Source organism: Arvicanthis niloticus, chromosome 11 (genome assembly GCF_011762505.2).
Source record: "Arvicanthis niloticus isolate mArvNil1 chromosome 11, mArvNil1.pat.X, whole genome shotgun sequence".
NCBI classification, from domain to species: Eukaryota; Metazoa; Chordata; class Mammalia; order Rodentia; family Muridae; genus Arvicanthis; species Arvicanthis niloticus.
This window is the reverse complement of record NC_047668.1, coordinates 78,752,730-78,896,301: the sequence shown is the minus strand read 5'-3', so window position 1 is coordinate 78,896,301 and position 143,572 is coordinate 78,752,730. Positions and strand designations below refer to the sequence as shown.

The 143,572-nt window shown below is 44.0% G+C and overlaps 2 protein-coding genes, 1 long non-coding RNA gene, 1 other non-coding gene and 1 pseudogene across 4 annotated transcripts; 2 read left to right on the top strand and 3 right to left on the bottom strand.

Moving 5' to 3' along the window:
* Nucleotides 1–8,086: 8,086 nt before the first annotated feature.
* On the bottom strand, nucleotides 8,087–9,016 carry LOC117716759 (small ribosomal subunit protein uS2 pseudogene; annotated as a pseudogene).
* Nucleotides 9,017–25,451: 16,435 nt separating this feature from the next.
* Nucleotides 25,452–25,555, bottom strand: LOC117717455 (U6 spliceosomal RNA). Its single transcript, XR_004607935.1, has one exon. It is a non-coding gene; the product is annotated as a U6 spliceosomal RNA (small nuclear RNA).
* Nucleotides 25,556–55,342: 29,787 nt separating this feature from the next.
* On the top strand, nucleotides 55,343–70,115 carry Epcam (epithelial cell adhesion molecule). The gene is made up of 9 exons (XM_034514134.2): nucleotides 55,343–55,523; nucleotides 58,600–58,707; nucleotides 58,941–59,181; nucleotides 60,244–60,309; nucleotides 60,856–60,919; nucleotides 62,232–62,333; nucleotides 64,725–64,928; nucleotides 68,660–68,704; nucleotides 69,655–70,115. The coding sequence occupies exons 1-9, from the start codon at nucleotides 55,448–55,450 to the stop codon at nucleotides 69,694–69,696; spliced, it is 948 nt and encodes a 315-aa protein (XP_034370025.1). The 5' UTR covers nucleotides 55,343–55,447; the 3' UTR covers nucleotides 69,697–70,115.
* A 3,310-nt stretch (nucleotides 70,116–73,425) lies between these two features.
* LOC143443939 (uncharacterized) lies at nucleotides 73,426–77,648 on the bottom strand. Its single transcript, XR_013113392.1, has 3 exons — nucleotides 77,571–77,648; nucleotides 77,413–77,453; nucleotides 73,426–73,564 (listed from the first exon to the last, which is right to left on the bottom strand). It is a non-coding gene; the product is annotated as an uncharacterized LOC143443939 (long non-coding RNA).
* Nucleotides 77,649–77,759: 111 nt separating this feature from the next.
* On the top strand, nucleotides 77,760–136,601 carry Msh2 (mutS homolog 2). Its single transcript, XM_034514292.2, has 16 exons — nucleotides 77,760–78,084; nucleotides 82,880–83,034; nucleotides 84,411–84,689; nucleotides 86,818–86,964; nucleotides 91,189–91,338; nucleotides 91,874–92,007; nucleotides 95,714–95,913; nucleotides 103,739–103,848; nucleotides 122,364–122,487; nucleotides 123,522–123,672; nucleotides 125,361–125,458; nucleotides 128,654–128,899; nucleotides 129,817–130,021; nucleotides 130,897–131,144; nucleotides 132,623–132,798; nucleotides 136,234–136,601. Exons 1-16 carry the CDS (start codon nucleotides 77,874–77,876, stop codon nucleotides 136,399–136,401), a joined length of 2,802 nt encoding a protein of 933 aa, XP_034370183.1. The 5' UTR covers nucleotides 77,760–77,873; the 3' UTR covers nucleotides 136,402–136,601.
* Nucleotides 136,602–143,572: the final 6,971 nt, after the last annotated feature.

Sequence of the window (143,572 nt, the reverse complement as noted above, 5' to 3'; positions counted from 1 at the left end):
TGATCCTTTATGAAAGAGTGTGTGTGTTGGTGTGTCATCCTTTATAAAAATAGGTCCAGCCAGGCAGTGGTGTCACACTACTTTAATCCCAGTACTCAGGAGGCAGAGGCAAGCAGCTGGATCTCTAGGTTCAAGTCCAACCTGGTCTACAGAGAAAGTTTCAGGGCATCCAGGTCTACACAGAGAAGCCCTCTCAAATAAACAAACAAAATAAAATAGGCCCTATATAATCTTCCTCTAACATGATAAAACAGAATCTCAGAGACACTCAGCAGTAAGAAGCAGATGGATTTAAGTACACCTAGGTCTCTCAGCCTCAGCCAGCAAACTTTACTACTCCTTGCTTACATACTTTCAGAGAACAGGAAGCTCCTCCCAGAGTCCCAAAGCCCCAGTGTGGTAGTAGCTGCTTTCCACCCAGGAGCTCTCTCCTGGCAGTGCCTGGCCACACCTACTGTTACATCATCCTTGCTAGCTACAGCAGCAACACTTTGGCATGTAACCTTCTAGGGCTATTACAGAGCATGAATGAAGCCTGGGATCTCAAGGTGTTGACAGAAGACCCAGCGGTCTCAGCTTCTTAGACCTTGCAGGGTGACCTTGAACATCTATCTCTGACAGGAATAGTTGCGATCCCCGTGGTTCTACAAAAACCAAGGCACACAAGACCACTCACTCTGAATGACACATAACTCAGAAAAGAATGTCCCTGAACAAGGTAAAGGTGAGAATAAGCGGCATGTGACATGCTCACATGGTTTAAAGAGCATCTGATAACTTTAAGTCCTGGAGAACAGGGACTGCTATCAAACCATCTGATGACAGAAGTGCCCTAATAGTGCCTAATAGTCCGGAATAGGCAAATGTTTAGTGAGCAGAAAATTTACCTACTATGCAAACTCAGAGCAGGTAGTTTAGGTGTGGCAGTGGATAGGGACAAGCTGGAAGCCCCTGTGTGATTGAGAGTTGGAGTCAGGAGAGTCCCAGCCATGGGCAAAGTTCATGCTTACCTGATTCCCCTGGAACAGGTTGAGTTCCCAGCTCCTGGCCCCTCTGTTTTGGAGTATCTGGAGTGGGAAGACACCACATAGGTTCTGCCTAAGTGCTATTTACTCCCTTGGGAGTAGAAAGGTTGAATCAGGAAACTGGGAGGAGAGAGTAGGCTAAAGCTGCTCACTGCTCTTGGGATTCAGAACCCCAGTAGTGTCCAACAGATGTCCATGTCTGAGCATGGTCAACCCAACCAGTCCTCAGCCCGCAAAAGCAGCTGCTCACCATTCTGCTTGGGCTTTGCCTTGTCTGAAGCCCTGTAGTTTGAAACAGCAGGTTCCACATCTGAAAAAAGCAAGTCTCGGGCCCTGTTTCTTCTGTGCTTCCCTATGTTCCTGACAATGCTGTCTGAGTCAGATGACAGGACTCTGGAATGACCAGCCCATGCTTACAGCTTCTCCATCTCTGCCACCAACCATCAGCTAGTGTTCTAAAGATGTTACTACAGCAGGCTCAGCATTGGCTTCAACCTGTGGGGACAACCAGATGGTCATAACTCTGTTGCCAGTGTTAAGCATCTAGGAGTTACGGGGTATTTATTCACTTTTCAGAAATATAAGAGGAAAAAAAGAGGAAAGAGAAAAAAACATCTAGGAAATGCCTTCTTCTGTATCAGCTTGAGTGACATAATGTCCCTGTTTGCTGTGCCTGCAAGTATTTGCTCAAGGATAGCAGAACTGTGTAGAACATGCTGTCACATGGATTGGCCTTTGGAGGTCGTACTGTCCTATCCAAGCACGAGGGAAGGGAAGACAAGGAACACTACTAGTCCCTGGCTGTGTGCCACCTGCATGTTGGTGGCTCCTTCTCACCAACAGACTGGGGTGAGACAGCAGCACCTCTAGAATGGGCTGCAGCTCCAAGAAGGGCTGAAGAGCTGTGGCCTAGGTGCTTGTGAGCCAATGGGGAAGCAGAGAAGCAACAAAGCAGGTTGGGAGGGAGCTTCCCCCAGTGAAAGGCATTAGAGTGGATTCAACTGCAACCCTCCAGCAGCTGTAGCGGTGGAAGGACATGACATAATGAAAACCAGAGAGAGGAGTCCAGAAAGGCACATCTCTTGTCCCTCCTCTGTCCTTGCGCATACAGAAGAGAGGTCTCTGGGCTCCAGGCTGGCAGTTCAATAACCCATTTTACAATTTTAGATCCAAGCCAGTGGCCCCCAGTTTTAATTTAGATTATTGAAAGATGGCAAATTGGGTCAGCTGAGTGAGAGGCGCTTGCGGGGTGGGCACAGCACTGGCAGGTTGCTGCTAGGATAAGTTCAGTCATGACACTGAGGTTGGGAGAGCAGATCTAAGTCTGAATTTAGCTTAGCAGTTCACTCACTGGTCATGAGACACTGGACTTCTCATCTAAACGCTCTCATGTGCTTTTATTTCACCGTTGCAATATGTTTCATAGTGAAACGGTGTCTCATAGAACCAGAAACAACGAAAGAAATGCCTCACCGCCCCTCTCTCATGTGATCTTCTCCTGCTGTTTACAAAAGCCAGCACATTCTTGTCATTCAATAAATGCTAGCCAGTCTTCATCCGTGAGCCTGGTTGCATCACCAGCATGGCACCATCTGGTTCTTCCTTGTAGAGCAATACTGCCACTGAGTGGATGAATGTGGAATGGCAACTGGCAAAATATTCCCACCCCGCCTTTTATTCTACAAGGTCAGGGAAATTAAGAAGGCTCTTTTGTCCCTGGTACTAAAAAAACAAAACAAAAAACAAAACAAAAAATCTTCAATCACAATGAGTTTTGAACTTTGAGCTAAAGAAAAAACGCCACTTCTTTCTTTCTTTCTTTCTTTCTTTCTTTCTTTCTTTCTTTCTTTCTTTGAGACAGGTGTCATTTTAGAGCTCTGTCTGGCTTTAAACACTTAATCATCCTGCCTCTACTTCCCAAATGCTGGAATTAGGGTGTGTGCCACAACTTGTGGTGAAACTACTAGCCTGGGAACAACTTTCTAGACTTGGTCATGTCCTCCAGTGTCCCCCACCCCATGTACCACTAACAAGAACCATATGAGTTGAACATGAAATGCCAAGAACCAGGCATTCTACAGCAAACATAGAAGAGGGGCACATGACAAGCACCACTAAGAAACGTTTGGTGGGCACCACCAGGTCTCAGTTGGAAACACAATAACCCGAAAACAAACAAAAAAGCCCACCAACTATCTAGCTGGGGAAGAGGGAAGGACATTAGCCTTTAATGTCAGTACTCAGGAGGCAGAGGCAAGAGGGTCTCTGAGTCTGAGGCCAGCCTGGTCTACAGAGCAAGTTCCCAGACAGAGGCTACACAGAAAAACCCTGTCTTAAAACAACAAACAAACAAACAAAACAAATAAAGAAGGGAGGAAAGGATATTAACAAAATCACCTAAGAACATATTGCAGTCTATGTAGTAAGGACCAGAAGTCAAGGTTACAGGCGCTAACCCCACCCAGGACTAGATAAGCCACAGTCCTTGGTGCTCCCAGGAACCCCGGAGCCTTTGGGAGTCCATTTAAATGCTCACTGCTGCTGAAAGTAGATGAGATGACTCTCAGCTACAAACTCCTCCTCTTGGCAGTCAGACAGCAGGAAGGTTCCCAAACAGAAATGGGGTTCCCAAAAGTGGGAACAGCAGAGGGTCTCCAGGAAAGGCTCTTGTCACCTGAGGACCAGAGTCAGATGCCACAACCCACATGGAAAGAGAGGAGACCAACCAAGCAAGTCCTGCTAGGTGTCCTCAGACTTCACATGTGTGCTCTTTCATGCACACATGCACACACATGCACATGTGCACACACACGTAATTAGTGGATGTAATTTTAAATAAGCATTGTGTTGTTTTTAGCATTCTTGTTGGAGATGAAACTTGAGGAAAACACTGCTTCTGTAGGCAATTTTTACTTCTTCAGTTGTATTAAGCTCTCTCTCTCTCTCTCTCTCTCTCTCTCTCTCTCTCTCTCTTACTTTATTTTTTTTTTAGAAAGTGTATCTAATTATTTGTTCATTTCTTGTATCTGAAGTACCTTTCTATGACATCTTTGACCTGAGATTCTTTGCCATTGTCTCTAACCACTGCACAATTGCAGCCAACCTTTACAGAGTTTGCCCTCTCAGTTTTACAGAGGTCTACATATTTCCTTAGTCTCTTGGTGTCATTGACCTTAATTAGGGTGACTTGGTGCTTAGCCCAAATGGTCTCCACCATCTTGACATATGTAGGCTCATCACAGTTGGATACAAACACAGAAATGGGGCTGGCAATTGTTGAAGATTTTGCAGCTTTGAGGATTCCACACGCAAGGCCATTATGGATAAGTGTGGTTGTCTATGCCTCCTATAAAACAATGTGAACGTCTATCACACCTCCAGCAGATGCCTTCCTCAGTCACAGTGGTGGCTTATGGGTAAAGGCAAATCTTTGAATGCTATCTCCTTGCAACTTAGTGGCATTAGGGAGGTGGGGAGCGTGTTGAGCATGGTGGGTTGAATAGAAATGGCTCCTGTAAGTTCATAGTTGAGTGCGTTGTCATTAGGGGGTGGTCTTGTTGGAGGAAGTGTGCCACTGGGAGTGAGCTCAGGGGTTTCAAATGCTCAATCCAGGACCTTGAGTGTCTCTACTTCTCTGCCTGCTGCCTGTAGATCTGCTTGTAGAACTCTCAGCTACTATCCAACACCATGTCTGCCTGCCATAGTGATAATGGATTAAATCTCTGAAATGGTAAGTAAGCCCAATTAGACGCTTTCTTTTATAAGAGTTGTTGTGGTTATGGTGTTTCTTCACAGCAATAAAACACTGAGACAGAAGCTAGTGCCAGGAGTGGGGTGTTGCTGTGATAGGCCTGACCATGCCTTGGTTTGGAGAAATGTGGAATGCTTTGGGATTTTAGTCTAGAAAAGTGTTTGGACACTGAGCAGAGCTCAATGAGTTATCCTATGAGCGTGGAAGACAGTAGGGCTGAGGAAGATTTGAACTGTGGGCCCAGCTCAAGAAGCTTCAGAAGGGAAGAATATTAGTATGTGGCCTAGAGACCTTTCTTGTGGATATTTTGGAAAAGAATGTGGCAGGGGTTTGCCTTAGTCTGGAAAACCAACCTGTGGCAAAAATTGAAGAGTTTTGGATTAATGGCTTTGGCAGAAGAGATTTTACCACAGCACAGTATTTATTCTGTTGTGTGGTTATTGGTGATGGCTCTGATGCAGCTCTGTCATGAAGAAGAGCAAGCCGAGCAAGGAAAATACAGAATGAATAGTTTGAGGAGAAAAGGGAAGCCAAGAAGTGTAATGAAGTTAAGTCCTGTGCTCAAGGAGATAAACAGAGTAAAAGCCTGGTGCTAAATGAATAAAGGGAGTGCTGACCTCAGGGCCAGATGCCAGCCCACTAAGCTTCCTGATTTGTGAAATGGAATTAAAGAAAAGCCCAGGGCCAGTGTGGTGGCTCATGCCTTTAATCCCAGCACTCAGGAGGCAGAAGCAAGTCGGATCTCTGAGTTTGAGGCCAGACACCTGATCTACAAAGCAAGTTCCAGGACAGCCCAGCTTAGGCAGTGAAGAAACCAGGGAAAACAGAAAGCTGGTGAAGATGTATTTGAACTAGGGGCCATGTTCCCAGCCCCAGCTAGCAGCAGAACTAGGCAGGCTCAACCATATGGTTCTGGCTTAAGAATCAAGGACATAAGAAAGGAGTTGTAGAATCTCCCTCTATGGCTAAGAAAAGCTGCTGAGGCCAGTCTTGTACCACGGATGCCCTGCATAGAGGTCTAAGAAGTCCATTGTGTGAAGCAATGAAGATGTAGCCTGGATTGACTTGGAGACCCCAAGATGGTAGAGATGCCAGAGTAATGGGATGCCTGCCAAGGAGAGCTGCTAACAGAGAATGGAGCCAGCCCAAGAAAGAGAAGTGTGTCGCAGTCAACAGAGCGGAAAGGACTTAGAGATCTAAAGACTGCTTTGACATCAGACATAGAGATACAGAGTTTGGAGTTTGCCCAGGTGGTTTTCAGTCATGCTTTGGTCCAGTATTTTCTCCCTCTGCTCCCTTTCCTCCCTTTGGAATGGTCATGTATATCCTGTACCAGGATATACGTGTGTGTGTGTGTGTGTGTGTGTGTGTGTGTGTGTGTGTGTATGTATGTATATATGTGTGTATGTATATATATACATATATATATTGAATGTTGAAAGCATATGATCTGCTTTCTTATTTTGATTTTACAGGGGGTTATAGTTAAGAGATTGTCATGAGTCTCCTAAAAGACTTTGAATTTTGGACTTTTAAACCATGCTGAGACTGTAATAGACTATGGGGACTTTTGCAGTTGGACTGAATGCATTTTCACATTATGATATGACTACAAGTTTGTGGGGTAGGAAGTGGGAATGTACTGATTAGGAATGGCCCCCAGAGGGTCACAGATTTGAATGCTTGGTCATCTGGGAGTGTGGCCATGCTGGAGAAAGTGTGTTACTAAGGGTAGGCTGTGGGAGTTCAAATGTTCAAGCCTGTGAATATGAAGAACCCTCACTCTCCAGCATCCAGTCTGCCCGCATGCTGCCATGCCAATAATGGACTAAACCACTGAAACAGCTAGCGAGCTGTAACCGCATGCTTTTCTTTATAAGGGCTGCTGCTGCTGTGTCTTTATAGCAGCAGAACACTGACTAAGACATTGAGGATCCTTGACTCTTACAGAAAGAAAAAAAACTAGATCCCAGACTGAGGCCCCTCCCACTTTCATTTCTTCTTTCCATGGGACTGGAGTTCTGTATAATTGTGAGCCTGACTGTGAACGTCCCAATGAGTGGCTAAGATGCCACGGGTCCTCGGTAAGCACAGTGCCTGTTCTTTACTGCTGAGTATCTCTGCAGGTGTTTTTGAGATGGTTTCTCATATCCCAGGCTAGCCTTAAACACTATGTAGCCAAGGATAACCTTAAACTTCTGGTTCCTTTGCCCCTACCTTCAGAATGCTGAGATAGCAAGTGGGTGCCACCAAGCCCTGTTTATGCCCACACACTGAGGGTCAAACCCAGGGCTTCTCCAATGCTAGGCAAGCCCTGTACAAACTGAGCTGCATCCCCTCCCCTTTTTAATTTTTAAACAGTTAAATTATTTTCCTTTATTTTTATTTTATGTGTATAGGTAAATTGTCTGCATGTATTGCCTGCACCCTCATGCATTGTAGAACCTGAAAGGGCATTGGATTCCCTGGGATTTAAGTTACAGATAGCTGTGAGCTGCCATATTGGTGCTGGGAGCTGAACCTGGATCTTCTGGAAGAGCAGCCCTGAAAGCAGTCAGCTTAGTGTGGCTCCCCGTGTTTTCCTACACACACACACACACACACACACACACACACACACACACACACACACCTTGGTGCTTGCATGGGGCTGGGCAGAGAGGCCAGGAGCACACATGACTTTCATCCTTCCATTAACAACACAGATGCTGGAACCAGACTGTTAAGACTTATTCCTGGCTGTAGTGCTTTCTAGCCATAGATGAATCTTGGACAGATTGGTTTTGCCTCTCCTGCTCTGTTTCTTTATTCATATCGTACACATAACAGCAGAGGCACAGGGGTGAGCACACAGAAGCCTCAGCTATGCCAGCTACACTTATTTAATTATCTGTCCTTCTAGCTGGGCTCACCCATGACTCCTCTGCTTTTCCTCACCCACCTCTAAGGCCTGTCCACAGCTGCCTTAAGAGTCAGAAAGCATTGACTTCCCCTGGGAAAGGTCCTAGAACAGAAATGTATAGAGCTGTTCCTAGCCATTGGAGAGAAGAGGGTTTGTTGTTGTTGCTGCTGCTGCTGCTGCTATTTTGTCCTTGAGACAAGGTCTCACTGTTAGAGTCCAAGTGCTCTCCCACCCTGCCTTCAGCAATTCAGTGCCAGCAGCTACAACATCAAATGTTACAGACATGCCTTTTTTTTTTTTTTTTTTTTTTGCAGCTTTTGGGAACTTTATTTTCCTTCCACCTTTTTTCCCTTTGCTCAGGTGTCTGCAGAGCAGCTCAGGACCACTCAGTGGTGGCTCTAACCCACTCGGTGGCCTGAGCTGTGGGAGCTGCTGATCAGTCCTCAGTGGCTGTCTGCACACTCCAGTCTTCCGTGGGGAACTGCTGGATGGGCACAGAGGGTACCTGCACACCCTCAGACCAGTCAGCCACCTCAGGCTGAGCAGCAGTGAACTCAGGAGCTGGTGCGGTCCATTCGCCCTGGAATTCCTCCTTGGTCACAGCCTTCTCAGCAGCAGCCTGTTCCTCCTTCTCAATCTCCTCTGGGTCTCTGTAGAAGTAAAGATCAGGCATAACCTCCCATGGGTGCTCACGGGAGATGGTACCTCGCATGCGGAGTACTTCCCGGGCCAGCATCCACCACATCAGACCCACTGAATGAGCTCCCTTGTTGTTGCATGGGATGGCAATGTCCACATAGCGCAGGGGAGAATCTGTGTTACACAGAGCAACGGTGGGCAGGTTGACATAGGAGGCCTCTGTGAGGGGCTGGTGGTCAGCCCTGGGATCAGTCACCACCAGAAGCCGTGGCTCCCTGAAGGCCGCTTGGATCTGGTTAGTGAAGGTCCCAGGTGTGAAGCGGCCAGCAATTGGAGTGGCTCCTGTGGCAGCAGCAAACTTCAGCACAGCTCGCTGGCCAGTGTTCCTGGAGGAGATGACGCTGACGTCTGCAGGGTTCTCAATGGCAACAATGGCTCGAGCTGCGAGCAGCAGCTTCTCCCAGGTCCTCTTCAGATTTACGATGTAGACACCATCGCTTTTCCTCTTGTAGATGTACTGCTCCATCTGAAAGTCAAGGTTGGTGCCACCTAAGTGGGTTCCTGCAGCAAGGAATTTGAGGACATCCTCCTCCTTCATCTGCAGGACGTCAAGGGCTCCGGACATTGTGTAAGTTTCCCTTTTAAGTTACGACGGGAACCAAGAACAACGCCATATGGGCCCGTACCCGAGTAGCGCGGAAAGCCAGACATGCCCTTTAAAGGGTTCTGAAAGGGTTAAAAATTTTCAAAAACTCCTAGCAGCCTAAAACAGAACCAAGAGAGCAGGTCAGCTTGGTCGTGAGCTCTGTGTTTCAGGAACTTGGCTGACCACAAGATAGATGGTTGAGTACGAACAGGCTCTTTGAGAATAGCCTATACAGAATGTTCCCCATGACTGTTCCTTGGACCCTGTCACAAACTGACTAATGGGCTGGGACTTTCCACAGGTACTCTCCAATAACCCTCCTTCACTCCCCCTGGGTTGTCATCCCCACACCCCTGAGTTGTGGTTTTTGCCTTTAAATTCTCTCTGTCTCCAAAGCCCCGGGGTCAGACTCCATTGCCCCTGCGTGGGCTACAGGTCTTGACCTCAACATGTTGATTAAAATATACCTCTTGCTGATTGCATCAAGTTCCGTGTCTTGTGAGTTATTGGGTGGCTGCAAATTCCTGAGGCTTGGGTGAGGTCCTCCCTTCGTGGGGGCCTTACAGTCCTAGCCATCACAGACCACTGTCTTGCTTTGTCTTTGTTTCTGTCTCTGCCTCTGTCCCTGTCTCTGTTTCTCTCTATGTGCCTCTGTCTCTCTCTGTCTCTCTGTCTCTCTGTCTCTCTGTCTCTCTCTCTTGTCCCCACTCTGAAACTGCCTTTTCCCTCCCCTCCCCCATCCAATGCTTCTCTTGCATGAGATCTACTGTGTGTGTGATCTCTGTGGTATTCCTGGCTGCAATCAGCCAACATAGGTGCTTGTGACTCCGCAGACTCTTCTAGCACCTGTGCCTTCCCCTCTTGGGGGGATGGCTAGTCCAAACTGAAACCCCATTCCTTATCTCTCTCTGGTCCAGCTGGTCCTTCAATCCATCACCAGAAATTAGTGAATAATCCCTGAGTCTCTGGTGCTCTTGGAGGCAGAGGTAGTCCTTTCTGATCCCTTTCCTCTGGTGTGGGGTGGGGAGGCTTTGTTTTTATCTTGGTTTTCACCTTCTGGCTTTATTTGAAAGTCCTGGTACCAGGTGCCAGTCTTCTCGAGCTTCACAGCTTTGGCCCCTGTCCTGTGAGTGATAAGCCACTGATGCTTGTGCCTTCCTCATTTGGTCCCCTGGGTCCTAGAGACACCTTAGACTTCAGGCCTTGGACTTCCCTCATCCATGGAAACTGGGGCATCTGTACCTCCTTGCTATGGTTTTGGGTATGCTTCTCGGAGAACCTCTGACCTCTCTCTACCTAGCGCCCAACTTAAGAGCCTCTAAACATATCCACCTCTGCAGTCAAATATGGTCTCAATATCCCTTAGACAAGCAATCCGAATGTGTCTGAGCAAGCGATGGGGCTTGGGCACAGTGGGACAGGACAAAAAAGATTCCAGTTCCCATCCTTTTTTCTCCTCTCCAAGCCCTGCTCGTTTGTTAGCTAACACTGTGTAAATAAAGCCCTGTCATTCATTTGTTGCCAAGTGAGAGCCAGAGACCGAGCAGGGGTAGGATAAGGGGGTCAAAGAAGCAGCCCAGCTGCAGCGGGCACACACCTGCACACACCTGCTCCCCGCTGCAGAGAGCCAAGCTGCTGATCTAATCTGCCTAAGGTACATCCGGATCATTTGTTTGTGAATTTGATTCTCGCTGCTCCTCTGGCCACCAGCACCCACGTGGAAGTCCTCCCTCTGCTCTCTCCTGGGTCTCTCTGACTTCAGACTACAGTTCTGCAGCTTCATCTCTCTCTCCCGGAGCTTGCCGAAGCACACCTGTGCGGCGTTCCATTTTGTGACTCCCTCTCTCTTCCTCCACAGACTCAGATTTTATTACTACAGCTTGGCCTCCGTTTAGATCAATGGCCAAAAAATTAACGAACTTGGTTTCCAAATTCTCACAGATCATAACAACGGCTACTGCAGACAAATGATCCCCAAATGTCTTATATGTAAACGTACTGCGCCCTATGCTTTCTCTCATTCCCAGTCTTGTTTTTATTAATCAGTTTATTTACTCATTCAGTTTACATTCCAATCGCAGCCTCCCTCCCTCCTCTCCTCCCAGTCTCACCCTCACAAGCCCCTCCCCCTTACTCCCTCCTCCTCAGAGAAGGGGAAGCCCCCATGGGTACCAACCAGTCCTGGCACATCAAGTCCCAGCAGGACTAAGAGCATCCCCTCCCACTGAGGCCAGACAAGGCAGCCCAGTAGGAGAAGGGGATCCAAAGGCAGGCAACAGAAACAGCCCCCACCCCAATTATTAAGGGACCCACGTGAAGACCAAGTATTGGGTTCAAGGTGGAAGCTGAGGGAAATCATTTCAGTTTTGGAGGCTTAAAACTGAAGCTTTATTTTCTGAGCGCTCAGGGAAGTGATCAGCTCAGAATCAGCTCAGAATCCCTGAAGGGAGATTGCACATTTTTAAAGGATGGGAACACAACACAAGGGGGAAGCTGAGTGGAGCTGCAGTGTTACCAATTACATTTTGACATTATGGGTTAAGCAAGGGAGTATTATTCATTAGAGACTGGGCAATATCCAGGGCTTCAGGGTCCTTAATTCATTCTCCTAGACATCAATCAGGTCCAGAGCTCAGAGTGGTAAGGGGACAAAGGAGCGGGTCAGCTGCATGTGGTTAATTAGCACATAATAGGCAATTGGTTATATATTTTGGTTCAGATAACAGCAATTTCTATATTCTTTACTGGTTAACAGACAACTAAGAAAACACTTGGAGAAGTGGGAGAGGGGTTTGCTCCTAGGCCTGGGAACATGAGCTTGTTTGACCCTGCCAGCAAGATGGAGAAGTTGTCTCTGAGACATCTGGACTCAGACAACCGTCTCCTTTCAAGTTGTCCCTGAGATGTCTGGACTAGACAACTGTTTACTAGACAACTGTTTACAAGAGAAGCTGTTCAGCTATAGGGAAGTCCCCAGCTCCGTCCCCAGCTCCCCTAAGGCCTGGGACCTTGAATTTAGTTTCTCCCTGTGATTGATTGATGGAGTCTGAACACAAAATGGTAGTACTTAGAATAAGTTCGTTTTGCTTATTCCCAAAACAAGCTGCACATCTGCTACAGATGTGTAGGAGGCCCAGGTCCAGCCCCTGCTCCTAAGAATCTTCTATCTCTATAATTTCTCTGTGTTCTGCACTCAGAAAATCTCTTAAGAGTCTGCTGTAAACTCATGCTCAGGATTTGTAAACTCACTGGTTATGGTTTAAAAATCTATAAAATCTGAAAAAAAAAATTGGCTTTAAACATAACAAAAGACCTATAAATAAACTCTATACATGAATATACATATATAGATAGAGATGATTCAACTCTTATTTAGAATGTGTGTGTGTGTGTGTATGTAACATGAGTTATACATACATATAGAGTATATATACTCTATATGTATGTATATGTAACTTGGATTCAGTTTTAATTCATTTAATATATATATTATATTTATATATTTATTATACCTACATCATCATACTATATATTATATAATATATTATAGATACTGATAATATATAATACAAAATATTCCATACACATACATGCACACAGAGAGAGAGAGAGAGAGAGAGAGAGAGAGAGAAGTAGATATAGCAATCATGTGGCTCTCCTCCATCTTGGTCGATGACCTCGTCAGGATATAAGCAGCCACATAATTGGTAGCTATCTTTTACTAGGGTAAAAGAGTACATGCCATGTAATTTAACATCTATATATGTGATTCAACTCTGGTTTAAATATACTGCACATGATGGTAAAAAAAAATTTAAGGTTATAAAGGTCATTTGGATTATCAAAAGTTGGTATCTTAGTTATGGTCTTACTGCTGTGAAAAGACACCATGACCAAGGCAACTCTTATAAGGACAACATTTAATTGGAGCTGGCTTACAGGTTTGGAGGTTCAGTCCATTATCATCAAGGTGGGAGCAGGGCAGCATCCAGGCAGACATGGTACAGGAGGAGCTGAGAGTTCCACATCTTCACTCAAAGGCAACCAGGAGAAGACTGGCTTCCAGGCATCTAGGACGAGGGTATTAAAGCCACAACAACAGTGACACACCTACTCCAACAAGCCCACACCTCCTAATAGTGCCACTCCCTGGGCCAAATGTATTCAAACCACCACAGCTGGTTAAGATGTGTGTCAGTTTATGTCATTGTTAACTTTCACCACCATGCTGCCAGAAAATTTAGATCAGTAATAGTATATGTTTGATAAATGAGATATATTTGATAATCAAGATTTATAAATTCCTAAAGTCTGCACGGGTTCACAGCAACATTTGTCCAGCTTCTGTGCTCACTTTAAGCTTTAGCTTTAGCTATTCAGATAAACTAAGCCATACAAAGAACTATGGGTGTATGAGTGGTATATGAGTGTGATTGGAGTATGTGTGTGTGTATATGTGTATGTAAATGTGTGTGTGCTGTGTAGGTATATGTGTGTGTGACTGTGTGTGTATAAGTGTGAGTGTGTGTGTAAATGTATGTGAGTATTGAATGTGAGTGGCAGTGGAGGTGTGTGTATGATAGTGTGTATGTGATTGTATGTGTGAAAGTGTGTGATTATGGGTGTGTATGATGGGCATGAGTGTGTGTGTGTGTGTGTGTGTGTGTAGTTGGTGGGCCTGGTGCTGTTGTATTCTAATGCTAATACTGGTTCATCAAGATCTATTTGCTCAAGATAAGAGAGTTTGCACATAGACCCAAGTGACATTAAATGACGTTGCACCCAAGTTATTTCTGATTGGTGAATAAAGATGCCAACAGCCAGTAGCTGGGTAAAAGAGACATAGGCATAGGTTTAGGGTTCCCAGGCCTGGAGGATCAGAGGAGAATCATGGGGAACAAGGACAAGAAGGAGAAGGATGAGAGAGAAGCTGCCATGAGTTAGGTGAGTCATGAAATGTAGCCCTGGGAGCTGGCTAATTGGAGTTAATAGCAGCCCATTGGAACATACTAAGTAACAACTCAGGGTCATCGATAGAAAAATAGATTCTAATCGCAAGAGGGTAGATATCTCCCAGCTCTTGTGCTGTTTAAGGCTTATTGTAAATATATGGTTGTGTGTGGCTTTTATCCAGAAACTGAATGATCAAGGCAAGGTGAAAATCCCAGATTGGGATTAAAAATTTCTACAACAGCCAGGTAGTTTAATCCCAGAACTTGGGAGGCAGAGGCAGGCGGATTTTTGAGTTCAAGGCCAGCCTGGTCTACAGAGTGAGTTCCAGGACAGCCAGGGCTACACAGAGAAACCCTGTCTCGAAAAAAAACAAACAAAAAAAAAAAAAGATTTTTACGACATGTGTGAGTTTTCAGAGGAAACTTTTCTGGTTCCTAGAAAGCTTCACACAGCTTCAGAGACCCTTCTTGTAGAGATAGAGATGCTAAGAGCCTTTTCCCCAACTGGTTCTTGATGGATTAATAAAGATACCAGCAACCAATGACTGAGGATGGGGCAAGACACTTAGAGTTGTGTGGAAGGATGCAGAGAGAATCTGGAGAACTGGGGAAGAGGAAGGAGAGAGTAGCAGCAGGAGACAGAATCAACCAGCCATGTGAGTGTTCGGTTGGGATGGCCAATGCCACTCTATCCAATTATGCCTGGGGAACCAAGGGAGGTTTAGGAGTGCCCAGTCATTGAGTTAGCAAAGGCATTTTAAGATTACCTGGCATTTGTGTGTATGTATTTTTTTTAATCTGTGGATCCAAGGGAATCTAGGTGAGGGGCTGGTAGTATGGTCTGTCCAAAGCAGGGTAGAAAAAAAACTACACACTTTATACCTTCCACTGTTGTTGGATGTGAACTCAGCACTTTACCAAGAGGACTTTGCTGTGGGGACTGGAGAGATGACTTAGCGGTTGAGGGCACTTAGCCCTTGTACAGGATGTATGTTCAATTTCCAGTACCTACATGCCAGGTCTGCAACTCCAGTTCCAGGTGATCCAGTGCCCTCCTCTGGCTATCTCAGGCATCAATCACATAAGTGGTACATGCACATACATGTAGGCAAAACACTCATGCACATAAAGTAATGGTAGTGTATGCATTTAAGAATAGTAGTTGTGAGAAAGAGGCAGATGGATCTCTAAATTTGAGACAAGCCAGAAACCTTGTCTCAAAACACCAGCAAATGGCAGGGCAATGGTGGTGCACGCCTTTAATCCCAGCACTTGGGAGGCAGAGGCAGGTGGATTTCTGAGTTTGAGGCCAGCCTGGTCTACAGAGTGAGTTCCAGGACAGCCAGGGCTACACAGAGAAAACAAAAACAAAAACAAAAACAAAAACAAAAACAAAAACAAAAAAACACACACACACAAAAAGGTTGGCTGGCTAGTTGGTTAGTTAGTTGTTTAGTTGATTAGTTGTTTGGCTCATTGGTTAGTTGATTGGTTAGTTGATTGGCTGGTTGGTTAGTATTTGATTGGTTGATTTGGTTGGTTAGTCAGTTGACTGGTTGTTTGGTTGATTGATTGATTAGTTAATTGATTGGGTGGTTGATTGGTTGGTTAGTTGATTGATTGGTTGTTTGGCTGATTGATTAATTAGTTAATTGATTTGGGTGGTTGATTGGTTGGTTAGTTGGTTGACTGGTTGTTTGGTTGATTGATTAATTAGTTATTTTTCTATCACTGTGATAAAATATCATGACCAGAAGCAACTTAAGGATAAAAGTTTATTTTGATTTACAGTTCCAGAGGGTCAGAGTTCATAATGGCAGGAACAGCATGAAGTGGGTACTGGAGCAGGGACTTAGGAGCTCACATCGTCAACCACAAAGAAGCAGAGAGTGAGATGGGAATGGGGTGAGGCTCGCTATGAACTCTCATAGCACACCCCCAATGACACATTTCTTCCAGCAAAGCACTGCTTCCTAAAAGTTCCACAAGTTTTCAAGGCAGTCACAAACTGAGGGCTGAGTGTTCAAATGCCTGAGCCATGGTAGACATTTCTCATTCAAACTACCACTGTTGGGGATCAAACCCTGCTCTCTCACATCTGGGCCAGTGCTCTACCACTGAGCCACAGTCCCAGGCCAGCATTTCTCTTTATGTCCACTGTTGAATAATGGACATAATGGACATCTTCAGGCTTTTTTTTTGTTTAGTTGTTTGGTTGGTTTGGTTTGGTTTGGTTTGGTTTGGTTTTTTTCAAGACAGTGTTTCTTGGCTGTTGAGTTTGCTCTGTAGAACAGGCTGGTCTCAAACACACACACACACACATACACACAAATACACTCAGAACTCATTTAAGAGCCCTGCATTGCACTATGTTAGCCAGAATCTACTCTGTGCTGCCCCACAGACATCTAATGTCTTAGACATATTTGGCTTCTTTCCTCCATGGCTCATTTGGGATGCCAAGCTCTGCCCATTCACCCACTAGAAGCAGTTAACTGTCTAGAAAAGCAAGAGGAACATCCATGTTATTCAGCAACTGCAGTGGAGTGTGTCATGCTTAGAATGACTGAGGAGTCTGAGGTACTGGGGAAAGGGATTAGCAGACCAGACTGATGTAAACTTTTAATAAAGAATAGACAGTGTAGACACACAGAGAAAGGAAATGAGGTCCTTTCATAGTGGCTAAGACAAGTTAGCTGAGGCTGGAGAGGCAACTCAGCAGTTAAAAGCACTTGTTCTTGTGGAGGACCTGGGTTCCATTTCCAGCGCCCACATGGTAGCTCACAACCATCCATAACTCCAGCTCCAGAGAAGCTAGCTAATCCCTTCATCTGGCCTGGGCACCAGGCATGAATGTGGTAGACACATGCAGGCAAAACACATACACACACTATAAGATAAATAAACTTAAGAGAGAGGGGAGGGAGGATTTAGCTGGCAAGTTTCCTTCACTCTTTGGTGAGATCATAGTTTAATACAATTCAAAAGAGTGGCTCACTATCTTGAGGCAGTAATTTTTATGGCATTTTCTGGCCCGTTGGCCTTTAGGGGTGAGACACTAGGAACCCGTTGGGCTCTAATTATTTGTCTTGGGGGTCCCTGTGTCAGGCCTCCAGGGTTAGTAAGGGATTTGGGGTCTTATTCTGGCACTTTTCATTTTGTCCTTTTTGTGCAGACAGAGCATGTGACAGTGAGGCAGTCAGGGAAGGGGGGAGCAAGGTGCTGCCCTTGCTGTGAACTTTCCTCACCTCCTCCAAACTCTCTGATTCTGCTTCCTCTGTGGCCATGAAAGCCTGTGACGCTGAGCCAAATGCTACAACGTGCAGGAAGAGAACATGAGCTTCCCACCCTTTCAGCACAGGTTCAAGACAAGTGCCAATCAATCGGACTACCATAAACTACCCCACTGTGATTCTCCTCGGTTTGTTTGTTCTGTTTTTCATACATTCGTTTATGCATCAACGTATTGAGCAAATACTTGCTGATCAGATTTTACAGGCCCAGTCTCACTCTGACAATGGCTCCCTCTAAAGAAAGCTTTTTTGACTGCAGAAAATTTTGATAAACCAAAAGTTGATAAAAATCTTACTGTATTTTTAAAAAATCAAAGTGTCATAGATAGTATTAGGCTTCATTACTCTCTCTCTCTCTCTCTCTCTCTCTCTCTCTCTCTCTCTCTCTCTCTCTCTTTTGTTCTTTCTTTTTCTCAAGTTCCCACCACTTAACCCTTGCTGATCTAAAATTAAACACAAAGACCAAGCTGGCCTAAAACTCACAGAAATCTTCCTGCCTCTACCCCCTGAGTGCTGGCACTGAAGGTGTCAGCACACAGTCAGGCTCTTGGAATTGTTGAAGTTTGTGTTGATTCACCTCTCCTATCTTCTCCGCAAACCTGTAACCCACCCAGCACCCTTGAATGACCCTGTGACCTCCTTTGCATTTGTATACCAGGTGTGTCCTGTTGCCCTCCCCTCCCCCCACACACTTTTTTTTTCCATCATGGTCTTTTTACAGTTTCATACCTTATACCGACACTTGCCTCAATTCATAGATATGTTTTTTGTTTTGCTTTGGTTTGGGGTGGCTGTTTGGTTGGTTGGTTGGTTGGTTTTCTCTGTATAGCCCTGGCTCTCCTGAAACTCACTGTAGACTAGGTTGTCTTCAAACTGACAGCCATCTGCCTCTGCCTCCCAAGTGCTGGGATTAAATGTATATGTCACGACTGTCCTGCTGTATTATTTATTTATTTATGTAAATACGGGGGGGTGCTTTCATGGGCACATGCATGTGTACTACAACACAAATATGGAGGTCAGAGGACAATTGTAGGAGCTGGCTCTCACTTCCCACCATGTGTGTTCCAGGTGGTCAGATTTGGCCTGTACCCACAGAGCTGTCTCACTGGTCACCAATTTTATCCTATCTCAATTAACATACTATGTTTCAAATCTATGCATAACTATCCATTTTTTCTGCATTTTCCATTTTCTTTACAGCCAAGTAAACTGTCATTGTGTGTGTATATATACGTCACACCTTAGTGGTGCATTTATCCACTGATGGACCTCTAGGCTTGCTCCATTCCGTTGCTATTGTAAGTCATGCAGCAATAAATATGGATGTGCAGGTATCGGTGTGATAGATGCAGTTAAGTGTTATCTAGAAGTGGTGTGCCTGGAATGTCTATTCTTAAAAATCATTTATTTATTTATTTATTTATTTATTTATTTATTTATTATTTTATGTGCAGTGGCGTTTTGCCTGCATGTCTGTGTAGGGTGTTGGATCCCCTAGAACTGTAGTTTCAGACAGTTGTGAGCTGCCACGAGAGTGCTGGGAGTCGAACCCAAGTTCTCTGGAAGAGCAGCCAGTGCTCTTAATCGTTGAGCCATCTCTCCAGCTATTGAAGTCCTATTTCTCACTTTTGGAGAAACCTCTATTCTCGGTCTCATAAAGCCATGCAAACTTACATCCCACCTAGAGCAAAAAAAAAAGCTCTCTTAGCCCCACGGCCTCCCGAGCATTTGATGCCATTGGTTTTCTTCACAGAAGCCACTAGGGTGAGACGAGATCTCAGAACAGTACAGTCCTTCATAACAGCCTGGTACAAAGAGGACAAAATATCTTTAAGTAGAATCTGACAGAGCTGAGTGGTAGTGGCACTCAGGAGGCAGAGACAGGCAGATATCTATGAGTTCAAGGACAACTTGATCCCAGAGTGAGTTCCAGGACAGCTAGAGCTACACACACACACACACACACACACACACACACACACACACACAAAAGTCTAACAAGATGGCTCATTGGGTAAGGAGCTTGCTCTGAGTTTGATGACCTGAATTTGATCCATAGAGTCCATGGAATGGAAGGACAGAACCCACTCCACTAATTGTCTTCTGCCTTCCACAGCTGTGCCATGACACTCATACCACACCCCCATGTCCACACAAAACCCAAGTAAAAATTATTTTTAATTAAAAAAGAAGAAAAAAGGTCAGGGAATATAGTAAAGTGGGCTAAGTCCTCACCTAACATTCACAAGTCCCTGGGTTTTATCCCTAGTGTCCTGACCAGCAGGATATTAAACAGGGGTCTGGGGAAGTCACCTGAAAGAGAGCGGGGGTTGGGGGGCAGAACAGGCAAAGATGCAAAGAATCACGGCTTGTCTGTAGGCTAATCAAACCATAATTTTTACTTTTTTCACACAGGGATTATATACACAAAAAGGCAGGATGTGGGTAAGGGGATAACTCAGGAGCATAGGTATTCAGGGGGAGTACAGATATCTTCCAGAACAGAACGTCAGCTGGGTGAAGGTTCAGGGGACAGGCCACTATGACTCCACCTATTATTCACTTGTCCTTATCTAAGTTGGTACTATCCACCAAGGGTACCTATCTACAAGGTCTATGACTATTCAGGCTGGCAATTTTCCCCCAAAGCTGCTTATTTACAATAGCTTCTAGCCACCTGTTTCAGTGTTTTTCCACAGAGACCCAAAACTTTGTGTTAGCAGGCATGTATGTCAGGCCTATTGCTGGTTTTAGGCCTACGGTTGATTTTAGGCCTTCAGTTTATAAGCAGGACTGCCCCTGACACCTATTATCACATAACCCTGCATGCTGGTGCACACCTGGAATCCCAGTATTTGGAAGTGGAGGCAAGAGCAGAAGGATCAGAATGACCACAAGGTGAGAGGCCAGCCAGGGCTACACAGTGAGACCCAGTATAATAAATAAATCAATAAATAGTCATGTATACCTCTGAGGTGAAAGTATCATGTGATGCAGACTCGAGGGGTATGTTGCTAAGACAGACTCACGTGTATTTTAAAAGGTCACATGATGTAGTATAACTAGGACTGATGGCATCCTTGCATAGCTGGCTTCTCAATGCTTCCTTGGTCTCATGTCTTCATCTTCACTGAGCTTTGCTGCATTGAGAGGCATAGCAGAGAACTTCTCCTGGCACTCTAGCCGGTTCTGGTCACTCCTGCTGACTCACGCCAATTTGGTGGAGGCCTGGCAGTTTCTGCTGGATCAGGCCACCACTGCCGATTCGTGTTTGGTATCCTGACACTACTGAACTGGACTGCTGGTGTCCTGACAAATGGAGATTGGAATCATCCCCAAAGAACTACTTCTAAATAGGTCCACATCCCATTGTCCGATTAGCCATCTTTCTCTCCTACCTTTGAATGGTGGCCTAGAGGGGGGCTCAAAGTGTTTGAGAACCCTTTTTTAAAGCTGGTTTTTAAAAAAAATCTAAGCCTACAGGTAGCACCCAATGTTACTTAGGCAGAATAGGTAGTTCTCTTTGAATGTGGCAGAGGAAAGGTCAGGTTATGAGGAGTTAGCAATAATGTTCATTAAGGAGATTGGTAAATAGCAACTACAGCCTCTGGGTGGTCTCCTACCTTGCTCCTGGGCAGGAGTGGGGAGATGGTGGCTGGAAAGCAAAAAGAGCAAGTGGGAGGAGAAAACCACACTTCAGGAGTGGTGTCTGAGGCCAGGAATGTACTGCATGATGAAAAGCAGAAGCAAAACGGGTGGGAAGGCAAACTGCTACCTCACCCTGCTCAATGCACTTTTGCTGTCCAGAGCACCTTTGTGAAATGAAGGGCCAGGAAGAGGAGGAAATGGTAGAGATGCAACAGGACAGTGTCAGCTGAGTGCAGCACCAGAGGCTTCGCTTGGGCCTACACAGGCACCTTCAACCTCCCCAGCCCTTGTGCAGCGTAAGCCTACTAATGATGGTATTCCTGCCTATAATGAACTGACCTGGCATCCAATAGAAATACTAGATCTAAAGCATCTTAAAGAAGCTGTTGTATTGCATGGCTTTAACTCTCCATTTGTTAAAAAACTGTTAAATGCTTGGGCCAGGCAGAATAGGTTAGCCCCCAGTATTGGAAAGGATTGGTGTCAGCTGTTCTAGAAGCTGGACAACAGTTATAATGGTGAGTCTCCCCGCACCCGCCCTCGCCACCCCCCCCCCCAAGCTTTTCATCCGCCATACTTCAACATAGCCAGCAGGGGGCAGCACTACATTTCAGAATGGCAGAGAACCAGCGTTAAAATAAGAATTGAAACCTTTGAAGCCACTCTCTGGTTTCATAATATTGTCTAGGGGGAAAGCCCTTACCTTCTTCTGCTGCCTAAGCCTAGAAACCTAAAGTTAGTTGGAAATGATTCTGCTGCTTTTTGTGATAGAGGAAGCTGATTTATTTTCTCATACGCATGGCCATGAGCAAAACCTGACCACCCTACAAGAAGCGCCACACACACACACACACACACACACACACACACACACTTCCTATGTCTAGAGTTTCTCTTCCCATGCCATTTTAAGTTTGCCCTGTAACGCAAGTCTTGGTTCCCTGTTAAAGGAATGCTAGGCATCAGTGAGTAGGGGAGGGAAAACATTTTCAGGACGTGCCCAGCCTTCCCAACATACCTACTGTCAATCCTACCTTAAAGGCAGGTTAAGCCAGTATTTGATTTCTGAGTTCCTGGTCTTAGAAATGCAAGCAGCTCTAACTGCAGGCCCAGTCTCTCTGCCTGGATTCCCAGACCCCACATCTGAGCTCTCACCCTTCCCAGTACTAACTGTAGAGACTTGTTCCGGCCTGTAGCCAGAGAGCCCGGTGTGACTGTCCCACATAAGTGCCAGAGAAGTCCCTGTGTGGGATGCTTTCCTTTGCACTGCCCCATGCCACCTTTGGGCACGGCCAAGTTGCTGTTTGGAGACTGTGAGTTCACCCTGGCCCTCCCTTCTGGAGCCTGTGGCTTTTCGCTGGTTCCTGGTTGGTTTAAGGGCATTTCCATTCAGCCGGCTTTCAGCTTTCCTCGCAGTTGGCTTCTGCATCTCAGGTGGCAGGCTGTGCTCCCAACTAGAAGCCTGAATGAAAAGGAAGATAAAAAAGAGAAAATAAATGAAATGAAATCCCATTTACCATTCATGACGAACCCACATGTGAATGTGACCAATCACAATTTAGCAAGGGGAACCACCCCCGAACCTCCAAGGCATTGAAGGTGGATTCCAGCTTTCAGCCCAGCCGGCCAGGTGTGGTAGGCAGCCCTCTGCCAACCACCGTTTCCTTCACAGCTCACTCATGGTGACCTCACTCTCTAGTCTGTTCCCAGACTCTCCCACGAAGCCTTTGCCGTTCATCAGCTTTGCCTCAGCAGTTCCCAGTCTACACTGGACTGAGCTCCGTGAGCTTACCTCAGCTCTGGTTTTCTCTATCTCCATAGGCGTGGGGCCCAAGGCCATGATACCTCACTTTTATGGTGCAGACCACACCTTTGGCCTAGAACCTTCTGGTCCCACCCACTCCTTCCTGTTCCTCTCCATGTTTTTCTCGGGGACATGAATGGACTCCATTGAGCAACACTGCATGCCGGGAAGGATCATGTCACACTTTATGTGTGTTCCTGCTATAAACTTCTCAGTGTGATATTTATATAAGCACAGACTCTCACCAGGAACTCCAAGCCATTTATGGACCCATCTCTTTTAGCTTTCACAGGTAGCTCTGAGGTAGGAGGAAAGGCTTGTCATTCTGTAAAAGGGCAAGCTGAAAGAATATTGAGGCCTTCTCCACAGAAGAAATAACCTGTCCAGTATTCACTCCTGGGCTTCTGTCTGTGCTTGATAAGGGGCATTCCAGTTTGACAATCCGGAGGCCTTACCAAGAAAACTACAGTCTGTGATTATAAGCTTGCTTCAATCAATGCGTTTGAGGCCAGCCTGATCTACATGAGACCCTATCTCACAAAAACAGAGAGAGGTTTTGAATGTTCAGAACCCAGGGAAAGGAAGATGTCTGCCTGGATGAGAGATATGCTAACTGCCCTGATCTGATCATTATCTGGTTTTGATTTGTTTGTTTGTTTTAAATAGCGTCTCATTTAGCCCAAGCTGGCCTTAAACTCACCAAGTAGTTGAAGCTGTCCTTGAACTCCTGACTCTCCAGCCTTTGCCTTATGAGTTCATAGAACATGTACCACTGTCACTACCATCCTATAGAAGAATTAAAATGTCACCCTGTGTTCTTTACACAAGTACAGCTATGTGTCAGCTAGCAAACATAGGCATTGAAGACCCTCCCTATGTGGAGGGTTGATGCAGGGGCTGGAGCTCAGATTCAAGAGGACCAGAGTTCAATGCCTAGCACACACAGCCACCTGTGGCTCCAGTTCCAAGGATCCAGTTTCTTCTTCTGCACTCCACAGATATCCATGACAAACACACATACATGTACAATAAAAAATAAATAAAATAAACTTTAAGAAAAAATCCACTAGGATTGGGAATATGGCTCAGAAGTAGGGTGCATCTGTGAGATCTTCAGTTTGAATCCAGTACATAGAAAGAAGAAGAAAAAAAAGATTAAAGGGTACTGGAAATTTTGTAACTGCTTAGAAGATATTTTATTTTATTTTATTTTATTTTATTTCATTGAGAACAGAGTAAGGCAGTTCTCTTTGTAGCTCTGGCTGTCCTAGGATTTACACTCTGAAGTAGACCTGCCTCTGCCTCCTGAGTGCTGGGATAAAAAAAAAAAAAAAAAAAAAAAAAAAAGCCGGGCGGTGGTGGCCACGCCTTTAATCCCAGCACTTGGGAGGCAGAGGCAGGCAGATTTCTGAGTTCAAGGCCAGCCTGGTCTACAGAGTGAGCTCCAGGACAGCCAGAGAAACCCTGTCTCGAAAAACCAAAAAAAAAAAAAAAAAAAAAAAAAAGACAAGCCAAATATATAGAGAATATAAAAGAAGACAGAAGCAGACAAATCTCTGTGAGTTCTAGTTCAACCTAGTCTACTAAGAAAGTTCCAGGCCAGCCAGGTTACACAGTGAGACCTTGTTTCAAAAAGAAAACCACAAAACAAACAATACACACACACACACACACACACACACACACACACACACCTTAAAAAGGGAAAAAAAGAAAGAATTTGTCAATGCATCTGTGGTGTCGAACATCGAACAGCACTGTTAGGAGGTGTGGCCTTGCTGGAGGAAGTGCATCACTGTGGGGGTGGGCTTTGAGAGAGCTTATTCCTAAACGGCCTGAGGAACCAGTCTTCTGTTTGCCTTCAGAACAAGATGTAGAACTCTCAGTTCCTTCTCCAGGGCCAGGCCTGCCTGGATGTTGCTATGCTTCCCACCATGATGATAATGGATTGAACCTCAGAACCTGTATGTCATCCTCAATTAAATGTTCTTTATAAGAGCTGCCTTGGTCATGATGTCTCTTCATAGCAATAAAAACCTAAGACAGCAACCAAATCAATCTGGGTTAAGGCAATGGCTTACGTGCCCTTAGAAAAACAAGGAAAATACCTGTTTTCCTGTCTACCAGGGAGTCTGGGGCTGGAGGGTCACCTGAATGAAGAAGGAGTTCACACCAAACCGGAGCAAATAGTGAGACTTCATCGTACTTATTAATAATATGGAGGCCGAAAGGCAACCAGGGACTGACAGGATGGCTCTTGCTGTTAAGCCATGTGTGATCCTTGAACCCCACATGGTAGATGGAGAGAAGTGACTGGCATAAGTTGTCCTCTGACCTACACACACACACACACACACACACACACACACACATCTAAAAAAGAAAAGTTTTTCTTTGTAGTTTTGTGTGGTGGTTTGCCCTAGTGCTGTTTGTATTTTAATGTTACTTCTGCTTCCTCAAAAGGGTTAGATCATGTGCTCAGGTGATCTCACTGAACCTTCTCCCCATTCTGACTGGTCAAATAAAGGCTCCATCTGATGATTGGGCAGGGGAAGGAAAAGGTAGAACAGGAGGTTGGTGGAAGAACAGAGGAAGAGGAGGTGGAAGGAAGACAGAGCAGAAGTGGCCTGGAGAAGCCGCAAGTAGCAAGGGCTATCCTAGGCGGGGAATAGAGTAAGTAGGGTAGTGATAGATCTGCCCAATGTAGGCATGCAGCTTAAAAATACTGCAACTGAGTTGTGTGGTTTTTTTAATATGGGCTTAAGAAATTACCACAACAATTTAAAAAAAAAATATGGAACTCTTCACAAATTTGTGTGTCATCCTTGTGCAGGGGCCATGATAATCTGTGTATTATTTCAATTTTACTCTAAGTGCTGCTGAAGCAAGCACAACAATTTTTTTTTAGCATGAAAATCAGAAAAAAGGAGTTTTGTTCAATGTGGCTGCACTGGGGAGAGGTACAGAGAGGGCCAGGGAACCCTGAAAATTCACCTTCCTTTTAAACAAATGTTTAGAGAGTTGAGGGGACTCACTCGGTGTTAGCCTGAGATACACATTGTCCTTGCTTCAATTTGCAGCATTGCTGCAAAGAGTTTTAACAGGGGTAATAAACAGAGAGCGCTGGAGAGCTGTCTCCATAGCTAAGAGTGCTGGCTGGTCTTCCAGAGGACCTGGATTCAGTTCCCAGCAACCACACGACAGCTCACAACTGTGTGTAACTCCAAGATCGGACACTCTCACACAGACATACATGCAGAAAAAAATGCCAATGCATATTTAAAAATGTTTTTTTAAAAAAATGGAAGAGGAGCTAGAGCAATGACTCAGCAGTTGAGAGCACTGCCTGTTCCTAACCAAAGGACCTGAGTTCAATCCCTAGCACCCACATGCCAGCTCACAACTGTCTGTAATTCCAGTTCCAGGGGACCTGACACCCTCACACAAACATACATCCAGGCAAAATACCAATATACATAAAATAAAAATAAATAAATAATTTTTTAAAAATGGAAGGAAGTTTGGATATACAGAAGACATATAGGGAAATGTCATATGATGACCGACAAGCCAAGAAAAAGGCATGGGCTTCTGGCCTTCTGAACCATAAGAGAGAAAATTCCTATTGTTAATTAATTTTTACGGGTTTTTTTTGGAGACAAGTTTCTCCTTTAGCCCTTGCTCCTGGAACTCACTCTGTAGACCAGACTGACCTTGAACTCTTAGATCTTCCTGCCTCGGCCTCCAGAAGAAAAGGAGTAAAGGGGTGTGCCACCCACTGCCCGGCATTTCCTCCTTCTTAATGATCAATACTCTTACTATGTACACTACCTGGCCTTGAACACATGGGGATCTTCCTGAGTGTTGGGAATAAAGGCATGTGAGTACCCAGTCTTATCACCAGTGCCCTTTCGTATATTCTGTTTAGTGCTGCACAATCAGCAGAGTCCATTCTATGCCAGGCCTGGCATAGAATTTGCTCACTGCTGCAAGGGCAGCAAATCTGCTTATTGGAGAAACCAACTGCTTTCTAACTGGAATCCAGGCCAACTCCACAGAGGGAATTTACATCTAATATTGTAAACCAGGTCAAAAGCCTATGGCTGTGGGGTCATACCCTCTAGTGGAAAAGCTTCACATGTTTTGCTAAATGGGCATGATGTGCCAGTCAAAGCATCTTCCAAATAATGATGTCTATCCCCATGGGTTAGTCCTACTGTCAGCTTTTTAAAAAAAACTGTATTTACTTACTGATTTTTAAACATTTTTATTGGTTATTTTATTTATTTACATTTCATATGTTATCCTCCTTCCTGGTTTCCCCTCCAAAAACCCATCCCACCCCTAGCCCCCTGCTTCTCTGAGGGTGCTCCCCCAAACACCCACTTACTCTCACCTCACTACCCTAGCATTCCCCTATGCTGGGGCATCCAGCCTTCACAGGCCTCTCCTCCCATTGATGCCCAGACAAGGCCATCCTCTGCTACATATGCAGCTGGAGCCAAGGATCTCCATGTGTATTCTTTGGTTAGTGGATTAGTCCCTGGGAGCTCTGGGAGGGTCTGGTTGGTTGATAATGTTGTTCTTCCTATGGGGTTGCAAACCACTTCAGCTCCTGAAGTCGTTTCTCTAACTCCTCCATTGGAATCCCCTGCTCAGTCCGATGGGTTGGCTTCGAGCATCCAAGCATCCGCATCTGTGTGGCACACACCTTTAATCCCAGCACTCGGGAGGCAGAAGCAGGTAGATCTCTGTGAGTCTAAAGCCATCCAGATCTACAAAAACAAAAAGCAAAACCAGCCTCTATTTGCAGTAGGAAGCTGTAACTGCAGAGACCACAAACAAGATGTCTATGTAACCCCTCCAAGGTAACTTGTTAAAGAGCAAACTGAAAAAACACAGGAGCTGAAGCATGAGGGGACTGCTGTAGAGCTCAGTTTCCAGGTCACAGGCCACAGCCCACCATCGGCACCCTGTGGTGGAGCAGGGAGAAGCTCAGGTGGCTGCCACCCACCCTGAGGAGCTGTAGGTTGCTGGAAGAGAGATTTTCTTTAGTGATGTAGCCATAAGGTGGCCATACTCAGGTAAATAAGCTGTCATCCATGCTCCTGTAAGTGACCCAGACGGAGCTCATTGAGCACTGGGGGACACACACCACCACAGTGATTAGCTAGAACAAGGAAAGGGACCGGCTACCACAGGAGGGCAAGAAGAGAGCTCGATGGAGAATGAATATAATCAAAATACTTTTTATGTATCTATAAAAATGTCATAATGCAACCATTGTAATTAACATATACTAATAAAATATATTTTTTTTAAGATTTATTTATTTTATGTATATGAGTACACTGTTGCTGTCTTCTGACACACCAGAAGAGGGCATTGGATCCTATTACAAATGGTTGTGAGCCACCGTGTGGTTGCTGGGAATTGAACTCAGGACCTCTGGAAGAGCAGTCAGTGCTCTTAACCACTGAGCCATCTCTCCAGCCCTAATAAAATATTTTTTTTTTAAAAATTTTTTTCCAAATGTTCCCAGTCTTTGCCAGGTTATAGTCACATGACATGAGGGGCTGGCAGACATGTTGACAAAACGATTGACTCAGGCATTAACCAAGGAAAAAGCTTGCAGGGTGCAACTGGTTGGACTAGTTTCCTCACAGACCTCAGTAACTTAATCCCTAAGAGACTGAATTTTAAAAGTAATTGATTCAGTGAAGGGTGCTGAGCAGCAGCCTCCTGAGGCTGGTCTTGCTCTCCTGGGAAAGCCAGATGAGTCAGCCACCTTCTGCCTTGCCCAGGAGGGACCATTTCTACACTACACCTGTGCAAGGTGTCATAGGTCAGAAATTAGCCACTATGTGAGTAACAGGCTGTGAGGGTTCAAAATCAAGAGAGTGATTCATTCCATCTGGGGAGAGTATCTGGGGAGAGTATCGGGCCACTTTGCGGTGGGGGCGATGTCTCACAAGCAATGTCTGGCCAGAGTCCTCGGCACTGAGAAGGCAGCATTGTGTGTCATATAGAGACAAACACCTATCAGGAATGTTTGAGTTTTCCCCAGGAGTGTTTCACTGATAATAGACTAGTGCTCTCTCCTGGGTGGGGACAAACAAAGCCCTCCATTCTTGGCATGCACAGAGGGTTTTCAGACTCTTGATCCTCTGGCATCCACTTGGGGACAGAACTCACTTTTTCACAGTTGAGAAAAACAACATGAAATGTACATAGAAGATGTGGACCTGCTGATAGTCTCTTCTCAAACACATTCTTTTAAAATAAAAGATTTATTTTATATCTATTGGTATAGTGCCTGCATGTATGTCTGTACAGCCCATGTGTGAGGCATCCTCAGAGGCCAAAAGAGGGTGTGGGATCCCCTAGAATTAGAATTGCAGGTAGCTGTTAGCTATTATGTAGGTGCTGGGAATGGAATCCAGACCCTCTGGAAGAGCAGCCAGTGTTTTTAACCGCTGAGCCATCTCTCCAGCCCCCTCAACTACATTTGTTAGATGGCTTAGGGTGAGGGACAGGCCTTTGTCTAACACTGTCAGAATATGCCTAGCACGTTTATGCTCCATCACACCACCAAAAGAGCAGTAACAACAAACACTAGCACCTAGTGACCCCATTTGGGCCTTCCTTGAGGCATAGCCCACAATCAAGAGTGGTAACACAAAGAGAAGGCCATGAAAGCCCTGAAAACAGACTTGATTCTTTGGTGCATGTGAGGAGCTCTTGTGTCTAGAAGATGGTCTAGAGAAAGGGTGTAGACTGCAGTAGGCGTGGTCCTGTCAAATGCCCCCAAGAGAAGGAGCGTAGCTAGAGCGAGCACAGAGCAGACTCTCTGTAGAGTCTGCAGGCTGGGGCCCCAAAGGAGACCCCGTTTTCCCAAGTCATAGAATTGCAAGGAAGCAGAGCCGGGCTCCACAGAAGCTGGTGTCAGTCCCTTGTTCTGTCCTGACCAATGCCGATCACACAGCTACCCAGCGTAGAGAATTCCCGGAGAAGGAGTCTGAGGCATGACTTCTCAATGGAGGGACATCTGGGGATGTATAGAGACATTTCAGTCACAAAGAAAACATAAGGCTAGCAGAATGACTCAGAAATAAAAGCACTTGACACCAGGCTGACATGACCTCAATTCCATCCCTAGAATCCACATGGTAGAGGGAAAGAACTAACTCCACAGACTGACCTCTGACCTCTACATACATGCTGTGGTACTCACATACCCCCCTACATACACATATAAATAAACAAATGTGTACAGAAAAGATGTAGTAGGTGGTAGTCAGGGGAAAATACCCTAAGATACACATGCAGTCCTACACGGAAGTCCCCACGGTGAGTTTGTTCCTGGGAATGCGAGCAAAGTAGAAGGAAAGAAAAGGAGGTCTACTGAAAAGTGCACCAGCATCCACAGCTATGCCTGGCAGGTGCTGCAGGCCTGTCATCCCAGCACAAGGGGGAGGGGGAGGGAAGGGTTAAAGGTCATCCTCAGCTGGAGTCCGTTGAGTTCTAGGCTAGTCTGGGCTTCATGGAGAGCCTACCTAAAAAAAAAAAAAAAAAAAAAAAAAAAAAAAAAGGCAATAAACCAACCCAATGGTGAGCCTGGGCCCAGCCATGGCCTGTTACAAGCTCCCAAAGCCTAGCCAGTCTAGAATTTTCCATCCCCTTTCTTATACAACTCTGCCACCCACCACACCTACACAGACTAAACCCCAATTGATTGGTTTGTTTATTGATTGATTTTTGCAGTGATGGAGATGAACCCAGGACTTCTTACACACTAGGCAAACACCAACCACTAAGCTATACCCCCCAAGGGGATGGGAAAGAATGTTTTTCAGTGAAGTAGAGTTGGAAGAGGTTATTAACACAGACGGAAGTACAGGGGTTATGAGGGTAGTCTTGTCCTGAGTTGGTTTGGTTAGATTTTTGGTAGGCTGTCAGGCTGACTCTTGATTCTTCTGCCTCCACCTGGCCAGTGCTGTGGTGACAAGCATGTGCCACCACGTCCTACTCCTAACAACACAGTAAGAAAGCTCACCATTCTAGTTCTCTTTAGAATACAACATTCACCTGGCTTTGTACCATCTACTTTTTAAAAGTTATACTATGCATATAGGTGTTTCACTTGCATAAATTATCAGCACACTACTTGGCATAGAGGTGCCTGCAGGGAGAGAAGAGGTCAACAGATGTCCTGCAACTCAAATCACAGAGGGTTGTGAGCTGGAGTCGGTGCTGGAGACTAAATCCAGGCGCCCTGGAAGAGCAGCCAGTGTTCTTAACTGCTCAGCCATCTCTCCAGCCCGAAACTATCTTTCCCAGGTTGTACTATATGTTAAACAGGGGAAATTTTACACTTAGGCTGCCTGATTTGCCATGTTCAAGGTCTGGGATGTACATTTTGAATATTTTACCAAGTGTTAAGACCTCCCTCTGGCCTATGCCAAAGATGGGTGTTCTAAACATGAGTCCTCTCTCTCTGCCAATCCCCAAGTGCATATTTGACTTTGGTTGGTTGGCTGGTTGGTTGGTTGGTTTGAGACAGGGTTTCTCTGTGTAGCCCTGGCTATCCTGGAACTCACTCTGTAGACCAGGCTGGCCTCAAACTCAGAAATCCGCCTGCCTCTGCCTCCTAAGTGCTGGGATTAAAGGCATGTGCCACCACTGCCCTGGCACATATTTGAAGCTGAGCATATTACAGACACTTAATTCTTCCAGGCTTAAAAATAACCACTAGCCGCGACCTACTCTCAGCCTGTGCCCTGTCACTAGTGTGGAAGTCACAGGACAACGTACAGGAGCCAGTTCTCACCGTCCACCATTCGGCTTCTGGGTTTCTAACTCAGGTTCAGGTTGTCAGACTTGGTAGCACCTGCCAGAATGCCCTGAGCCATGTCACCACCTCCGGCCTTAATGAAATAGTCAGGCCAGGGCGGTGGCTCTTGCCCAGAATCCACCCCAGCACTCTGCAGGCTACAGAGTGAATTCCAGCCTCAGGAAAAAGAAAAGAAAAAAGCACAAGTCGATGTAGAAAGAAGGGAATGCTACAAGCACTGGATTGGGGCATTTCCTAAAATATTCCTAAACAATGCTCGCTCTTTTAACATCTGGGAATTACAAGGCACGGGTGCAAGCTTTACAAAGAACTGGGACAAAGCCGCTTTCAAGTAAGAATTTATTAGCTTAGCTCTGCTTTTTAAAAAGTTTCCAGCCGGGCGGTGGTGGCGCACACCTTTAATCCCAGCACTTGGGAGGCAGAGGCAGGCGGATTTCTGAGTTCAAGGCCAGCCTGGTCTACAGAGTGAGTTCCAGGACAGCCAGGGCTATACAGAGAAACCCTGTCTCGAAAAACCAAAAAAAAAAAAAAAAAAAAAAAATTTTCCACTGATCTTAAAACAGGGATATCTAAGGAACTGGCGTTTGGAGTTAGAGGGGAAAAAAAAAAAAAAAAAACCACCCCAGGGCTGCGGTCACATAGTAACCAAGTACAAAGTAACCAAGACAAAGGGGAAATGACAAGAAATGCAGCCGCCAGACACTCTCATCCTGGTACCCAACTCAGAGCCCAGGAATCGCCAGGAGCTCCGCCCCCTCCTGCCACGTGATCATTCTCCGGCCTTCCTCCCAGACAAAGAAGAGGGGAGGAGACTCGGGAACAAAGAGCGCGAGCTGTAGACACTAGACCGGGCGGGATCGGTTGTTACCGTTGCCGGCACTCCTGTCTTCCTCTTTTACCTTACCCAAAGAATATTAAAAATTAACCCGAGCTGCCAAAGGAGCCGAGACACCTGACCATCTCAGCCTAACCTAGAGGAGAGGGAGGCTTGTTCCTCCTTTTGGGTGTTGCCTCCTCCTTCTGGACAGATCTGCGTTAACTTTGTTCCCTTCTTCCTCCCCCTCCCCCCTTCCCCGTTAAGTATATGCGTATTTGGAGAAAACTGCCCTCTGACAAATGACTGTCGCCAACGGACAAACTTGGGAAAGGGCTTACTTCTGCTATTTAATGTTGTTTAGGAAAATGCAAACAGAATTATGATGCCTCTCTAGAAGACAGTTGCAGACTGGCGGGAGAATCAGGACCCCGCCCCAGCAGAGACAGACAGTGAGGCAGAGTCAGACAGAAACAGTGTGAATGAATATTAACGAATCGGCCTGCGTTCACTCAGAGACCCCGCACTCTACTGCCTCTGACTTCACAAATATGATTTCCATTATGTAGTGTATTTGTGACTGTCTTAACATACAGGCCCACATTTACAAATAGATGGAATTTATAAATAATCTGTTGAGCAGACTGTGAATCTAATTTTTTCAGAAAAGGAATGAAATCTCACTTCTACAATTCAGTGTTGTGTTTAATCTGCTTTGTCATTTGCTTTTTAGATTTGTTTATGGAGATGAGTGTTTGGTGCGTGTGCGTGTGCGTGTGCGTGTGCGTGTGCGTGTGCGTGTGCGTGTGCGTGTGTGTGTGTACTGCTTGCATGTTTGGTGCTGGTTGGAGTCAGAGAGAGCCTGGGATCCCCTGGAACTGGAGTAAAGTATGGTTGTCAGCCACTATGGAGGTGCTGGGATCTGAACTTGGGTCCTAAATGTTCTGAGCCATCTCTCTAGCCTCTTGGCCTTTCTTCTTCTTCAGAGATTTGCCTTCAGCTTGACTCTGCTCTGGCTGCCCTGTGTTCTCCTCTGGCTGCTAGAGACCCATCTTGAAGGGGTAAAGTCTTTCCATACTCCTAGCACGTCTAACACACCTGTCAGCATTACACACACACAGCCAGTTCTTATCCATGACCAGCCTGGGGGACTGCAAAGATAGCTCGGAGTTTGAGTGATGGCTATTCTTCTAGAAGACCTGAGTTTAATTCATAGCACATACAAGGTAGCTTAACAACTATCCACAGCTCCAATACCCAGGGATCTGAAGACTTCTGACCTCTGTAGACACTGTGTACAAAGACATACATGTAGGCAAAACACTTATACACACAAAATAGATGTAATTTTTTTAAATGACTCACCTGAGCCAGACATGGTTGCTCACGCCTTTAGTCCTGCCTTGCACTTGAGAGGCAGAAGCAGGCAGATCTCTGTGAGTTCAAGTTCAGCCCTGTCTAAAAATAAATGAATTCTAGGACAGTTAGGGCCACACGGTGAGACCTCATCTCAAAACAAAACAATGAAGCTGGGTGTGGTTCATGCCTACAACCCCAGTACTTGGGTCAGTGAGGCAGAAAGATCACTGCAAGTTCAAGGCCATCTTGTGTTACATGAGTCAAGGCCATCTTGTGTTACATGATACCCTATCCCCAAAACAAGAACACTTCTCTAATATATGCAAGGCCCTAGGTTCTATACAAACGGTCCCGTACCCGATCACCTCCCTCAGAAGGAAGCTGAACAAACACAAGACCTACACAATGCAGTTCTTGCTCTCCCAGTTATTTATTACCCCGTCACCTTGATTGATTGATTGATTGTTACTGTTATTGTTTCCTTTGAGACAGGATCTTGCTGTGTAGGTAGCCCTGGTGTTCTGGAGCTCACTGTGTAACCAGGTTGGCTTTGGACTCATAGAGATCCTCTTGCCTCTGCCTCCCCAGGAGGCATGTACCAACACAGCCTTGATTTTTTTTTTTTAATGCTTTTTATTTGTTTTGTTGAGATAGAGTCTGATCGTGTGGCTCAGGCTCGCTTTGAATGTTTGACTCTCGCTTTAGCTTCCAGAGTGTGGGAAGCACAGGTGTGTACCAAACCCAACTTGAAGGTACTCTAAATATATATATATATATATATATATATATATATATATATATATATATATATATATTTAGGGCTGGAGAGATGGCTCAGTGGTTAAGAGCACTGACTGCTCTTCCAGAGGTCCTGAGTTCAATTCCCAGCACCCACATGGTGACTCACAACCATCTGTAACAGCTATAGTGTACTCGTGTATATATAATAAATAAATCTTTTAAAAAATATTTACTTTTTAATTGGTGGCACGTGCACACACACACACACGGGCACACACACACACACACGAGAGCAGTTACTCTTGTAGTTTAGTGAAAGGGCATCACCCATCACGAGTGCTAGGAACCAAACTGGAGTCCTCTGCAAGAACAATACTTGCTCTTAACTCCTGAGCAATCTCTCCAGCCCAAAGTACTTTTGATAAAACTCCCAGCAAGTTTTTTTTTTTTTTTCTTTTTTTTTTTTTTTTTTGGTTTTTCGAGACACGGTTTCTCTGTGTAGTCCTGGCTGTCCTGGAACTCACTCTGTAGACCAGGCTGGCCTCGAACTCAGAAATCCGCCTGCCTCTGCCTCCTAAGTGCTGGGATTAAAGGCATGTGCCACCACTGCCTGGCTCCCAGCAAGTTTTTAAGTCCTGTGTGCAGTATCTGTTTCTAAGCACTGGTTCGTGTGGAGGGGATAGAGTAACTCTCTGCTAGGTTAACTGAGCTAAGTGGCAACAAAGTGTCCCAGAACTCCATCCCTGTATATGCTAAGTTAGTTAGTGTCATCCTGTGGTGTTTGGAAGACACAAGTGAAGTAATAACCAGACTTTTGAATGCTCTGAAGGTAAGCTATAGGCAGTAGGTCCCAGGGCTACACATGAACCTTGCTCCTGGGATGTGACCCTGCCCTGTAAGAATGTGACAACACCAGGCCCACAGCTCCTCCACCTTTCCAAGGTCTGGGCCAAGCACATACTAGCCGAAGGAGGTCTGCATCTACTGCAAGACACCTCCAGCAGCAGGTTCTGAGGGAACCAGAATCAGAGCTGGCCTTGAATCAGTCCTCATCTGGTTGTCCCCGTGAACTCCCATATGGCCTTGCTCGCATCCGTGTCTGACTGTCTTGGCTACCGTGACTTCAGGCTAAACAGAAACACCACCTCTCATTTTCCAGCAGCTCCCCTAGTGCTGTGATGCTACATAATCTGACAAGTCCTCCAGTCTCTGCTCACCATGGCTCTGCTTCTCCAATCATTGCAAATGACTCAAGTGGCAGAAGCCAGCAGCCATGTGTGGACAGTGCATAGCTCCCTAGGTGGAAAACCACAGCTTAACCACACCCGAGGCTCTGGGAACTCTCAGGACTGCGACACTTCAGCTTCTCCCACACAGAATCTTGTTCCTCCTGTTTCCTTCCTCCCTGGACTACATCTGGCCTCCGCTTCTCCTTTATACCCCATTTCTTGAACCTCGTCTGGCTTCCCCTCTCCTCTCCAGCATACACCCAGAGACTATCACCTCCGCTTTCCTGCAGTCTCAGCGCTGTAAAGAAAACTAACCCAAAACGGGAAAACAGAGTGACTGCATACCTTCCTTCTCAATGTGGGTTAGCCTGGTTGAGCAGGCTTGCCAGGGGCGATTTCATATCTAGAACAAAGAATCTAGTGTGACTTTGCTATATCCTGTGATTATAGCCCAGATACAATGTTACATGTTAAATTTCAGGTTGTTGTCCAATAGAAAAACTTAAAAAAAAAAAAAAAAAAAAAAAAAAAAAAGACAGCCTTACTCTGTAGTTGAGTCTGGCCTAGAACTTACTATACTTGTCCAGGCTAGCCTCGAACTCTCAATCTTACTTCGGCCTTTTCCGTTCTGGAATTTCAGGCATACATGTATCACTATGCCCAGTAAGATATAAATAACTTCTATCTGGTGGAAATATAAGCGCTGTTTCTACTGCTCTACAGGACACTGGCCAATTTTATATCTAACTTAGCAAATGCACTGTGCCATTCTAAATACCCAGTTTCTTAGTGTCTTGTAACTAGCTTTACCATCTTTCTGGTTCACTCACTAGTAGGAAAATTGAATGAAAATAGGTTCTCAGCCTTTTGGCTAAGGTCGTGTGGAAAGTTTGGACATATGGAACCATACTTTTTGGCTACTTTATTGGGTTCTCATATCTACCTCCCCACTCCACCCTTATCCCTTTCAACGCCCAACACTAGGTAGGAGAGAGAAGTACAGAAGGAAAGGGGGTGCCAATCTCATCTGACTACTTCCTGCTGAATAGGGGCATCCAGTTCCTGGGACAAGTCTGATCTTCATCTTCAGGATATCCAATGTCCTCTTCTAGTCTCTTTGCTCACGGTCACTTGACAAATCTAAGCAGCAGGAACCAGCAGCTGCTGGGGCAGCAGCAGCTTCCATAGGCACTCAGGCCTCTGGCATTTTTATATCCTCTCAAGAGTTCCCAGAATTCCAAATGTAAACTTTCTTCAGCTGGCAAAATCACACACCTGGAGGCTGGAGAGGTGGCTCAGTGGGCAAGCGCACTGGCAGAGGTCCTGAGTTCAATTCCCAGACTCACACCATGGCTCACAACCATCTGTAATGGGAACAGATACCCTCTTCTGGTGTGGAAATGTACATGTGGGCGAAACACCCGTATACATAAATAAATAAATTAAAAAAAAAAATCAAGCCCCTGCCAGAGCACAAGACAGATCATAGTTAGCTGCTGTGAACCAGCTGAAGTAGCCCCATATCCCACACCTGGGATTAAAACAAAAATATATTCACATATTATAACTGGGTTTTTTAAGAAACCAAAATCTTGGGCTGGAGAGATGTCTTAGTGGTTAACAGCACTGTCTGCTCTTCCAGAGGTCCTGAGTTCAGTTCCCAGCAACCACGTGGTGGCTCACAACCATCTGTAATGGGATCCGATGCCCTCTTCTAGTGTCTGAAAACAATGTACTCACAGACATAAAATAAATAAATCTTAAAAAAAAAAAAAATCTCACTGTAGACAGATACTTTGTGCTTGAATCAGAATTGCATTGAGAACTTCTTGAGAATTGTACTTTGAAAATATTTCCCTTCCATGTCCATTTGGAAAGTCAGCTGCCAATCACCAGCCCTGTTTGTTTCTCTTCACCTGGGTTTCCTCCTCCTGGTCTAGACAGGCGGAATGTGTGGATAAGGTTTCTCTGCAGTAGCCTCACTGACTGCCCTCCTTTTCCTGTATCTTTACTTTTTCTTCCCAAACTCTTCCTCTCAGTGTACAACTCTGCTAAGATGTTGCCCTCCTTGAGGAAAAATCACATGCTTTACCTGAGAACACCCATGTCCAGGGTCAAGTACTGTCATTCTGCTGGAATTGTCACTGTCTTAAAGGTTTGTTTGTTTTTTATTGCATTTACTTATTTATTTTTATTTATTTGGTGTGTGTGTGTGTGTATATACCCATGCCACAGTGTACAAGTGGAGGTCAGAGGAGAACTTATATGAGTTGGTTCTCTTCTCCTACCCATACATAGTCTGGATATTGAAAAAGTCAGGTAATGTCTCCTTAGTAGACTTCACGGGTCCTGTCCTTCTAGGGAAGTCACCTTTACCTCAGAGCCACACGTCATTTGTGTCATCAGTTCAGGGCAGTATCTTAGGTCTCTGAACAACTGTTTTCAGGAATGGAGGACAGTAAGGATAAACGAGAACCGATTTGAGGAGCGCTTCCGGACACACCAAGAATAGTATCCATGAACTGTGCCCAACAGACGCTTTAGTGTCTCCTCCCAGCCAGCTTTCAACTTGAAATCTTTTCGTTTCCTTTGTTTTTTTTTTTTTTTTTTTTTTTTGGTTTTTTCAATACAGGGTTTCTCTGTGTAGTCCTGGCTGTCCTGGAACTCACTCTGTAGACCAGGCTGGCCTGGAACTCAGAAATCCACCTGCCTCTGCCTCCCAAGTGCTGGGATTAAAGGCTTGGGCCACCGCTGCCCGGCTTTCTTTTACTTTTGTAATTTAAAAAAAAAAAAATCAGAAAAAGAATGAACCAGTGCTGGTGAGACAGCGCATTAAGTGTACTGCTTAGATTTTTTTTTTTCAACTTGACACAAACTGGGTCACCTGGGAAGAGTCATACAACACCTGTAGAATGCCGAGGCGTTGCCTGTGGGCTAGGCCATGAGCGTTTTCTACATTAAGACTGATGTGGAAGGGCCAAGCCCATTGTGGGTGGTGCCGCCTCTCAGTAGGTGGTCCTGAGAGAAATAACAAAGTAATTGACCATGAGCCTGAGAAGCAACCCAAAAAGCAGCCACCCTCCCGTGTTCCTGCCTTGGCTTCCCTTAGTGACAGACTCTGTAAGTTGTTTTCTATCATGGTGTTTATCACAGCAATAGACAACAGTTAAAGGCCACGCGAGCTCCTGTGGTAGAAGGAGAGCGCCAACTACATCAACTTGCCCTCTGACCTCTGTACAGGAACCATGGGGTGTGTGCATACACACAAAATAAATAAATGAAATAATTTATTTATTTATTTATTTTGTTTTTTTGAGACAGGGTTTCTGTGTAGCCCTGGCTGTCCTGGAACTCACTCTGTAGACCAGGCTAGCCTCAAACTCAGAAATCCGCCTGCCTCTGCCTCCCAAGTGCTGGGATTAAAGGTGTGCGCCACCACTGCCCAGCATAAATGGAATAATTTTTAATCAATGAATGTTTATTACTTAAGGTATATTCATTTTCTTTGTTAGTGATTTTAAGTTTGGGATTGGCTCAAAAAAATTTAAAGACTATTGAATGAGATGCTGCATAATTAGAATTTTTTGCATTTATTTGGAGACAGTATGAGTATGTATGTATGTGAGTGTGTGTATGTGAGTGCATGTATGTGTACGTGTATGTGTGTGTGTATGTGTGTGAGAGTGTGTGAGTGTGTGTGTGAGTGTGTGTGAGTGTGTGTGAGTGTGTGTGAGTGTGTGAGTGTGTGTGAGTGTATATATGGATGTGAATGAGTGCGTGTGAGTGCGTGTGTGTATGTGTGTGTATGTGAGTGTGTGTATGTGAGTGCATGTATGTGTATGTGTATGTGAGTGTGTGTATGTGTGTGAGAGTGTGTGAGTGTGTGTGTGAGTGTGTGTGTGTGTGTGTGAGTGTATATATGGATGTGAATGAGTGCGTGTGAGTGTGTATGTATGTGTGTATGTGTGTATGTGTGTGAGTATATGAGCGTGTGTGTATGTGTGTATATGTGAGTGTGTGTATGTGTGTGTATGTGAGTGTGTATATGTGTGTGAGTGTATGTGTGTGTATGTGAGTGTGTGTGTATGTGTGTGTGTATGTGAGTGTGTGTGTGTATGTGTGTATGTGAGTGAATGTGTGTGAGTGTGTGTGGGGCAGGTGAGAGGACATCCAGTGGGGGTTGGTTCTCTTATTTCACCACATGGGCTCCAGCAATCAAACTCAGGATGTCAGCCTTGACAGTAAGCATCTTTGCCCTCGGAGCCGTCTGAGCAGCCCCGTAATTATAATTATTAGATGAGGAGGTTTTGTTTTGCTTACTTGTTGTAGCAGATACCGGACAAATTATACACTGACACCTCTACTGCCCTCAATCAGCTTTCCTTAGTGTTTCTGTGTTTGATGTGTGGCTGGCTCAAGACAATGCCACTTTGTCCAAGGTGGCCAGAGAAGCTAATGTGTTGGGTGTTGAGAATTAGGGCTTTCCTCCTGAGCTCAGTGGGAAGCTTCCACAGTGAGAATGACTTCACCATACTTCCCTCTGGTCGCTGTACCAAGAATGAGCTAGTAGGTCCAGGAGCAGAGGAGGAAGAGGTAGGTAGTGGCCACGGGTGAGGTGTCACAGATACGAGACCAAATGTGACTTTATCTACACCGTTGACTCCCCCATCCAACCCTCTCCCTCTGAGCTTAAGTTTTAGTCTGTTATTGTCTGTTTTATCTGTTGAACTGTCAAGGGCAGATTATTGTGTGGTTTTTGTTTTGCTTTTTTTTTTTGTTTGTTTGTTTGTTTCATTTTACTTGTGGGGTTTTGGGTATATGTGTATGGGGGTTCCTTTTAGATTTATTGATTTTTAAATTTTACATGTATGAGTGTTTGGCATGTGTGCTGTGTGTGTGTGTGTGTGTGTGTGTGTGTCTCACATGCATGGCTGCTGTGGTGGAAACCAGAAGAAGCCATTAGATCCTCTGGAACTGGCGTTTCAGGGGGTTGTGAGCCTGCTTGTAGGTATTGGGAACTGGGTCCAGTGCTCTTAGTTGATAAGCCATCTCTCCAGCTCCTGCTTCTTTGTTGTTGTTAAGCCAAAGTCTCGAATAGCTCAGCCCACCCTCTAACTCACCATCACAACTCATTATCTTCCTCCCTCAGCCTCCTAAGTACTGGAATTTATAGCACAAGCCACACCCAGATAAGAAGTACTTCTCTTTTTATTTATATCTTTATTACTTTTGATTATTTTATGGTGTATGTATGTGTGTCCATGTTTATGTGTTTCTGTGTGTGTGCATAAATGCATGTGCCATGGTGTGTGTAATGAGACAGATGACATCGTGCAGAGTCTGTTCTCTGCTCTGACCACATGGGTTCTGGAGATGAGTGAGGTCATCAGCTTACAGCAGGTACCTTTCGGAACCGCTGAGCTATCACCATAGAGCTTCCTTGTTATTTTTTAACTCTCCTGTTTGGAAATTTCTGAATTTGTTGCCTTACCCAACTCTCTTTAGATATATTAGTTTTCTATGTTTTTTCTTTTGCTTTGTTTGTTTGTTTGTTTGTTTGTAGACAGGGTCTCATGCAGCCCAGGCTGGCTTTGAACTCACTATTTATCAGAGAATAGCCTTGACCTCCTGATCCTCTTGTTTTTCTTGTTTGTTTGGTTTTTTTTGTTTGGTTGTTGTTGTTGTTGTTGTTGTTGTTGTTGTTGTTGTTGTTGTTGTTTTCGAGACCGGGATCCTTTGTGTAGCTCTGGCTGTCCTGGAATTCACTCTGTAGACCAGAGTTGGCCTAGAACTCAGAAATCCACCTGCCTCTGCCTCCCAAGTGCTGGGATTAAAGGCGTGCGCCACCACTGCTCGGCTGTTTTTTCCTCTTTCTTTCTTTCTTTCTTTCTTTCTTTCTTTTTTTCTTTTCTTTTTTTTTTTTTTTTTTTTTTAGATTTATTTATTTAGTGTATGTGAGTACATAGTCATTCTGTTCAGACACACAGAAGAGGGCATAAGAGCCCATTACAGATGGTTGTGAGCCACCATGTGGCTGCTGGGAATTGAACTCAGGACCTCTGAGAGAGCAGTCAGTGCTCTTAACCGTTGAGCCATTCCTCCAGCCCTTTTGGTTCTATAATAAGATTAGAGACCTGTGTCACCACACCTGCCCTGCTTATTTGTAGGAGTTTCACTTTGTTTTTTTCTAGATTTATTTTCATTTACGTATACATGTATGTTTGTGTGAATTTATACCACATGTGTGTGGGTACCCATGGGGACCAGAAGAGGGCATCAAAGCCCCTGGAGCTGGAGCTACAAGTGGTTGTGAGCCACCCAACTAGCTCTAGAAACTGAACTGAACATAGGTCCTTCGGGAGAGCAGGAAGCACCCTTGACCTTGGCCATCTCTCCAGCCCCTTTTATTTGCATTTTTATAAAGCAAGGTCTCAATGTAAATCCCAGACTGGCCTGCAACTCATTCTACAGTACAGGCTGACCCTAAACTCATAATGATCCTCCTGACCCATCCTCCCAAGTGCTAAGATTAGAGGAATGAGTCACCTCACCTAGCTTTCTCAAAGGTTTTCATCCGGTCTAGAATGATCTTTCTTTTCTTCAAACTTTAGAGTTCTCAGAAATCCTTCTCTTTTTAGGCAATTAATTCATACAAGCTTGAATCATCAACCACAATCTTACATATTAATGACTGCTACATCTGTCTATGTATCTATGTAAGTATCTATGTATCTATCACATATGTATCTATCTATCTCTTACAATATTCCTAAACTTCCTCCTGAGCACCAGATGAAATGTTTTTTTTTTTTTAACAGCGCACCAATATTTGTACCCCAGCATCGATCAGCGGCCTCATGCTCAGCTGTGCTCACTCTAGGAATCTGTAGCCAAACTCCACTCCAGTCCCCACTTTCTGTCTTTGTGAATGGGACAATCTGCAGTTCCACCAGATTTGAAAAGTAGGGATCAACTCTAATTGCTCTTCTCTGTGCTCTACATTCTTCGGCCATATTCCCACACACCTCTTGTGCCTGTCCCCCGTTTCCATGACCATCTCACTACCATGTTTAGCTCAGGCCCTGTGCGATTTTTCCTGTCACATGGTCTCTGGGTCTCCTCCTCTGGCCCTAAAGCAATCTTTCATATTGCTACCAAAGGGATTTCTCCATCCATCTGACCACTCACAATCACAGCAAGGTTAGTCATCAGCAAGATAATATCCAAACTTATCCAGAGTGATAACGATTACTTGCCCTCTACTGTCAGATCCGCCATCTTCCCTACACTATAATTATTAGCCATAGCCAACTATGTTTAGCTTCCCAAACTTGTCATAGAGTTGACCTAGCTTTTGGTTTTGTTTTTTCTTTTCTTTTCTTTTTTTTTTTTTTTTGAGACACAGTATTGCTGAGTGGCAGAGTCTGGTTTCTACCTTGAGATCTGTAGTAAATTGCTTGTGCCTGGCACCATGGCTGATCCTGTGAGTGATTGGGCCAGCCCTGGTGGATCACACCCATAATTAAGAGTGGAGGTGGAGGAAACAGGCCAACCCCGGGTTACCTAGCAAGACCTTGCTTAAGAAACAAACAAACAATAAAGATAGAGGGCTTGGTTAAGTTTAAAAAAAAAAAAAGCTTAATCAAGAAATGTATGGTTTTTTTTGTTTAGCACAATGGCACATTCTTTTTAATCTCAGCACTTGGGAGGCAGAGGGTCTCTGAGTTCAAGGACAGCCTGGTCTACCTAGTGAGTTCCAGGTCAGCCAGAGCTGAGTAGAGAGACCCTGTCTCAACACTCCTATAAACACACACACACACACACACACACACACACACTATGTTTTGGTTTGCTTGAGACAGGGTCTTCCCAAGGCTGACCTGGAACTCACTTTGTAAACTAGGCTGGCTTCAAATTTGAGAAAATCCTTCTGCCTCAGGTTCCAGAACACTGAGATAACAGGCGTGAGCCCTGTGCCCACTTTTAGAAACTTACTACAAAGCAAAATTAACCTATAAATAAAAAAAAGAAACATACAGCTAAGTCCTAACAAGCATAAAGTAATAAAATGTCATCAGACTAAGACCACAGCTTCTTACCTAGACAGGCTTCTCATAAAAATCACATTTATTTAATTGGTACACGGAAAGATTATAAGCAATCATATTATCTGCTAACATTTTAATTGTATTATATTTATTTAGTGTGTGTGTGTGTGTGTGTGTGTGTGTGTGTGTGTGTGAGTGAGCCTGTGACTGTGCACATGTGGAGGTCAACGGACAATGTGCAGGGATGGATTCTTGCCTTCCACCATGTGGGGCCTTGGGACCAAACTCAGGCCCCTCTGGTTTGGTGGAAGTACCCTTACCTGCTGCACCATCTTGCTAGCCCCCATGTGATATTTTGATACATGTAAATATTACATAATGTTTGAATCAGGTTAAACATATTTACCTCCTCAAACATTCTCATTTACTTGTGGCAAACAAACCAACCAACAAACAAAACCTAACATTTAAAAGCCTTCCAGGGGCTGGACAGATGGCTCAGTGGTTCAGAACACTGGCTGTTCTTTCAGAGGACTTGGGTGCAGTTCCCAGCATCTACATGGTGGCTCCTAACTTTTTGACTCCAGTTCTAGAGGATCTGATACCTTTATCTGGAGTCTACTGACAGATACACAAGTACTGTACAGACACACCCACAGGCAAAATACCCATATGTATAAAAAATAAAACAAAGTGACTTTTTCTCACTTTAAAATTATAGAGAATAAACTTATAAACCTGGCACTCCAGAGTTTAGGAGCTGAAGGTAAGAGGATCAGAAATTCAAGGTCAACCACAACTACAGAGTGATTGAAAAGCTGGCCTAAACTAAATGAGACCCTAACTTTAAAAAAAAAAATGTGGAGTGGGGTTTCTTGAGACATGGCTCAGTGGTTAAAAGAGCTTGCTGCTCTTGCAGACGACCTGGGAACGGTTCCCAGCACCTGCATGGTGGATCACAACCTCTGTAACTAAGTCTGAGGGGAGGCAGCCAGCTTTGTAATACACATACATGCATGGAGGCAGAACACATATGCACATACCATTAGATAAAGAAACCTAGCAACAGCATATCACCCTTGCCCATATTACTATGTAGTGAAACATCAGAAGTTAGGTCATTCCATGTTAGCATTACTTCCTGCGGGGTCTGGGGAGGAATCCCAAGGCCTTCTGCACACACTGAGTATGCTCTGTACCACTGACTACACTCTTCAACCCATTCAGTTCTCATTCGTGTGTGTGTGTGTGTGTGTGTGTGTGTGTGTGTGTACACAGTTTGTGTGGAGGCTAGAGACAAGCTGTGGGAGTCAGTTCTCTCCTACCACGTGGGGTCTGGAGATCATCCGCCTTGACAGCAAGCACCTTTACCTGATGAGCCATCTAGCCAGCCTTTAAATATTTTTTTTTCCTTTATTTGCTTTTTGAGACAGGATTGAGCCGGGACCTCATGAAAACTTGACAAACACTCTACACATAGAGCTGCATTACCCACCCCACCCCCATCATTCATTTTTTGTTTGTTTGTTTGTTTGTTTGTTTTTTCGAGACAGGGTTTCTCCGTGTAGCCCTGGCTGTCCTGGAACTCACTCTGTAGACCAGGCTGGCCTCGAACTCAGAAATCCACCTGCCTCTGCCTCCCAAGTGCTGGGATTAAAGGCGTGCGCCACCACCGCCCGGCCCATCATTCATTTTTTGAAGCTTATTTTATTTTGTTATTATTGTGGGTGTAGGGTGGAATGTATGACTTGTATGTATGTGGGTGAGCTTGCCATGGTTGGAGGAGAGCTTTGTGGGGTTGGTTCTCTTCTTTCATCTTTACGTGGGTTCTGACAGAGCTCCGATAGCCAGGCTTGTGTGACAAGTACCTTTACCTGCAAGGCATTTTAAAAAGTTTTTAGATGCTTTTACATGAAAAACTTTTTGTACATTAATTACCGGTTTGTTGTCTTAAAATACAATTTTACACAATTTTAAAGATTTGCTTTATTTTTAGTCTTTAAGATTTATTAATTATATGTATTTTTGCCTGCATGTAGATATGTACATCATATTCATGCCTGGTGACTGCCCACAGAGGTCAGAGGGCAGCATAAGATCCCTTGGAGTTACTGATGGCTGTGAGTCACCATGTAGGGTGCTGGGAACCGAACCCAGCTCCTCTGTAAGGACAAACATTCTCAACTCCTGAGCCATCTCTTCAGCCCCATATTTTATTTTGTGTGTGTGTGTGTGTGTGTGTGTGTGTGTGTGTGTGTGCACATTTGTACGTGAATGTCCTCAGAAGCCAGAAAAGGCTATTGGATCCTCTGGAGTTACAAGCGGGTTCTAAGAAACCAGCTCCATTGCTCTGCAAGACCAGCAAGCCCTCTTTACCTCTGAGCCATCTCTCCTGCCTTATTTTATGTTTGATTTACTGATTAACTTTTTTTTTTTTTTTACAACCAGTTAGGTTCATCAGACCTTGAATCACTTTCATATGTAGATGATTTCCAAGCCCCACAGGCTCTCACCATGTAGCCCTGACTGGCCTGGAAGTCACTATGCAGAGCAGGTTGGCCTACTGTGTGGTTTGTTGTTGTTCACTTGCTTGCTTACTTGTTTATTTTTATCTTAATTTTTTAACAGCTTTCTACCAGGAAGTTAGGATGAGGATTGTGTTAGGGAATGAGCTAGAGAAAGTCAAGCCCCACTTTGGGGATGGTGATGCTAAAGGAATTTAGTCCCAGCATCTTTGTCAGGGGTCTCACAACTGCCTATAACCACTTAACACCTTCTTCAGGACTCATAGGCACCTGCTTGCGCTCTCTCTCTCTCTCTCTCTCTCTCTCTCACACCATTTTTTTTCCTTAAGAAAAAAAAAGATTGCCGATGGATAGCAGTGGCACATGCCTTTAGTCCCAGCACTCAAGAAGTGAAGGCAGGAGGATTATTTGAGTCCTGGGGTTTGAGACCAGCCTAGGCAATTCAAAGAGATCTTTTCTCAAGAAAGAAAAAGACAAGGAATCATGTGGGAAGTGGTTTAAAGGCGTGCCCTTTGACCCAAGTAGTGCCTCTGTCTCAATCAGACGAATACTCAAACACACCCATGCCTGCCTGTGTGTTACATGCTAAGGGCCTCCATGTTCCCAGCTTCCCTGTATTTTTCTAAGAATCGCCATCTAGGGTGAATTGAAGCCAGAAGTTAGCAGCCAACCAAAGTGTGTGGGTGTATGCAGGCCACCAGGCAGGATCCTCTCTCCTCCCACAGCTCTTGGCAGGAAGCAGACAGGAAAAGTTCCTATGGCTACAAGGTCTATTCTGCTTTATTGCTTTCATTCTGATGAGTGTTTTTTTTTTTTTTTTCTCAAGATGTAAGCTACAAAGTACAACTATTTTATAGCCATGTGGATAGAAAAACTGATATTTGATACCTGTGTGTAAGAATAAAGGATCTCTGTAAAGCTGAGCCCTGATCCACAAGCCCCTGTGGGGTTCAGCTGGAGGGTGGGAACTGGTCAGTGGGGTTACCTAAGTAAGGGTGAGGTGAGCCTGGCCTACATAGCTTGTTCCTGGCCACCTTGAACTACAGGGTAAGGACCCTGTCTCAAAAATCGACAGGATAAAACAAGATTTCTTTCCAGACTCCCAGAAGTTCCCTTTCTTTTTACAAACAGAACCAACAAAAGCAGGGTACCTCCACACCCCCATTCTTGATTTTCTTCTTTCTCTTCTGTCTTTAATTCTCTATACTCTTCCCCAGTCTTGATGACTGCCAATCAGTGCTACAGGGTGGTGACAGGCAGGCTCCCGGGGACACTGTCAAGCTGGGCACATTTGGAGTCTGTGATGATGTTTGTGTGGTTCATCTGGTGTATAGCTCAGCCTACTGAGGAGCACTGCAAACTCAGGTTTGTGACATTTATTCTTTCCAAACATGTTGATTTATAGGAATGCCCAAGAGATGGGACAGATCATTCCAGGAAGGACAGTCATCGAAGCATGAGTTTTATTTTTCTTGTCTTTTCTTCATGGATTGTAAACAGTGAGTGTATTCTCAGCCAGCTTCATGAGAAACCATAGCGATAGAGTGGTCTGCTGCTGCATGGCTACCTAGAGAGGCAACTTCCTTGTAGTTACCTATATATGACTGGCAGTGAGGTCATTAAACATGAAAGCTGCCATGTCTGAGGAGTGTCAGGTTTCTTCAGGGTACACACTGTTAAGGAGCCTCATAAAGACCCACCCTCGCTGATCCTGATAAGACAAAGGTGAAGGTCCAGTTCTGTCTATTCTTATTTCCTTCTCTCTACGTTAGAGCAGGATCTGGAACCAACTGTTTCAGCTGGCTCAAAGGACTAAATCTTTTTATTTTCTTAAGATGTATTTATTTATTTTTTGTGTATGAGTGCTTTGCCTGCACATATGTATGTGCCCCATGTGTGTACCTGGTGCCCACAGAGGTCAGAACCCGGGTTTTTGATGGTGGTGAATCACCATGCAGGTCTTAGGAACTTGGATCCTCTGGAAGGGCAACACGTTCTCTCAGCAGTTGTTCCAGCCTCTCGCTATCTTTCCTCAAACCCTGTATCAAAGAGTTAAATTATACAAGTAAATGCTCAATAAGTAATTCTTTGTTTTGTTATTTTGAAACAGGATCTTACTGTGTAGCCCTGGCTGGTCTAAAACTCAGAGATCTACTCAGAGGTCCAGCTGTTTCTGCCTCTTAAGTGTAGAGAAGCTTAAAGGCTTGCTCTGCGACATCTGGCTTTAATAAATCTTTTTTTTTTTTTTTTATTTCTTCAGAGCCATTGGTAACCCCAGGTCCTTCACCACCATACTTACCTAACCCAAGATAGGAAAGTTGCTTCGAAGCTTTTTTCTGATACCACAGGCACCACAAACCAGAGGCTATTCTTTTCTTCCTCCTCTTCTTCTTCCTCCTCTTTTGTCTCCTCTTCCTTCTTTTTGAGATATGGTCTGCCATGTATCCCAAGCTGGTCTTGAACTCAAGGTAACCCTCCTGCCTCAGCCTCCTAAATGTTGGGATTATAGTTGTGTCACCTCTCCCAGCTATGGAAAATTTTCTGCTTACTATTTCCAAAAGATTTCTTTACTTTCCCTGTTAAATACAAATGCAAAATTCCTTTGCAGCCCCCTGGGATCACTTCTCAAAAGAACCCACTAGCAGGGGATGAGGGCCCAGGCCTGTGATCCCAGCCGTAGGAGGCAGAGGCAGCAGGATTGATTCAAACTTCATCGGGGCCATGGTGAGTTCCAGGCCAACCTCGGCTACAGAGCAAAACCTTGATTCAGTAAAACAAAATAAATCAGACAGCTCTGCCATCATCCATCAACCTTTTCCTCCAACTGATGGACTCTGGTATCTTCACGTATGACTCCGCCTACATTCTAAGGGCCAGTCTTCCATCTTGCTTTTCCCAAAATCTCCCTTAACTACCTTTACCTTCCTTTTCTGTTCTATTGATCCCTTGATATGGACGATGTCCCACTAAACCTGAATCCAAGTTTATGCCTAGTCACAGGTGCACCTAAGCAGCTGTTAGTGTCACCTGCATGTGTGGGTGACAGATTTTCCTTGGAAGTGGAAACGCTGTGGCAGCTGACACTACCACCATATTTCTCCTGTTTACCTCCCAGTCTGAAGTGAATGCTGCTCACACATACCCCAGCACCTTCCATACTACAAATCTTTAAGGAATAACAGGGTTTATTAGCTCCCCAAAATTTATTAGCCTCAAAAATTTCCACCAGTGGGGACTGGTAACATGTCAGTGACTCAGAGCACAGGCTGCCTTGCTGATTTCTAAATCTAAGGAATCCAGTGTCTATTCTGGCCTTGGGGGACACTGCACATTCATGTGGCACATTTATTTATATGCAGGCAAAACTCATACACATAAAATACAATCTTGAAAGATCTGCAAATTATATATAATTCTGATGTGTATAACACTCATACACATAAAATAAAAATAAGTCTTAAAAAAGAAAGATTTTAAGGGTTTAAAGATTGCAGGGTATTTATAAATCTAGTGGTTTTAACATACACAGTTCTTTGAGTGTGCTGGAGGACAATCTTGAGAATTGTTTCTCTTCAGGCATCTTGTTTAAATGGCCTTAATTTCCAGAGCTATATATGTACGTACGTATGTATGTATGTATGTTGTATGTATGTATGTATGTATGTTGTATGTATGTTGTATGTATGTATGTATCTATCTATCTATCATCTATCTATCTATCTATCTATCCTTTGTTTGTTTTGAGACAGGGTCTCACTGTGTAGCCCAGCATGGCCTGGAACTCCCTCTGTAGACCAGGTTGGCTCCTCAAATTCACAGATCCTTCTCCCTCTACCTCCCAAGAGTTGGGATTGAAGGATTAATGCACCACGACCACAGCTCACTTATTTATTTTTTCTTTATGTACATATATGTGTGCCTAAATGAGTTTATGAACAAAATGTGCATGTAGGTGTCCTTGGCAGCTCTAAGAGGTTTCATCCCTTGATTCTGGATTTATAGGCAGGTATCAGCCCTGCCGTGGGTGATGGGAACCAAAGCCAGGGTAAGCGTAAGCACTCAGAACTGCTCTAGGTTCTGTCTTGCTTTTAAAAAATAGGGTGTCTTGCTGGGGCCTGGTGCTCACCTGTTGGGCCAGGTTGGCTGGCCGGACAGTGCAGATCCTTCCTGTCCCCACTGCTGCTCAGTGCTGGGATTCCAAGCGTCTGCTTCCACATTTGCTTTTTATGGATGTTGGGGAGGGACCCAAAGCCCCCACACACTGCAAGCCCTTTACCAGCTCAGCTCTCTCTCCAGCCTCCCTCACTTAATTTTAATACCTCTCCCTTCAACACACTGTTGTTTAATTTCCCTCCTCTCAGGTTACACTTGTGACTCATTTCTTTGTGTGTGGAGTATGTATGTGCTGCTGGGGAAAAAAACCCAAAAAAAACAAAAACAAAAACCCAGGGCCTGGCACATGCACTAGACTAGTGTTACACTCCAGTCCATAATTATTCCTTCTCTGCCTTTTCTCCCTCCTCTTCCTCTTTCTTTTCCTTCTTTTCTATTCTGAGGTCTCAGAACATTGGTTCAGAGTGGGTCCTTCCCATGGAAATCTTCAGTAAAAGACGATAGATTTACACAGTCTGATGAGGACCAGAGTATACGAGTATATGAGAGTATACTGAATATGGGGAAAAAATGAAGCTTGAGAATCCTGGGAGACCCCAGTTTGTCCGAGTGTCCAGGGTGAGCATCATCAGTAATAAACTGTAAATGAGGCCACACACCATCGGATACAGCATGACAGCTCTGTGCGTCTCCCACACCTCATCCCAAGATTCCACTGCTGAGGAGACACGAGACAGTTGAGGAACAGTATCTGAAACACCTGACCAGCACTGTTCCAAATCGTCAAGATCAGGAAAGGGTAGAGAAAGACTGAGCTGGACTCGCATGGATTGAGGATGGTGGCGATCTAATGACTAATATATAACATAGGTAGAGCACTTGTGTAGCATTGCAAAGCCGTGGGTTCACTCTCTAGCCCCTTCCTCCAGCCACGGGGGTGGGGGGGTGGGGGGTGGTGGTGGTGGTGGTGCAGGAGGATGGGGGAAGGCATGGTGGTTCCTGCTTTTTTGTTTGTTTGTTTTCTTGTTTTGAGACAGGGTTTCTTTGTGTAGCCCTGGCTGTCTTGGAACTCTGTAAACCAGGCTGGCCTTGAACTCACAGAGATGTGTCTGCCTCTGCTTTTCAAGTGCTGGGTCTAAAGGCGTGCGGCACCACAGCTCAGTTGTGGTTCATGCTTTTAATGATAACAATTCGGATGCTGAGGTAGGAAGATTGCCAGGAGTTGAGTCCAATCTGGTACAGTGAGACCCCCTCCTCAAAACAACAACAACAACAAACAAACAAAACCTTAGGTCAGGCATGATGTCTTATGCCTGTAGTCTCAGCACTTTCCAGCCAGAGGCAAGAGAATCAAGAGTTCAAGGCTATGCTTAGCTACAAAGTGAGTTTATGTCAGTGAGTGCTTCCTAAGACCTGTCTCGAAAAACAAACGACAACGAAATATGGGATTCCAGATTGGTCTTGGTGATACAGGGGAAACTGGGGTCCCTTCATGGGGTTCTTGGACTCATTAATCAAAGAACATAAAAAAGGACTCAATCAGAAGCTCAACACCTTTATTAGAGGTTAAAAGAAAACACTCAGGGCAGATAAGGTTTACATCGCAGAAGCTTTGCAGAGGAGACAGGAGAGGTGGGAAAAGTTGTGCCCTTGAGTCAAGCCAGTGGAGAAGTCAGCTACAGGGCAGCAGGCAGCCACCAGGGAGGACAGGGCCTCAGAAGAAAGAACAAGGAAGCCTCAAGAATCATAAAAAGCAAAGTTAGGCTCCAGCCAGCACCAAAAAGAAAGAGAGAAAGAAGAAAAAGGAAGAATGGCACTTTGACCAGGCAGAATCTCATGCTGCTTGGTGGGTAAGGACCGCACTGTGGGTAGGGAGAGTACAGTATCTCATGAAAGGACTAATTATTCCACCTCTCTGCTTTACAAGGCTTAAGATGAACCAACTTCCTAAGGGTGATCCCTCGGCCATGTGACTGACCCAGTCCCAGGCCACTGATTCTCGAGACCAGAAGTTTCCCCTAAATAGGCCTTTAGTGCTACGCTAACACTGCGATATGGGAAACAGTAGTTAAAAAAACAAAAACAGAAACAAAAAATGAGCTGGGGATTGTAAGTAAGATCTGCCGTTTAGTGACACGGACCCAGTGGTAACTAATGTCTTCGTCCTGACAAAGTCCTATTTCGTAAGATACCAACGATGGGAGTCACTGCATAAACACAGAGACCTTTCAGTTCTAGTCTTGTGTCTCTGCTGGTCACATAAGCAACGTCCATTCCTCCTCATCCCGATGCCGTCTTCTCAGCTGGGAAATACCTCAAAACACAGGGCATCGTGCAAGGCATCGTGTGGCACATGCCGACATCCCAGAACCTGGGAGGAAGAGGGGAGGGCCACATACTGAGTTTGAGTCCAGTCTGGGCTACTTAAGACAGCTTGGTGGCTCAGTGACTAAGAGCACTGGCTGCTCTTAGAAGACCAGGGTTCAGCTTCTGACACCCACGTGGCAGTTTACAACTGTCCATAACTCCCGCTTCAGACGATCAATGCTCTCTTTGGCCTGTATGGGCACAGGCATACATGCAGGCAAAACACGTATACATATAAAATAAAAATAGATAAAAATGTTTTTAAAAAACGATACTATCTTTAAAAAAAAAAAAAAAAAAAAAGCAAACCATCACCCATTCGATCCTCTTTCTTGCATCAGTGACGAAACAGCGGTGAACACAAAATTCTTCAAGGAAGGAACAGTTGTGGCAGCCATGGAGGTTGAGTCAAGGTCTCAGGTAGCCCAGGCTGGATGGCAGAACTAGCTGAGGATGACCTTCTACTTCTGATTTTCTGCTTCCACCTTCCCAGTGCCGGTATAACAGGCCTGTGCCACCAAGCCCAGTTTAGGAAATGTTGGAGATCAAACCAGATTTTCTTTTTTTCCTTTCCTTTTCTTCTTCTTCTTCTTTTTTTTTTTTTTTTTCCGAGATAGGCTGTCCTGGAACTCACTCTGTAGACCAGGCTAGCCTCGAAGTCAGAAATCGCCTGCCTCTGCCTACCAAGTGCTGGGATTAAAGGCGTGCACCACCACTGCCTAGCCAAACCAGGTTTTCAAGTATGCTCAACAAACACCCTTCTTACTGATCCACATCCCCAGGCCTGGAAATGTGGGCAACTTCTTCTGAGTTGTCAGTTGACCCAGAGATTGGGGCTATTCTCCTTGAAATGCTATAAAGAATATTTTATCCAAAATTCTATCTGTGCTCTGTGTAGAGATATGTAGATAATGCGTTCTGTAACCCGCTCCCCATGTCTAGTGGGGAGTGTCTAGTGGGAGTTGAATCTGTCCTTCCACCCTGTGGGTTCGAGGGACTGAATTTAGGTCACCAGGTTCTCAGTGAGGAACTAGGGGTTAGAAGATCCCTAACAGGCAGACATTTAGGATGAGGGCAACAAAAATAGCTGATGAAGATGGCAAACTTCCAGCTTCTCCCTCACCCTCCTGACTAGAGACAAAAGCCTGGCAGCTTAAAGAGAAGGCCTGGACTACTTTTCCTCCTGCCAGTAGGGCCCATTCGCTGGAGGACCGGTCTGACAACTTTTAAGACTTGATGAGAAACTGTTTACCCCGATGGTATGGCCTATCGGCTGCAGCGTCTTTGTTCAAACTGACCAACCCAAACTGGGGGCTGAACAGTGTGTCCGCCCCACCCCACCCCTCCAAAGACACATTAAACCCAGCTCTGGAAAAGAAACAGCACCTTTTCCCCGCTCTGGCTGACTTGTGGTGTGTGAAGCCTTCTGCTGTTGCTTCACGTTTCACTAGTGGTCTTTCCTTGCTTTTTTGTTTGTTTTTGTTTTATTTCACGTTTCACTAGTGGTCTTTCCCTGCTTTTTTTGTTTTGTTTTGTTTTTGTTTTATTTTCCGAGACGCTGTTTCTTTTGTACAGGCCTGACTGAACTCGAACTCACAGAAATCCTCCTGCCTCTCCTTCTGTAGTGCTAGGATTAAAGGTGTGTGCCACTACGCCTGTCCTTTTCCTGTCTTTTAAATCTTTGTTTCTAAGACTTCCCTAAACTTTCGAAAAAATTTGTTTTATCAACACTATTTAATATATGGATCAGGATTCCCTGTATCTGGAAGAGAACAGGGAGGGATATATGGTAGAGTTTGAGGGAGGGAAGTGGGGAATTAATGTAATTCTATCATAATCTCAAAAAAAATAAAATAATTAAAATATATAATAATTACAAGCATTTTAGTTTTTTTTTTTTTTTTTTTTTTTTTTTTTAAAAAACGTACTATCCGGGCTGAAGACGGCTCAGCGGTTAAGAGTACTTGGTACTAGTGTTTTCTCAATCTGTGTCAATCGCCTATGCACATCGGAAAACAGGAGTGTTTACATTACGATTCATAACAGCAAATTACAGTTATGAAGTAGCAATGAAAAGTAATTGTATAGTGTGTGTGTGGAGGTCACCACAACCACAGCGTAAGGAAGGTTGAGAATCACTGCTCTAGAAGATGACAGGGGTTCATTCCCAGCACTCGTAAGGTAGCTCTTGCCCAGGGGACCCAAAGCAGTCTTCTGACTAATGCGGGGACCAGGCATGCAGGCGGTGCACACGCACGCAGGCAAAATGTAGATAATAATTTTAAAAGTTTGAAAAGGTATTGGAAAGTAAACTGCCAGTCGCAGCGCAAAGACAAGTACTCTCTATTGTCTTTCCTCCCGGAAGTTCTCGGTTTGACTTCGTATCCCTTTCGGCTATCACGTCTAGTCCCGTCCTGGTGTCCGTGGCACCCGGTCCTTCCGGGAGACTGTAGTCCCCGCCTCAAGTCCCAGGCAGCCCGCACCTGGAGAGGGGGCGGGGCGGGCGGGCGCGTGGGGCAGGTGACTCACCGCGGGGAGGGGGGCAGGAGGGCGGGCGAGCGGCGGTGAGGGCGGGGAGGGCCGAGGGGCGTGGCCGCCGGGGCCGCAGGTCCGCAGGTCGGCTCCCGCCTCGCCGCGCGCAGAGCGCTCAGTCCGTCGGCCGCCGCACAGCGCGTCTGTTCCGGGAGCCGTCCCGCGCCGCACCCCCGCGAGTCCTCGCCGCTCCGCGCGCAGCATGGCGCCCCCCCAGGCCCTCGCGTTCGGGCTCCTGCTTGCGGTGGTCACGTTGACGCTGGCCGCGGCTCAGAAAGGTGAGGCGTGGAGCTGGGGCGGAGGTGTGGGGTCGTGTCGGGCCAGTGATGGGGCGCGGACCGCAGGGCTGCGCTCTCTGGCCCCGAGACCCGACGGTGCGGGCCGGACGCACGCCCGGACGAGGCGGCGGTGTGCTGTGACAGGCGGGGTCGTGGGGCTAGGGTGCGTGAGCAGCCACCGCCCGGGGTCTGGCGGCTCCAGCTTGGTTCCAAGTCCCAAAGCGCGGGCCTCCGTCGCTGCGACCTGCCCGTCAGTCTCCCCCCTCCCTCCGTACCTGCCCTGGTCCCCGGATGTGGGCCCCGGGAGGGGACAGGTAGCTCCCCGAGGCCGCTATGCACCTGCGCGTCGGAGGCGGGCCTTCTGGGACTAACCGGTCGGAGGTGTGTTTTCCCTTTTCTAAGAATCTGACTAATGCAGTGTTTATTGTAGGGAGGACAGATACAAAGATAAACTGTAAGGACCTTTCTAAAAATCGCATAATCATTCCACTCTTAAGAATAACCTGATTAAAAATTGTGCATATTTGTGTTTCGGAATACAAGTATATTTATATAGCTAGCTTTCCAACATTTCATGAAGGAACTTTTCTACTTCCTTTAATCATGTATCTTTAAAACTGTGTTTGCATGGAGTCGGACTACTTGTGGAAGTCAGTTCTGGGGATCGAACTCACGGGCCTTTATCCCTACAGCCACTTTCTCGTCTCCACCGAGTTCGATCCTAGTCGTTCTTATTGTCGAGTTCGCTCCGACTTTTGGTTTCCTTCCAAGATGGTGTCTGAAAGTGGAGAATTGAACAAAACAGTCTGGAGAGAATTTCTTTTCCTTTTGTTTCTTTCTCAGTTTTTAAGCTAAATATAATTTAGTTTTGTTTTCTGGGAAGGATTTCATTCTCTACTAGGAGACATGGCCCATATTAATTAATTACACTTTAATACAGTTTAATCAAGTTATAGTTTTCTGATATCTTGGTCTAATTTGTAAATCGAGGGCTGGGATATAGAGGGCTTGCTTCCCTAGCACCCCATTAACAAGGTACCTGTGACTCCAAACCTTGGGAAGTGGAACCCGTAGGGTTGGCAATTCAAGGTCATCTTGCATTGGTGTAGCCATGGAGGGCAGCCTGGGCTAAAGGAACCCTGTTTAATGAAGAAAAGCTTGGATACCTACTGGGCCCCACATAGGAAGACTGGGTAAGGAAGGAGACAGGGGAGGACCCACAGATTGCAGAATTGGAGTTGTTGACTTTTGGGGGAAAAGATAGAATACTTGTAGACAAGTGTGTAATTGTAGGTAAAGAGGAAACACTGGAAAGAAGGGAGCAGCCAGGTGTAGGAGCACTCCGGCTCAGGCAGGAGGGCTGTTATGAGCATGGGCTGTAAAATCCAGAAACATCCAGAAAGGGAAGGAAGGACACAGAGAGGGAGGGACGCAGAGAAGAAGGAAAGGGAAAAGGTTTTTTTGTTTTGTTTTGTTTTGTTTTTTGAATGACAGGGCCATTACTGTCTCAGTGGGTAAAATTACTCCTAAGTTTAACTCCCAAAGCCCACTGGCAGAAGGGGAGAATGACTCCTCTGACATTTAAAAAATGTTAACTTTAAGAAGGAAAGCCTAGTAGTGCAGCCACAAGGCTTGATAAGATCTTTAGAGGGCTGGTTTTAAAACTTTCTGGCTGGGCTGGTGGTGCAAGCCTCCTAGCACTCTGTCTGAAGATCTGGCAGGTAGATCTCTAGTTGAAGAAGGCCTGGTCTACATAGAGCCAGGTCAGCTGGGGCTACATAGTTACGTATGTAGCTGTGTGTCTGTGATTCCAGTCCTTAGAATTGTGAGCTGGAGGCTAACCTGGATTACATAGCAAGACCCTGCTTCAGAAAGTAATTAAAGATTAAAACCAAAGCCAGCAACAACAAAATTGTCCATGGGTAGTAATCCACACCCCTGAGCCTGGCACCCAGGAGAACAAGGGCAAAGAATCTCTAGTTTGGGGCTAGAGAAATGAGTGGCTCAGTGGCTGAAGGTTCTTGTGAATCACTAGGCTTAGTGACCAGAGTTTGATTACAAGGACCAAGGTAATTCGACAAGAGAAGCTGTACAAGTTAGTTTACCCTCTGACCTCTGTACTTATACCTCAGAGTTCCCTGCTCCAGTTAGTGAATAAATGTAATACATTTAAAAAGAAAGAGCCTGCTGACAAGGAAGAGATGCCAAGGGCGTGCTAACCTCTCCTGAGTACAGCCCAAGGTTCTGTCCTTGGCACTGCTGAGAAACCCCGAGTCTTCTTCCCTTGGCACTCCCACCCTGCAGAGTTCTTAGCCACATTTCCTTAACAATTTTTGATTCACTCTGCTTAGAACAAAGTTCTCCCCTGAAAAATTAACAACTTACAGGAAAGTGGAAGTGGAAAATCGCAAAGATTAGACTGTATGATGCCACAAAATGGCCAGTGTGAGACGACTCACACTTAAATAAAAATATTCAGGGTTACATTTTTTGGTCTTACTTTTTAAATTATTTATTTTGATTATTTAAGAGACATGGTTTTGGCTGTCCTGGAACTTACTGTGTAGGCCAGGCTGTCTCTGAACTCACAGAGATCCACCAGCTTCTGCTTCTAGTGTGTACTGTTATACCCCAGTATATTTATTTTTTGAGAGATGTCATTTGTATGGCAAGGCACATGGGTGGAGAATAACTTTTTTTTTTTTCCCAAGATGGGGGAACTCTATGCTCTGGCCTCCCAAGTGCTAGGGCTAAAGGCACGAGCCAGCATGTCTGGCCCAGGACCACTTCTCTTTTTTTTTTTTTTTTAAATTATTTTTTTATTGTATATGGTACACTGACACTCTTCAGAGACACCAGAAGAGGGCATCAGATCATTACTATGTGGTTGCTGGGAACTGAACTCAGGACCTCTGGAAGAGCAGTCAGTGCTCTTAACCACTGAGCCATCTCTCCAGCCCCCAGGACCACTTCTCAAAGGCACAATTGACAGAATGAGTTGAAAGTTGGAGCTACATTTTAAACTAATTTTTTTTTTTTTTTTTTTTTTTTTTTTTTTTTTTTTACAATTTTCTAGACTGTGTGTGTGACAACTACAAGCTGGCGACAAGTTGCTCTCAGAATGAAAATGGTGAATGCCAGTGTACTTCTTATGGTACACAAAATACTGTCATCTGCTCCAAACGTGAGTAAAGATTCTTATTGCCTGGAAGTTTAATCTTGATAATACTTTTCAAATTGAGACTCCTGGAGTTGAGTTTTGTTGGCTCTAATCTGTGTTATTTTGTAGAAATTACCTTCAAGTAACTAAATATGGGGAAATGGAATGGCTTGGGATGAGAGCAGATTAAAAGTTCTGCCCTAGGCACGTGAAGCTGTGGTTATTTTCATTTGGCTTTTCCGTCGTCGTCTTTGTAGTGGCATCCAAATGTTTGGTGATGAAGGCGGAGATGACTCACAGCAAGTCTGGGAGGAGGATGAAGCCGGAAGGGGCCATCCAGAACAACGACGGTCTGTATGATCCCGAGTGTGACGAGCAAGGGCTCTTCAAAGCCAAGCAGTGCAATGGCACCGCCACATGCTGGTGTGTGAACACTGCTGGAGTCCGCAGAACGGACAAGGACACCGAGATAACGTGCTCTGAGAGAGTGAGGACCTAGTGAGTGAACCTTCTCTCTCGTGTGTGTTTAAGTTTAGCTTGGAATACCAAATAAGATTTTGTGCTTCGGAATTCAAAAACCAGGAAGAACTGGGCGTGGGAGTTCAAGGCCAGCCTTGTCTACACAGTGAGTTTGAGACCAGCCTGGGCTACTTGAGATCCTCTTTGGAGTGACAAGTGTCTATCCTGCCTCTCTGCCTCATAAAACACCTTTATTTGAGTTGGGCTTTATTGGCCTTAACCCAGTTACATTTGTTTTCTTGGCTCTAATCCAACTGTGTTGTTTTGTGGAAATTATCTGGCTCCTGAAGCTTTTTCTCTTCGGCAAGTGATTAAGTGTGGGAAATGGAAGGAGGCCTGGAATGATCTTTGGCCTGGGGTTGTGATGTTTCCAGAGCTGGCTTATGAATTTCCTGTATAGATAGGCTGGGTCTTAGGATTTACGGAAACGGTAGTGGTTGTGACATCGCTCCCTTTATTTCACTGAAGTTGGATTAATGTGAAGTGAGTATGAATGACTTAGACTGTATGTACTCATTTATTGGGTTCTAAAGCTGAGCTGTTTGTGCTGGAGACAAGTGGTGGAGAAGCTGGGCCTCTACACAGAGGGTGGAGAGGTTGATAAAAAGACACAAGGCCTGTCAAGCAGAAGCTACTGTCGGAAGGGAAGAACCTGGGAAGGAGTGGGCCAAGGCTTGGAATTGCTGGCTCTGACTTTTGGTCAATTGTTGCTCTCTGTGCTCTACCCCCCCCCCCCCCATTTCTTTCTGACATGGTTTTGTGCTAGAATCCTGGCTTGCCTTCTCCTGCCTCTGCCTCTGTAGTGTGTGTTTGCAATGCTACGCCCCCTGGAACAGCACAGCCAGCCTGGCCTTGACTCCAGTCGGCCTCATGTGCTGTAACTGTAGCAGCAGTCAGTGTCAGAGAAGGCTTTCCCTTCTGGGTGTGCTCTCGGCAGGATATGTGAGGTGTGTTTACCACACTTACAGGTTCTGTGAGCTCTAATCCCTCCTGGAAAACAGCATAAAAGAGTTATACAGTTGACACCATCTTGTCTTACAGTTGGATCATCATTGAACTAAAACATAAAGAAAGACAAAACCCTTATGACCTTCAGAGTTTGCAGACGTAAGTGTGATTACACATACACTCTGTATTTATGCACTGGGTGTGACAGGAAAACTACACAAGTGATCATGTGCCTTTCCCTCAGATCACATCATGATGGGCTTTGTCTGCCAGGTTTCTCTATTGTGAAGTTACCATTTTCCCTTTTGGAATTTCTGAATAGTCCATTGACAGATACATGGGTACTGTGTAAGTGTTCTACTTCTAGTCAGACTGACACAACAGCTCTAGGATCAATGGCTGATGCTGGCTTGAACCACTTACTATGATTTTAAATTACATTAATTAAATTATATACATATATATGTATTATAACTAAAATTATACAGTCTAGCCACCATTGTACACTTAATTCCCAAGTCAGCTAGGGCTAGCTACATAGTGAGCCCCTTTCTTTTAAAAAATAAAATTAAATATATATATATATATATATATATATATAATTATAACAACTAAGTCCTTGAGCTATCTGCTTGAAAGAGATTCTATGAGATTCTATTCTATTATGGTACAATTCAAAAAACAAAACTTGTAAATTATTTGCAGTGCACTTCAGGACACGTTTACATCTCGATATAAACTGAATCAGAAATTTATCAAAAACATTATGGTAAGTTTTTTTGTTTGTTTGTTTGGCTTTTTGTAAGTGAGCTAGTTTTAGTAGCAAGTTGGTAGGGGAGATTGGTTTAAGTATAAATGGCAGCCACTGTTGCTCTCTCCCAGTCCCAGACAGGGTTTCTCTGTGTAGCCCTGGCTGTCCTTGAACTCACTCTGTAGACCAGGCTAGCCTAGAATTCAGAGATCAGCTTGCCTCTGTCTCTCAAGTGCTGGGCTTAAAGGCATGCTCCATTACTGCCCAGGTGGACAGCCAGTGATTTTTAATGGTAGCTAAATGAATTTTCATAACAGTTTAAATCCTGGGCACTTAATATGGAATCCAAGTAGTTTTCCTTCCATTAACTTTACAGGTTCCAGTGTGCCCTTGAGGACATGTAAAGGACATGTATCTCTTACTGTGCTGAAGCTGCTGCTTTTACCTTGCAGGCTCTCTGTTACTGCCTTCAGCACGTCTGCCACAGGCTATCTTTACCTAGCGTTTTGGTTTCCTTTCCTGCTGCTGTGATAAGGTGCCCTGAAGAAAGCAAGTTAGGGGAGAGAGGGTTTATTGATTGTATTTTTAAGGTTATATTACTTGTATGAGTGTTTTGTCTGCATGTGTATATGTATACCATGTTTTTGCTTGGTGCTCCAGGAGTTCAGAGAAGGGCATTGGATGGACTTGCTAGTGTTACAGATGGTTAACAGCTAGGAATTGAACCCCTGTCCTCAAGAGCAGCATGTGCTATAAACTCCGGAGCTGTGTCTTCAGCCCCCACGGTGTTTACAGATTTACAGTTTTAGCTTACAGTTCCAGATTAGAGCCTCATTGTGGGGAAGTCACTGCAGCAGGAACTTACTGCCTGGTGGCCAGAAAGCGGCTAGCAACAGCCACGGTCAAGAGCAGAGGATGGATGTATGCATGCCTTGTCCAGCTTTCTGTCTTTCCTTTTAGTCCAGGCCCCAGCCTAGGAAGTCATGTAGACCATAATCCTTGTGGGTCTTCCCACCTCAATTAACATAATAGAGTTCATCCTTACAGACTTGTCTGTAGGTCAACCCAGTATAGACAGCCCTCATTGAGACTCAAATGATTTTATCATACCTAGTTAGCCCTTTTCTTAACTCTTTAAAATAAACGGTTTGCATTGGCTATTTTATTCTTAAAGTCCTCTCAAAGATTTTTCAATTCCTAGTGATAAATTATTCATTAATGTGGATGGATGTAGACGACAGAAAATAAGATTCTATATATTCTGACTGTTGAACAAACTTTTCATATATTTTAATTATATTAATTTGTATTTTCACTTTTTTCCCCCCAGTATGAGAATAACGTTATCACTATTGATTTGATGCAAAACTCTTCTCAGAAAGCGCGAGACGATGTGGACATAGCTGATGTGGCCTACTATTTTGAAAAAGATGTAAGTATGAACTGTGGAATTTTTAAAGCTTATTTTTTTATTATTATTATTATTTTTTGAGACAGGATCTCAATACACACATCCCTGGCTGTCCCTGCAGCACACAGATAGATCTTCCTGTCTCTGCCTCCTGAGTGCCGGGTCAAAGATACGCGCAACCATGCCAAGGGTTTGTTCCTTTTTGAGGCAGGTTTTTATAGCTGGCCTTGGACTCCTGCTCCTCCTGCCTCCATCCTTCCAAGTGTTAGGCCTTATTTATAAAGAGAGAGTAGTAGTTTGGGAAAGGAGATGCTATGAAATTACCCTTCTAAAGATGAGCTTTACAAGGAGAGAGGGCCTTGCAGTCATAGGGGCTGTGGTTGGGCCATGGGTAGGAGGGCTTTATGAGGGAAGGTGCATCATTCCAGAAGCCATGGGGGTTGAGGGGAGAACATTATATATACACTTTGGTGTAAAGTGGGGCAGGTTTAGCAGAGTGGAGAGCATGTCCTGTTCTTTCAGAGGACCTGTGTGTGGTTCCCAGCAAGCACACCAGGCAGCTGTCAACTGAGATTAAGAATAATAGATGGGCCGGGCGGTGGTGGCGCACACCTTTAATCCCAGCACTTGGGAGGCAGAGGCAGGTGGATTTCTGAGTTCGAGGCCAGCCTGGTCTACAGAGTGAGTTCCAGGACAGCCAGGGCTACACAGAGAAACCCTGTCTCAAAAAAAAAAAAAAAAAAAAGAATAATAGATGGGTGGTGGATGGCATTGCCATATGGAAAATGGAGCCTGGTAGATATGAGTTTGAGGCTGTCCTGGTCGACAGAGTGAGTTCGAGGCCAGCCAGGGCTGCACAGAGAAACCCTGTCTCGAAACACAAAAACCAAACAACACTTAAAGATAATAAAAATGGATCTAAAGCAAAGAAAAATGTAAAATGAAAGAATAGAGATATTTTCCATGGCAGGGGACAGGGAGCAGGCTGGTGAGAGAGCCAGAGGAGCCCTTTCGTAGCTTTCTCAGGCTGGGAGCCTGGCCATAGTGAAGCATGTTTGGGAGGGTGTTCAGGTGTCAGCATTTGTTTGTTAGGAGCAGAGAGATGAGGAAGCACAAATCTTGTAAGCAGGCAATACAGAAACCATAGCTGCTGGGAAATGCATGGCCTGCTATCTTAGGAGAAGGAGGGACAGGTAGGGGTCTGTGATGTAATAGTCTCAAGTGCTAGACTACAAGTGTGTGTCACTATGACTAGCTTATACCATACTGAGGACTGGACCCTGACCCCTGGCTATGCTAGGTAAGCATTCTGCCAGCCTAGGCCCTCTGACGCCCGTTTTAATCTTTGCTGTGTTAGGAATTGAGCCTAGTATGTATTCCAGTATGCTGGGATGCTGGGAACAGTCTGCTACTAAGCTGTGTACACCTAGCTTTCTCGTGTGTGTGTGTGTGTGTGTGTGTGTGTGTGTGTGCGTGTGCGTGTGCGTGTGTGCGTGTGTGTGCGCGCTCCTGTGTATCTACATGCATGTTAGTGCAGGAGCCTTGAGACCAGAGGCTGAATGCATCCCGGGACCTGGATTACAGTTTATTGTGAGCTGCCTGATGTGGGTTCTGGGACCCAAACTCAAGTCCTCCTAATTGCTGAGAAGTCAAGTCAGTCTCTGTTTTGTCTTTCTTTTTCCCGTGACAGGGTTTCTCTGTGTAACCCTGGCTCTCCTGGAACTTGCTCTGTAGACCAGGCTGGCCTAAAATTTATAGAGATTCACCTGCTTCTCCCTCCCAAGTGCTGGGATTAAAGGGGTGCTCCACCACTGCCCAGTTTCCATTTTAAAAACATGTGAGCCCCAGAGGTGGTAGGATAAATACACTGTAATTCTGACACTCTGAAGGCTGAGGCAGGGGGACTGAGTTCAAAGACAACTTTGTATATGAGTATATTTTTTTTTTATTGTTTGTTCTTTATTATTCCTGCTTGTTTTGAGACAGTCTTTACATTAGTCCAGGTTGACCTAGAATTCATGGTAGAGGGTAGGCTTCAGTCTTCTCAGATGGTAGGGTTACAGATGGAAGATCCGCACCTGGCTGAACTTGTGTTTATTACAGTGAGGTATTTCTTCTGAGAGGTACTTCAGAGTATTTGGGCATGGGAGATGAAGGGTTAAAAGACAGAATGAGACTAAATTGGCTGAGTAGTTTGTTGTAGTCTGCAGGGTAGGTCCATGGACTTCATTCCTCCTTCTGTGGATGGCATTTTCCTGTAATAAATCATGCCTTGAGGTTTCCCTGGATCAGATTGTCATGGAAACTGAAGATTCTTGGCAGCTTTCTTCAGGCCTACAGTTGGTGTGTAGGTGCTGACTGGTGCCCGTGCTGACTGTCTGGAACAGTTTTTACTGTTCTTCTCCTTTGTAGGTGAAGGGGGAATCCTTGTTCCATTCTTCTAAGAACATGGACCTGAGAGTGAATGGAGAGCCACTTGATCTGGACCCCGGGCAGACTCTGATTTACTACGTTGATGAAAAGGCACCCGAGTTTTCCATGCAGGGCCTCACGGCTGGGATCATTGCCGTCATTGTGGTGGTGACATTAGCAGTCATCGCGGGGATTGTTGTCCTGGTGAGTACAGGATGAGTCAGTGCTCACTAAAACATGCATTCTTAGATTATCCTTAAAAACTACTCATGTTTGAGAACTTGAGAGAAGGACTATAGTGTATTTCTGGTTCCTCTTTACAAAGTTGTCACTTCCTAATGCTGGAGAACGTTGATCACTCGTGAGGAAACACCTCGGCTGCATACCACAGCCCAGCTCCCTGCAGGAATTCAGTGCTCCTGCCAGAGCACAGCAGACCTCCCAGACACAGAGAACTCCCAGACCGGTCACTGAGATGCACAGCACAACACTTACAGTTTGTTTGGTTTTGGTGGTGCTGTAAACTGAGCTCTGGCTCCAAAACAACACAGAGCTTAAGTTAGCAAGAAAACAGTGAAAAATATCCGTGTAGCAATGATTCTAAATCAATAACAAACTGTGCTGTGTACAATGGTACGTACTCCTAATCCCCGCACTTGGGAGGTAAAGGTAGAAGTCTGCTTTATCCTAGGACCTTAAGGGTGATATCAGGTAGTCTCACCAATATGTCAAAATTCAGAAATATATTCTAGCAGGGTACGATCTGTATTCCAAGCCCTTGAGAAGCTCAGCAGGAGGATCTAGACTTTAAAGCCAGGGCCAGGAGAGATGACTTAGGTGGTTAGGAGCACTTCTTGTTCTTGGAGAGGTCCTGGATTCAGCTCCCAGAACCCTCAGGGAGTTCACAACCATCTGTAGCTCAGTTCCAAGGGATCTAACTTCTGACCTTCATAGGTCCGAGGTACTAGGCACCAAGTACACATAAACATAAAATAAAATAAAATAAATAATAATAAAAATAAAAATAAAATAAAATAAATAGAAATCTTGGAGGGGGTAAAAATAAAACCGACTTTAAGGCCAGCTAGAGTTACACAGCAAGACCTTATCTCAGAAAGCCCAAATAAAGCTACATTTGAAGGTGTGTGGTGACTTGATTTTTAGTCCAGCATGGTTACCACACTTGGTTCCCATCCCATAAAAGCAAATATTGAGTTCCTGTTTTACACTGTCAGGGCTGTCATGTTATCCAGGTGCTTGGGGCAGGCACGTCAGGGCATGAGGACATAAGAGTTGGGCAGCTCACTTTTGTTGGTGCCCAAGAAGGTAATGTCGGAAGGAAGTTAGCATAAGGAATGCTGACATTCTGCAGTAAAGAAACCATGTGATGATGCAAGAGACTTAACATCTTTAAAGGGATATAGTAATACATAAGTCCAGCTTTGTTTTTTGGCACTAGGGTTAGATATTAGGGTTCTCCCATATGCTCGGCAAGTGCTTTACCACTGGGCTGTCCAAGCATCCTCAACTATCTTACTTTTCCATTGGTGTGACAAAACACTGTGACCTAGTCAGCTTATAGAAAGCAAGAGTTATTTGGGAGCGCTTGCCAGAGAGTCAGTGACCACCACTAGGAGGAAGATGGAGGAAGTGGGGGCAGGCGCCAGCCAGCGAGCTCTGGAGAATTTGTCAAGTCTACATCCCAACACTAGGCTTGCAGACACACATGGCTACATGTGGCCTTTTACAGAGACACAGGGTGGAATTTGGGTCCTTGTGTTTGTGTAAGAAGTACTTTCCTACTAAGCCATCTCTTCAACCTCGAGTGAGTGAGTGCCTGCGTGCGTGCATGCATGCTTGTGTGTCTTCCCCTGCCTGTGGAGTCTACCCAGGCTGGTGTTGGATTCCTGGGTTCAACTGATCATCTCACTCTGCAGGGACACTAGGCATGTGCCATTATACCCAACTAAAATTCAGTATTTTACCATTTGGTGCTGGGCTTAGTGCTCACACCTGCAGGCCTAACCCTCAGGAGGCTGAGCTCAGCAAGAAGACTGAGAATTTCAAGTTGCCTTAGGTTTCTACCAAGAGAAAAAAAAAATGTATTTTCATGGCAAATTTCATGTAAAGCAAAAAAAAAAAAAAAAAAAAAAAAAAAAAAAAAAAAAAAAAAAAAAATGTAAATAAGCTAGGGAAATATTTATGATGTGTAAAATAAAAATAGATGTTCTACATAACATATAATGAATTTTTACAAGTAGGTGAGGAACCTACAGAAAGAATGGCAGCAGCTGGCAGGTAGAGGCCTTGTGCTCAGGCCTGGTTGAGGGGACCCTAGCCAGCTGAGTGTGGTCAGTACCCAAGTGAGCATGGCAAGCTGGCGGGCTTCCCCCCCTCAGTTCCCTCTGTACAAACTGTTAGCTTATGTACCTGAAGCTAGCCCCAAGGCCTGTGCCCCTGTTTATGTACCTGAAGCTAGCCCCAAGGCCTATGCCCCTGTTTATGTACCTGAAGCTAGCCCCAAGGCCTATGCCCCTGTTCATCCACTTCTCCTGAGGCTGACTACCAAAGTCCAGTAATCAAAAAGTATTGAAGTCTAGCAATCAAAATCCCCCTTTGGCTCATTTAATTAACATGCCCAATTGAAATTAAACACCTCGTTGTAGCACAAGGTTTTCCCATTGCACCTCTATAAACCAGCATTTGTCTATGAGGCACTTCTGTCTCTTCTCTATCCAGAGGGCAGTCTCCTTGTCCCTGTGGGCCAAATACCCTCCTCTTCTTCCTTACCTGCTTTTTTCCTTATCCCTTGTTCCCTTCCCCTTCTCCCTCTTGCTCTGTCTGCTGTCTTTGCCTTTACCCTGCCCTCTGGCCGTCTGGACAAATACATCTCCTTTGTACTTGGTCTTGGGGGTTCTGAGCTGATTATTTTTCCCTACACTGGTGACAGTTAAATCCTGATCTCACAAGGTGGTGAGAACTAGTTCCTGAGACTTGATCTCCTGCCTCCACACACATGTAGGCATGAGCACACCACTCATACACACAAAATAGAAATATATGCAGCAAAGCTAGACACGATGGCATGTACCCAAGGTGGCTGAGGCAGGAGGATTGTGATATCAAGGCTCAAGGCTAGCCTAAGCTACATAGTAGAGTCCTACTTTTTTTTTTTTAAAGATTTATTTATTTTATGCATATGAGTACACTGTTGCTGTCTTCAGACACACCAGAAGAGGGCATTAGATCCCACTACAGATAGTTGTGAGCCACCATGTGATTGCTGGGAATTGAACCCGGCACCTCTGGAAGAGCAGTCAGTGTTCTTAACCACTGAGTCATCTCTCCAGCCATCTTAAAACAGCGACGACCCCTCCCCTCAATACAAGATGATTAGTAAGTAGGGATAGATGGTTTATAAAAGAGGGACTTTAGCTGGCAAACAAGCACACAGAACAGACAGAAATCTAATTGTCACATAGAAACCCAAGTAAGAGCTCAGGAAAGAAGCCTGACTGAGGGTGAACACTCAACTCCAGTGCTTAAGGAGGCAGAGGAGAGCTCGGGGTCAGCCTGGTCTCCTTAGAGAGTTCCAGGCTAGCTAGGGCTACGTATGCAATGAGAGCCAATCAACCAACCCAAAATCAAGAAGCACATTCAGGGTCATGTGTTGATGTTGTCTGTGAGGGTAACCTAGAGAACAGTCTAAGGATTCATTGTCTGTGGATGGGTGGTACGTGAATGTGTGATTGCGTTCAGTTAACGACTTTTTTGCTCCAGCAAGGTACCTCTGGTATTGATATAGCTGTTCAGAGAATTGGTACTGTGGGACCAGTTTTTAGACCCCCAAACTTGTACACACATGCTTAGGCAAAGCACATATGTTAATTTTGTCACTTTTGTTTGAGTAGTACCAGTAATGGTTTTTCTTCCAGGTTATATCTACAAGGAAGAAATCCGCCAAATATGAGAAGGCTGAGGTAAGTGGGTAAAGGGTGTGCCGAGTGTCTTATTCCAAGGAATCAGCATTCCTTTCACGACACTGGCGGAGCACAGTTACATAGAAGTCCTTCACACTGTAGACGCTACAGTCTTAGGGGCAGCCTTGAAATGAGCTCTTACCTAACTGAGTTCTGTGACAGGCCACTTTATGCTGCTTTTTTGTTCCTTGACAAGTGCAGAAGCCTCTGGCTTTAGCTCTTGGAGTCTTGTGGAGGCATATTCCAGTGAAGCTATGTTACAGAAACCCTGGATGACTGCTGACCTGATTTCCTGTGTCTCTACAAGTTTATAAGAATCATTTGAGTTGGGCATAGGATGCACTTCTAATCCCAGTACTAGGGAGGCAAAGGCCAGCCAGGGCTACACAGAGAAATGATAAACTCTGTTTTGAAAACCTTAAATATTATATATATTTATATATATATTATATATATATTATATATAAATATTATATAATATTATATATAATATAAAATATATATAAAATATATATATATATAATATATAAAATATATATTATATATATATATGAATATGAATATGATGGATAGATAGGTAGGTAGGTAGGTAGATAGATAGATAGATAGATAGATAGATAGGTAGGTAGGTAGAGCCAGCATCCTTTACATAACCCTGCCTGGAACTCACTCTGTAGACCACGCTGGCCTCAAACTTAGAGACCGCCTTCCCTCCCCCCCCTCCCCGCCCCCCAGCCTCTGCCTCCTGAGTACTGAGATTTCAGGTGTTAGCCACCACATCCAGCTGAAAAAGTAACTTTAAGACTCAAAACATTGGGTGGTAGTGGTGCTTGCCTCTAATCCCAGCCCTCAGGAGGCAGAGGCAGGGTATCCCTGAGTTCAAGGCCAGCTTGGTCTACTTGGTGAGTTCTAGAAGCCCTGTTTCCTTGCATGTTCCTCCTCTGTTGCAGATAAAGGAGATGGGTGAGATACACAGAGAGCTCAATGCCTAACCGTGCTGAGTGCTGAGCTGAGGAGGGAGCCACCTGACAGGAAGTGGCAGAAGAACTCGGATTACAAATGTATAAACCTGGGGAAGATGAAGACCTTTCAAGGGTCACAGCTTTGATAGTTATCACCACACATTTGGAATAGTGAAATGTGTACTTATAAATACAAGCATCTTGATGTTGGCATTACCAATCTTAAAATTAGATGGATGTCTTATATGTGCAGGTCTAGTGTGGAACTCAGAACTTAGCCTGCCAAGTAAAGATAGTTTATGCTTATTATTGAAGAGTGTGCGTCACAAACATTCCACAGTAGAATATGACTAGTCTCATTTTTTTGTGATTAAAGCTGCCCTTCTATGTACCTGAGTCTTGTACATAATAAACTTTTTTTTTAATGAAATAAAACATTTTTAAACTGAGTTTCTAAGTTTGTTTGAATCAAATGTCCTAGTATATGCATATATAAGATAACAGGTCTTTAAGTGCTCTGGCACTGCTTAGTAGTACAAACCTGTAATTCCTGAACTTGGGCTTGCAGGGTATCTGCTATGTATGTAATTAAGTACTGGCTGGCCTTGGCTATCCAACATCCTATCTGAAAGAAATAAGAAACAAACTTAAAAAACTTGGATAAGTCTTGTGCTGTGGGGGGTTGGGGTAACGTAGGGTGGTTGGGGAGGGGTGTTCAGTGGTAGTATGTGTTTAGCATGTGAGAGGCCCTGGGTTCAATTTGCACTACTAGGAAACACACTACACTCCTTGTATAAACTGGAGCTTTTCGTGAGTACTTAACACATACACGATGTGAAACAGCCCTTTATGTAGAACTTCACAGAGAACTTACTGTGAATATGCACACACAGAAAGTGGACAGGGCAGCAGCATCATGGCGGCTGGACTTTTGACCCTTCCCTCTGTAAGTTGCTTTCCTCAGGTAGTTTTGTTGTAGCAATGGGGAAAGTGAGTAACACTTTTGTGTTTTTAAATTCAGGAGAACTCCCAGGAGGATGTGAAAACTATGAAGTACAGACAGAGCTACGGAACACTGTTCCTATGGAACATAGCTGTGTGATAGATACAGCTGCGGAGTTAAATGATAACAGCCTTTACGGGAGAAAGCATTCACAGGGAGCATCTTAGGGTTTCCATTGCTGTGAAGAGACACCATGACCAAGGCAACTCTTTCGAAAGACAACATTTATTATCACATTTATTATTCAGAGGTTCAGTCCATTATCATCAAGGAGGGAGCATGGCAGCCATATTTAAACCACGAGTACTTTCTTCAGACTTGGTCTTTGATCCTAGTATTTGGGAAACAGGCAGGTAGATCTAAGGGAGTTTGAGGCCAGCCTCATCTACTTATGACACAATGAGTTCCACACCAGGCAGAGAGCTACTCTTTCCCATAGATCCTTTCTCAAAAAAAAAAAGGGGGGGGGCATTCTATAGAATTGCAGAAGCAGGTGTGTTGGTGGTCCTTGTAGAAGCTGGAGCCTGTGAGAAGCCACCCATTCTGCAGCAGCTGGATGGTGCAGTAGCCTCAAGCATCTATCAGAGCTAGAGAACAACTTGCTCTTGCTGGGCCTCTCTACCGCCCTCTGCTGATACCACTTCATATCTACATGCACTAACATGGCAAATTTGGAATTGGTACATTTAACACATCGAGTTCTACTCTGAAGCTACCCCTGCTAAGGTGTGTGCCTATGCATGGCCAATACATTCTCTCCAAAGCCTGTCATGGTGATATTGCTCCCCCTGAGTGGAGCTGGAGAGATGGTTCAGTGGTTAAGAGCACTGGTTGCTCGTCCAGAGGTCCTGAGTTCAATTCCCAGTATCCACATGGTGGTTCACAACTATCTGTAATGGGATCTGATGCCCTTTTCTGGTGTGTCTGAAGACAGCAATAGTGTACTGATATACATAAATAAATAAATCTTTAAAAAAAAAGAAAAGGTCTCTGTGAAGTTACAGCCCCTTTGATACTTGTTGTGAACTTCAGGGCTACCTAGTGAGACTCACCTCAGACAGTAAAACCTAGCAAAACAAAATCAAATATGTATTGCTTGCTTCACCAAGCATCAAGCCCCAAATAGTCCATGACTTACATTATTTTCAGTCACTAGATCCATTCTTTATCAGGAACACATGTTCCTTTAATCTGTCTTCACTGGTCACTTTGCAACCAATGTATATTCTCTCCCCCAAATTCCACATTGGCACCAAACTCATTTTCTTAAACTTTATCATACCGTCTTTTGGGGTGCTTTGTATTGAAACCAGAGTTTCATGAATGTTAGGTGAAGAGTCTACCACTGGCCTGTATCCCTTCTCCTTGTCAGTGGCTTTTTTTTGTTTTTTTTGTTTTTTCGAGACAGGGTTTCTCTGTGTAGTCCTGGCTGTCCTGGAACTCACTCTGTAGACCAGGCTGACCTCGAACTCAGAAATCCACCTGCCTCTGCCTCCCAAGTGCTGGGATTAAAGGTGTGCGCCACCACCACCCGGCAGTTATTTTTTATTATGTGTTTTAGAGACAGGGTCTGACTATGTATCCCTAGCTGGCCTAAAACTCATTCTGTGGGCCAAGTCACTCTGTGGACTCAGAGGTCTGCCTGCCTCTGCCTCCTGAGTGCTGGTCACTTATTTTAGAAATTTATATCCTTGGCCCTTTTCCTTCTATTTTTGAGACAGAATCTTACTAAGTTGCACAGGCAAATTACAGTCCTCTAGCCTCAGCTTTCAGGTGTTCGCCACCAGACCTGATTTACCTATGCTATCCCATGCTGTGTACTTGACCTAGCTCAATGTCTAGTCTGGATCTCTTCTTATTAGTTTGCATTGAGATAGGGACAGAATGTCTGCAAGCAGGAAATGGTTGTATATAACTAAAGTGACTGCCACAGACAACTTTCTACTCATAATCCTACCTGCATGTTAAGTGACATGCCCCCAAGTGTACCAGGACAGCTGAAGACAGCCTTGGCTGGGCCAGAAAGACCTGTGTAAAAAGAGGTGGTGTTCAATTCATCTGTCTTTGCTTCCAGAGCAATAAGGCTGTGGGCCACTTGCTATTTGTAGGTTTTACTTTTTTTTTTTTTTTTGAGACAGGAGCTCATGTACAGCCCAGACTTTCCTCAAACTAACACGCCTGCCTCAGTCTCTGCAGGGGGCTGCATGCTCAGCTTTTCCTTATCCTGTATCTATAAGCTCCCAGCTGATTGAGAATCTGGTTTGAGAGTTTTTTCCTGCATTATTCTTGGGTTTCTGTTTTGTTTGTTTTGAGATAGGGTCTCTTGTTGCCCAAGCTGGGCACAGGTTTGATGTGTGGCTAAGGTTAGCCTTGAACTCCTGCTCCACCTGCCCCCTCCTCCCAAGTGCTGGGGTTATTTCCTGTGTCACCATGCCCACCTGCCTTGGTGTGGATAAGCAACAGTTAGATAAGGATATTCCTGTTCAAGAATAAAAGGCACGTTCACTGTTCAACTGCGACTGTCATGTAGTGATTCCACAGCTTCATGGGGAAAAAGAACCCAGCTCGAGTTAAAACTGGTAACGATTTACAAAGGAGTTTATCAGCCATCAATACATACATATCACCAGCAAGAGAAAAAATGTTAAAACAACCTCTCAAAACAGACACATGGCTGTAATCCCAACACTTCAGAAAGGAGGCAACAGGGCAGGAGGTGAGGCCTGGCTATATATGGAGTCTGAGGCTAGCCTGGGCTGCTGTGAAGACTGGCCACTCTTCTTTGCCAAGGCTGACAGCCAGCTCATCTTCATCTTACGTCCATTAACTTCAGAAATGGTAATAAAAAGTCCCCGAACAGTAGCCATATGTGAAGTTAAAAACCTGCCAGACAAACTGGTAAATATTTGTTAGTCAATATTATTATGAATAAATGCATGAGTATTCACCCCAGCCCTTTTCAGATGTGTGGTAAAAGAGACATGTACTCAGACTCCTGAAACCAGAGTGGTAAACGCGATGCAGTGGAACCTCGTAAGAAGTGCACCTAGCTACAACTGGGGGAACTGAGCAGGCTTTCCTGCGAATGGATTTGGACTGAGGATTGAAAGATGACCAGACATTTCCAACAGAAAGGTCAAAAGAGGGCCATTCCAGAGCAAAAGGTCAAGTGTGTACAGAAGCCTCAGGTTGCAAGACAAACTAAGTTCATAGTCCCAGATCAGTGTCAGGGAAATAGGCAGGCATGTTCAAGCTTCAGGAAATGTTGGCTGGGGAGGGTAGTCTGCAGTTAGAGTATGTATATTTCTTCGTTTTCCAAGTATGTAGATATTAGCCTGTGTGCTAGTGGTGTCTAAATTTGGCTGTTGGAAATACCCTGGAAACTCCTTAAAGACACTGGGAAAGAGGCTGGAGAGATGGCTCAGCGGTTAAGAGCACCACTGCTCTTCCAGAGGACCTGAGTTCAATTCCCAGCAACTACATGGTGGCTCACAACCATCTGTAATGGGGTCTGGTGCCCTCTTCTGGTGTGTCTGAAGACAGCAATGGTGGTGTAGTCATATGCATAAAATAAATAAATCAAAGAAAAAAATGACACTGGGAAAGACCAGGTATGATGATAGTTCATGCCTCTAATTCCAGTTAATGATCATTCTCAGCTATGTACTGAATTTGAGGTCATCCAGAGCTAAACATAGTCTTGTATAAACAAAATAACAATAACAAAACCCCAAAACCTACAGAGTAATTTTTCTACAGAATGGGGTAGGGGGTGTCAAGCACAGTGGACCCTGACCTCCTTAAGGTCTTTATCCTATAGAATTTAAGCCATATATCAATACAAAACACAGCCCTCACTTCATAGGGACTAAGAGATGTTTATTTTGGTATTGAATACAGGCAACCATGGCCTAGAAACAGTTGGCATTTAGTCAAGGCTCCGCCCCACAGTTACCTGGCAACAGCCAGGTGTGCCTGACTCACTATAAAAGGGGCTGCTTGCTCCTGCTCCCCCTCTGTTCCTGTTCCCCTCCCCCTCTCCACATGCTCATGGCCAGCCTCTACTCCTCTATTCTCATTCTGTCTGTCTCTCTGTCTCTCTCTCTGCCTTTTTCAGTCTCTACTCCCTCAACTCCCCTCCCCATGCCCTGAATAAACTCTATACTATACTGTTGTGTGGCTGGTCCCTCAGGGGAAGGGGTATCTCAGCATGGGCCCGAAAAAGGCACTCCCTTCCCCCACACCTTACCAGACCTACACCAAACACATTCCTTCTCTCCTTATCTTTTTTATGAAATACAACAAACACACTCTAGGTTATTCCAAATACCATGTTCCAACATGATACCAGTTTCATGAAGTTGCTTTGTTATTTATTAAATTAACTATTTGTGTTTTGTGCGTATCTGTGCTCACATCCATAAGTACTTGAGTCCCATTGCATGGGGGTGTGAAGTCTGAGGATGACTTTCGGGAGTTGGTTCTCTGTACTTGTGGGTCTGTAACAGGCCTCCAGACCTTAGCACAACTTAACCTTTGCACAACTAACTCCATGATGGAAGTACCATTCAGTCTGTAAATTCAGCACATAGCATCACCTGACAAAACTAAAACAAAGGCCTGATTCATCAAAGTCCATAATTCTGGGAAAGGCTCTAAATGTACTAACATTGCCTTTTGGCTTAGATAGTCCCACTTCTGGCTAACTGTTCTTGTTAACTGAAGTATGACAACCCAGGATTTATTTTTATATGCTTAAAAGCTTACCCCAAGAAAAGTTCAGTGCCACACGGGGATCCTGAACACCCAGAGTAGTTACTGGTTAACTAACAAAGCTGCCCTATTAGCTTAAACCTGTGTACAAGTTGTCTTCTCTGATGAGTACCACACAATAGGTCCAGGCATGGAATTCAGGTCATCAGGCTTGGTACAAGTGCCTTTACCCAGAGCCATCTCAGTGGCCCTCAAGAAATTTTATAGTAACAGAACAAAGACAGTTTTAAATCAAGGCTGTACACACTAAGGGGTCTGTACAAAGACTTTACTTGATAATCAATCACAAGGCTGTTGTTAAGGTAAACAATAAGCAGTTCTTTAGGGACTAAAATTAGCTCAGGCTAATTTGGCTCAGGGCTTGCAGTATTTCAGCTCCACAATCACATCTTAATCAGTTAATTAGCCCTAATGAATATTTATAACCCTGTAGTTTTTCCTGTCAGTTTATACTTCTCCATCTGTGTGTATACCTACTTCTAAAACAGTGTGCTGTCTGTGGTCACTCACTAGCACGTAAGTAAAATGAGGTGCAGCCTCTCCCTCTTTCCCTCTTTATTGAAACAGGGTCTTACTACATAGAAATCTAAAACAGGAAGTTTATTTATTTAGAACTCCAAAGCAGGATATTTATTTATTTATTTATTTTGGATGTCGTCTCCTGTAGCCCAAACTGGCCTTCAACTGCATAGCCAAGGATAATATTGTATTGAGCTTCTCACCAGCCCCACCTTGAACTTTTGGTTCATCCGACCTCACCTCCTGAGAGCTGGGGTTTCAAGTGTGTGCCACCATACTCATTTCCAAATTAGATTTTTTATTTAAATTTAGAAAAAAATTATTGTGTGTGTTTGTTTTTTTTTTTGAGTGCAAGTGTCTGTATCTGACTTCCTCGACTCACACGGAGAATCTGGAGTTACCAGTTATGGTGAGCTGCGCGGGTGCTGGGGACTGAACTCAAGGTAAGCAACTGTGAAAACATTAGGAAGCTAAGAAACTACTGAGCCTTGCCAGGCAGTGGTGGCGCACGCCTTTAATCCCAGCACTTGGGAGGCAGAGGCAGGCAGATTTCTGAGTTCGAGGCCAGCCTGGTCTACAGAGTGAGTTCCAGGACAGCCAGGGCTACACAGAGAAACCCTGTCTCGAAATGTAAGAATAAATTGTAAAAATGAAATTTTAGGTCTCAACGTGAGAGTTTCTTAGGTTCAGAGTTTCAATTTACACTCAAGTGTTAGCTGCCCCTGGGGTGCATTCCAAGGGCTTGAATAAACATTTCAAAGGCACAAAAGACCCAAGATAGAGGCAATAAAACACCTGGGTAAACGGAAGTCACTTGAAAGGAATTCTCCCAGGAGCAAGATACAGATGTAAATTAGGATAACTGGGATGGGGGCTAGATGGAAACCAGGCTTGGGAACGGATGTTTGATATATCCAATCATATGTAACCGCGCCAAACTTTCCCGCTCTCCCCAACCCCTACCCATAAATATCCCAAGTTTCCTGGGCTTGGGGTCGGAATCTCTATCTCTTGCGTGAGATATATTCCGGCCCGAGGGCCCTCGTCATTAAACCTCCTCTGCAGTTGCATCAAGAAGGTTTCTCGTGTGTCCTTGGGTTCGTGCAGGTCCGGACTTGGGTGAGAGTCCCCTTTTGGGGTCTTACAGAAAAACCAAAAAAAAAAAAAAAAAAAAAAAAAAAAAAAAAAAAAATTGCCGAGCCATCTCCTCAGCCCCCAACGTGTCCTTCATTGTTTATTTTTTCCAGACAGGGTTTTTCTGTGTAGTCCTGACTATCCTGTAACTCGATTGGTAGACTAGGCTGGCCTCAAAGGCCTCCCGAGTGCTGGGATTAAGGGCATGCGCCACCACACTTGGCTTGCAAAGTGTCTTTTGGATGAATTGTCCACCGATGGGCGAAATGCGAAACTGAGTCAGTAGGAGACTGTGCACAACAAACCCGAAATCTTACCCAGGCAGTTTGCACGGCAAACGCACGTCCGGCACTCAAGGCTGGGTGGAGGGAAAAAGAGAGTTCTTTGTTTACAAGTTCTTTGGTACTTCACTCACGTTTCCGGTCATTTGATACACAAATACAGCTGACTCCGCCCACTCTTGCTACCCGCTCACCTGGCAACGGGCTGTGCGGACCTGAAGCGTAGCCTCGGGAGGGGTTGTGCGCCCGCGGTTGGCGTGAGGGCAAGCCGGACGCATGCGCAATAGCTAGAGTCGCGTTCGCGGGAAGCTGGGGCCTTGCTCGCTTATGATTGGCTATCGCGGTAGACTCACCCACCGGGGCGCAACTCTGTATGCTGATTGGACGAACTCATCGAGGCCGGACGCGGTTTCGGGGCGAGGTTGGGGAGGCGGGAAAGGACCCGGCTAGCGCGGGGTCGCGCTGTACTCTCTGGTGTTGTGTGGAGCGGTTCGGAAATGGCGGTGCAGCCTAAGGAGACGCTGCAGTTAGAGGGCGCGGCCGAGGTGGGCTTCGTGCGCTTCTTTGAGGGCATGCCGGAGAAGCCGAGCACGACTGTGCGCCTCTTCGATCGCGGCGACTTCTACACCACGCACGGCGAGGATGCGCTGCTGGCGGCCCGTGAGGTGTTCAAGACCCAAGGCGTGATCAAGTACATGGGGCCGGCAGGTGAGGGCAACCGCGACGGGCAGCGTTGCAGCGCCGGGGCCGGAAACCTGGGAGCATCCAGCAGCGGGGCAGTGGCGCTGCTCCCCCGGGCCCGAGAGGTGCCTCCTGGGGTCACGCGTTTAGCGTATTGTTTTGGTTCGCATCCGCTGTGTGCTGGGCTTGTCTAGGCTCAGTAGAGCTCGTGACAATACACCGCCAGTCCAGGCTGTCCTCGAACGCCCGATAGTCGAGCTTCAGCCTCCCAAAATGATAGAATTAAAGTCGTGTGTCACCCTGCATAGCTCTAAATCTGTAACAGCCCGCAGTCTATAGGAGTGAGGAATAGAGGGCACCCTCATTTACCAAAATAACGTGGTTTTCTGTTTTGGGGTTTTGTTTGTTTTAAACCGTCCTGCTTTTGAACTCGTGATGAAGGGCAGTGTTGTCAAGTGGTCAAGACCTGGGATCTGTCCTGCAGCTGAACTGCTCGGATTTCAGTTGCTGAGTGCGGTTGAGCTAGTTGGAAGGCTGTCCTCAGCATTCATTTTTCCTCTGATGCCTGGCTCTCACCACTCAGCATCATCTTTCCCTAAAAGGCTTCAGACCTCATTTGTGGCCCACGGAGATTTGAACCCCATAATCAACACCACCCTCCCCTTTGCTTTCTCCTTCAATTACAATGAACGCCCATTCTTGCATACTTTGGAGTTGAGGGTTCTAATTCTTATGCTGTTATATGCAAATGGGATGTTACAGACAAGAGATAGCTCCTATTTCTACCTGGCCTGTGCTGGACGGTAGTCTGCTACCTCTACATCCAGTTGTATTTGTTTTTGTTAGACAGCTATTCCTTATCTTGAGTTAGAGAGTGAGACAGACACACAAACACACACACACAAGAAATCTTGTGTCATTCATTATTACTCTCCCTCCCAGACTTCCCAGCCCTTGCCAGTAGTTTACATTCCTTCTTTAGATATTCTAGGATGTAACATGTAGATGATGTCATATTCGTTCTTTGTTTCAAGGCTTATCTGTGTTATCAGCATTTCATTGCTTTTGGTTGCTAAATAATTGTATGGATATCCCACATTAACTTAGCTCTTTGTTAGTGGAATTTGTGAGCTCACTAGGTTTGTCTACCAGCGTGTCTTAGAGCCTTCTACTGCCCCTGCCTTGGCTGCAGGCTTTCAGCTTTGCGCCCAGCTGAGCTTGTTACTTGAACCTACACTTCCGTTTGCATTTGTACCCATTTCTTCCCAACAGTGCAGTGAATAAATAGTAAGTTCTTTGCAGCTTTCTGGAAACCATCCCATGGGCTCAGTTAGGATTTTGTTGATTTTTCATAGTTCTCTGGAGCTCTCATCTGGTATCCCTTTACTGACATGTTACCTGCTTGATTGTGATCATGTAATGATCCATTATTCTAAGGCCCAGTGATGAGGGAAAGCCTCCTGCTTCAGCCTCCCAGGTTCAAATGCTGTACGTGTATCATCATATTACAGGATCTAACCCAATTCTTTTATGTCTGTCTACCTGGCACAATTGAATGCAAATAAGGGTTATACATCATTCTTGAGACTCTTGTACAAACGTGAGTATATTCTGTGGAGCACGGGTAAGTTTCAATTCTGCTCGTTTTGTTTCACAGCAGAAAAATCCTGTTTTCTTTTTATAGGTTGGTTCTTCAGGAATTTAGAGTATACACAGACAAGGCCCTCAGATGCTTGTCCTTAAGTGTGCACTGCCTCTCACTGTGTCACACAATCTCTGCCTTCTAGAGAAATGGCTTCTTCAGAGGATAACTGGCGAACTTTTTTTGAGATGTGGTCTCTATGGTGAAGCACAGGATGGCCTCTGGCTTCAGACCTGTTGCCTCAGCCTCCCTGGTGGGCACCACTTTGCCTGGGAAGTCTGTGTATCTCTGCTGTGCTAGGATTAGGGAAGGGGACTCTCCTCATTTACCTCTTCGCTCACATGTCTTAGACATCAACACATTTAACAATGAGTTCCTGTTAGTAAAAAGACCAGGAAACAATTCTCTGGGTTCTAGCTAGTGGCAGGTAGATACCACTGCTGTGTACTGTAGTTAGGTATAAGAACAGAGAAGCCAGGCATAGTGGCGAATAATCCCAGCACAGGGGCAGGCAGATACCCGGTCTACATACAAGGTCTGCCCGGTCTACATAGGGTTTAGGACAGCCAGAGCTATATAGAGAAACCCTGTTCCCCCCCTCCCCCAACCCTCCTCCCCAATCCCTTCTCCAAATTGAAAAACATTAGCTACAAAAAATGATGAGCTGCTTGTACATCTGAGGGCTTTGTCAAGTGAAGGGCCTTTAATGCAGCGCATCAGCAGCCCTGTCCTGACTGGATGCTTCTGGCACATGTTGTGGGTTGTTCAGCTGCTGTCCCAGAATTAATCCAGACATAATATTTTTGCCAAATAAGACTTTGCATTTTAGTTTCTAAATTGAGAGCTGACATATTTTTATTTATTTATTTTTTATTTTTTTGCTTTCAGACAGTGCCTTAGTGTGTAGCCTTGGCTGGCTTGGAACTTACCGTGACTCAGAGATCCACCTGCCTCTGTTTTCCCAGTGTTAGGGCATTCTCCCTCAGACTAGCGTCTTAGACATTTAGGTACTGGATTTTATTATATGTATGTGTTTTGTCTTCGTGTCTGTGCATCATGTGTATGCCTGGTGCCTGAGGAGCCAGAAGAGAGCATCAGATTTCTTGGAATTAGAGTTAAAAATAGTTGTAATAAGCCATGTGGGTGCTAGGAAAATCGAGTCTTTATTCCAGTGTGGTGATTTTATTTGTGTTGCATGTTGTCGTGTGTATGTGCATGTGTTTATGTGTGTATTGAAGATTTTATGTGTATGAATATCTTGTCTGCATGCTTGTCTGCACCGTGTGCATAAATCTAGAAGAAAGCATTGGATTCCCTGGAACTGAAATACTTACTTTCCACTAAGACAGGGTCTCATCCTTGGTACTTACATTTTGAAGATTAAATAATTCATTTATTGCTAGAAGCTATTCTGTTCTAATGTTAATAGCTTCCTGCTCCTGTCCACTAGATTTCAAAGTGCTTTTGTTCCCTTGTAACAACCTAATGTTTCCCCAGATTATTTTATGTTCTCCCAGAGGAGCAGAATTACTCCCAGTTGAGATACCGATGAGAAAGTTTGAAAATTTAAAAAAAAAAAAAAATGTATGTATCTGGCTGTTTTGTCTGCATGTATGTATATGTATTGTATGTGTGCTTGGTGCCCATAAAGGTCAGAAGAGATCCCCTAAGACCAGACCTACAGATGGTTGTGAGCTACCATGTTGGTGCTGGGAACTGAGCTTAGGACCTCTGCAAGTGCAGCCAGTGTTCTTAACCACTAAGTCATCCCTCCAGCCCCTGAAACCTTTTGTTTTATTACGGTGGTTTTTTGTGTGTGAAACAGTCTGGCTGTGTAGACTTGTGTAGATCCCAGGACCTGGCCAGGGATCTGGTCTAAACCACCTTGGCCTTTCACTCAGAGGTCTTGCCTATCTGTTCTTTGACTGCAAAGACACCCAGCTTCCTGAGAATTCTGTTGACTGTAGGAAAGTAGATTACACAAAACCAGAGGAGGGATGCAGTCTGGCAGTTTATTAAAATCGCACATGTGATCGAATTTGGTTTTAGAATCTTGTCATGTTGTGCGTTGGGAGCCTGGAGCCTTTACTGGGTTCTTTGTGAAGCATGACAGTGCTGAAGAGATTGACTAGATCACTAGACACATTTCCCAGTACACAGAAGCCAGTTCTGTGTGGTTGGAGCAAGCTCCACGGTGATATGGAACAGTGTGTGTGCAGTGTGAGTATATAAAGGGAAATGTAATGACTGAAACTCCAGCCTGTAACTGGTAAGCTGCCGGGTAGTTTGAATCTTGAGTTCTGTGATTGATTAGGTGTTGTTTTGTGTTATGTTGCTAAGAAGCCAACCCAGGATGTCCTCCTGCCTGCTAGGAAAGTACCTCAATGCTGAGCACAGCCCCAGCCCTGCAGTCTCATTCTCAGGAGCTCCAAAGGCCTTTGTAAATGTACTTACTTTGTTTTTGTGTTTTTTGAGACAGGATTTCTCTGTGTAGCACTGGCCATCCTGGAACTCAGTCTATAGACAAGGCTGGCCTTGAACTCAGAAATCGACTGCCTCTGCCTCCTGAGTGCTAGGATTAAAGCAGTGCACCACCACCACCGCCCAGCAAAGGAATTTGCTTTTGTTTTTTTGTTTTTGTTTTGTTTTGTTTTGTTTTTCCTGAGACTGGTTTTCTCTTTGTAACATTGCTGGCTGTCCTGGAAATCACAGAGAGATTCTCCTGCCTCTGCCTCCAGAGGGCCACCACACCCATCTCATAAATTAATTTATTTTTACTCATCTCTTTTGTGTGTTATGTGTATGAGTGAACACAATGCAATAGGTATGCAGGAATCAGGTTTTTCCTTCTACCCCAAGGGTCCCATTGATTGAACTTAGATTACCAAGCTTTAACTCATAGAGTTATTGATAACTCCATGCTTATTTGTTTTGAGACCATACCTTGCTGCCCTCAAACTCCTCCTGATGTGAAGTTATCTCCCTGCCTCAGACTTGCAGGTGGCTAGAGCTGTGGCTGTGTTCCATTGTGCATCCGAAGTGTTTCTTACCAGCGGTTTGTTGAAAGGTTGACTTGCTGAGGGGATACAAGGCTGGGCTAAAGTGTGAAGTGCTCAAACATGCATTACCTCAAATCCTCATCTTTAACACTTAATTTTGTTTATTTGTTGTTTATTTTAGGGACAAAGACACTGCAAAGTGTTGTGCTTAGCAAGATGAATTTCGAGTCTTTTGTGAAAGATCTTCTTCTGGTTCGTCAGTATCGAGTTGAGGTTTATAAGAATAAAGCTGGGAATAAGGCGTCTAAGGAGAATGATTGGTATTTGGCATTTAAGGTGATTATCCTCCTTTTGAATGTTTGTTGTAGAAAATTAAATTCAGTGCATGTTTTACTATGTTAACTAGGTTGTGATAGCAAAATGCTTTGAGAAATTTTGATATAGTGTTGGGTTTTTAAAAGCTACAGTTTAATCACAATTTAGAAATTCAATAGTCTTTATAAAATGTTTCTAAACACACTGAATCTTGTCTCTTACTGTTCCTAAAATAAAACATAACTGGATGATAACCTGGACATAAATATTATCATTAAAAAAAATTAGTTTTGCCAGGCAGTGGTGGTGCACACCCTTAATCCCAGCACTTGGGAGGCAGAGGCAGGTGGATTTCTGAGTTCCAGGCCAGCCTGGTCTACAGATGGTCTATAGCTTCCCAATTTGAGGGATTAAAGGAATCTTTGTATTTTTTTTTAGAACAGGCTCAGTCTGGTGTCATTGATCATCGTGCCTCTGCTTCTCCAGCGCTGCTGTGATTGCAGACATGCTCCGCCACACCTGCCTTTGCCTTTCTATGTCTGAAGTATTGCAGACAGGTTCTATTGTCCCTAATGTCTCACGTATAAGACATTGGAGACTGTGTGCACATTTCTTAGTCCACACCTTTAATGAGTGGTGTAGAGTCATACAAGCCTGGAGGGTGCTTTGGTTTTTGAGATGGCATCTTCCTGTGGCCCAGGCTGGCCTTGATTGAACTCTGTCATTCTGCCTCAGTCTCTCTTTTGCTGGGAATCTTGAAAATCAGTTTGGCAGAATAATTTCTCTGTATGTTCCTGGCTGTCTGGGAACTCATTTTGTGGACCAGGCTGGCCTCAAACTCAGATCACACGTACCATCACCACCCGGCGGCAGAATGGCTTTTAGATGTGTTTAAGTGTTACAGAAACAACCACAGCCAGGCATGGTGATGTATGCCTGTAATCCTAGCGCTCAGGAAGCTATAGTAGCACACTGTGATTATCCTCGTTTGGCTAAGCTTTAAGAGAAGCCTGTGTCTGTAGAAATTGGTATCAGCAAAAGGAAGAGAGGGTCTTTATAGCACATGTAATAATAATCGAAAATACACTGAGCAGCATGTTTTTGTAAGAAAATACAAAATTGGGGCTGGAGAGATGCTCAGCAGTTAAGAGCAGTGACTGCTCTTCCAGAGATCCTGAGTTCAATTCCCAGCAACCACATGGTGTCTCACAACCATCTGTAATGGAATCTGATGTCCTCATCTAGTGTGTCTGAAGACAGCTGCAGTGTACTCATATAAATAATAAAAAAAAAAAAATCTTTAAAAAATATACAAGATTGATCAAGTTTGGATAATTATTCACTTGCAAAATTTAAGTATGTTCAGTATTTCTTAAAACCTTTTTGTTTTTGCTTAGGCTTCTCCCGGCAATCTTTCTCAGTTTGAAGACATCCTGTTTGGTAACAATGACATGTCAGCTTCCATTGGCATTATGGGTATTAAAATGTCCATAGTTGATGGCCAAAGACAGATTGGAGTTGGGTATGTGGATTCCATACAGAGAAAGCTAGGATTGTGTGAGTTCCCTGATAATGATCAGTTCTCCAATCTCGAGGCTCTTCTGATTCAGATTGGACCAAAGGAATGTGTTTTACCAGGAGGAGAGACTGCTGGAGACATGGGGAAACTGAGGCAGGTAAGGGCGTTCAGTCTAGGAACATCCTTAACTAAAAATACCCCTTCCCCTGTATTTACTTGAACCCAGGACTTCTAGAATGCTAGGCAAGTGCTCTACTTACAGAGCTGTGGTTCTGGCTGATGATGCTTTTCCTTATGGGCGGTGGGGGGTGGGGGGGAGACAATCAGTTTTAATTTAATTAAAATAATGGTTTATTTTGAGGACAGTCTTGATTTTTAAGTTTGAAAGAAACTTGGCGTTCTTAAGTCATTATGACAAGTTTTGTGTAAGACTTGCTCTACGGGGGAGATAGCTCAGCTCTTCCAGAGGTCCTGAGTTCAATTCCCAGCAACCACATGGTGGCTCACAACCATCTGTAATGGGATCTGATGCCCTCTTCTGTCTGATGCCGTTTTCTGTCATGCAGGCATATTTGTATACACCTAAATAAATAAATCTTAAAAAGAACTTATTTTACTTTCAGTCTTTTCCCCTTTTCTGTCATTACTCCAAGAGAATAGTTATAGTAACTATTACTGTATTTGGCATGGTTTGTCAAATAAACATTAGTTACAGTATTTATTTTGTATTTTGTTAGGGATCTTGGCAGGAGTGTGCTAAGCAGGTACTGTATCGGTGAGCTGTATCAACCCAAACCTAGGATCTTTCTTTAAGTTTCTAGGTATTTTGAGTCATGGTCTTACTTGACAGCCCAGGTTGGCTTAGAACTCACAGCTGTCCTGCCTCAGCAGCCTGAGTTCTTGGATTACTTGAGTTCTACCACAGATGGCTCCTGTTTGCCTTTTTAAATTTAACCTTTGCCGGGCGGTGGTGGCACACGCCTTTAATCCTAGCACTTGGGAGGCAGAGGCAGGCGGATTTCTGAGTTCAAGGCCAGCCTGGTCTACAGAGTGAGTTCCAGGACAGCCAGGACTACACAGAGAAACCCTGTCTTGAAAAAAACCAAAAAAAAAAAAAACCCCAAAAAAAAAAAAAAAAAAGAATTTAACCTTTACCTAAGTTTTGTTTGTGTTGTGTGTATACGGTTTATTATTATTTAGATTTGCAGCCAAACCTGGCTTTGAACTTCAAAAAAAAAAAAACAAAAAAAAAACCTAGGTTTTGTACCCCCTCTTTCCCCCTCCCCCCCCACAGAGTCTCACTGTGGAGCTGTAGCTGTCTTTAAAACTCACTCTGTAGATCAGGATAATCTCAAACTCAGAAGGCTGCCTGCCTCCACTTCCCAAGTCTTGGGATTAAAGCTGTGCAATACACCACACGCAGCTAAAAAAAATTTGAGTGTTTTGCTTACGTGTGTGTGTGTGTGTGTGTATACCTCATGAATGTCTGGTGTCCATGGAAGTCAGAGGAAGGCATTAGATCTTTTGGAACTAAAGTTACAGATGGTTGGGAGCTACCAGGTGGGGACTGGAAGAGTAGCTAGTTCTCTTAACTGCTGAGCCATCTCCAACTGCAGCATATCCTTTGGGATGTTCTGTCTGCTAACTCACTGTGCAGTCCATGCTGGCCTGCCTCTAAGTGGCAGTCCTCTTGTTTCTTCCTCCCTAGGGCTAGGGTTACAGGGATGGACTTCTGTGCCCACCTGATAACACCCATGCAGTACTGGGCATTGATAAACTTTCCAGCATGCCAGGCACCTTCTCTAGCATGGAACTTATCCCTAGCTGCCTGTCCCCCAAAGGGTCTCAACATGGTATTCAAGCTGCTTCTAACTTCCTATTCTGTTTCAGGTTTTTAGCTGCTAGGATTAAAGGTGTATATCATCACAGCAAGCAAGAAAGTTTTTTGGAACTTTTATTTTGTCATAACTTTAAAGTTGAATTCAAAGTTCACAGATGCTTGTTTGTTTAAATGAATGGCAGGGTCTCACTATATATATAGCTCTGGCTAGCCTGGAGCTCCCTGTGAAGACCAGGCTGACCTTGAACTCAAAAATGTGAGACCCTCCTACCTCCGCCTCCTGAGTTCTTAGATTTAAAAGTTGTTCCTAAGGACTTGTATAGTGACAAAATTTGGTGCATAGTAATAGTCTTCTAGGCTGTCATCATTTTATGCTTTCTAATGTTAAACATTTCCTTTTCTCATTGATTTCCTCTAAGTAATTTGAAATCTTTTCTATAAACAGGTTATACAGAGAGGAGGGATTCTGATCACAGAGAGAAAGAAAGCCGACTTTTCCACTAAAGACATCTACCAGGATCTCAACCGGCTATTGAAAGGCAAAAAAGGAGAACAGATGAATAGTGCTGTCTTACCAGAGATGGAGAATCAGGTCCGTGGGTTACAAACGTGTGTTTAAATCACAACATGATGTTTTAATAGCTAATTCAGTCACTTTAAAAATGGCCCTTATTTATTGTGTGTGCGCCCGTGCTCATGTACATGCGTACACCACAGCGTGCATGTGGAAGTCAGGGAGCAACTTTCAGGAGAGGTTTTCTACTACCACCTTGGGACCCTGTGAACCCTGGGGTCACAGTCAGGCTTGGTGGGAGGGGCTTCTGCTCTGAACCTTCTCACTGGCCATACTTCTGTCATTTTGAAATCTGAACTCTGCGTCTGTGAGACTATTTTATGTACAACAAGTTTGTGGGGGAAAAAAATCAAGAAAATGACTATGACTAGAAAAACTTAAACATAACCTTATAGCCTTCCTTATATTTAAATATTTACTGTTGTTTTCATTTATGTATGTGTGGGGCTAGTATGTGGCCCTTGGTGGATAGAGTCTTGGGATTCCTTGAGCTGGAGTTATATATAGTTGGATGTAAGCTGCCTTATGTAGGTGCTTAGGTTCTCTGGAAGAGCAGCACAGGCAGGCTCTTCACTGCTGAATGGTTTCTCCACCCTGATAGTCATAGTTATGTAGACCATGTCCTATAGAGTCCTCATGTGGAAGGGGTTAATAGTCACAATGAACTTGATATGCAAGCCTATAATCCTAGCAGTTGGGAATTGGATCAGAAGCTCAAGATCATCCCTGTAAATATTGCAGATTGGAGGCTGGCCTGAGTGACTGAGACCATGATTCTACAAAGAGGAGAAAAAAAAATTGTCACATGAAAGAACTTGATTACTGTCACTTACGTAGGGGACATAAGCATAGTCTTGCCTGTCCCAGCTTTGCTGTGCACCAGTTCCAGGAATCTTTCATAGGTTACTTAACATATTTGAGAGAGAATTTAATGTTTTGTTAAATAAGTATAAGTATGCCTGTAAAGAAGGATTGTTATTGGAGGTTAGCAAGTAATAAAACTGAAATGTTTTAACTTTTTTTTAAAAAAGATTTATTTATTTATTTTATGTATATAAGTACACTGTAGCTGTCTTCAGACACACCAGAAGAGGGTATTCGATTTCATTACAAATGATTGTGAGTTACTGTGTGGGTGCTGGGAATTGAACTCAGGACCTCTGGAAGAGCAGTCAGTGCTTTTAACCACTGAGCCATCTCTCCAGCTCCTACTTTTTTTTTTTTTAAATGAGAACATAAAACAGTGTGGGCAGGAGATGGAGGCAGTCTCAGATATATATTGAGTTGGAGGACATCCTTGGCTAAATGAAAGTACCTCAAAAAGGCAAATAAAAACCCAGTAAGGTTGAATAAAAATTCCAGGGGTTAGAAAACTTACTTCCTGAAAATGTAAAGAAGCTGGTAGAGATTTATTTGTTTATTTATTTACTTTTTTTTTTTTTTTTTTTTTTTTGGTTTTTTTGAGACAGGGTTTTTCTGTGTAGTATTTTTATTTCTTGAGACAGGATTTTATTCTGTAACTATGCCTTGCCAGGAACCCACTGTGTAACCCAGGCTTAAATATACAGAGATTTACCTGCCTCCTGAGTGCTGGCATTAAAAGCATGTGTCCCTTGCTTTCTAGTTATAGTTAATAATTTCTTATAGCTAGATATGGTGGCTTATTTCTGTAGTACAAGTACTTACTTAGGATGCTGAGGCAGCAGATTTACTGATCAGAGCAAGGCTGGGGTACAGAGTGTGCCCCTGTTTCATAATCAGAACAAAGAATGTTGATGTCTGCTTCCTGGTGATGCAATGGGAGATGGTTTGGGCAATCTTACATGATAATTAGTTTGACATAGAATATAGTTACTACATAGGAAAAAAGTAGACCTATTAAAATGAACCAGTATGTTTCATTTGAAATAAGGTTTTATGTAGTCCAGGCTGGTCTTGAGTTGGTGGCATAGACTTTGAACTTTTGATCTTGCCTTCTTGAGTCTTGGGTTTATATAGGCTACCATATCTGGCTTGTCAAATAGATTTTATATATTACTATTTTGTGTGTGTAATTGCTGGCATGAGAGTAGAGGTCGGAAGACAACTGTCCTTTCACCATGTGTTCCGTTAATTAACTTAAGTCATCAGCCTTATGCTATAAGCAAGAACACTTCTTTACTGACTATAGGACAGTAAAACATCTTACTGGTTCTCAAGTATATTTTAAATCAGTGTTTATTGTTATTTGATGTCTTGAACTTCTTACTGTTTTAATTTTTATTTTATATTAATTATAAAATATAATTATATTAATTAACTAATGTAGAATATAGATTACATATTATTCAGGGTTTCTCTGTGTAGCTCTGGGTGTCCTAGAATTCACTTTGTAGACCAGGCTGGCTTCAAACTCAGAGATCCACTTTGAGACTTTTCTTACTGTCTTCATCTGCACCATGGCATGATCCTGGTTATGACTTCTGACAGTATAGGTTAGTTTGTCTTTTTTTGTTGTTGTTATTTATATAAATGAATTATAGGACTATTTTTCTGTACTTTTCCTATTTTGTTTTTGGAGACAGGTTTTCTACTTGTTCATGTATACTATTGAAATAAGTATGGTGTGGTTTAATAAATGAAAGTAAATACCAATGAGCAGTATTTTGGAAGGTATAAAGAAGCATTCTGGTGGTGGTGGTGGTGGCACACACCTTTAAGCCTAGTACTTGGGAGGCGTAGGTAGGCTGATCTCTGGAGTTGGAGGACAGCCTGGACTACAGAACATGTCTCAGGATAGCCAGGGTTACACAGAGAAACCCTTGTCTCCAAAATCAAAAAGAAAAAGAAAAAGGAAGTTGTTAAAAGACTTTAACAGGACTGAATACATGATCTTTATTTCTTCCAGACCAGAAATTTGGGGCTTAATTATCTAAAGATGAAGGATTAAGCTTTGCAATCTAAAAATAATTACTTATTAAAACTATATAGTAATCTATACAAAACAGATAAGGAGCCAAACATAACATTTATGAGCTGCATGCCAACTAGTCTAGATTCTCCAGAGGATGTTCCAGGCAGGACCTTACTTATCTGTGAGGACACAGAGCAGTTCTCATTTAATAGACAGACCCTGTCATCTTGTCCTCATGAGCTGCTCTTCACCTCTTGGTGGTTTCATTCTATGAGTGTCCATGTTTGTCAGCATGTCAGACCAGGCATGTACCATCCTCATTCACCAGCCGTGTGAGGTGGTTGATCAGACCTGGTCTCTGGAGAGTTCCTGGTGCCCTCTTCCATCATGTCTGGTCTCGGTGGAGGTTTCCTGGTGCCCTCTTTCATTGTGGCTGGAATCAGATGAGCTCCCTTCTTCTTCTCCTTCTTTTGTTTTTTTTTACATCTTGCTGAAGCACAGTTTTGAAAAGACAATCTTTGCTGAGTGGTGATGGGTCACACCTTAAATTCCAGCACTTGGAGGCAGAGGCAGGCAGATCTCTGAGTTCAAGGCCAGCCTTGTCTACATAAGTGAGTTCCAGGACAGCCAGGGTTACACAGAGAAACCCTGTCTCAAAAAACCAAAAGGCAGTCTCTATGGGGACAGATTCCAGCTCTCCAACACTTGTCTATTTGAGATGTAAACCATCTTTCCTCTGGCTCTCCCACTTCAAAGCAACTGGGTTTTTTTCCATCTTTTTGAGACAGGGTATGGCTGTGTATTTCTGTCTGGCCTGGAACTCACACTGTGGTCTAGACTGGCTTTGAACTCACAGATCCCCGTGTCTTTGCCTCTCAATTGCTGTAAATAAAGGCTTGTGTCACCATGCGTGGTGGGTTTCACTTTGATTATACATGTATATGTATATATTATTATGTATATGGTCATCATGTGTATGGTCATGAGGGTGCTCCAGCATGTGCATGAGGCCAGGACACTTAGGGGAGCTCTTTTTGCTTGCTGTGGGTCTAGGGATCAGACTCAGATCACGAGGCTTGGGGAGCAGGTGCTTTAGCTACTGAGTTGTCGCACCAGCATGAGAGACAGGTTGCACTTTGTATCGTGCATTTGTGTAGACTTGCTGTGCATTCCAGGCTGGCTGAATTCTTGATTTGCTTGTGTTGCTCTTTCACTCATGTCACTCACGTGCTACAGTTTCAGGCACAAGACTCCATACCCAGCTGATTTTCTTTTACTTATGTTTGGTTTGCATTTCCAGTATCTAGTCTGATGATGGAAGAATTTGATATTTACATTTTTGTTTTTAGGTTGCAGTTTCGTCATTGTCTGCAGTAATCAAGTTCTTAGAACTCTTATCAGATGATTCAAATTTTGGACAGTTTGAGCTGACTACTTTTGACTTTAGCCAGTACATGAAGTTGGACATGGCAGCAGTTAGAGCCCTCAACCTTTTCCAGGTAAAAAAAGACAACAAGGGTTAAAAATATTGAATAATTAAAAAAAATTTCTTTTGCAAGTAATGACTTATTCAAGGGGATCTGTATTTTAGTACATTCTTGTAGTTAGAATTAGTAAGTTGTTTTTAACTATTGCATTTTATTTTTCTAGCCTCAAGTAATATATGTCGACCTGTCCTAGTTTTTTGAATAATTTTGTGTCTTCATAGCAGTGCTTTAAAGTTCTATTTTAAGTTTGCTTAAAAGTGGCAGTAACTGGGAACAGGGATTGGGAGGAGAGAAGGGAGGGAAACTTCAGTCAGGATGAGAAAACCAGTAGTAATTATGAAGCAGGTTAGTTGAGGGCAAAGTGTACCTCTGTAAATACAGATTAACAGGTTAAAATTTGGTCCTTAGCTTAGAAACATTTTTGTGAACAGTTCTCAGTTTATATTTGGAGAATAATTTTCATTCTTTTTTGCCAAAATTGTATTTCATGGCATATTAGCCTTTGCTGATAAGTGTATTTATTTATTTATCTATTTTTGTGTTCTAGGGTTCTGTTGAAGACACCACTGGCTCTCAGTCTCTGGCTGCATTATTGAATAAATGCAAAACTGCTCAAGGACAAAGATTGGTTAACCAGTGGATCAAACAGCCACTCATGGATAGGAACAGGATAGAAGAGAGGTACAGTGTTCGTTCACTGTGTGCTTCTCCTGTCTTTGAGTACCTTGTTGTTACTCTGTATGGAAAGGAATGCCACTTATTCTGATACAAAATTTCATACTCTTTTTATTTTAGTTTTGTTTTGTTTTGGAGTCCTGGTTGACCCTGAACTCAATATTTAGTTGAGGATAAGAAAAAAAAATTATGTGTATGGTGTGTGTGTGTGTGTGTGTGTGTGTGTGTGTGTGTGTAGAGAGAGACAGAGAGAGACAGAGACAGAGACAGACAGGCAGAAGTGTGAGGACATACAATGTTTACCATAAATTCATGACATGCATTCTTCCAGCTTCATGTCAAACTCATCAGATAGACAGGTTTCTCAGCAAGGGCCTTTATCCTCTGAGCTTCTCTCTTCCCTAACTGAACTTTTTGATCCTTTTGCCGCCACTCCCAGTTTACGTGGTGCCTGGAGGTTGTGTTGGAAACTCATTCAGGATGTGTTTTCTGTCCCTAGCCCAGTATATTTTCTTTGCTTTTTAAAAGTTATTTTTATTTATCACTTGTTGGGGGAGCATAGGTTGGCATCTTCAGTTCTTTTCTCTCACTGTGAGTTCTGGGGGTTGCATTCAGGGCCTAAGGCTTTTACCTGAGGAGCTTTCTTAATGGCCAACAACTTAAAATTAAAGATAAAACGTGTGCATGAATGTTTTCCTGTGTGTATGTATGTGTACTATAGGTGTGTCTGATGTCTATGGAGGTCAGAAGTACATATCAAATCCCTGGTCTGGTGTTACAAATGGTTTTGAGCTGCCACATGACCCTTACCTGGTTCTTCTGTAAGAGTAGCCAAGTGCTTTTAACTGCTGATTTAACCTTTCATCCTTTACTGGTTTTAAAGAAATGACAGACTATTGTTTTTGAGACAGGTTCTCACTATGTACCCTTGGCTGGAGTGGAACTTGATATATAAGACCAGGCTAGCCTCAAACTCCTTAGAGATCTTTGTTCCTCTGCCTCCAGAGAGCTGGGATCAAAGGTGGATGCCATCATACCCACCCTTGTTTTGTTTCTTTTCTTTCTTTTGGTGTTTTTAGACAGGGTTTCTTTGTTATGGAGATCTGGCTATCCTGGAACTCTCTGTAGACCAGGCTGCCACTATCCACCTGGCTCTATCTCTGAGTGCTAGGATTAAAGGTGTGCACCAAGTTTATCCCTTGTTTATTTGTTTTTAATAACATTTATCTGTTTATACGTGCTTATGTTGGGAGCAAGGCTGATTTTAGGGCTTTCCCTGAAGCCCGATGTTATGGAGAAGGGACCTAGTTCTTCATCTAAAACCAGGAACTTGTTGGCAAGATCAGTAATGACCTAGGGCCATTGAGGAAGCTTCTGCCTTGGATCCTGAGAATCCACTTGGTCCCCTCTAAAGGACCATCGCTTTCAGTCTCATGGCCTCTGTCTGCACTTGAGATATCCTATGTTCCCTTTGTGCAGCATTGCTTGATCGGCTTCCTGATGACGGCAGTCCCTTGCATGACAGTCTCCTGCTGGTCCTGTCACATTCTCCCTTTAGAAGATGCTGTACTGAACTCACTCAGTAGGTCATGCTGGCCTCAGACTCAGAGATGCTACCTCTGCCTCCTGAGTGCTGGGATTAAAGAGGTGTGTTCCTTGTCTGATGATACTGTACTTTTTTTTTTTAACGATTTATTTATTTTACGTATATGAATACTCTGCTGCTCTCTTTAGACACACCAGAAGAGGGCATCAGACCCCATTACAGATGGTTGTGAGCCACCATGTGGTTGCTGGGAATTGAACTCAGGACCTCTGGAAAACCAGTCAGTGCTCTTAACCACTGAGCCATCTCTCCAGCCTGATGCTGTACTTTTAATAAGCTGGTTTGATATGCGCCACTAGCTTACACAAGACCTGGTCCCAACTTATATATCTTTTATGTTCTCATCCCTTATATTCCCCTGCAGGGTCCTGTCACTAAAGAATGACCTGCTGATCCAGGTCATATCTGAGTGTATGTATGTACATCATGTATGTACAGGAGCATGTGACCTGGTATCTGGGTACTGGGAATCAAAACTGCTTTCTTTGGGAAAGCAGCCAGTGCTTTTGACCACTGAGTCATCTCTCCAGTCAATACTGGTTTTAAAAACCAGATGTTGGGTTGGCGAAAGGCTCAGTGGTTAGAGATGGTTCCTTCCAAGCCTGATGACCTAGGTATCTGAGCGACCCACATGGTAGAGGGAGAAGACTCGTGAACTTTGTCTTGTGACTTTCGAGTGTGCTGTGACACATCTATAAACCCAGATACACAGAGGAGTAAATGTAATCATTTAAAAAAAAATACCAGATATTTTATGATTAATTTCTAAAGAGCCCTTTGGAAGTTTAGGGATTAAGTGGCTCTTAAATTTTTAAGATATTTTTATCTTGCATTCTACTTAAATTGTGAATTAATTCTGTATCAAATTTTGTGCAGCTGAGAAATTGAATTTAATATGACTGATATACTCTGTTAATGTCACTAGAAGCTTTGATATTTCTAAAATTGTGATGTTAAAGTGGCATTGTCAAGGAGACAGAAGTCTTTTCTTTTTTTACAACTGTTATCTAGAGATGTAAACTGACACTGTAATTACTTCTGAAGTGGTTTACTGAAACTAGCAATTTGTTAGGCTTTTCAGGATATCTGGGCCAGACTGAAGGAGCATTGTGATTAGTTTTGTGCTAGTTTGTTTTACTTTTTTTGCTTTTGAGTCAAGGTGTTACATAGCCCAGGTTGGCCTCAAACCCATTTTGTTAGGCATACATAGCCTTAATGACTTCCTGTTCTTCCTCCCCTCATCTCCCAGGTGCTAGCATACAAGCATGACTTAGTGTGCCTGTCTCTTGTGCCAGAGTTTTGTAGAAGATTGGTCTGTGTCTGTGTCTCCTGTGTTCTCGTTCTCTCTCTAACTCTCTCTCTTTTTCTCTTTCTCTCTTTCTCCTCCTCTCTCTTTCTCTCTCCCCCCACCCCCATTTTCCCCCTTTTCTTTTTCCTGAGGCGGTTTTTCTGTTTAGCCCTGGCTATCCTGGAAGTCACTCTGTAAACCAGGCTGACCTTGAGTTCAGAGATCGTCTGCTTCTGCCTCCTGAGCACAGGGATTAAAGGGATGTGCCTCCATTGCCTGACTTTGCTGCTGCTGCTCCTTCCTCTTCCTTCTCTTCTTCTCCTCTTCCTTTTCCTCCTCCTCCACCTCTTCTTCAGATTTATTTATTTTATGTGTATGAGTACATTGTAGCTGTCTTCAGATACATCAGGAGAGGGCATCCAATCTCATCACAGATGGATGTAAACTACCATGTAGTTGCTGGGAATTGAACTCAGGACCTCTGGAAGAGCAGTCAGTGCTCTTAACCACTGAGCCATCTCTCCAGTCCTGCTCTTTACTTTTTAAAGTTATTATTTTTTTCTTTTTTAGCTAACCATGGTGATGCCCTCATGTAATGAAATTCCAGCCCTGAACAGATTGAGGCAGTCAGGATAGTGACTTGTGTGTGGTGGGGTATTGCCACACTCATGTGGAAGTCAGAGGACAACTTGAGGAGTCAGTTTCCTCCTACCATGTGGACCTCCTGGGGATTGAACTCAGGTTGTCAAGCTTGGTGGCAGGACCTATTGAGCTATTTTATTACTTACTCTAATTTTACCTTTTTTTTTTTTTTCCAGATTAAATTTAGTGGAAACTTTTATTGAAGATTCAGAATTGAGGCAGAGTTTACAGGAGGATTTACTTCGCCGATTTCCAGATCTTAACCGGCTTGCCAAGAAATTTCAGAGACAAGCAGCGAATTTACAAGATTGTTATCGACTGTATCAGGGTGTGAACCAGCTCCCCAACGTAATACAGGCTCTGGAGAAATACCAAGGTATCGACCGGCGGCTTTGTTTTACTTAACTCCAGCTTTTTTTTTCCTTACCCCTGTTTACTTCATTGTTAACACACCTAGCAAATACGCTGTTCTTACAGAAGTCAGGTCTAGTGCCTCTGTGATGACAGTTACATCTTCTAATAGGTCTTTACTGAGTTAGGCATAGAAAGTGGTCTAATAAGGGAACAGATCTTGGTGGCTAGCTTTAGGAGTGTAATCTAAGGATTTACCAAGGGGAAGGGCAAGACCTGCCAGCTCCATGTTTGCGTGGGCCTGCTAGAGCCCTTCAGTAGTTCTTCAAGGTCAGCCTAGACTGAACATCATGTCTCAATAAAAACATACAAAGTCCATATAGTTATCTAATAAAATATATGTGAGTGAAATTATGTCCTTGACAAAGCTGTCTGCGTGGGCACTGTGGGGGCTGAGTGTGCTTCATGCATATAGATGGAGCGGATGTACCTATACATACATGTGCCCAGAGCAACACTTGAGTTTCTCACCTGTTTAGACACTTGCTTTCCTAGTTGGGCTGATGGCCAGAGACGTGCACTCTTGGGATCTGCTGCTTCCCCTCTGTGTGAGGTTATAGGTAGACATAGCCGTGTCTTACAGTTTATCGGAGTGCTTTGGGTTTGGACGTCGCTCCCATTTGTCCTGAACAAGCACTCTAGCCATTGGATTGTCATCTTTCCAGTCTCCCACTGTCGCTTCCTTAGACTGAATGTAAGTTTCTACAACACCAGTTTTAGTTTGTGTAGTTATTAAATGTCTAACATGTAAAGCATTTCAAGTTTGAACCAAACATCAACAACTCTTAGAGCTATTAAATACACCCCTCAGGGGCTCGGCAGTAGAGTGCTTATGTGGCTGACAGGAATTGAGTCCTGGATCTCAGAATAGATCTTTCAATATTATGGGAAAATTTGGTTCTTTTTCTAGACAAATTTAAGTTCAGCTTCATGATGACAGAATACAAATTAAATTTTATTGTGACAATTTATTTTATGTTATCTATGGGCATGAGAAGGACAGCTTTTGGGAGCTGGTTCTCTCCTTCCATCGTGTGGGTCACAGGAATCAAAATCAGATAGTCATGCTTGGCAGCAAGCTCTTTACCCACTGAGCCGTTTTGTTGGCCCAAGGTACCATTTTATAAAAGGTAACTAAGGGCTAGGGAGTTTAAGCAGTTGGTACACAGGCCTGGGAACTGAAGTTGGGATCTCCAGAACCCATGCAAATGTCAGGTGGAGGTGTTTATAGTTCCAGGTTGAGACAGGGGATCCTTGAAGCACCAACCCGGCTAGTGAGACTCAGCATATCAGTGAGCTCTAGGTTCAGTTAAGGGACCTTGGGGACGTTTGGGGTGGTAGAGAGATGGCTCAGTGGTTTTTAGAGCTGCTCTTCCAGAGGTTCTGAGTTCAATTCCCTCTTCTGATATGTCTGAAGACAGCAACAGTGTACTAACATACATAAAATAAATACATCTTTTAAGAGAAGACAGAAGTCTTCCCTAAGAGACTGCTCTGGGGAAGAGTAGTCTGCGCAGATTCGTGACTCAGCCTTCACTTGGATGTGCACACACATCTGACGGAGCACAGGGACACACACCACACATCAACACATGGAAAAGATGATACTTAAGTGTCTCATTTTTTTTAAAGTACCTTTGTAGAAGTATTCCTCCTCTCAGTTGGTGAGATGGCTTGATGGTGTAGCCTCACCACCAAGCATGGGGACTTAGTGGTCCTCAAAACCCATATGGTGTAAGAGCTGACTCCTGCAGGTGTCTTCGTGTCTTCATACACAGGCCGTAGCTCATAGACAGAGTAGACAGAATAAAAACCTGATTCCTTATACTCTGTGACTACGCATTTCTGCTCCTCGTGTCTCAATTTCCCATCATCTAGACGAGTAGCATCTGCTTTGTGTTTCCTTTTCATATCATTTTGTCTGGTTTCATGTAGCTTTCACCTTGTACAGTAAGCAGTTATCTTTTTGTTTCCTGATAAGTCACCCAATACAAATTTAATTACTTATTTTATTATTTTCTTATTTATTCACTGATTGTTTGGTTGAGGCAGTGTCTTATGAAGCCCTGGGTGGCCTGGAATTCTCTGTAACTAAGGCCAGTCTCAAGCTTACAGAGATATGTCTGGCTCTGCCTCTTAAGTGCTGAGATAAAAGCAGTGTACTAGTGTGTCCAGCTTGTCTGATTTTTGTTTTGAAATCATCTCTTTCTGTGACTTAGCACATTTAAATGTTCATGTTTGCTCTATTCCCCCACCCCTAGATCTGATCATGTGGAGGCAGATCTCCACATGTCTGAAGCCAGCCTGGTTTCCATAAGGAAGCTCTAAGACAGCAAGTACTGCATAGAGAGACTTTCTCAAAAAGCAAAATTAACTAACTAACAAACAAGTTCTGGTTTGAATCTCTTTTGGTTCCAGTCTGCATCTTCCTCGCTCCCGTTTCTAAAAGCCTCTGCTCACCTGTCTGCTTCCGTCCCTGACCTGACTGAGCTGACAGTTGCTAAGTTACCAGTTTGTTGAGAGATGTAGCAAACACATGAAGCCCGAGCTTATAGACTTTAAGCCAACACCTTGTTTTGTATTTTATGTTCCTGGTTTTCTTCTGTAGGTCCACCCATTATTTTTGATGAGTTCAGGACAGTTCTTTAGTATGTTGAATTTCCCGAGAAAAAGTACATTAGCATACATTATTTCTAGAAATTACAGATGTTCTGTCATCCTGTGATTTCAGTTTTGGTTCATTCTAGGCTTTCTTTTAGTCCAGAAAACCACTGAGAGTAAGGTGTATTCATAGACAGCAGGGGGCAGCAAGAGCATGGAAAGGGCATGGATATTGATTAAAGTTTTCTCTGTAAGAAATAGGTACTTGCTGGCTTTTGGAGGTTCTAGCTAGGTAGTACAGGTGCACAGACATTCTTGAGGAAAGCGTTTTTTCCTGTCTTAAGGAGGGTGACTGCATAGCTTTCGTTGATCCCATGGAGTCATAGAGCAGGGTGATACCTGTCCAGCCAGATCACCCTCACATCCAGAAATAGGAATTTGACAAGATAAAATTGGCCTTTATTTCTATCTCAAAAATGCCAGGATACGCCAGGCGGTGGTGGCGCACACCTTTAATCCCAGCACTTGGGAGGCAGAGGCAGGTGGATTTTTGAGTTTGAGGCCAGCCTGGTCTACAGAGTGAGTCCAGGACAGCCAGGACTACACAGAGAAACCCTGTCTCGAAAAAAAAAAAAAAATGCCAGGATACAATGTAAAATAACTATATTCCACATTTAAACAAATTTCCAACAGATTAAAATAACTCATGCACACATACTTCATGTCCAACTTATCCATTTAGATATTATAACTAGTTTGAAAAGCTATTATTTTATGTGTATGAGTGTTTTGCTTGCATGTCTGTCTGAGCGTGAAACTGGAGTTACAGGCCATTGTCAGCCTCCTTGTGGGTGCTAGGAATTGGACCCTGACCCTCTGGAAGAGCAACCAGTGCTGTTAACCACTGAGCCAACTCCAGCCACATGCAAGTGGAATTTTGATAGAGAGTGCTTTGAATCTTTAGGTTTCTTAATGTAGCCATTTTCACAGTATTCTGCCAATCTATGGGCGTGGGATGTCTTCAGTTTCTCCATCCCTGACACTTCATACTTCAGTTAATTTAAGAAGTTCAAAATTACTTGAGTGATCTTTGAAATCCAAGATCCTTATTTAGTAAACATAAGTGTCAGAGTTGATGGCATGTGCTTGCCTGCTTCCTTTCCTATGCTGTCTTCCTTTAGAAAACCATCCTCTTAACAAATGGTGGTGCTGTCTGCTTGTGCCTTACATTGTTCCACCAGACGGAATGGCAGCGACAGGTATGGTTCTTTGTTTTGTGGAGATTCCATGAGAATGGAAGGGTAGAAGAGATACTAAGGAAATAAATAACAATCTCACATACACAATGAAAAGTATAATGAAGAAAAAAGCTTCAGCCTAGGTAGTACCAGGTGGAGTCAAGAAGGCCTCCGTAAGAATTGTTGTTTGGGGCTTGAGAGACCGTTCAGCACTTAAAGAGCACTAGCTGTTCTTCAGGGGACAGGGTTTGATTCCAGTGAACCTACATGGTTCAGAGCCATCCGTAAATCTAGTTCCAGGGGACCTGACCCTGTCTTCTGGCTTCCTTTGGTACCAAGCATGTAAGTGCTGCACAGACATACATGTGGGCAAAGCACCCATGCACTTAAAAAAGTTTTAAAATTTGAAGAAAGAGAAATTACTGTTGCTGTATATAGTAACTGATACCTGTAATCCCCAAACTTGATATACTGAGGCAGGAAGATTGCCTTAAATTCAGAGCAGGCTGGGCTACAGAGTGAGACCTTGTCTCAAAAACCAAAACAAAGAAGAGGAAAGGAAAGTCAAAGAAATGACTTTCCAACATCAGATTCGAATGATGAAACACAGCCAGCTTCTAGGGTGTGAGAGGCTGGGGAGCCTACTGTACCAGACAGTGATGCATTTAAGGCTGGCAGGGGCGAGACATGCTGAAGTTGTGAAGTGAGGTGAAGTGAAGAGTCACGTGCTAGGAGATGAGGGAGAGTGGTGAGACTTGTGGCTGGAGTGGAGTCCTGTCTAGTGTGTGTTCTCTCTCTCCTTAAAATTAAAAACCCAAACCAAGTTGCCTGAGCCTACAGAGTCCAGAGGGTATCCAGTACTCTGTAATTGGAGTTATTGATGATTATGGGCTGATACATGTTGCTGGGCACAGAACTCAGGCCCTCTGGAAGAGCACTCAGTCCTGTTAACCTCTGAGCCATTTTTTCAGCCCTGTATCTAGTGTTTGTACCTTTGGGGGTTTTTTGGGTACTACACAGGCTGTTTTGGCTTCCAATATTTTCAGAATAATGGTTTTAAACATATGAAATAAAACAAGTACAAAAGAAACTAATTCTGTTGAAGTATAGTTATGAAGATTCAAACCGTTGATCCAGAGCTATAGACTTCTAATTAATGCATTTAAATTGTGTGTGCGTGTGCGTCTGTCTGTCTGTTCATTCCTCTCTTCTTCCTTCACTTCGGAAGGGGCAGGAAGACATCGGGTTTCCTGGAGCTAGGGTGAATGTGGTCGTTTGCTGTCTAGTATGGGTTCTTGGAACTAAACCCTGGTCCTTTGCGGGAGCAGCACACACTGTTAACTCTCCAGCCCCTTAGTTAATGCATTTAAAAGATTCTAAGGGACTGGAGAGACCCTCAGTGCTTCAGAGCACTTGTTGCTCTTGCAGAGGACCAGGTTTGATTCCCAGCACTTCCGTGGCCATCTCAACCATTCCAAACTCCAGGTTTAGGGTATCCGATGACCTCTTCTGACTTCTGTGGGCAACAAAGATGTGTTTTATATAAAAATTAAAGATGAATAAATCTAAAAACAGGGAGACACATACTGAAAAATTGGGTGTGGTAGTTTAATTCTGTATCCCAGCTGTTCAGGAGGCCAAGGCAAGAACTTCTTATGCCCAGGGATTTATACCAGCTTACACAACATAGTTAAGACCTTGTTCCTAAAGAAGGAAATGACAGGCCTACTCCTTCAATTTCAAAGTAATGAATCTTTATTTTTAATTTTAATTACGGATATATGGGTCTGTCTACATAGGTGCCCATGGAGGCCACAGTCTGAAACCCCTGGAGCTGGCATTACAGATAATTGTGAGCTACCTATGTGGGTCTTAACGTTGAACCTGGGTCCTCTGCAAGAGCAGTTTATGCTCGTAACCACTGAGCATAAACTGTGTGTGTGTAGGGGGCACCTTTTTCCTGTATGCTTGTCACCACTTTTGTGCCTGGTGCCCTCTGGGAATCTTAAACCCTGAAACTGAAGGTAAAGATAACTGAGCTGCCACCATATGGGTGGCTAGACATTGAATTCAGGGCCTCTGAGTAGCCTGTGCTCTTAATTTCTGAACTGTGTTCAACAGCCCCATCATGAGAATTCTTAGAAATCCTTCTTGTAAGTCATGAGCTAGAAAAACAATAGTTTATGGAAAACATAGGTTCTTAGGTTCTTGCACAAAAATCATAAAATACTGAACTGACAAAGTAGTAAATAGAAACAAGTTGTTTGAACTCTACAACCTTAGTTTCTGAAATCCATCCCTCCCTCCCTCCCTCTCTCCTTCCCTCCCTCCCTCCCTCCCTTCTTTCCTTCCTTCCTTCCTTCCAGACAAGTTTTTTCTGTGTAGTCCTGGGTACACTGAAACTTACTCGGTAGACCAGGCTGACTTCAAACTCAGTGATGCACCTGCCTCTGCCTCCTGAGTGTTGGGATTAAGGTGTGCGCCCCACACTCAGCTGCTGCGCCCCACACTCAGCTGCTGCGGGCTATTTGCTTTTAACAGAGTACAATTTCCACAAGATTACAAATTAGCATTGAGGTTCAGGCCTTGTGTTTGTTGTGAAGTATTAGCAAATGTTTTTGTGTCCTTTAACACAATGGAAAGCAAAGTGGTTGTCTTTGCCAAGGTTCATTCTTGGAAGAGATTTTAGTTTTTAAAGACAGGATCTCATAGTATAGTCTAGGCTGTCCTCAAAACCTGTAATTTCTCCACCGTGCTGTGATTGCACTGCCATAAACCTTTGAAAATGTTAATGGAGATGGGTGGGGGTGGGGTTTCTGTGGTCCAGCATCACTGTTTTGATTGGCTGCCATTCGTTCTTTTACCAGGAGTTCCTAAGCCAAACAGAGATAAAGAGCCAGGCACTGTAACACAGCAGACGTTATGTAGCAAAGTGTTGTTTACAGTCTGTCTCAGTGTTTCCCACATATGTACTGTTTCCTCAGTATGTTATGATTAATAATATAATGTGACATCATGGTAGCTTTTCATCATTCTCTTCAAGAGCCATCAGAATTGGAATTAATTACTTTGGATTAAAAAAAAATTTTTTTTTTGAGACAGGGTTTCTCTGTGTAGCCCTGGCTGTCCTGGAACTCACTCTGTAGACCAAGCTGGCCTCGAACTCAGAAATCCACCTGCCTCTGCCTCCCAAGTGCTGGGATTAAAGGCATGCACCACCACCTACCGGCTGGATTAAAATTTAATGTGCTAGTTAGCACCTGCAGAATTTCTATAAGAATTTATTGGCAAAGAGGAGAAAAAAGTAATCCTTGTGTCCCAAGTAGTAATGACTAGTGGTGTGGTGTGTAGTGACTGTTGAGTGGAGCATTGCCTTGTGCTGTGCCATCTCAGGTACGCACCTATCTTCTGGGAAGTCGTCGTTGTCAGTCCATTATGCTGACAAGGACAGGGCTCAGGATGCCTCCTTGCGATGACAGTCACAGAGTAGTTTGTGTGGGCTGGCGCCAGCCCTGACTCTGCCTTCCTTGCACTTTGTTGGTTCCTGTTCCCTTTCTTATGTAATTCCTTGGGGTTGCTCTTAACAGCCAAGTTACACTTTACAGACTGGATTCAGCCTCTGCTGATCGGAGCGCCAGGTTGTTAATGGAAATTAGGATGTAAATTAGAGGTCTTATTTTAGTGACTTTGTCTTTAGCTCATTTAGTCATAATTAATATTTCCACATCGTTCTGAAGGAGATGACAGACAGCCAGGAAGGGCAGTGTTCTAGTAGTAGGGCATTGGGTGCTACCACAGTAGTCCCCTGTTTATAGATAACTTTTGAGTTAAAACATAAAAGTAGAATTAAGTTTAGAAGCCTGCACAGTTTGTGCTCTCTGGTTCAAAGGATGTTCATTATTTTAATTGTTACGAGCTGTTGTTTTTATTTGTGTTTCTGCTTTGTTTTAGGAAGACACCAGGCATTGTTGTTGGCAGTTTTTGTGACTCCTCTTACTGATCTTCGTTCTGATTTTTCAAAATTTCAAGAAATGATAGAAACAACTTTAGATATGGATCAGGTATGCAATTTACATTTATTTCCCACAGGAAAGTATTTTTGGAAAGGAGAAAGTAACCAGAAACAAAACAGAAAAATCATATTAAAAAATGTCTAATTTGTCTTGGGTTTGTATTTTTGGCACTTTGTGTGGCACCTTTGTAGCCAATTGATGTAAACTTAAGTGACAGACAAGGAAGAATGGACTTGGTAGGCCGAGCTGGGGATTGAACCCAGGGCCTTGAGTGTGGTGGGTGAGTGTCTGATCATTGCTCCATCCAGCCCCAGTCCTTTTCAGTGAAAATAAAAGTTGGCACAATGCAACTTTTGAGTGCGGTGGACTGGGTGCAGGAATTCTTCCTCTTGTTTATCCTGGAACATGGTATCCATCTGCCTCAGCTTCCTGAGTGTTAATGCAAGGAAGTGTTAATGCATTTTTATTTTCTGCATCTAAGTGTTCTGCCTGCATGCATATCTATATTGTTTGTGTATCTGGTGCCAACAGAAGCCAGCAAAGGTCTGATTATCTGTAACTAGATACAGATGATTGTGAGTCACCACGTGGTGCTGGGAACTGAACCTGGATCCTCCAAACAGCATCAAGTGCTCTTAACCTCTGAGCTATCTCTCCATCGCCTCGTTGAGTGTTTTGAGACAGGATCTCTTACTATGTCTCTCTGACCAAGGCTGGCCTCCAGCTCAAGGCAGTCCTCCTGGCCTACTATTTCAAGTGCTGGGATTACAGGCATGTACCACAATATCCTGCTTAAATTTTTTCTGAACTTAAAAATCTAAGCTAAATTTCCAATGAAAGACTATGCAAGGAATATATACTCAAATTATTGGCAACAGTTATTTGAGTAACAGTTTGGTTGGTCAAATTGTTAGTCTTTGGGTTCTTAGTACCTGTAGATCTATTTGAGTTGATACTTCGTGCTATGTGATCTTGATTTATTCTGGTTGTATTAGAGTGTGTGTGTGTGTGTGTGTGTGTATGAGAGAGAGTGTGAGTGTGTGTGTGTGAGTGTTTGAGCATGTGTGCTGGTGTGAGCATGTTCTGGAAAAACTAAGACAATGTTTAAGGAGTCTAGAATAGGATACATTTTATTTAGAATTGCTAGGTCCAGTGAAACCCTCTGGAAGGCCTGGGTTCTTGAACTCTGATTTTGATTTAATCAAAATCACTTTCCCTTTTGGCTTTCAAATGGCTATCAGTAGCAGTTGAGCCAACATTCTGAGCCCTGCCATTTGTCATGAATAGGTTATTTCTGCCAAAGAAATAAGCCAGTTTGAGCTGAATTAAAAGAAAGTAGGCAAGTTTATTTGGGAATGAGCTCCCAGGCCTTGGGGGATGAGACCCAAAGAAGTCAAGGGCAGACTATGTTAGGGAAGTTTTTTTTTACAGTTTGTAGGGGAAGGAAAATGACCATGGGCTTTTAATAAGGATATTTATATCTGGTGGAGATGTTGGTTATTGGCTATTTGGAGTGCCCTGGTTAAGGCAGTTCACTCAGCCTACTGTGAGGAGGTCCCCACTGGGAGGTGGTTTGCTTCAACTGTTTCATTGGAAGCAACCACAGCATAAGCTGCCTGGAGATTTGCCCGTCTGTCTATCGAGAGCTCCCATCCACAAAGAGGATAAGTTGGGGCTCTGAGGAATAGTTTAGAAGACCAGGCCAGGGCGAGCATAGGGTCTCTACAACCTTTGGGTAGGAGTGAGAAGGGAGTATTAGGGGATGGGACAGAGAGGAGGGTTCAAAGGGTTGCAGGGTTTAGAGCAAGTAACTTGAGGTTTTTCTAGACACAGGAGATGAAAGGCTTGGATGCATGAGGGCCCAGGGAGGAAAAGAAGGGAATGCCTCAAGGACCGAGAGGCATTGGGTAGAATCTACCCCCATCCATGTCCCATGGGCCGGAACAGGGTGAGCTTGAGGGCCTCCTGGGTGAGTTCTGCCACTGTTGCTAAAGCTCTCAAACATGGCTGCTATCCACAGATGGAGGGTTCTAGATGTTTGGACAAAAGCTGTGGCCTGATGGGAGGGCCCAACCAGTTGAGCTAAAACACCTGTGGTCACTCCTCTCATCTGTAAAGAAGTGGTAGGGGCAGGTGGGGTTTGGAGGGCCAGGGTAGGGCTAAGAGGGCATCCTCCAGTAAAGAGAAGTGACAGCTGACTGTGTCTGTCTGGGTGGGTGGGGCCTGTGGGGATCTCTTTGGCTGCCTGGTGTAGTGGCTTAGTCATAAGAGCAAAACTGGGGATCCAATATCTGAAGAACCCCACCAGGCTGAAGAATGAAAGAATCTGTTCTGCCATGGCCTGCCTGAAGGGAGGGCTCCGACTCACCAGAGGTGAGGGTCTGATACCCTGGGTTGAGGTGGATGCTAAAGTGCACAGCAGTGGGAGAGCACAGCTGAGCTTTAGATGGAGAGACGCAGTAACTCAGGGAACCAAGAGAGTTTAGGAGTGAAGCACTGCTTTGTTGGGACAGAGACAGGGAAGAGCAGCAGAGTAAAATGTCATCTACATAATGAAGAAGTGTGCTAAGACTAAGGTCCTGAGGAGAGGTCCTGAGCCAAAGTTTGGCCAGAAAAATGAGGACTGTGCTGGAAGCCTTGAGTGAGAACTGTTCTGTGAGCTTTCTCAAAGCTGTGTATCAGGGTCTTCCCAAGTGAAGACAAAGAGAAAATAGGAGTCTGGATGCAGGGGGACAGTAAAGAAGGGATTCTTTAGGTCTGTGATGGTAAAGTAGGAAGATCGAGGAATGTTTAGAGAGGAGGGTGGAAGGGTTGGCAACCATGGGTGGGTTGGAATTACTGCCTTATTAATGTACTGTGTTATAGGCATTGGGAGGATGAGAGTGTTGTGAGGCGAGTCAGTAGGAGTCCCTGAGATAGGAGGTGGGTAATGAATGGCTCGAGACCACAGTGGTGGGCTTCAGAGATGGAAAACTGGGGTCTGGATGGAAAAGAAGACAAGGATGAGGACTGGCTGGTGGTGGGTAGCAGTTACTGGTGTGGAGATATCCTACATTTGAGGGTTGATGACTGGATCTGTAGGGTAGGGACAGGGGAGTTGGGTAGAGATCTGTGAGGCAACTAGGGAAAGAAGATGAGAATCAGGAAAGGTTATGGGGACCAGGATGGCTCCAAAGTAGCTAGGGAACCAGGTAGACAGGCATGACCAGAAAAGCTTGAGAAAAATCACCTTGCAAGAATACAGGGAAGAACAGGATCTTAGGAGTACAGGAGGGGGTTCCATCTACCCCTGGAACAGAAGTTGGTGATGCCACCACGGGACCCAAGTGTGAAGTTAAACCTAGAAGGTAGTCCGTGTCCATCAGGAACAAGGTGTGCTTACCTGCTGCTATCTGCAGCATTGCCCTTGGCTTGGCGAGGGTGATGGAGGTTGCTGAGTCTGGGAGCCATCAGTCCTCCGCCAGGCCAAGGAGCTCTAAGGGTCCACAGTGCCTGTGTAGTGGGGGTGGGCCACTGGAGCTGGACACAGGATGAGTCCACGCAGGACATTCTGACTTCTAGTGGCCAGGCCGTGAGCAGTCTGGGCATGGCTTCATGGGGTACTGAGGGTTGCAGCAGTTGCCACATTTAAAACAGGCCCCTGGCAGAGTGTAGCCTGCTGTAGCCAAGCCTGTTAGGAAGCTCTGCCGCCTCCTCTAGGGCTGTTAAAGGCTTGAAAAGCCATCTCCACCAACTTCTGTATGGGGTTTGAGAACCCTCTTCTGCCTTTTTTAGTCTTTTCCAACTATGTGGCTATGACTTGTTAAGTCTGGTTTTACTATCTCCTGCTCCCATGCTCCCAGAAATAAGACTCAGAGTCAAAATACTTACAAATACATTGGGCCTGTAGCTAGGCTCTTTTCTGACTAGATCATAGCTTAGACAACCCAATTATTTTAAACTACATACATGGCTAGTTACCTGTGCTCAGGTACTATGTGTGTGTCTTGTTCCATCTTTCCCAGGTGAATCTTCCCATTCCTGGCTCTGCCTCCCGGATGTCCCACTTTGCATTTCCTGCCTAAGGCATAGGCTATAGGCTTTTTAATTGACAGGCGATGCATCTATGTGGTACAGAAATACTCTGTACAGGACTGAGAAATAAAATGGGTAGTAAGGTTAGTGACTTCTGCTGGGAAGGCTGGGTTCAGGCAGGTACAGTGAATCATGGCAGGATTTTCATCAGCTTGCTGCATAGTTTCATGGAACTTTAGTTGTTTTTTTTTTTTTTTGTTTTTTGAGACAGGGTTTCTCTGTGTAGCCCTGGCTGTCCTGGAGCTCACTCTGTAGACCAGGCTGGCCTCAAATTCAGAAATCTGCCTGCTTCTGCCTCCCAAGTGCTGGGATTAAAGGCATGCGCCACCACTGCCCAGCTATAGTTGATTCTAACTCCATTCCCTGAAGGAGGCAACAGGCCATAAGGTCCTTTCTCTGGTGGCCATCTTAACCCAGCTGGTTCCGTAGCTTGACACTGGCTTGTCAACCACAGGGAATGTATTGTCCACTAGGTGGATCTAGTCTGTATACTTCATGGCAGCTGCCCGAACCCACCCATATTCTCGGAGTGAGAGTGGAACCCTGTGTGACGTACAGGTCAGAGGTCATAGGCCTGGCAAAGGTAGTGGAACTCTTTAATGTATGTGGATAGGTTGGGAGAGAAGGATCCTCAACACATTTTAGTCTTGGGGAAGTTGAGTAGGGAGAAAGGAACAAGAATTGCAAGAAGCCCCACAGCTCTTGCCACCTCTTGGAGTGGGCAGAGGAAAGTGGCAGTCTGCCAGACTGTGTTGTGAGAATCTAGGCGGGGCAGACCAGGGTGTGGGTTGTGGGGTCATAGAAGGGGGAGAGGGCAGAGTAGGCATGGGGGGAGGGAAGAGGATGGGGAGGAGGTTGGTAAAAGGGAGGTGGTAAGTTAGAAGGGAAGCAGTGGGAGGAGAGACAGGGGGAAGGGAAGGTTGGTGGGGGAGCCAGTGACTCAGGCAGATCAGTTCTGGCGATGACTCAAGTCCCTGGGTAAAAGGCTGTTTAGGGTGCTGTAACCTTGGCCAACAAGACTTGGGCTGTCAAACACTGGCTACAGAAGAGCAATTCCCAAAAACCTTGAACACAAGGGAGTTCACTTGCCCTACACAGGCATTTTCATGACATTTCAAGGTCATGGAGAGTATTAAAGTTTATAGAGTGGCCTTTTAGATTGGTTATCTAGAATATACTGAGGTCTGGGCACAGAGCAAAGAACCAGGTGTGTTAGACAAATTCTGAGACGGGCCCAATTTGGATAAATTTCGCAGCAGACAGTCTGAGTGTGTGTGTGTGGGGGGGGGCGGGGGTGGGGGCAGGGGTTGGCGATTGATTTTTTTTTTTTTTTTTTTTTTTTTTTTTTTTTTTACATCTGTCAGTGTCTGTTTTCCGGTCTTTGCTGGTTGCCTGATTTCTTCAGTGGAGAAAACCTCTCAATGGCAAATGGCAGGGCTCAGAATGTTGGCTCAACTGCTACTGGTTACCATCCTAGAGCTAGAAAGGTTAGAGGATTAATTGTTGACTGTTCATACTAACGAGCGGCAAGGACTGGCTTGAAAGCCCATCTCTAGAGGCTTCATCGCCAGCCTTCTGCTAGACTATGGGTCTTGAGGCCAGGCCGTGTTCACCTCCCTCTGCTGGGGCTCTGCTCTATAGTAAACAAATCCCACCAATCCCTGAGCTTGCCCCCAAATCAGGCCATATAGTCCCCAATCTTACTTAGACCACCCTGGAAAGCTCTACCCCTGCCCAAGAAAGCCTTTATTTACTAAACCCTGTGCTCTGCCCATTTCTCTGCGGCAGCCACCGTCCTGGGTTTTCCCTCCTTCTTGTGTGAGGTTTGTTGTGCAGTGTGACTTAGTGGTGTTCTGTGGCTCCCTACTGCCAGGACCTTTCCATCCAAGCTGTAACACATCAGCTTCCTTCAGAAGGAGGAGGGACATTGAAATGTGAGCATTTCAGGGCCAGGGAGGAGTGCTGTGGCCAGTAGCAGTTACTCCTCAGTCACTGTACTGGGGGTGCTCACAGTTTATAGTGTGGAACTGTCTTAAGTAATCACAGTCCTAATTAAAGGCTGCACTCCTGGGAGCTGACCTAGACACGCCTCTAAGTGTATCTCAAGTTATAAGGCAAGTTCAAATCACCGGCATCACAGATATTTGTAATGAATTTAGGCATTCAGATTATATTTTTAGAACCACTTTCAGAATTTCTCCAGGGACTCTCAATTGTTCTTGTCTAATCTTTGAAAGCCTGGTTGTGTTCCAGCTGTTCTTAGGAGTTCATGTGATGAAGGATCTTATTTATACAATGGCTTGCTTCTTATGCCCTGCCCCCACCTACCCCCCAAGTAAGTGTTTCTGTGGCTGCTTTCCATAAATCCTTTTTTTCTTTTTTCTATTTTAGAAATAAATGTAAATCAAAGCCATCCTAAGCCAAAATTCAAGAAGGCATTGATTTTTACAAAACTAAACAGTTTCCTTGGTGTTTCAGTGAATTATATTAATTTCTTAAGTTTCTTTTGACAATTTCATACATATATACAGTTTATTTTGAATATATTCAGTGCACATCTTTCCACTTCCCCTCTGTGGTAGTTTGACTATGCTTGGCTCATGGGAAGTGGCACTGTTAGGAGCTGTGATTGTGTTGGAGGAAGCGAGCCTGTGTAGGCGGCCTTTGAGGACTCCTGGTGCTCAAACTCTGCCCAGTGAGGAAGAAGTCAGTGCTCTCCTGGTCCTTTCCTGGCAGCCTTCAGATGAAGATGTAGAACTCTCAGCTCCTCTAGCACCATGTCTGGATGCTGCCATGTTCTTGCCATGATGATGATGGACTGAACCTCTGAACCTGTAAGCCAGCCCCAATTAAATGTTTGCCATTATAAGAGTTGCCTCGGTCATGGAGTCTCTCCATAGCGATGGAAACCTAACTGAGACACCCTTGGTCTTCATTGTCATGCCTTCCTTTTTTCTTTTCCTTTCTTTTTTAATTCATTTTTACTTTATGTGCATTGGTGTTTTGTCCGCATGTATGTCTGTGAAGGTGTCAGATCCTCTAGAACTGGAATTACAGACAGTTGTGAGCCGTCATGTGGGTGCTGGGAATTGAACCCAGATCCTCTAGAAGAGCAACCAGTGCCCAGTCAGAGCTCAGCCATTCCCCCACCCCACCCCACCGTACCCTACCCTCTTTCCTTTTTTCAGTAATGCACTAGGTCTAGTTAGTCCTGCCTGCATGCTCAGGGATGCCTTCCTCTTCCCTAGTAGCTATAATTGTCAGTGGTGCCTCATGTAGCCAGGAGCCCCATGAGCCCTCTGCATCCATGCTGGAATGTTTACTGACTTGACATTATGATTTAGCTAACTATACCTGCTGTGAGAGCAATGCCCATGTCGTGTCCAGGAAGCGTTTCCAGCATTCCTGCCCATCCTTTGACTCTTACATACTTAACACACATTCTACCCTGATGTTACCTGAGTTACCCTTTATAGCGCGCAAGCACATGTAAGAGATAAATACATACACATATACATACACACTCACACACATGGGTAAATGTCCTATTTAAGTCTTGAGCACTCAGTAAACACGTGTCATCACTTAGATGACCCATGTATATGCATTATCTACTGACCACTTACAGAGAGAAGCTTCTCTGGCCAAGGTTGAAGGCAGCGCTGATCTGGGCATAAGTATAAATGGTGAATAGGCAGTTTGATGTGTCCATTTAGGAAGACAACAGTAGTAGTTTTCTCCCACCTAGGGTTAGTGATCTCCTTAGTTGAGTGAGGTCTTCTGACCAGGTTTACAGTACCTGGCAGAAATCCATCCTGTGGATTAGGCCTCAAGTCCAATCAAAAGGCAGTTGGTTATCCTCTAAAACGTCATGCTGATCTTGGTGGTCGTTTTTATGTCAGCTTGACACAAGCATCTGAGATGAGGGAACCTTGATTAAGAAAATGCCTCCATAAGGTCAGCCTGTAGAACATTTTCTTAATCAGCGGTTGATGGGAAGGAGCCCATCCCATTATGGGTGGTGCCATCCCTGAGATGGGGTCCCAGGCTCTATAAGAAAGCAAGCTGAGCAAGCCATGGAGAACTAGGCAGTAAGCAGCATCCTCCATGGCCTCTGCATCAGCTCCTGCCTCCAGGTTCCAGCCCTGTTTGAGTTCCTGCTCTGACTTCTGTCTATGGTTGGCTACAGTGTGGAAACATAAACCCTTTCTTCCCAATGATGTCTCATCTCAGCAATAGTAATCCTAACTAGGACACGGCTGTTGCACCAGAGGGCAAATCTTGTTTGTTGATGAGTATTGCAGTATTCAGTGTCCACTAGTTGTGAAGTTCGTTGATGGCTTTTCTTTCACAGTACCCTGCATAGCACTTTCTATTACTATGAAAGCTAGCCAGTAGGAAGGGTGTTTTTAGATGAGTTTCAGCTACTTGTCTTATTTGATCCTGTGTCAGACATCACACACCACCAGCATTTCCTGGATGCTTCTGGTGCATCTCACCAGGCTCTACTTGGTTTTATTTTTTCTATTATTATTATTATTTTATTTTATTTTTTGCTTTTTCGAGACAGGGTTTCTCTGTGTAGCCCTGGCTGTCCTGGAACTCCCTCTGTAGACCAGGCTGACCTCGAACTCAGAAATCCGCCTGCCTCTGCCTCCCAAGTGCTGGGATTAAAGGCATGCGCCACCACTGCTTGGCGGTTCAATTATTATTTTTTAAGTTACATTCTTTTGTGTGTGTGTGTGTGTGTGTGTGTGTGTGTGTGTGTGTACACGTATAAGTGTGGAGACCAGAGGACAATTTGAAGGAGTCAGTTTTCACGTGGGTCCTGCAATTCAAACTCAGGTTGCCAGTCTTAGCAAAGAAGCACCTTTACTTGCTGAGCCGTGTTACTGCCTCGTGCTGTTGTACTTGGTGAAGCTTCTTTGGTTAAAATGTATGTGGTGAAGCACACATTTCCCTCTCCTTGGAGGTTAGCTGTTTGGAGAACTTAAGATTTAAAAATCCTTCTGGGTTTTCTTTCTCTTTCATTAATTTCAAACATTACTATTTTTGTGCCCTCTTATTTGTTGTTGTTGTTGTTTTATATGTATGTGAGTTTGTGAAGCCGGAAGAGCTAGATTTACAGGTGGTCATGAGCCACCTGATAGGGTTACTGGGAACTCAAGTCCTCTGAAGAGCAACAAGCACTCCTAACCACAGAGCCATTTTTCCAGTCCTCCTTTTTTGATTGACATTTATTTGTGTGTGGTCGGTGGTGGACACAGCATTTGTGGAAGTTTATCATGTGTTATGAGATTATATTTCCCTTTAGTGTGTCTCTCTAGCTGAGTGCATCCCACAGCTTGAGAAAAGAGTAATTTACTCAATTTGATTCACTTGCTGAGTTGGGTAAAGAAAGTCATACAGTTTCTTACAAGTTGAACTTCATTTTTTAGGTATGAGTTCTTTAGTGATAACTTTTTGCCTTGGATTTGATTTATCTAATAGAAAAGGTGAGTTATTTGACAGTGTGGGACGTTGCATCCAGGATATTGTATAAACACTATGCAAGCATTTTACCACTGAGCTATAACTGTAGCTGGTTCCCCGGCCATCCTCAATAGCAATTTTAGCCTGTTACATATTTGTGGTTTCTCAGATCTTTGAACGTCCATCAGATTGTATTGTGATTCTTCTTCCTTGCTCTTGGTGTCCCTGAGACAGTTTCACCATGTAGCTCCGGCTGACTGTCACTCCCACTTTAGGTCTCCGCGTAGGGTTAGAGTGGGTGCTTAGCCTCTGCAATTACTCACTGTTGTATTGATTGGGGTTAAGTTTTTGATTGGAAATAGAGCATACTAGTAGCACACTTGCCTAACTGGAGTGTACAACCATTGGCTTGTTTCTCAGCACTGCAGAAATGAAGGAGGGAGAGAAGGAGTTCCCTTCCCTGTGCTCTCCCCATCTGATTGGATAAACTGACTGGCTTGGAAGTCGTCTCCTTTGTTTATTCTTTCCATTTGTTTGGGTTTTGGGACAAGGTCTTATTATGTAGCTCTGCCCGGCCTGGATTTCACTGGCTAGATCTTCCTGCTTTTGCCTCTCAGGTGCAGGGAACACAAGTGTGCCTCCAAGCCTAGCTTTTTTTTTCTCATCAAAGTGAAAAGCCTGTCCCTATCTTCACACTGAAAAAATTACTAGACCCTTAGGACACCTGATACCAAATAACATTGCTTCATTATTGGCTCTGTGCTTTTTGCCCTTGGGTTTATTTCCATTCTACACAGTAATTGTTGAGTTTAAATTTGAAATTCGTTTATTAGACTGTCCTAGTCGGGTTTTTTATTTGCTTGAGAAACACTCCTGCTGTTTGAGAATACTTTAGGTGCTTGGTTCCAAGTTTGTAGTTTTTTCCCTCAGTTGCCATAAAATTTTTAGTGTGCTGTGTTCCGTCTTGTTGATATTAGGGTGCTTTAGTTCCAGATGTTATTTCTATATACACAAAGGTTTATTTTACTCTTTCTTTGTATTTTTTGAGAGAGAGGAGGAGGAGGAAGGGGGAAGGAGAGAGAGAGAGAGAGAGAGAGAGAGAGAGAGAGAGAGAGAGAGAGAGAGAGAGAGAGAAATATGCCAAATTTACAGAAATCTTATTTTAAAAATTTTATTCACTTAATTTAGTGTGTGTGTGTTTTCTATGTGCATGCAGGTATCTGAGGAAGCCAGAAGAGGGCTTTATGTCTCCTAGAAGTGGTGGTTGTGAGTTACCCGATGTCAGTGCTCCTCTGCAAGAGTCATAAGTCCTCTTAACTGCAGAGCCATCTCTCCCCCAGGAGTCAGTTTTTTCCGCTATCTAGATCCTGGGAGCTAAACTCTAATCAATATGCTTGGAAATACCTTTACCAACTGAGCTAGCTTGCCAGCCCCAGTGTTTCTTTTCTCTATAGCCAGTTTATATTTCTGCTCATTCTGGAGGACTGACAATCATCTTAGCTTGTCCTCTGCTCCTGTGATAAGGACCATGACCAGAAGGGTGTGTTTCACCTCGCAGATTACAGTAGGTGTGGAGGGATGCTGCTTACTGGCTTGCTCCTTCTCAGCAGCTCTGTTACTTTCTTATATGCCTCAGGGCTACTGTCTGGGGACCGCATCACCAGCAGCGGGCTGGGTGATGACACATCAGTCATCCTCCCAGGGGCTTGCCTACTTGCCTATAGGCCAGCCCTCAGGGGGTGTTGTCACTGAGGGGGTTCCCTCTTCTCAGGTGACTCTTGCTAGGGTGAAAGCTAAGTGACATAGCCACCATTATGTGATGACGACTCCTCCCCCCCCCCCCCCCCTTCACTCCTCCTCTGTCTTTCCTGGACTGCAGTTGTATGCAGCCTGGGCCTTCTGCCATTGTCAATGTAGCTCTCTTCAGTAAGCATTTTCTCCAGTGATTGTCTGTATTCATTCATTAATTCATTCAGTTCAATTTTAGCTTCCTACTATCTTAAGTAGTAGGCATTTTTAAATACTTCCCTAAATATCTTAAATATTTAATTTTCTGTATCTAAAGTTAATTAGTTGAAGTTTGCTTGGTGCTGGGGAATGAACCTCAGATGCTGTGCGTGGTGGGGTATGTATGCTCTGCCTCAGAGCTTGGCCTCTAGCTTTTTCTTGGGTCCTAGGTTGTACGAACTTTTGTATTTGTGCGTTCCTGTGCATGTGTGTCCTGGTGGCTCGTTTCCTGGTGCATTTTACATGTATAGAAGGTAAATTTTTACCTAGCTGAACTTTGTGTAAATCGTATGCATCTTCTCTGTCCTTGACCAGCTTGGCCCCCAATTCCCAAAGACACCAGCCTACTTAATATTGGGATTAAAGGGCACCATTCCATGCTGCAGAGATGCTCTCAGGATTTCTTCTCAGCCTGGGGCTTCTCAGCTTTATTGAGATGAATGAACTTAAAACGCGATGCATAAGTGAATGCTGATGGCTTAAAGGAGAAGAACGTAAGAATGGAGGTGTTCTGTTGGTTGTTTTTACTGAGATTAGAGCTTTCGTTTTCACCAGGACAGCTGGGGTGTCAGCACCAGGTTAGTAGGGCAGGCCAGCAGCTCCTGTGGTGGGCACCAGGCTCCTGGTGTTCTACCACTGTCGAGTGTTTTCATCTTCAAATGAAGGTGACTAATCCTCTTTCCAGCCAGTTGAAATGTGTCATTTATTTTCGAAGTGGTGCATATGACTTCTGTTCACACACAGTCTCTTGGCCTCGATTGATTTAGAGAACTCCACGCCTGGTTCTGAGGGAAGCTAGAAAAGGTTGTCTTTGTCCTCAGTTATATGTTTTGCTAAAAAAAAAAACCCAACAAAAACCAATGGCTTTGATCACAGTAGAAGCAAGGGCAATAAAAAGCCAAAGGCTAGTGTCCTTTTGTCTGCCAGTATAAATAGGAGACACTTGTACCAAACTCCATGGTTTGGGTAGAGTGTGTTCTGCCTTCACTCCTCCTCCAGGGGCTGATAGATGCAAGTGAAAGGTCCAGGACTCCCCAGAAGGGAGGTCCACTAGAGTCACAGGATAGCACGCACCCAAAGGACACACGAGAGACCGTCTTGCTGTAAATAAAGCACATGAGGTGGTTTATTAAATCAGAGCTCTGGGCCAGCCCATATCCCCATATCTCACATAGGGGATAGAGGGACTGACCCCGTGGCTCAGGGGTCTAGCACTTATACATGGGCGGGGTGGGGAAAAAGCGAACTTTCACGCTGGTGCACAGGATTGGTTGTTTTACCTTTTTTAAACACTAGTAGGCCGTACCATGGGGGCAGGGTGTAGTTCCTCCCTTGGCCGGTCAGTTTCTGAGATGTTCTTAACAGGCCTTTGTACTGTAACTCCCTCCTCCTCTGTAACTAATTAGATGGGCCCAAACCTGCTGGCAGGCACTTTTAACTATTTAGGTTAGGGAAAGGGCCCTGTTATTATTATTAGTTTCGGCCTATTTCAAAAATTCTCTTTTACAAGGTCTTCTCATTGCTAAGTCTCAGTCAGAGTTATTATCATTGCTGTGAAAAGCACCGTGACCAAAACAACTTGGGGAGGGATGGGTTTATTTGGCTTACACTTTCATATCACTGAAGGAAGTCAGGACAGGATCTCAAACAGGGCAGGAACCTGGAGGCAGGAGCTGATGCAGAGGCCATGGAGGGCCTTACTAACTTGCTAATCATGGCTTGTGGAGCCTGCTTTTTTACAGAACCCAGGACCACCAGCCTAGGGATGGTACCACCCACAATGGACTGGGCCCTTTTCCATCAATCACTAATTAATAAAATGCCTTAAAACTGCCTTTAGTGGGGGGAATTTTCTCAATTGAAGTTTTCTCCTTTTAAATGACTCTAGGTTTTGTCAAATTGATATGAAACTAGTCAGGATTTATTTTTTAAAAACAACAACAAAAAAATAGGTCTCACGTTGGCCATCCTGGGAACTGGCTATGTATAGATAGGCAAGTTTGGCCTCCTGCACAGAGATTTACCTGCCTTTGCCTCCAGATGCTGAAATTAAAGGCCCGTGGAACCATGTCTGACATGACTTTGAAGTAATCTCCCTGGTTTTGTCTTGGAGAGTCTTCACTTGGCATCAGTTAGATGGAATTTTCTCCAACTGATCTTTTTTTTTTTTTTTTTTTGAAAAGCATGCTTATAATATTTTATTTAATACTTCTGGGGTAGTGGAGCTTTTATAACGTAATTGTCTAAAACAATACCCTGGGCTAGAGTTGACTCAGCAGGCCATGTAATGTTCTTGTAAAGGACCCAGCTTTGGCGTCCAGCACCCACAGGCATGGCTCCTTATATCTGCTTGTACCTCCAGTCCCAGGGGATCCCATGAACTCCAAGGTCAACAAAGCACACACAGTATACAGACACTACTAGGCAAATCACTCACATACATAAAATATGAAAATACATAAAACCTAAAAACCTTAGTATCTTTTATATTTATTTGTTTTTTAATTTCTTCATCTTTGGATGTGCATCCTCTGTAAGGTTTTCTACTCTTTCAGAGTTGTCGATTTGGTTTCAGACTGTCTCTGGTGTATTGATGAGCCCTTTAGTAACTTGGCTAAGGCCCAACTTTACCTTTCATTCCACTGTGAGCTCGCTCCTTGCTCATCTGTCTGTCACCTTTGCTGATACAATGGCTCGTTCTAGTGTGGAGGTAGGTGATACTGTTGAAACACTGACGTTCAGATGCCCTGTGTGGGGCAAGTGGCAGACTGCTGATGGACGCTCACGTGAGTGTCCTGTGAAGACCCCCACACTCGGGAGACCCTTCCTCAAGTCTCAGGAGATCACGGCCACCCAAAGGTCACAAGAAACCATACCTGGATGCAATCAGCAGAGGCTTTATTAGGGAAATTGGCCGGTGGTCAAACCACAAGCTCTCTCTCTGAAGAGCAAGGTTTGGCTTCCAGTGGCGGGGCTAAGGGGTCTTTTATAGCATGGGGTGGGGAAAGAAAGGCATTTTTGTGCGGTTACACATGAATGGTTGCATTTTCGCGCGGTTACACATGATTGGTTGTTTTACAAATTTTGAACATAGCACTGGGAAGACCAAGGGAGGGAGGGGTAACCAAGAACAGTGGAACATTTCAGAGGAATCTAACCCAAATGATCTAGAGTCATGTGAAAATCACTCTGCACACTCATTCTTCTCAAAAATGTGGTTTTACCATATCACTGTCCCCTATACCGTCATTACAAAATATTTCTCACTTCCTCCAGTCACAGCCCCACCTAGATGGCTTGTATTTTTTATGGTCAGGAATGTGTCTTCCTGCTTCGGGGTCTTCCCCCCCCCACACACACACCCACACACCCACAGGTGGGCCTGCTGCCTGAGGCTTGAGGAATGTAATCCAGCAAGTGTCCTCTGATTCAGGGGCAATGTCCTTCACCTGGAATGTGTCCTGGGGTAGTGAAAATCTTACATTCACTTCCGCTTTCTGGAACTTGCATTTTTCTGCCCAGGTCTAAGGGCAAAGAAAAAGTCTACATATTTCATAAAATGGTCTTTATAATTCTTCACTCTATACTTTTCAGCAGCATTTATTTCAGTTATGTTAAAGGCCAGGTCATGTCCCCTTGTTTTGCTTAACTCCCCCACTGCTCTTTTTCTATTTTTGTTTTAAACATTTATTTGCTACATATTTATTTGATTTATGAGTGTGTGGCTCAGTGTATATGTTCAGCATGCAGGTGCAGGGGCCAGAGGAGGTCAGAAGACACTGCATCCTCTAGAACTATAGTTATAGGTGGTTCTGAGCCCCATCTGATACCTCCATGTGGGTACAGTGAGCATGGGAACTGAACTTGGGTCCTCTGCAAGAGTAATTGGCTGCCAGCTCCATCTCAGTCTTGTAGCAGCTTTCAGAAGTTCATCCTCTCATTTAAGGAAGTAGATAAGGATACCCTCCAGATCTGAGGGCTTCCCTCATCATTACTTTTCTATATGGAGGGCTTGAGGATAGGAACTTGGCCTGGCCACTGCTTTGCCTCTTAACTGGAAGAAGCAAGTTGTGTAGCGCACTTTCAATCTTCCTTGACAGCATTGGATTTTTCCCCCTGTAATTGTTATGTCTTGATCCTTACATCTGAAGAATCTTCATTACATGTTTAATTGACTATTAGTACTCTGTTCTGTTGATAAGTTATACAAATTCCGTGTCTTCCAGTTGTGCTGTAAAGAGAACTATATAGAGGCTTTATCAGAAAACGGTATGGAGGCTTTCTCTATCTTGTGTGCTTTTATTTTGCTTCTATTTCATCATTTCAGTAAATTTCCAGTAGGGTAGCTGTGTCAGAGAATAAACATATCCAAGTCTCATTGCATTTTGCCCCCTACCATTTTTGTTTGTTTTGTGTTTCGAGACAGGGTTTGTCTGTGTAGCCCTGGCTGTCCCTGTCTGGACCTCTTTCTGTAGACCAGGCTGGCCTCGACCCCAGAGATCTGCCTGCCTCTGCCTTCACTGCTCTTTGTGAACATCTCCCAACCTCACTCTCAGCAGGTGTGGGCTGCTGAGTGCAGGTTTCAGGAAGGCTCCCTGTGTCTGCTTCTCAGTCTCTGCTTCTTAGGGGCAGGAAGCAGGAAGAGAGAGAGCTGGTGGAATGCCTGCCTGCATGGGGACAGCTACTGTACAACAGCTCAGGGCGGCTTAAATATTCATAGCTTTTATTACAGCACTTTTCTCTCCGTTACTCTATTGCTTATTTTAGGTGCTTATGCCTGCTCATTTAATGACCTTAATACTTTCCTTATATGCAAAGAAGTGTCCTGACAAAAAGCTTTTATGTTTTTATATTTTTGGTAAAGCTGTAGTATACCTTTCATCTTTAAAAAGATTTGTTCAGAATTTTAGCTTTTAATATTTTATATAGCTGAAACATGTTTTATCTTAAATATTTTATTCATTTTTTGCTAGCTTTCTGTAATTTGATTTTTTTTTCCTCCTGTGTAGTTCACTTTAGGAATGTGAATATGTGCTCTGATTAAGTGGATAATAATTAGGAGCAATTTGTCTCAGCCTTATTTAGTGAATATGTTTTTGTCATCTTGTTTTAGAAAATTGACTCACTCTCATATTAAGCTTTTATGTATAATTGTCATTTAATAACTTTTAATGCCTGGTACAAATAGACTTCTTTTTAAAATGTTCCTTTGTAATTTTATTTGTTTAAATTTTAGTCATTTGCTTAAAAAAAAAAAAGAACAATCACTAGGTTTGAAGAGCTATTAACATTTAAGTTTCTGTTTCCATGGTTTGCTCCTTAACTTGAAACCAATTGTATTTAATGTTCAAATAAATTGTCTTTTTAAAAGTCTCTACATAATAAAGACTTGAAAGTTCCATGTATGTGTATGCTGTTAAAAATGAGATCCATTTTTTCATTACACTTTCTTGCTGGTTAATAATATAGCTGGTAAATAATTTTTTAAAAAGCCAGGCATGGTGCCTCACAGCTTTACTCCCAAGTACTCTGGTGGCAGAGGTAAGCAGATCTCCAAGTTCAGTGTCAGTCTGCAGCCAGACCTACACAGTGTGAGACCTTGTCTTCAAAGCAGTAGCCTAGGAGCAGTTTACAAAGATGGTGTTCAAGAGTGCCATGGTTAGGTTTGATCTCAGCATTCGTTCCCTCTAAAATGTGTCATAAAATCATGAAACTTTGAGCTGGGTGTTGCTGTGTACACCTTTAATTCCAGCACTTAAGAGGCAGGTAGGTCTCTGAGTTCCAGGACAGCCAGGGCTACACAGAAAAATCTTGTCTCTAAAACAAACAGCTTCCCTCCCCCCTCCCCCCCCCCCCCCCCCATGGTGGTGCACGAGTTTAATCCCAGCACTTGGGAGGCAGAGGCAGGCAGATTTCTGAGTTCCAGGCCAGCTTCATCTACAGAATGACTTCCAGGACAGCCAGGGCTACACAGAGAAACCCTGTCTCAGAAAGAAAAAACAAAAACAAACAAATAAACAAACAGAAAATCATGAAATGTTGATAAGCTTTAGGGGGTTTGAGACAGGGTCTTATGTAACCAGAACCGTGTTCTAACTCCTCAGTACATAGTCCTGGGTGACCCAGAACTCCTGTTCTTCCTGCCTCTGCCTCTCAAGTGGTGAGATAATAGGTCATTCATTTATTTATTCATTTATGTTTAGTTATTGTGTCCCTAGGTAACCTTGGCTAGTCTGGAGCTCACTATGTAGACTAGGCTGGCTTTGAATTCACGGAGAGATTCTCATGCCTCTGCCTTCTAAGTATTAGGATTAAGGACAAATGCCACCACACCTGGCAGTCACACGGGTTTTGTGTGTGTGTGTGTGTGTGTGTGTGTGTGTGCATGTGTGCTCGTGCATGCACGCACATGAGTGTTTATTTGTGGGAGGGTGATGCAGGTGTACCATGCATGGCACAGCTGTGGAGACAGGACAACCCCAGTGAGTCATTTTCACCCTGTACCACCACGTGGGCTCCGGGGATGGAGCTCAGGTCGCCAGACTTGGCAGTTATAAGTTTTTTTTACCCATGAGCCATCTTGCCTGCACTAGCTAGATACAGATTTTTAAGAATGGTATTTTGGAGGAGGCATTGGGAGTGGAGTGCTGTGCTGAATTGGAGCTACTGAGGATCTTAAGGTAGATCATTGGTTTGGGAAAAGCATAATGTAGTGATGGTTTTGAATATTGAACATTCTTTAGTAAGAGTTAAGGAAAATGCAAATAAGGGTAGCATTGGAGACACTCTTTGGATCTACTTCCTGTGGGTAATTCCTGTATATCTAGAACTTAAGCTCCTATTAAAATTTGTTAATAAGTAGAAGGTTCTTCTAGTGTTGGCTGAAGATGTTAGGGATGGTCACTCCTGCCAGCATTACCCAGATGTACACAGGCAGAAGAAACATCATGCTTCCTAGGTCTGTCTTCACCTGTTTGTTTGTCTGATTTATCTAGTCCTTGCTCCTATAGGTGGAAAACCATGAGTTCCTTGTAAAACCTTCATTTGATCCTAACCTGAGTGAACTAAGAGAAGTCATGGATGCCCTGGAGAAGAAGATGCAGTCCACCTTAATAAGTGCAGCCCGGGGTCTCGGTAAGGGTTGGTCCATCTGTAGTGTCCTTGAGTCCTTTCTCTTTTCACCCCGAGAGGGCACATGCTTTGCTCAGAGACATCACATTGCTGGTGGCAGATGTAACTGCTGGATTCTCTGTGGACATTTTGTGATTCTGTTACTAAAACCTTAGTTTTATTTATGCGTGGTTTTCTGCTGTCTTTTCTCTGCAAATGTGGCCTGTCTGTAGTTTTTTTTTTTTTTTTTTTTTTTTTTTTTAAATAAATTTGGTTGCTGTTTTTCAGCCAACAAATTTGTATCTAGTATTTTTTTTTTAATGTGGTCTAATAATTACTTTGAATAAAATTGTGAGCAGAGGCCAAGATAGATAAAACTGTATGGATCTTAGATATGTAAAGTTTAGCTAGCAAATCTGTGTTTGCCCTTTGAAGTCTGTGCTTAAGAAGAATATATCCTAGTTTTTCTTGTGTCTCCTTGTCAAAGTTAGATTTTTGTTTAGAAATTGCATTTGCCCACTTTTAATTATACCCTAGTTTTCAAACATTCTTTGGTTAAAAAGAGAAAGACGCCTGGCCTGGGGGTGGTGGCTTAGCAGATAAACACCACCAAACAGCCTGACTACCAAATGTGGATCTGCTTGCTGGAGAGAGACCTGATTCCCACAGTTTGTCCTCTGAGCTCCACATTGAGCCATGATACACAATTCCACATTCTTTACACACAAACAGATAAAGTGAGAAAAAATAAATCAAGAAATCTTATGTAAAACTCCTTAAGCATGGGTCTTTCCGTATCCATTTTCATACCTTCAACATCTGGAACAGCATGTCCCCCACCACCACCGGTGCTCCCCACCACCAGTGCTCCGCCATCTTGGGTGGGTTTACACATATAAAAAGCAGCTTCTCCCATCCATAGGTATATTATACATATTTTCCCAATGAAATGGGAACCTTTTCCAATGAGCTAATCCTAATTTCTATTGTGTTGTCTTGTAATAATCAGATGTGATTTTGACCATTTACACTGAAGTTTTTTCTTTTTAATCATGAAGGATTGGACCCTGGCAAACAGATTAAATTGGACTCCAGTGCACAGTTTGGATATTATTTTCGTGTAACCTGCAAGGAAGAGAAGGTCCTTCGTAACAACAAGAACTTCAGCACAGTAGATATCCAGAAGAATGGCGTTAAATTTACCAACAGGTCTGAGAGTCTGTTATACTCTTGGGCTTTTGGTTGTATGTGGCTTTTCTGGTAAAAGTAATATCTTTGACAAAGAGTTTTTACTTTATTTTACTGTTCATTGATTAAAAATCAACTAAGAGTCAAGTTTCACTTTCTTCCAAGAAGCTAGTAGGTATTTCAGCACTGTTAGCCAGGACAGGTACTCCTAAAAGTCCCATGGGAAGAGCAGTGCTTTCCTCCTGTACTGTTCTAGAACCTGTGGCCTGCCTTGCTATTACTCCTTAGTATTCCCAGTACAGAAAACATATGTGAGGGACCCACCCACTCTTGTTTGTTTACTTTTTTGAGTGCACTGGTGTTTTTGTCTTCGTGTATGTATGTGTGTTCTGTGCATGCCTGTTGAGAGCCAGACGAGTGTGTCAGGCCCACTGGAGCTGGGGTTAATGGACACTTATGGAATACCATGTGGGTGAACCTGGGTCTTCTAGAGCAGCTCTTAACCACTGAGCCATTTCTCCAGCCCTGTATTAACTTACTTGCAGTGTTGTATGCTGATGTTATTCTAGGTGTGTTAGACACCCCAGTTATGAAAACAGTGTAATGGTTCCTTATAGCATTTTCTGAAAGAAATAGGACAAATGTATTTATTTCTCCCCTTCATAGATCAGATAATCTCAGTTCCTACTTATATGCTAGTAATACTGCTAGATACTGAAACCTAGCTCTCGATAGCACTCCTGTTGTTTTTCTAATACACTGTGTCATTCCTATTTCAATAAAATACCTCTTAGGTTACATAAAAACAACCTATGGAGTATTTAGGTAAAAGAGATTGGAATGACTTTTAGCACCACATGGTGCTAAAAGTTGTGAAGAATCCATTTATCTTCAAGTTGTGGAGAAGATGGAGTGCTTGCTTATGTCTCTTGACTTCATATCATTTTTCTTTTTATAGATTTACTTATTTCATGGAAACGAGTGCTGTATCTGCATGTACACCTGGATGCCAGAAGAGGGCATCAGATCACACTGTAGATGGTTGTGAGCCACCATGTGGTTGCTGGGAATTGAACTCAGAACTGGAAGGCAGTGCTCTTAACTGCTGAGCTATGTCTTGAGACCCTCATCTTTCTTCTTAAAAGGCTCAATGTGTATCCATTATTCAGGATAAAATCTTAGACTATGGCCTGTATGATCTGGTACCAGCCCGCCTCTTCTGTAGCTCAACTCCTCAGCAGGAGCCTCAGTTTATGACATGTTCACATCATTTCTTTAATTCTTTCCATTTGTATATTCCATAGTAATCTTTTGTGCTGCTTTTAGGCCCATGGCCAGATTCAAAATTGTCCCCTTGGCCAGCTAGTTCTGTCCTCTTCCCTGTGTCCCATGTTTTATTCTTGATAATTTTTCTCTTTAAAATTGTGTGTGTGTGTGTGTGTGTGTGTGTGTGTAGGGGGCACACATACACTGCATATGTCCTTGAGATTGAATTTGCCTTCTGAGCCCCTCACCAGCTAGGATCATCCCTTTTCTTGGCTGGCAGCTTTTTGTATTAAGTCTACTTTCAATTCTCTAAAGCACTTTTTATTTTAACATGTAATTTTCGTTGTTCAGATGCTTCATAAGATAAATTTGGATATATTTTGTGTAATGCATATTAATTCTGGCAGACATTTTGATACTTTTAATAATGTTTTGATTTGCAGTGAATTGTCCTCTTTAAATGAAGAATATACTAAGAACAAAGGCGAGTATGAGGAGGCCCAGGATGCCATTGTTAAAGAAATTGTCAATATTTCCTCAGGTAAACTTAATAGAGCATAAAATGGTGAACTGTGTTCTGTTTTTTTCTAATGGAAAAGCATCAAGATGTGTGAAGATTGTTTTCTTCTGTTTTAATTTTCTTATTATTATATTTATTTATCCATGTGTGCGTACATTCTTGTGCTTGTAGAGGCCAGAGAACAACTTGCAGGAGTTGGTTCTCTCTTTCTACTGCTGTGGGTACTGGGGTTGAACTAAAGTACTCAGGTGGTCGGCATATTTATCTGCTCGGTCAGCTCACTCACTCTTAAGGGGGTTTTCTTTTTTTTTTTTTTTTTTTAAGGTAGGATCTTTCTGTGTTGTATAGCTAGTTTCTAATTCCTTAGTTGAAGTGTTCTCTTGCTTTATCTTCTCAAGTGCTGAGATTGAAGGTGTGAGCCACTATACAGTGTTTGTTTTAAATCATTATCTGGGTTCATACTGAAATAAATATCACTGTAAAGCAAATGCAAATTACACAAGACAAGCTGTTGGTGTCTTATAGATTTTCAGTCTATTCTTGGCACAGCACTGGAGGTGTTGTTTTTGTATTTAAAGGACAGTATGACTTGGCTGTATATGTTACTTGCCTATAGAATGGGTGTGAATATATGTTTATTAGTGCAGGGTATGTAGTGGTGTGTTAGGCTGAGGGTTTAGACGTGAACTTACATCCAGGTGAGAGCTACAGCAGTGACCGGGACAGATGGCATGAGCCAAGGTGATTCGGAAGAGCCACAGTCTCACTGTGGAGTGTTGTTGCCCCAACGTTAACCTGCTGTGAAACAAGAAAGCATCAGATGAATATGGATTTGGGGCATTCTTTTTCATGTGTGGACTCTTTACAAATGGTCCCTTCAAGAAGCACAAAAAGGACAGGCTCTGCTTAGGATTAAGGGAGACTCACAGGGACAAAACAACTAAGTCAAAGGCCCAGCCACTGACTGACTCCAAGGCCAGTGTTGTGGTTAGGATGGGCTGCTGTGACACCACCGTCATGTCCTAGGAAAGGCAGAAGGTGGTTTTTCTCTAAGGGTTGTGAGCTAAATTATTTAGGCGTAATGAATCTTTTAAAAAGCTATATGCATCTTTAATTCTGTTAAATCAGAAGAAACAGAACTTTATTTTAATATGCTGCATGTATTGATGCGGGGATGAACGTGATGATTTGTGAAGATTGTATTTTTGCTTGGGGATGCCAGGTAACTGAAGCACAATAATTTAGTTTATTTGTCTTCTTGAATCTAATTTGCATTTTAAAGAGCTCTGTTAATAAAACAGTGTTTATTTCAACGATGAATCTTCCTCAGAAAAACAAAAACTGTCATCACTGGGCTAGTTCTGTTTTAACCTTTGAATCAAGAGCTTTACATTTGGAATCAACCTGATTTTTCTGCTACCTTCTTTTAAAATTAGATTTTCCTTCTTTTATAATTAGATTTTCCTTCTTTTTTCCTTCTCCATGGGCTCAGATTTTAGCCCAGGCTAGTCTCAAAGTTGAAAAAAAATATGCTTTAAAAAAATTATAGGGCTTATGAAATGGCTTAGTGGATAAAGGTGATTGCTGTAGGCTGTGTGAAGATCTGTGGTTTTATCACCATGCCCCACATGGTGGAAGAAAAGACCTGATTGCCCCTACAAGTTGAGCTCTGATGTCCACATGTGTGCAGTGAATCGTGTGTGTGTGTGTGCATGCACACACAATAAATAAATGCCTACTTTTTTTAATTGTAAAAATTTTATTTTGTCTCATTTCAATTTTGTTTGAGACAGTCTTAAACATTACAGGCTAGCTTTCAGTTTATAATCCTCCTGCCTCCAACTCCTAAGTGTTGAGACTGCAGTCATATGCACCACATGCATGCAGGTGGCTGCAGAGGCCAGAAGAGAGCATTGGAGTTACAGGCAGTTGTGAGCCTCCCAGTGTGGCTGCCAGGAACTGAACTCAGGTCTTCTTCAGGGGCAGCCAGTCTTTTAACAGCTAAGCCGACTCTTCAGCCCTGGTGTGGTTGAAGTCTTAACAAGCCTAAAAATTATAATGAGTGGGAATATAGCACAACTATAAAGAGCATGTCTAACGCCAGTTATGTCAGCTCACGCCTCTGATTCCAGCACTGTGGAGGCAGACAGTGGACCTCTGTTAGGTTAAAAGACAAAACAAAACATAGTTTTATGATATGATGAGATGATTATTTTATGTGGGCATTTAAAAGTTAATTATTATCAACAAAACATTACTTTTATGTGGAACAAGAGAATGAACAATAAGTATTTTGGGCATGGTGCACACACCCATAATCTCTTCTCTCAGAGGCAGCAGCAAACGGAGGCAGCAGCAAAAGACCTTTCTGAGTTCACAGCCAGCCGCCCTGGCCTGCATAGTGAGACCCTATCTAAAAAGACAAAAAATTGTAAAGTCAAAATTCCAGCCATTTAAACACAAAGTCTTATGTAATCATAAAGTTTAATTCTGGGGCATCCAAAAATGAGGACACACTCTGGCAACACTGTACCCCATTAGCACAGAGACTCTGCTCTGAGACCCTGACCTTTTTTTTTTTTTTTTTTTGCTGTCATACACTGTCCAGCCTTAGAATAGGTAGGTTTGTGTGGTAGCACTGGCTCTGATGCCGTGGCACAGTAGAGCGCTGCATGTGTGTTAAGTGAGCACCAGGGATCAACTCACGCTGAAATCCTGCGTGTGTGATCCTGCGTGTGTGCGTGCTGACCCGACAGTGAAACTGCCAGTGTTCTTGGGCTCTGGGCTTGCACTTTGCTTGTGGTGATTTTTTTTCTCTTTAAAGTGGTTTCTCTGTATACCCTTGGCTCTTTGGCTGTCCTGGAACTCGATTTGTAGACCAGACTGGCCTTGAACTCTGAGATCCTTCTGCCTCTGCCTCCTGAGCGCTAAGGTTAAAGGTATGGGTGTGTCGCCACAGCTCTCTTACGCGGTTTTAACAGTGTTGTCATGCCTTCCTAAATTCCCCAACGTTGAGGGGAGAGTACTTTGTGCTAGCTAATTGGGATTTCCTAAGGAAAGACCTTGTTCTCTGTTTATGAAGCATGGAAGGATACAGTAAAAACATTTAACACCATGTTGAGTTTCAAGGCTCTCCAGATTTTGTTATAACAAACTTGTTAATTTTTTAAATGGCCGTGAGCTAAGGTATATCTTTTATCGTGTTATGTTTTACAGGCTACGTGGAGCCGATGCAGACACTCAATGACGTGCTAGCTCACTTAGACGCCGTCGTCAGCTTTGCTCATGTGTCAAACGCAGCACCTGTTCCTTATGTACGACCAGTCATCTTGGAGAAAGGAAAAGGAAGAATTATATTGAAAGCCTCCAGGCATGCTTGTGTTGAAGTTCAAGATGAAGTTGCGTTTATTCCGAATGACGTGCACTTTGAAAAAGATAAACAGATGTTCCACATCATTACTGGTAAAAAAAAAAAAAAAAAAAAAAAAAAAAAAAAAAAAAAAAACCAGAAATTTTTTTTCTTTCTATTGATGATGGAATGGAAATATGTTTCAAATTGATGAAGAAAGTCTCTGTTTCTGGCATTAAAGAATGTTTTACTCTGGTTGGTCATACGTTCAGATCCTGACTAGCAGGAAGGCTTTTGGAGTGGCTAAAGTTTAGGAGATAATATTGTATGGATATAAAACTCATGCACTGACTCACCAGAACCCTTTGAAGGAAGCGTAGGGATTGATTGTCTTCTAGACAAGCTTATGCCTAGGTCAACACTCCTGTAAGAGGAGGCTGAGCTGTTGTGAGACAGTAACTAGAACCAGAGACTAGAAAATAGGAGGGCATTACATTCTGGAATTATGATTGCATCCTGTTATTTCCCTAAGTGGGCATTGAAATTATTTAACCCAACCCAGACAAGTAGATTGTACATTTGACAAAAGGAGGCTTGTGTAGCATGGAGCTAAAGCGACTTGAGGAGTTTGCCCAGACTGGTTACCTTATAACTAGCCCATTTATTAATGAATACTGTTATTGAGTAGTCAGTCGGGTGTACTGGACATCGTTAAATTAGCCTGTAGGTGCCCGTGAGCCAGGACGTATCTGTACGTAGTAGCCCGCAGTGAAGCTCCAGCTTAGCTGTGTGTTATATGATCATACTCCTGTTAGAGGGCTCTGTGTGGGTTTGTCTGACGAGATGGTAAGAAGGTTGCATTTGGGACTGTGGACAGTGACTGTTGGTGCATGTTTTTTGATGGCTTGTGGGTGGGTGTTATATTTGCATATCATTGTGGCTTAAGTAATTGTCAGTTGCAGTTTTAGACTATTAGTAACTTAATTGTTAGTAAAAGAAATCAATGACTTTGCATATAATTCATTTATAGGTCCCAATATGGGAGGTAAATCAACATACATCCGTCAGACTGGGGTGATTGTACTCATGGCCCAAATTGGGTGTTTTGTGCCATGTGAGTCAGCAGAAGTGTCCATGGTGGATTGCATTTTGGCTCGAGTTGGGGCTGGTGACAGTCAACTGAAAGGGGTCTCCACATTCATGGCTGAAATGCTGGAGACTGCTTCTATCCTCAGGTATTATGTCCCCTGAAAGTGGAGATGTGTGGCCCCATTTTGTATGAAATAATATAATATGCCACAGACATTCTTGGTTTATTGTGTGTTTGCCTGTGAACTGTATGTACTTTATATTATCTTAAAAGGCTGATTGAAAGCTGGGTGTGATGGTTGCTTGCCTTTAATCTCAGCACTTGGGAGGCAGAGGCAGGTGGATATTTATGAGTTTGAGGCCAACCTGGTCTGTGTAATGAACTCAAGGATAGCTAGGACTACAAAGATAGACCCTATCTGTTAGTCAGGGTTTCTATTCCTGCACAAACACCATGACCAAAGAAGCAAGTTGGGGAGGAAAGGATTTATTCAGTTTACATTTCCACACTGCTGTTCACCACCAAAGGAAGTCAGAACTGGAACTCAAGCAGGGCAGGAAGCAGGAGCTGATGCAGAGGCCATGGAGGGATGTTACTTACTGGCTTGCTTCCCCTGGCTTGCCTCAGGTTGCTGTCTTATAGAACCCAGGACTACGAGCCCAGGGATGGCACCATCCACAGTGGGTCCTCCCACCCTTGATCACTAATTGAGGAAATGCGTTACAGCTGGGCCTCATGGAGGCATTTCCTCAAGGGAGGCTCCTTTCTCTGTGATAACTCCAACTTGTGTCAAGTTGACACACAAAACCAGATGGCACACTATCTCAAAAAGCCAGAGAGAGAGAGAGAGAAAGAGAGAACTCACACATGAAAGGTTACCAGACTCACTAATGTGAATTTATGTGTGCTATTGCCTTGTGTCTGACAAGTAATTCTGTGCTGGAGATATGCACTATCTCCGTCTTCTCTGCCATGATGGTCCCTGGACCACATTTTCTATCTTGTGATTATGCATTTCAGGTCAGCAACCAAAGATTCCTTAATAATCATTGATGAGCTGGGCAGAGGAACCTCGACCTACGATGGATTTGGGTTAGCATGGGCTATATCAGATTACATTGCAACGAAGATCGGCGCCTTTTGCATGTTTGCCACTCATTTTCATGAACTTACTGCCTTGGCCAGTCAGATACCAACGGTTAATAATCTACACGTCACAGCACTGACTACCGAAGAGACCCTGACTATGCTTTACCAAGTGAGAAAAGGTGGGCTTCCCAGCTCAGCGTGGGACTAGGGCCCTCAAGTAGCATCAGTGCATTCTTTATTTTCTGTTGTGGTTAATCACTTTTAAGAACATATTTACCTCTAGTCTAGAGATGAGCAGTATACATTATCTTTATGGAAATGATCAAGGAGAGAGGTTGATTTATTAGAGCTATCTAACTGTAGGTTGTTTTTGTTTTTAAAATATGAGGGGATTACATTGACATAATTTTTTAAAGGATCTGTTTTATTTTTAATTAGTGTATTATGCCTTGTGTGGAGGTTGGTGCACATGGCAGTCTAGAAGAGGGTATTGACTCTCCTCAAGCTGGAGTTAGAGGGGGTTGTGACCCACCCGGCCTGGGTCCTGAGAGCTGAACCCATGTCCTGGAAGGGCTCTCTCTATGTTTTTAACCTGAGCCAGCTCTCTTTCTGGCTTACTGTGGTCTTTAGACCTGGTGAGCCTGGAGTTATCTGCAGATGTGGCCTCCGTTCAGAAAGGCTGGTGACTGTGGGTCTACTGCCATTCATGTCATTGAATCAGTGGTGCTAATAATAGGGAGATTTCTGCATCATGGATGATTATTTCGGAATAGGTGTTTTCACATGTCTATCTTGATTTCTCATGAAAATATTTTTGTTCTTTATTATTGCCCACATAGTCTTGATGTTTTCCTCTTTGTTATTTTTGCTTTAGTAGGAATGTTTGTTTTGTTTTTTCAAGATAGGGTTTCTCTGTGTAGCCCTGGCTGTCCTGGAACTCACTCTGTAGACCAGGCTGTCCTCGAACTCAGAAATCTGCCTGCCTCTGCCTCCCAAGTACTGGGATTAAAGGTGTGCGCCACCACTGCCTGGCTGAGAATTATTTTGAGCTACAATGTTTGCATTATTGATATTTGTTAGAGAGGGCAATATTTGTAGTAGGTCTGGCATTCAGCCTGAAACTGGTTCTGCTTTTAAGTTATTTGTGTGTTGTGTGTACAGAAGTGGTTTCCAAATACTTACAGGCTAGATGAATGTGGCATGGATAGAACTAGGTAAGTTCACCACTTGTTATCCGTTGTGGGCGTGCTGTTACCTACCTGACTGTCGTTTACTTTTGTTTGCTCCAAATTGAGCACTGTCCAGCTCTAGGTAGAATGCATGGAGTGAACAAGTGAACTAGTTTGTTTTAAACAGTTGGTGCATAACTGAGGTGCGGCAGCACCACTTATCGTCACTTGTGCGTGCACAGCTGTACCCTAGTCTCATTTGTTACTCAAGTCGGGTACGTTCATCACTGCTGGTTTGCAGTAAGGCAGACTGAGGGTTCAGTCACATTGTTGGTGATTGGTTAAAATATTTATATGAGGTGTTCTGAACTGTTTGGCTAATGTATTTGGAATATAAAATTACATTTTCTAATGAGACAATAAACAGGATATTCCATTCACATAAATGCTGTTTCTTTCCTCCTCCGACTCCACCCCTGATTCTATAGGTGTCTGTGATCAGAGTTTTGGAATTCACGTGGCTGAGCTCGCTAATTTCCCTAGGCATGTGATAGAGTGCGCCAAGCAGAAAGCTCTGGAGCTTGAGGAGTTTCAGAGCATTGGAACCTCACTGGGATATGATGAAGCCGAGCCAGCTGCAAAGAGGCGCTGCCTGGAAAGAGAGGTTGGTTGGGGCGGGGCTTGAGGTACCGAGTCTCTGGGTCGTTACATCTCATATAACCAAGATGAGTTGCACTTTCCCTGTAGGATTCCAGTATTTACTTTTTGGTCATTCTTACTGGCGCATATTTTTTAGCATAATGAAAAATCCAACAACAACGTTGTTGTTTGAGGTAAAGCCTCACCATATAGCTCTGGCTGACCTACAACTCTAACCCTAGGGTTAGGGTTAGACCTTGATGACCCTGATCTTGCAGAAATCTGCCTGCCTTGCCTCCAGAATGCTGGGATTAAACACGGGAACTACCTAAACCTGCCTCTCAGCCACCACCACCCCTCTCTGTACTGTCCTTTCTGTGAAGGAAGGTTGGAGCTGGCGTAGTCCTGGCGTGCAGGGATCTGCGGATCCAGCTTCTGTCACAAGCACACTGCCCTCCTGGGAAACCACTGAGAGTTCTCGGTTTGTAGTAGGAGTAAAGAGTGAATAACGTAAAGAAGTATTAATCCAGATTTAATTCTTGAAGCCGTAGATGTCAGCTGATAAGTGTAACAGCGGCAGCTAACATGGTTCCTGCTCCATGCTGTTTAGAATGTGTGTGAGCAGTAAGAGCAGTGTGTGTCTTAGACTTCCTAAGGAGAGCGGATTGTGGTCAGTGTTTCTTACTAGAGCTGGATCTTCTGTTGAACCTTCTCTGTAGTTAAGGGGTCAGATTTAGATGTTCACACAAAGCTGCAGCGTGTGTCTAACTTGTTTCTTTTTAACAACCACAGGCTTGCTCAGAGACAAAAGAACTTCACTGCTGTCTGGTCCTGCCAGCTTACAGTGGCATACATGGTGACACACTTCACAGTGACATACATGGTGACAGACCTTACAGTGGCAGACATGGTGACACACCTTACAGTGGCAGACATGGTGACACACCTTACAGTGACATACATGGTGACAAACCTTACAGTGACATACATGGTGGCATACCTTACAGTGGCAGACATGGTGACACACCTTACAGTGACAGACATGGTGACACACCTTACAGTGACATACATGGTGACACACCTTACAGTGGCAGACATGGTGACACACCTTACAGTGGCAGACATGGTGACACACCTTACAGTGGCAGACATGGTGACACACCTTACAGTGACATACATGGTGGCATACCTTACAGTGGCAGACATGGTGACACACCTTACAGTGACAGACATGGTGACACACCTTACAGTGGCAGACATGGTGACACACCTTACAGTGGCAGACATGGTGACACACCTTACAGTGGCAGACATGGTGACACACCTTACAGTGACATACATGGTGGCATACCTTACAGTGGCAGACATGGTGACACACCTTACAGTGGCAGACATGGTGACACACCTTACAGTGACATACATGGTGACACACCTTACAGTGGCATACATGGTGACACACCTTACAGTGGCAGACATGGTGACACACCTTACAGTGGCAGACATGGTGACACACCTTACAGTGGCAGACATGGTGACACACCTTACAGTGACATACATGGTGGCATACCTTACAGTGGCAGACATGGTGACACACCTTACAGTGACAGACATGGTGACACACCTTACAGTGGCAGACATGGTGACACACCTTACAGTGGCAGACATGGTGACACACCTTACAGTGGCAGACATGGTGACACACCTTACAGTGACATACATGGTGGCATACCTTACAGTGGCAGACATGGTGACACACCTTACAGTGGCAGACATGGTGACACACCTTACAGTGACATACATGGTGACACACCTTACAGTGGCATACATGGTGACACACCTTACAGTGACATACATGGTGACACACCTTACAGTGACATACATGGTGACACACCTTACAGTGGCAGACATGGTGACACACCTTACAGTGACATACATGGTGACATACCTTACAGTGGCATACATGGTGACACACCTTACAGTGACATACATGGTGACACACCTTACAGTGACATACATGGTGGCACACCTTACAGTGACATACATGGTGGCATACCTTACAGTGGCATACATGGTGGCAGATAGTGGCATATTTGTAGCTTTTACCCAGTGGGCTTTTTTTTTTTTTTTTTTCCTGTAAGGATAGGTAGTTGTAATACAAAAAGGAAAACAATATCAGAACCTGCTCATAATTTTAGGTATGGAAGCTGCCATCCTGAGCATGAAATGGTTTTATACCCACAGATCCTGGTGATTGGGATCAGGCAGGGAGGGCTATGTTACATGATTCCTGGTTTCCATGAAAACTGAAATAGTGTACTTTTATTATAACAAGACATGTTTTGAAAAGTTAGCTGAAGGAGACAACGGGTTCTCACTGCCATTACTATAGGTTTTTGATCTTTTGTTTTTTAGAAAGTACATTTTTATCTTGTCAGTGCTGGAGCTTGACTTTCCCTGACTGAGGGCGTGGTAGGGAAGAGAGGGTTTGTGTGTCATTGGTTTGTGTGTTTGCTTGCCTTACAGCACACGCAGAAGTCAGAGGGCAGTTTTTAGGGGTCAGTTCTCTGTTGCTACCTACCACATAGGTCTCAGATCAAATTCAGATAGCCAGGCTTGCCTCTGCAGGTCGAATCATCTGCCAACTTCTTGCATGTGACTTTAAATGGAGAGGTATTTGTTTCACTAGCTGGTTATCTGCTTCTTACCCATGGTACTTGCCAGTTGCCTATCTGATCGCAGGTGGTTCTCTTGTGTGAAAATGGGCCATTTAGTTCTTTACATGCTGTAATGAATTACACAGTACTGACTCTTGCTTCACACATGCTCTAAATTTTTTGAATCCTTGCAACAAATGTTTGCAGTTGGTAATATTAATACCCCCATTTTGTAGATGAAGAATGTGAGTTAAGAAATTTGCCCACAAAGTAATAACCATGTTCTTTGGTACAGCACTGGGCATTAAATAAAAACGGGAGCATCCATGTGTAGTAAGAGAATTTCAGTGTTTATGCCCAAAAATATGCCTTGTAAACCTTAAGTTCTTTTTTTCCTGAGATTAAATTCCATGTAAGGTAAAGCACAAGGGCTTAAGAGCTACTCAATTCCTTCTCATCTGAAATTACAGTGTAAATGTCTTAGTAATAGCTTGCTCTGGAGAAGTTACAGCAACCAATGACTTTGGGATTCTCTGAATTGCTTGCCCATTTATGATAAAAATATTTGTTAAACATTTAGTAGCATGTTTAGATGAATTATAGGAATTCATTGCTTATGCTGGAGAGATGACCCAGCAGGACAGAGGCCCCAGGTTTGGTTTCCAGCGGCCTACATTGGATGGGTCTTGACCATCTGTAAATCCAGCTCCAGGAGATCCAACCCTCTGACATGTAAGGGCACCCACAGACATAGGTCATACACACATGAATACATTGTAATGACTTTGGGACACTTTGTTTTTCAGCAAGGTGAGAAAATTATTTTGGAGTTCCTGTCCAAGGTCAAGCAAGTGCCCTTTACTGACATGTCGGAGGAGAGCATCTCACTGAAGCTGAAGCAACTGAAAGCCGAGGTGGTTGCAGAGAATAACGGTTTTGTAAATGAAATCATTTCACGGATAAAGGCGCCGTGAGAGGACAGTGGGGGAAGCTGGTATGATTGAGCTCACCCTTAACTTTGTGCTCAACACCGGAACCTGGGACAGCAAGCCGTGTACTGAAGTATTTAATGATACTTGAAAACATTTCGGTCTGTAGCTGGGTACTGTTTAAATGGGCATGGGCAACTTTGAGCACTATCCTGAATTGTATAAATAAAATCATGTAGTTTCTAGATTTGGGGTACCTTGTATTTCTTTGCAGTATTACTTTTGGATACATTTACTCTACTAATATTTACCTATAGACCTTGTACAAATAAAGAATCTCAAAACAGAGGCCATGAAGATCTGCACACATACATAGTACATAACTTAAAAAAACTTAGTGGAGTGGCAACACACCTTTGATACATGGGAGGCTACACACCTTTGGTACATGGGAGGCTAGCCTGGTCTATGTAATGAGCCCCTGCGGCAAAAGACCTGAATAAATATCTTTCCAAAGAAAATAGATAGTGGGTGATGAACCTGTGAGAAGGGCCATAGCTGAGGAATGAAGTGAGAGCTACAGGAACCACCTCACTGTGAGGGGATGGTTAGAGTCTGGTGAGTACTGGCAAGGGAGCAGAGAGGGCACTTGCACACCAGAGGTATTTAAACATTCAGCCCTCAAACAGTAAAAACCTGTGCTTCCTATCCTGGGCATATATTAGAGGCCAGTGCTTCCTATCCAGGTGTATATCTAAGAGAGAGAAAAACATCACAACAAAATGGACACACAAACAGCAAATGTTTCATTGTAGCTCCAGTGTCCTAACTGGCTGAGAGTGTTAAAGTGTGGTCTGGATGTATGATGTAGTCTATTTGTGTTAAGACACCAAGTAACATGAGAGAGATTGGGTGAGTCTTGAAAACGTGCTGAAGGGAAGACGCCAGTCCCAGGAGTCCATATGTGGTAGTGTGTACGGCCACCAGATCTCTGCCAGAGATCAAGGAGAGAAGCTGTGGTTGGGGCTGGGGAGTGGCTGCTCTTGGGATCAGTGTTTGTGAGAGGAAAGCTTAGTGCTGGGCATACACACCTGTGAGCACGCCAAAGTCATTGAGTTGTGATGTGGATGATCATTGCATATGAACTGTATTAATAAAGATCACTTCGCCTAAGAGTGGGTAGCTGTAAACACAAAAACGCCTTTTACCTTAGTACTTGAGGGCCAGAGATGACAAAGTCAGACTGCCCCAATATTTTAGTTACCAGACACAATAACCCATGCCAAGCTACTGCCTACTCCACCCTCCTCCAGACCTGACCACAATTGCAAGTGGCAGTGCCCACTGTTGGTCGGGAAATGAGGGAGCATTGCTGGTGAGTAGAAGCTTAGTAAAGTTCTGACATTCTAAAACATTCTATCCCAGAGGCACATTAGAATGTCCATGATAGCTGAAAGACAGAAATGAACTCCAGCACCAAGTAACAGCAACAGACCTTCAAACGGGAGGCAAAAAAAACAGAAAATGAGTGCTTTCTCCCACTTACATGAAATTTAAATTGTTTGTTTTATGAGTGCAGTGTTTCATCTGCATGGTTATGTATGTATACCACATACCTGGTGCCTGTGGAGTCCCAGATAAGGACCTAGGATCCCCTAGGACTCTGGAGTTACACACAGCTAGGAGTCACCATGTGGGTGCTGGAAATCAAACCCCAGTCCTCTGGAAGAGCAGCAAATTAATTTAGGCACTGAACTATCTCTCCAGACCAGTGTGGAATTTAAGTGGAGTGTAGAGCTGTGTTCACAGCAGGGTGCAATTCAAAAAGAAATACTTGCCAGGTGAGTCATCCTAGTAAGGTGAACTTTTTAGGAGTGCCAAAGACTTGAGAGGAAGGCCAACTTGAATAAAATGTGTGTGTTTTGACATAGGATGTATGCTAGGCCAGGCTGGTCTGGAACTGTAGGTCCTCCTGCCTCAACCTTCACCCCGTACCACCACCAGCTGCCGGGGGATTATTTGCTTATTTACCCATTTATTTCTTGAGACTCGCTGTGTAACCTTGACTGGCCTTGAATTCAGAGATCCATCTGCCTTTGCCTCTTCAATGCTGGGATTAAAAGCATTTACCACCACTCCTGGCTCAGCCAGGGATCTTTATATAATTCAAAAGCAATTTTTAAAGTGAGCTGAAATATTTTCATCCCTTGGATGGCTGTGAAAGGGTGTTTTTAGATTGCTGTACAGAAGCATGTTGAAAATGGAAATCAGCTATGGTGAATTTAGTTGTTAGGGCTACAAGAGACTGAGTCCAAGACATCATGCCATCTTGGAAAGCTCTAAAAGCAAGGCCACTTCCATCCTCTAAGGAAGCTTGGGCTTTAGTTCTAAGACGCTTTTGAAAGATGATTAGGATCATGGGGACTGGAGTTGTACCTTCTGCGTTGCCCCGTCCAGCAGGGCAGTAACCAGGGTCCGGGGAGATCACCTGAAAGAGAGAATGGGGAAAAACAGGTGAATGCAAAGAACCACGATTTGTCTATAGTCTGATCAAATCGTCATTTTTACCTTTTCACACAGGGGTTATAACACACAAAAAGTCAGGATATGGGGAAGGGGATGACTCAGGAGCGCAGGTGTTCAGGGGGAGTACAGATATCTTCCAGAATAGGGTGTTGGCTGGGTGAAGGTTCAGGGCTCAGGTCACTATGACTCTGCCTCTATGATTCACTTGTCCTTGTCTAAGTTGGTACTATCCACCAAGGTACTATCTACAAGGTCTATGACTATCCAGGCTGGTAAATTTCCACCAAAGCTACCTGTTTACAATATTTTATAGCTATCTCTTTCAGTGTTTTTCCACAGAGACCAAGACTTTGTGTTAACAGGCTGACTTAAGCCTATTGTTGATTTTAGGCCTTCGCTGTATAAGCAAGGCTGCCCCTGACACTGCATATGCATCAGGCCAGGCAGGCCCTTCCTTTTGAAAGCTAAAGCAACTTAGTTTCAGGTCTGTCAGAGTTGGGCTGGAGAGATGGCTCAGTGGTCAAGAGCACTTGCTGTACTTCCAGAGGGCCTGAGTTCAGTTCCTCACACCTGCATGGAGGGTCAATACAGCCTGTAATTCCAGTTCCAGTGGTCCTAGGACTCTGGTCTCTGGCTTCCTAGAGTACTGCACTCAGATGTGTGCATACTCCCACGTAAATAACATACAAACATAATTAAAAAGTAATAAGTCATTTAAAAGACAGTTCATACAGATTTTTAGCTCTAATTTTGTGGGTTTGGTTTTGTTCACAGTTGAAATATTACCCAATATTGCCAGAATAAAACAAATATGTTAGTAACAGATTACAAACTCAACCCAGTGTTAACAGGAAATCTGTTAGAAATGTAAAATGGTTTTACACTTTAACAGTAAAAAAAAAAAAAAAAAAATTATCTAAAGCGTGGCAGTGGTGGCACACGCCTTTAATCCTAGCATTTAGGAAGCAGAGGCAAGCAGATCTACAAAGTGAGTTCCAGGACAGCCAGGGATATAGAGAAAAACCTGCCACCCCTCCCCCACAATGTATCTAAGATGCAATTTTGTAATTGGTTGTATTTTTCCTAAAAAAAAAAAAAAAAAAATTGTTGATGGGGTTTAAAGGTTATAATGAAACAGTGGAAAAAGGCGTGAGCCTGTGTGTGTATGTATGAGTGTGGTGTGTGTGTGTGTGTATGAGTGTGGTGTATGTGTGTGTGTGTGTGTGTGTGTGTGAGCGCGCGTGTGTGTATGTATGAGTGTGGTGTATATGTGTGTGTGTGTATGAGTGTGGTGTATGTGTGTGTGTGTATGTGTGAGTGGTGTATATGTGTGTGTGTATGTGTGTATGTGTGAGTGTGGTGTATATGTGTGTGTGTATGTGTGTGTGTGTATGTATGAGTGTTGTGTATGTGTGTGTATGTGTGAGTGTGGTGTGTGTGTGTGTGTGTGTGTTTAGATATATTAAGTTGGCTTAGCTGGCCGGGTGACTAGGGTAGGAATATTTAAAGAATAACTTGTTCCTCTCAAAGTCTCAATGTTCCACATACCAAGCACATCCTGTGAGACTTCTTGAGTATTAAATACATCTTCTATCCTTGGTCTTTCTGCATTTAGCTTTTTTGGGGAAGTGTGTTTTTACCCTCAGCATATGGTATGAGCTGCTGATTCAGTATTGAATGGCTCTTTAAGCTTGTTAGTTACATTCTGTTGATTAAAATGGTGTGCAGAATAGTCAGGAAAAGCCAGTTCCTGGTCTGAAATAAACATTGTTAATTAGCTTGTGGAGAACAAATGAGGAAGAAGACTCTTCCACAGATTTTTGTATGTTTGGGTTAAGGAGGGAGGGTGTGGTCAGGCAGGAGGATGCAAATGTCCAGAATGGCAGATTGTTAGTGTGAAGCTGGGGGTGCAGCCTAGTGTGAAAGAATAGCTCCTGCCACATGTCCCCTCTCTGTGCCCACACCGCCTGGTTTTTCTTTTTGACAGAGCTTTTATTGCTCTGCTTTAGAATTTACACTTTTGCTGTTGCCCACCTGTGATCCCAGCACTGTGAAGGATTCTGACTTTGAGGCCAGCCTGGATTTACATAGGCAATTTGAGGCCACCCAGAGCTACACCCACTCAAAAGACTAAAAACAAACAAAAATCTCGCATAGCCTCTCTTAGATTGTGCACAGCCTGGTACAGCCCTGAGGGGTGGTAACTCCTTGTACACAGCATGCCATTGTAGCGATTCCTTCTTCCTTTTCTCCCAGGAGGGAAACAGTCTTGCCATGCATAGGCCACAGTGTTTTCCTCCCTCCCCCTGGTATCAGGTAACATTCAGAATATACTCAAATTCCAATCAGGCCAGTTTTACTCTAGGGTGTGGTTTCTTCTTTCTGAAGTGTCCCTGGCACAGAAGCAGCCATATTGGAAGCCAGGAGTGCAAGAGCCGTATGACGGTGGTGCTGTCAGGTAGTTTTGTGTGGCATGTCCTTATTTTTTTGAGAAAGGGTCTCAAGCCCAGGCTGGCCTCCTATCTCGAGACCCTGTTGCTTCAGTTTCCCTAATCCTAGGATGGTAGGTGGGAATCCCATGCCTTTCCCGAACCAGCATCACTCATAATCTAGGCCTGGTAACTAGGAGACTATGAGAAAATTTCTCGATGAGAAAAACAAATTAGAAATTCCCTTAAATTTAGAAGAAAGGAATTCTATCTATAAATAGTTCTTATTTTAGAGGATTACCACAGAAGACTGCTAGCCACTGCAGCCCTAGTAAACTGCACAGGTTATCTTGGATGGAGACAGTTATAGCCAAGTGGAGAACAGTTAAATCTAAAGCAATTTAACTTCTCAATTCAATCAGTGATCTTCAGGATTAAAATACCCCACTAAGATGCTTTCCTTTTTCTTTTCTTTTTTTTTTTTTTAACCCATGTTGGTATCAGGCTCCAAACCCAGTGACACCATATCTAGGCGAACCCCCCATCGTTGCCATGGCAACCGCCATACATTCCCAGAATCTACCTGGCTACCTCACCTTTACCTGGGAGAGGCTACTTTACCGCCCATATGAAACAGGCAGAAAACCCTGACCTCTCTTTCTTCTTCCACCTTCTTCCTCTTCTTCCCTTGCTCCTCATCTTTGCCTTATCTCCTGAATAAACCCCACTTGGACCTGTTTGGTCTGGTGTGGTCTGTTCTAAGCCGAGTGTAGACATCTATCAACCCAGGGCTTCATGTAACCCAGACTACTAAACTTGCTGTGTAGCTAAGGGTGACCCTGAACCTTCAATTCTTCTGCCTCACCTTCCAAGTGCTTGTATTATAGGGTTATCCCACTAGGCCCTGTTTATGTGGTGCTGGGGGTTAAGCTCTGTGTGTCCTAGGCAGGAACTTTCCAGCTGAGCAATATGCAGAGCCTCCGTTTTCACATAACGATTAGGCTTAGGTTTTAATGTTTATTATCAAGCACACTGTGATGTTTTATTGTAGAACATTGGCTAGCTCAGTTGTAGCGATCAAGAAAATGGCTCTCCATGCTGAGTCCTTAATGTCAAAACATGGATTCATAATTTGCTAAAAATCAGTCTTAGTATTTACTTCATGAAGTAATTTATCTCAGACTTCATGACGTCTGAGAACAGGGTTAGCTGTTTGGGGCTTGGGGAGGCTCTTCCAAAGACTCGGTAAGCAATTGTCTTAGTTACTCTTGCCATGACAAACACCACGACTAAGACAACTTAGAAAAGAAAATGGTCAATTTGGGACCTTACAGTTCCAGAAGGTTCGAGGCCATGACTTCGCAGCAGGAAGCATGGCAGGAAGAAGGCAGGCACAGTGCTGGAGCAGTAGCCGAGAGCTTTTGTTTGTTTTTTTTTTTCTTTTGAAACAGAGTTTTACTATGTAGTTCTCATTGTTGTGGAACTCTCTGTAGACCAGACTGACCTCAAACTCACAGAGATCCACCTGCCTCTGCCTCCTGCGTGCTGGGATTAAAGGTGTGCATCACCACACTCAGCTGAGAGCTCACATCTTGATTCACAAACATGAGGAAGAAAGAGGTGGTTGGGAATGGTGTGAGCTTTTGAAACCTCAAAGCCTGCCCCTCATGACATAACCTTTCCAACAAGGCAACACTTCCTGGTTCTTCTCAAACAGTTCCATTGACTGGGGACCAAGTATTTAAATATAGAAACCTGTGGGGGCCATTCTCATTCATATGACCACATTCTTTCCCTCCCCTCCCCATAGGCTTGCTGCCATATTATAATACAAATGCATCTAGTTCAACTTCAAAACTTCCCTGTCTTCCAGTCTCAATACAGTTTAAAAAGTCCAAAGTCTCTCCTGAGACACAAGGCAGTCTCTTACTTGTAACCCTCTGAAAAATCAAAAGAGCAAATTACATACTTCCAACATACGATGGCACAGAATGTACATTACCATTCCAAAAGGGAAGAATTAGGGCTTAGTGAAGAAATACTGGACCAACCCAGGAGTGTAAACTCCAAATCCAGTAGCTCCATAGCTGATGTCAAAGGGCTTAGATGGCTCTGCTCTTCCAGCTTTGCTGATTATAGTACACTTCTCTCTTGGGTTGGTTCCACTCCCCACAGCTACCACTAGCTGACATCCCACGGCTCTAGCACCTCCTGAAGAGGAACTTTGGAACACTCCCCGCCCCCCCCCTTCCCCACCAATG

What these genes read in the sequence shown, in the direction of transcription:
- Epcam (XM_034514134.2), top strand. Translation starts at nt 55,448, where the DNA reads ATGGCGCCCCCCCAGGCCCTCGCGTTCGGGCTCCTGCTTGCGGTGGTC. An exon ending in CCTACTATTTTGAAAAAGAT is followed by an intron (nt 62,334 to 64,724) that starts GTAAGTATGAAC and finishes TCTCCTTTGTAG; the next exon opens with GTGAAGGGGGAATCCTTGTT. An exon ending in TCGCGGGGATTGTTGTCCTG is followed by an intron (nt 64,929 to 68,659) that starts GTGAGTACAGGA and finishes TTTTTCTTCCAG; the next exon opens with GTTATATCTACAAGGAAGAA.
- Msh2 (XM_034514292.2), top strand. Translation starts at nt 77,874, where the DNA reads ATGGCGGTGCAGCCTAAGGAGACGCTGCAGTTAGAGGGCGCGGCCGAG. An exon ending in CAACTTTAGATATGGATCAG is followed by an intron (nt 103,849 to 122,363) that starts GTATGCAATTTA and finishes TTGCTCCTATAG; the next exon opens with GTGGAAAACCATGAGTTCCT. An exon ending in GGCGCTGCCTGGAAAGAGAG is followed by an intron (nt 132,799 to 136,233) that starts GTTGGTTGGGGC and finishes TTTGTTTTTCAG; the next exon opens with CAAGGTGAGAAAATTATTTT.